Raw genomic sequence first — 142036 nt, 5'->3', positions numbered from 1 at the left:
GACTTGAGAAACTGAGTTACAGCTCAAGGTTGAATAGGTTAGGACTTTATTCCCTGGAATGTAGAAGAATTAAGGGAGACTTGATAAAGGTATATAAAATTATGATGGGTATAGATAGAGTGAATGCAAGCAGGCTTTTTCCACTGAGGCTAGGGGAGAAAAAACCTAAGGCTGAAGGGGGAAAAGTTTAAAGGGAACATTATGGGGGGGCTTCTTCACAAAGAGAGTGGTGCTCATGTGGAATGAGCTGCCAGATGAAGTGGTAAATGCCGGCTCACTTTTAACATTTAAGAAAAACTTGGACAGGTACATGGATGAGAGGTGTATGGAGGGATACGGTCCAGGTGCAGGTCAGTGGGACTAGGCAGAAAAATGGTTCAGCACAGCCAAGAAGGGCCAAAAGGCCTGTTTCTGTGCTGTAATGTTCTATGGTTCTGTGGAGTCACCATGGATGTTGCTTCCTAGGTGACTACATGATACGCAGTCAAGGGCAGTACGATACAGAGAGGAAGCTGCTGCTCATACCGCAGGCTCCCTCTCTCCACACAGCTGATGAATCTAAAGGAATGGTAGAGACCGCAGTTTGGCACCAGCGGCATCGCAGGAGTTGCCAGTCAGTGTTGAATTCAACGTAGGACTGCCTTAGGGGCTCCTGCTCCATATTTTTCCTTGGGGTTTACTCCCAAAAACTTTGCCATGAGTGGGTCTATCCATGAGGCAGGGAGGGGGGTGGTTTGAGATCAAAGTTTACTTTCTCAAAAATGAGCAGCCAATTATGGCTGACGAGTCCTATCCGCCTGAAGCGACTTGTGTTAAGGTGCCAGTAACCCACCTTTATCCCTTCTCCTGTCAGTAGAAATTCCTTTGCTGGGTTTAGTAGCTAAGCCACACATGAAGGCCAGGAACTGAAGTGTTGTCAGAGGCTATTTGAGGTGCATGCTATTGGGAGTATTTAATAGCTAGTGGGAGCTTATTCCCACTACCTCTCCCAGCTATAACAACCTTAAGGAACACTTTCTGACTAACATTGTTAAATCACTAGCTCTTTCCTCCTGGTCTCTTTACAATACCATATCAACATTTTTGTAGCAAAGAAACAGAACTGTTGTCAGATAAATAAGTTTTACTTTCTAGTGGTTTTCTGTTGTTAGTTTTCATGCATTTGATGTCACATGAACTTAATATCAAACTTGAAGATTTGTGGTGTCAGTGGCAACACACTAATGCTGAATCAGAAAATTTTGAGTTCAAGCACCATTCCATTAACATGTGCATTTAATCTAGACCATCCGTTTGTGGGTGATCTCTCATCTTTACATGGTTTGTCTCTGACGCATCCCATCTCTATCTCTGTTTTGGTGTGTAGACTAGTGACTATAATCCATGATTAACTCCAACCCCCACAGCTACCTGTACTTACAACACATCTGTTCTATCAATGACACTTGTCATACCTGCTTCCAAAATATCTCCCCCTTTTCCTCAGCTGAGAATTTATCTTCACTGTTGTTCAGACTTGGGGGTTTGCAAACTTCCAGACTCAACATGGAGTTCAATAATTTCAGATCATTACCACTTCCAGCTTTCCAACAATAATACTTGATTTTTTCTTTAGTTGGTCACCTACCTCCTGAAATTTCATTCGATCTTAAAAGCTGTATATCTCATAGGGTCATAGTGTCTTGGAGATATTTAGAAGTAACAGGCTCTTCGGCAAATCACATTCATGTGCTGGTCTTTATGTAACCTACACAATTTCTTCTTTAATTTTAATCTTTTTTTTCTTTACCAATCAAAAATCTTTGACCTATGTTTCACTCTCTGGTGGTTCTGTTTGACTTGCTGATTAGCTGCAGCATTTTCTGATTTAATTCTTGCTCAGATTGCTTTCTGGGGTGGCATGGTGGCATAGTTGTCAGCACAACACTTTATGGTACAGGTGACCCAAGTTCACTCACCGACGTTGCCTAAAAGAAGTTTGTACGTTCTCCCCATGACCGCATGGGTTTCCTTTGGCTACTCCAGTCTCCTCCCACCTCCCTAAAACCTACTGGTTGGTAGGTTAATTGGTTATTGTAAATTGTCCCATGATTAGGCTAAGATTCAATCAGGGGATTATTGGTCAGCGTGGCTTGAGGGCCGGAAGGGCCTATTCTGCACTGTATTTTAATAAATACATAAATAAATCTTGACCTCAAATAGAATCTTGCAAAAAAAATAGTTTCTTTCAGGATAAAGTTGCTCTTAACTACCAGGAATCAAATTTCAAGAAAAGATTGTATACAACAGCTGAAAATATTTTTTTAAATTTTCTGTTCTGATATATATTTAAGTTCAATTTAACTTATGTTGCTGGTAAGTATATTGCAATATTTGTTGGCAAGAACTGCTTTTTGATGCATATAGGCTGTTGGCTTTAATGTGTTACGGCAATAGTTTTAACTGTGTGTTCTAACATCAGCAAACATCATCTTGCAACAACATGTGAGGAAGATCAAGGTTACTGTGCTAAGCTCTGTTTACATTGTGTCTTGATGCCTTAATTTAGACTCATTGCATCACACAGATCTGAAAGGTTCAGTGTGCAGCTGACCTCTTTCAACTGCTGCCTCTTCACAGTGTAAACTTTCTTTACAAGCATGTTTCACGTTCAGTAGTGCAGACATTGGACATTGCCTGATCACATCAAATGATGCAGAAGTTCAGATGTGTTTCTGCCTCACTTTATTTGGCCTGGTAGTCAGAATGGATCGGACATTGTAATTATATCCCAGAGAACCTGGATGCAAACTCAGATTCTATTATCTCAATTACCGACCAGGCTTAAAAGGCCATACTTCAGAGCTGGGTAACAGCATTGTTGGGTTTAATTCAGAGTGCACTATTCACTGAGGTTACACCCAGGTTACTGGAAGCAGGCAGATGTTCAGTCTTTGTCAAAATCTGATTCCCTTTGTAAATGGAACATGAAATTACATTAATATATCATACAGTAGCTCATCTTTCTTTTATTGAAGCTCATTATGGGTCTACTTTAATTAATGGTATTAGCGAAAGAGTTATAGCTTATGTGCTCTGGCACAACCTGGTTCAAACATTGTATTTTAGCACAGTGGTGTGATGCATGCAGATCTGAAAAGTTAGCTTCTTGTGTCTTACCAATGAAACAAGAAAATAACCGTGGAGGCAAGTTAAGAAACCTTTTTTTTATTCTCACTAGACTGGATAATTAGGAGAGCAATAAATAAAAATAATATCTTCTAGATGACCAATTTTGCAAAATAGGTTATTCCTTTGGACATCCTACTGGTATTTTGACCGGAGTTTGATGAACCCACACCCTCACTATGTACAATCTTCATGGTTTTACCAGAGCCACTGTAACCAAGCAGCTCATTTCAGATCCCACTAACTGTGGCCAAGAATAACAGACAAGGGTTTTTCCATTACTCTTTTTACACATAGCTCTTTGATTTTAGCCAAAAGTAAACTAAATTCTTCTTGAAAAGGGAGGGGTGTAAGGTAAAGAAAATACTGTTGTGAAAATTCATGGGTTTGCCTTATATACAATGCTAGTCAACAATAATCATGGAATTTAACACATCATAAAATCAGGCATTCTTTGTCTTCCGTCCTGCAATAGGAAAAGTGTACAACTAAGACTTATGGAATGGTGATGGTTAATTTGAATTGGTATGTAAGTATTATCCATGCCCTTTCACCTCATTTATCTATTACCTCGATATAAGGGGCGATTGATAAGTTCATGGTCCGAGGTAGAAGGAGTCAATTTTAGAAAACCTAGCACATTTATTTTTCCTACATTTACACACTTAGTCCAGCGGTCATGGAGCATACGGATCCCTTCTTTGTAGAAGTCGGCATCTTGGACATCCAGAAGTGGTCCACAGCAGGGGTGATTGATATGTTTGTGGCCTAAGGTAGAAGGAAATGAGTTATTGACTTCAAACTTTCTGCATTTTCACTCAAAGAGTTGAACTGCATGTGCATGTAATCACTGAGTACTACTTCTACAAAGAAGGGATCCGTATGCTCCATGACCGCTGGACTAAGTGTGTACGTGTAGGAAGGGACTATGTTGAAAATTAAATGTGCTAGGTTTTTAAAAATTGACTGACTCCTTCGACCATAGGCCATGAACTTATCAATCACCCCTCATATATAGAATCATAAACTAAACCGGAAGGACTAATTGTTATTAATAAACAAGAGAAAGTCACTCACTTAACCTCTCTCTATCTCTCTGCAGGCTCTTCATATCCTCTGCACAGTTTGCTTTTCCACTCAATTTAGTATCATCAGCAAACTTAGATACACTGCTCTCAATCCCCTCTTCCAGATCGTTAATGTATTTCAGGAACAGTTGCGGGCCCAGCACTGGCCCCTGCGGCACGTTGCTTACCACTGATTGCCAACTAGAGAAACACCCATGTATCCTAACTCTCCGTTTTCTATTATTGGACCAGCTCTCTATCCATGCTAATACATTACCCCCAACTCTATGCTTCATTATCTATGGATAAGTCTTTTTATGTGGCATTTTATCAAACACCTCTGGAAATCCAGGTAAATAATGTACATCTGTTCCTCTCTGTGCACTGCACTTGTTATATCCTTATAGAACTCCAATAAGTTTGTCAAACAGGACCTGCCTATGCTGAATCCATGCTGTACCTGCCTGATGAATGCATTTCTTTTCAGATGCCTTGCTATTTCTTCTTTAATGATAGCTTCAAGCATTTTCCCAGCTACAGATGTTAAACTAACTGGCCTATAGTTATCTGCCTTTTGACTACATCCTTTTCTGAACAGTGGTGTGACATTCACCTTCTTCCAATCCACCAGGACCTGCCCAAAGTCCAGAGAATTTTGGTAAAGTATCGCCAAAGCCTCAACCATAACCTCTACCATTTCTTTCAGTACCCTGGGATGCATTCCATCAGGACCAGGGACTTGTCTCTCTTTAGGCCCAAAAGTTTGCTCAGCACTACTTCTTTACTGATAGCTATTGTATTGAGGTATTCACCTCCCACTGCATCCATATCATCTGATTGCTGAACACTTTAGGTTTCATAAGCAGTATCAAAAGGAAGGGGTCCATTTCAATGTAAGAGGCTGAATTGAAAATGTTGTCTGAGCCTTGTCAGTTTGGTGATGATCCACTGAGAAACCATTTAATTTGTGGAATCTTACAAGAAAGCATTCACAAACGGCACCTAACTGAATTACAACTCATTTTCAAGAGAGCTGTTGAAATCATTGTATCAATGGAAATAGCAGTCAGAGACACAATTGAGTTGCAGTCAGGAACAAAAGTGAGTGTAAACAAAATTGCAGCATCTTTGAGACAGAGGCCTGCCTAGCCAAACAAATTGTATTACTGTTGTGGCAGGGATTCACATACACCAGACCAATGCAGGTTTAAAGGCAAAGCTGCAAAAACTACAACAAAGTAGGATACATTAAAAGAGCATGTCAGGCAGACAAAAATAAATAGACTGCACAGGGCAGAGAAAAAGATTAAAAGTCACATTACAGAATCATTAACAGCACTAATCTGCAGGCTGTTTATGAAAACCCTGCTGATAATGATAGTGAAACAGGACTGGGCAGATTTGAGATTTGCAATCTGAAAACTAACAAGAGGTAAGCAAAAACACACACAAAATGCTGGTGGAACTCAGCAGGCCAGGCAGCATCTATAGGGAGAAGTGCTGTCAATGTTTCGGGCCGATACCCTTCGTCAGGACTAACCAAAAGGAAAGATAATAAGAGATTTGAAAGTAGTGGGGAGAGGGGGAAATGCGAAATGATAGGAGAAGATCGGAGGGGGTGGAATGAAGCTAAGAGCTGGAAAGGTGATTGGCGAAAGTGATACAGAGCTGGAGAAGGGAAAGGATCATGGGATGGGAGGCCTCAGGAGAAAGAAAGGGGGGGGGGGGGAAGCACCAGAGGGAGATGGAGGTAAGCAATATTGCTTACACCAGAAGTGCATGGCAAAATAATTAAAATGCAATTGGACCCTGGCTCAGCTGTTTCAGTCTTTCCCCAAAATTAATTTGAATGGCATTTAAAAGATACTGCAGATATCCAACTGGGAGCTTATACAGGAGAAAAGATTAACATCTGTGGGAATGTCATTCGGAACAGTGAAATACAACAATCGAAAAGCCATGTAGGACTTGTATGTGGTAAAAACTAGAGGGCCAGCTTTGTGGAATCATGATTGGTGGAGACAATGACAACTTGATTGGAGATCCATCCACCATTCTTAAGTCACATCCCCTGCAATAGGGCCAACTGTAAGTGAATTAAGAAAGTTGCTGGATGATGCCATAGCAGTCTTTAGGGATAGCATATAAAAACTCAAACATATCAAAGGTAAATCAGTATTAAATGAAAATGCCACACCCAAGTTTTACAAAGCCTATCTGATTTCTTACACTATCCGTAATAAAATAGTCATTGAGCTCGATCATTTGGAAGCTGAATGAATTATTTCCAAAGTTTAATGGAGCCCACGGACAATGCCAATGGTCCCAGTAACTAAGAAGAACAGATCTGTCAGGGTCTGTGGTGATTCTAAGATCACCACCAAACCAGGACTGGAAGTGGAACAGCACCCTCCATCCAGGATAAACAATATCTTTGCAAACCTTCCTGGAGGGAAGCACTTCATCAAAGTGGACTTAGCTGAGGCCTACTTGCATATGGACATGGAAGACGAGTCCAAAGCGATTCTCACCATAAACATTCAAAAAGGGCTTTATTGCAATAATACGCTTATTTCTGGATTACCATCTACACATGCAGACCAGCAGAGAACTATGAGCCATGTGCTGCAATGTTGCTCAAGCACTCAGTGTTACCAGGATTAACATTATTGTTAATGTTAACATCATTGTTAACATTAAGGATGAAAAGGAACATCTCCAAAATCTCAATACAATGTTAAAAAGATTTGATTAAGGGTTTAGAGCACAATGCAACATGCCTGAATTATTTAAACCAATTATCACTTAATGTCGGCACACCATTGATGCATTAGGATTACACAAGTGTGCTGAGAAAACTCAAGGTGTGGTAGATGCCCCAAGGCCAAAGAATGTGGCACAATTGTGGTTCTTTTTAGGAATTGTCTATTACTATAACAGTCTGCTGTCAAACCTAGCTACTGTGCTTCATGTACACATCAGGAAGGAAAGGCAGGGAGCGAGGCAAAATAGGTAGGACATGGTCAGAGATAGTGACACAGCTGCAGAAAAGGAGGAAATCATAGAGCGATTGTCTACTGAGTCTCTGTGAGTGTAAGTTAGAAACAGGAAGGGGTCAGTTACTCTACTGGGTATTTTTTTAATAGACCACCCAATAACTGGAGCATCGAGGAGCAGATAGGGAGACAGATGCAGGAACGGTGCAATAATAACAAGGTTGTAATGATGGGAGATTTCCCCAATATTGATTGGCGTCTCCCGAGAGCAAGGGGTTTAGATGGGGTGGTGTTTGTTACGTGTGTTCAAGAAGGTTTCCTGACACAATATATAGGTAAGCCTACAAGAGGAGAGGCTGTACTTGATCTGGTATTGGGAAATGAACCTGGTCAAGAGTCAGGTCTTTCAGTGGGTGAGCATTTTTGGAGACAGTGATCACAATTCTATCTCCTTTACCATAGCGTTGGAGAGGGATAGGAACAGACAAGTTAGGAAAGCTTTTAATTGGAGTAAAGGGAAATATGAAGCTATCAGGCAGGAACTTGGAAGTATGGATTGGGAACAGATGTTCTCAGGGAAATGTATGGCAGAAATGTGCCAAATATTCTGGAGATATTTGCGTGGTGTTCTGCATAGTTATGTTCCAATGAGTGGGAAAGGATGGTAGAGTACAGGAACCATGGTGTACAAAGGCTATTGAAAATCTAGTCAAGAAGAAAAGAAAAGCTTATGAAAGGTTCAATAAACCAGGTATGGAAAATTATAGATCTAGAAAATTATAAGGCTAGCAGGAAGGAGATTATGAATGAAATTATGAGAGGCAGAATGGGCCATGAGAAAGCCTTGGTGAGCAGGATTAAGGAAAACCACAAGACATTCTACAAGTATGTGAAGAGCAAGATGACAAGGCATGACAGAATAGGACCAATCAAGTGTAACAGTGGAAAAGTGTTTATGGAACTGGAGGAGGTAGCTGAGGTACTTAATGAATACTTTCTTCAGTATTCACGATGGAAAAGGACCTTGGCGATTATAGGGATGACTTACAGTGGGCTGAAAAGCTTGAGTATATAGACATTAAGAAAGAGCATGTGCTGGAGCTTTTGAAAAGCAGCAAGTCGGATAAGTCACCAGGACCAGATGAGATATACCCCAGAGTAATGTGGAAGGTGAGGGATGAGACGTTGAACCTCGAGCAATGATCTTTGCATCATCAATGGGGACACAAGAGGTTCCGGAGGATTGAAAAGTTGCAGGTGTTCCCTTATTCAAGAAAGGGAGTAGTGATAGCCTAGGAAATTATAGACCAGTGAGTCTTACTTCAGTGGTTGGTAAGTTGATGGAGAAGATCCTGAGAGGCAGGATTTATGAACATTTGGAAAGGCAGAATATGATTGGGAATAGTCAGCATGGCTTTGTCAAAGGCAGGTCATGTCTTTCAAGCCTGATTGAATTTTTTGAGGATATGATTAAACGCATTGATGAAGCTAGAACAGAAGATGTAGTGAATATGGATTTCAGCAAGACATTTGATAAGGTACCCCATGACAGGCTTATTCAGAAAGTAAGGAGGCATGGGATCTAAGGGGACCTTGCTTTGTGGATCCAGAATTGACTTGACCACAGAAGGCAAAGAATGGTTGTAGATGAGTCATATTCTGTATGGAGGTTGGTGACCAGTGGTATTCCTTAGGGATCTGTTCTAGGACCCCTTCTCTTTGTGATTTTTATAAATGACCTGGATGAGGAAATAGGGGGATGGGTTAGTAAGTTTGCTGATGACACAAAGGTTGGGGGTGTTGTGGATAGTGTGAAGGGCTGTCAGGATAGGATGCAAAACTGGGCTGAGAAATGGCAGATGGAGTTCAACCCAAATAAGTATGAGGTGGTTTATTTTGGTAGGTCAAATATAATGGCAGAATATGGTATTAATGGTAGGACTCTTGGCAGTGTGGAGGATCAGAGGGATCTTGGCGTCCGAGTCCATAGGACATGTCATGCTGCTGTGCAGGGTTGACTCTGTGGTTAAGAAGGCGTACGGTGCATCGGCTTTCATCAATCGTGGGGTTCAGTTTAAGAGCCGAGTGGTAACATTGCAGCTATATAGGACCCTGGTCAGACCCCAATTGGATATTATGCTCAGTTCTGGTCACCTCACTACAGGAAGGGTGGGAGGCAACAGAAAGGAAACTATGGACTTGTTAGCCTGACACCAGTGGTTGGGCAGTTTTAGAATTGATTGTTAGGGATGAGACTACAGTGTACCCGGGGGCACATGACAAGATAGGCCAAAGCCAGCATGGTTTTCTGAAATAAAGTCCTGCCTGAATAACATACTGCTGTTTTTTGAGGAAATTATAAGCTGGATAGACAATGAAGATGCAGGAGTTGTGGTGTACTTGGATTTTCAGAAGGCCTTTGACAAGGTGCCACACATGAGGCTGCTTAGCAAGATAAGAGCCCATGGAATTACAGGGGAGTTACTAGCATGGTGGAGCATCGGCTGATCCGCTGAAAACAGAGTGGGAATAAAGGGATCCTATTCTGGCTAGCTGCCGGTTACCAGTGGAGTTCCACAGGAGTCGCTGTTGGGATAGCTGCTTTTTAAGATGTTTGTCAGTGATTTGGACTATCAGATTAATGGATTTGTCAATAATACAAACATAGGTGGAGGAGCAGGTAGTGTTGAGGAAATAGACAGGCTGCAAAGAGACTTAGATAGTTTAGGGGAATGAGCAAAGAAGGGCAAAAGTAATACAATGTTAAAGAGTGTATGGTCATGCACTTTGGTGGGAGAAATAAACGTGTAAACTATTATCTAGATGGGGAGAGAATTCAAAATGCAGTGATGCCAAGGGACCTAGGAGTCCTTGTGCAGGTACCCTAAAGGTTAACCTCCAGGTTGAGTCAGTGGTGAAGAAGGCGAATGCAATGTTGCCATTCATTTCTAGAGGTATAGAATATAAGAGCAGTGATGTGATGTTGTGGTTCTATAAGGCACTCATGAGACCATACTTGGAGAATTGTGTGCAGTTTTGGGCTCCTTATTGTAGAAGGGATATACTAACATTGGAGAGGGCTCAGAGAAGATTCACAAGAATGATTCCAGGAATGAAAGGGTTACTATGTGAGGGAAGTCTGTCAGCTCTTGGGCTGTATTGCCTGGAGTTCAGGAGAATGAGGAGGATCTCATAGAAACATTCCAAATGTTAAAAGGTCTGAACAGATTAGATATGACAAAGTTATTTCCCATGGTAGAGGAGTCTAGGACAAGAGAGCACAACTTCAGGATTGAAGGGTGACCGTTTAGAACAGAGATGCGGAGAAATTACTTTAGTCAGAGGGTGGTAAATCTATGGAATTTGTTGCCAAGAGTGGCTGTGGAGGCCAAGTCATTGGGTGCACTTAGGGCAGAGATAGACAGGTTCTTGATTAGCCAGGGCTGAAGGGCATGGGGAGAAGTCAGGGAAGTGGGAATGACTGGAAGAATTGGATCAGCCCATGATTGAATGGCAGAGCAGACTCAATAGGCCAAATGGCCTACTTGTGCTCATATATCTTATGGTCTTATGTTGTGAAATTTGTTTCAGCAGTACAATGAAAAACATAATAAATATAGAGGAAAAAAACTGAGTTACATTTACTATATATATATGTCTATTAAATATTTAAGTTAAAATTGAGTTAGAATTGAAAGCTAAACAGGAAGGAACGCTGTGTATTTAATATTTCAGTTATATTTGAGTAATATTGTATATATATTGTTTGATTAAGCATTCTTTTTGTTTACATAATTCATTACAGGTTATATGGAAAAGAACGGTATATGCCACACGTCATGTGCGCGCCTCACTCAAAGTAAAAACAAAGCATAAACATTTATTCCCTGCTCTGTGTTTTTTCTTTGATTAGTTTGATGTTTTGGAGTTACAAACTATTACAATAATCTATAGGGAAGGATCTCTAATCAAAAGTAATAGTAATGCCTAGATCAAATAAGCAATAACAAGGTGTGTGGAAATTTTAATAGAAGGCAAACAGGCCAAATGCCCAGTTCTTGCCCATTGCATAAAATGCCAGCTTCTCCATTGGTAGAAGAACCATGCAAGAATCTCATTAAGACCCCAAATTGAATGCAAATTTATGTAAATGTATGTCAGTCATGATTTCCTGTGCTATTCACTGCAAATGTGCTGACACATTTTCAAGTCTGTACAAGACTTAAAAGATAGACATGTTTCGGCCTTTAGGGACTGAACATTTGAAGCGTGGATTGAGAATGGACTTGGATTTAAGTTGCTTATGGTAAAAAGGAAACAAAATGAAGAGGGAAGAGTGATCTGCTGTGAAAGAGCGTATGTGGCATGTAGGGTTCTGCTGCACAAAGGTGAGATGTCTGTGGAGGAATGCTCTGATCCAAGTTCCACATGGTGGAACAGGATGAGACATGCTTATGTTTTATTTTCCCCAGAAGATTCCCAGGGGGAGCTCTGTGATCCACAGCCTTAAGGAAGAGTACTGTGACATTTTCACAGACAAACATATTGAACATCTGCAGGTCCTTCTATGCCAGTCTGTATGGCAGAAGGCTACCGACATCACAGACTCCCAGAAATTTTTGTCATCTACCATGGAAGTGTTAGATGACAGCAAGCCGGACAGTCTGGACCAGCCACTGACCCAGGAGGAGCTGACTGGCTCCACCCGTTCCTTTGGCTCAGATAAAACACCTGGAAGAGATGACTTACTGGCTGAGTCGTACTCTGCTCTGTGGAACTGGATTGTTCCAGACCTGCTGGAAATGTATAATGCTATGCTTCTAGCTAACAGCCGCTGGACTCCATGAGGAAGGGCATCATCACCCTCATCTACGAGCAGGTGGGGAAAGGGGTGGCTTCAGGAATTGGAGACCCATTTCGCTGTTGAATGGAGACTATAATATCTTGTCCAAGTCCATTGCTAACAGGGTGAAGTCTGTTCTGAAGCAGGTTTGGAGAAGTTGAGAAGTTTTGGATCCATCCAGACCAAGCTGTACCTGACAGAAAGATCTTCGACAGCCTGACACTGCTGAAGGACACAAATGCCTACTTGCAGGACAGGGGGTGGATGCCTGCCTGGTCAGCTTGGACCAGGAGAAAACTTCGACAGGATATCAAATACTACATGGTGGACATGCTCTCCAAATTGGGCTTTGAGGAGGAAACCAGGAATTGGATCCAACTGCCCTACATGGACATCTGTCATGCAGTCCAACCAATAGTTGTGAAACAGATAGTTTTCCAATAAAATCTGGAGTCCGGCACTGTTGCCCACTCTTCCCTGTCTTTTTTGTGTGCTGTACAAGACCCTTTGCCAAAGCCATCAGGAAGGACGGGAGCTTAGGAGGGGTGATGCTGCTGGGCAGCGAGGACCAAGTGAAAACTACTCTGAACATGGATGACATCACCATCTTCTGTTTGGATCCAAGGTCAGTTTGCAGGCTGAATCATCTTCAACCATTTGGAGCTGGCACCAGAGGCCAGAGTTATCCACATGATGAGTGCGGCCATGCTCTTCAGCAGCTGGCCTGACTGATCTAGTGTCCACTTCGCCACCAGGTCTGATTACTTAAAGACACTGGGGATCTGGTTCGGAGAGGCCGAGGAGTGCAAAAAGAATTGTCTGGAGTGCAGCGCGAAGGTAAAACAGAAAATGGGGAGGGTGCTTCCTATCGATAACTGGGAAGAACCTGGTCAACAGGTGTGAGACCTTCTCAGGGCTGCTGTACTTGGCAGAGGTGTAGTCCGTCCCCCTTTTCTCCAGCTTGCAAATCACCCGAACTGTCTTCAGCTTCATCTGGGGATCCAAAATGGAGCAGGCTAGATTGGTCACAATTCATAAGTTCAGAGACAATTGGGGCAAAGACGTACTCAATGTTACCCTCACCCTCCTGACTACCTTCTTGTGTGGCTGCATCTAGCTGTGTGTGGAACCTAAATACATGGGCATCATGTACCACAACATGCCAAGGTTCTATCGTCCCTGGTGTTGAGAAAGATGGATCTGGCCTCAATGCCATTCAACATTCCAGTCAGCTGGACATTGCCATGCTACTTGGCCTTCATCAAAAAGTTCTTCCAGACCAGCAACTTTGACCACAAGTCCATCAGACATTGGTCAACACAGATAGTGCAGGAGAAGGACTCGATGGACACACTGGGGCAGTTTCCTGAGCACACCATCTAGCAGAATGCCTCATTAACAGGCCTCACCGACGGGCACTAGATCTTGCCTGACCAGCCATGAGAGGGGCCCTCCTGGTCAGATCCTTCAGATCCTTCCTGCTCATCCAGAGCATCAGTCAAAGATGTTGCCAGCCGGATGACTGGAGTGGTGGAGTGGGGAAGGGACAGTAGCTCACCACTTAATGGACTGTGGGTTTGCGAAGAGGATGTGGAGAAAGATGAAAGGGCCTGTGTCACCATTCATCTCCCAAGCAGCTTCCTGACAGAGGACTCTCTGGTCTACAGGCTGTTCTAAGGGACACAGACAGAAACCAACATCGAGGGCTACTGGCGGGTCATCAGCCCAGTGAAAGATGCTGTTTGGTCTCCCTGAACTGTTGGCCTACCAGCTCGACAAGATGCTCGTAGAGGAATACTGCTGTCTGGCACATTTCAGACTGCCGGAGTACATACTGAAAGATGTGCTGCAGCTCGGAATTGTCATTGCAAGGGCTTGGTGGGGAATTACCACAGAGTAGGTATCTTCTCCTACTGAAGAGGAAGGGGTCGGGTTGGGGGGCAGGAAGTATTTTTGTGGCAGTGTTCCACCCCAGGGTGCCACATGAGTGGCAGCAGTGTTATTGACGTGTGTGAATGTCATAGAACAGCATGGAAAGCATTGGCCAGCAATATAAAGAATAAAAAAGACATTGAATGGTTTCATTCCTGTAATTCATTTTTATTATTAGGAATAAAGTTTATTTTGTTTAAAAAAAGATAAGGGAAGGATCACTGAACCGGGTTCTTCTGATACAGGAGAAACGAGGGGCTGGGTTGAGGGTGGAAGCCAACCGTTAATTGTAATAGTATACAATCATGGAGGGCCACTGGAGTGGTAGCAAAGCTATCGACTGATGTGTAGCAATGTAATAGAACGGTACTGAAAGCATTGGCTTTGAATTGAAAATGAAAAGGCATTGCACAGCTTATTCTTATAAATATTATTTTATTATGAAAAATATTTATTTTGATTTTGAAAAAGTGATATATGTTGTGTATTAAATATTTAAGTAATTTTTGTGTAATGTTGTAAATATATTGTTTGATTAGGCATTCTTTGCTGTTCATATAATTAATTACAGGTTATATGTTAAAGTACATGAAAAACATCTATCATTACACCTGCATATCATATATGTGAGCCTCGCTAAAGTAAAAATGGAACTAGACTTCCTGCTCTCCCGTGTTTTTCTTTCAATTAGTTTCTGTAGTTGCAAAATATAACAGTGGTGTTAAGGATGTTTTAAGCAAACCTGAGATGACTATCTACCTGAAATGCAGCGAGATATTCGAGTTAAAGAAAAAAGTGCAGCAAAATGTTTGTGTTTAAGAAAAAGGCAGAAAATGGACAAAATTCACATGTTCATAAACAAAGAGTACCTGGTGATACTAAGATAAATCCTGTGTAAGTTACATTCATAAGTGAAATGTAGCAACCAACGAGGCACATTGCCCTATATATGTATATTGGCCCTATATAAAGGGCCAGCTTTGTGGAGTTGTGATCGGTTGAAACAATGATAACGTGATCAGAGATCAATCCACCATTTTCATGCCACATTCCCTGCAACAGAGTCAAATGAAAGCAAATTCAGCACACTCGATGATGCCACTGCAGAGTTCAGCAAAAGCACTGGAAAACTCAAACATATGAAAGGTTAAAATATTGGTAAACAGAAATGCCAATTTTTACAAAGCCCGTCCAGTTTCTTATACTATCCATGATAAAGAATCAGTGATCTAGATCGCATAGAGGCTGAAGAAATTTCTTCCAGGATTGAGCGGAGGCCTTGAGCAATGCCAGTGGTCCCAGTAGCCAACAAGAATGGGTCTGTCAGGATCTGTGGTGGCTTTAAACTACTACTGAAAGTAGGTCAATACCCTCTGCCCGGGATAGAGGATACCTTTATAGTGTAGTGGTCAGCACAACGCTTTATAGTACCAGTGACCAGGGTTCTTTTCCCACTGCTGGCTGTAAGTAGTTTCCTCCTACTAGTTGTAGATGTACTAGTTGATAGGTTAATTGGTCCTTGTAAATTGTCCTGTGATTAGGCTAGGATTAAATCGGGAGATTGCTGAGGGGCATGGCTGAAGGGTCAGAAGGGCCTATTCTTTGTCGTATCTTAATAAATAAATAAATATGTCATAAACAAATAAGCCTTTCAGGAAGAGAACTTCAGCAAAATGGACTTAGATGAGGCCTGCCTAAAGATGAAGCTGGAAGAAGAGCCTAGTTGCTGTAAGACCCCCAGGCGCTCAATGTTACCTGGATAACGTCTGTGTTACTAGTAAGGATGATGAGGAACATCTATAAAATCTAAAGGCAGTATTAAAAATTTTTGAAGATTATGGTTTCAGAGCACAATGCAGCAAGCAAGAATCCTTTAAACCAAGCATCACTTACTGTGGTCACACCACTGAAGCACTGGGATTACACAGGCATGCTGAAGAAATTCAAGGTGTGTTAGATGCCCCAAGACCAAAGGACATGTCACCATTGTGGTCCTTGCTAGGATTTGTCTAAAAAAAAGAACCTGAAAAATTTACAAAAGACGACACTCTTCCTGACATGTTCTCCTTAATGCAAATCAATATTCTTCCTGTTACAGCAGAGATGATCCAAAGGGAAACAGGGAAAGAAACCACACTATCTCAGGTCTAAACCGCCATCCAAAATAGCTGGAATGTGCTGCAGAAATCACAGCTCCCCCATTTTTACCAGTACCAAGGTAAATTTGTTCTTGACAGGGATTGTCTTACAGAGAGTTGTTGTACCATCTAAACTGAGAACTAAAGTGTTGGAGGAGTTGCATTGCATGCCAGTTATCTAGGCACAGTACAAATGAAAGTGCTGGATCAAGGCTTTCTCTGGTGGCCTGGGATAGATTAGCAGTTTAAGCACTTGCCATGCACTGTTAGGAATGCCAACCAATAAGATGCCAAGAGCAGTGCCACTTCATCCCTGCATTCCCCTGGCAGAAGATTCATGTGGATTTTGCCGGACCATTCATGGGCACAAATTTCTTGGTTATCGTGGATGCAGCTATAAAATGGCGAGAATTGTTCCCAGTGGTCTCCGCAGCAGTCTCGCACACTGCTGATGTGTTGAGAAGCCTCTTCTCAAGGACTGGTGATCCAGAACACTTAATCAATGTCAATGGACCATAGTTTGTTGTGGAACAGGTTCAGTCATCCCTGAAAATAAGACATATTACATCAGCAACATACCACCCAGCTACAAATGGCTTGGTGCCAAGGTTTGTCCAGAGTGTAAGGAACACACTGTGAGCCATGTCAGCAGAAATAACTACACCCACACTGAATGAGAAGCTTGCAGATTTCCTCCTTTCCTATAGCAATGCTGCATACTCCAAAACAAACAACTCGCCAGCTATGTTGTTTCTGGGACGATCCTTGCGCTCACAATTGTATCTCTTCAAAGCAAATCTCAGAAGGAGTTGTGCAGGACAAACAAATGAGACAAATTGAGGGCCCTTCAAATGGTGTTTCATTCCTGGACAGGCAATCCTGGTGAGGGACTACAGAGGTGATCAAAAACGGGTATGTAGAACTAGACCACTCTTCTACACAATGGAGATTGCATTTTATGTCACCTGGAGACAAGACGTTGATCAGCTGAGGAGAGTAGAACCGATTGTTAGAGTAGAATGGTGGCCAGAGCTGTCAGACCCACTTCCTGCAGATCCAGTGTCAACTCCTACAATCACCACAGAGGAGGCTCTAAAACAAGAGATTGCTTCACGGCCAAAACTTCCACCTGCTATGCAAAGTGACTGCACCCCCTCTACTATATAAGTTGATATTGATTTGGAGTTTATAGGTAAGCAGGGGGGAGTGTTATGTATTTAATATTTCAGTAATATTTGAGAAATATTGTAAGTATATTGTTTGATTCATTGTTTAAATAATTCTTTATGGATTATATGTGAAAGTACATGAATGGGCATACGTTATTATGCCACCATGTCACACGTATGTGCCTCGCTAAAATAAAAATGAAACTAGACGTGAGTTATCCCATGGTTTATCTTGATTACTTTCTGGAGTTATGAAGCATAACAATATAGCAACCTAGTTTTTAAGTATCAGATGATACTCAAAGTCATTTAATTTGGTTTTTACTGTGATTTTTCTTGTAGGTTTGGTTCTCAGGATTGTCATAGTTGTGTCGTGGGTGGGTGGTGGATAAGTGGTGGATAAGCTCCCACTATCTATTAACTTTCCTAATGGCATATATCTCAAAAAGGCAGTGGCAACCAAGTCCAGCTCCTGACCTTTACAAGTGGCTTAGCTATCAAACCTGGCAGAATCATTTCCACTGACAGGAGGATGAGCAAAGATGGGTTGTTGGCATCATAAAGCCAGTCGATTCCGGTAGATAGGGCTCATAAGCCATGATTGGCAGCTCATCTAGAAGAAGGAAAACTCTGTTCTCAAACCTCCGCTGTCCTACACGTACACTCACTCATGGGGGAAGCTTCAGAAGTAAGTCCCAAAGAGAAACCTGGAGCTGGAGTCACTATGACAGTCCGACGTTGAGTTCAACACTGACTGGCAACTCTTGCGACACCTCTGTTGCCTAACTGTATCCATCTCTGCCATTCCTTTGAATTCATCAGCTGCATGGAGAGGGTAAGCCTGCTGCATAGGCAACAACTTGCTCTCCATGTGAACAGCTAGTTCACAACATCTAAGGTCAACCTCGGACAGCAGAGGCCTCACTTGTCGACTTTTGATGAATTCATCTTGCAAGCATCATAAGAAATTTGCCATAATATTCTTCACAGCTGCAATTTTATCTGCCACAGATAAACCTCCGAGAAAGAGAACTCAGAAAAATTTGGAGTCATAATTGGAGTATTGTAGTCAGTTTTTGTTACCTCATTATAGAAAGGATTTAGAGAAGGTGCAGAGGAGATTTACCAAGATGCTGCCTGGAGAACATGTCCTATGAGAAAAGATTCTATGAGCTAGGGTTTTTTTTAGAACGAAGGAGGATGCGGGGCAAATTGATAGAGATGTACAAGATTATAAAAAGCATAAATACAGTGGAAATCCAGTGCCATTATCTCAGGCCGACAATAGCTAATGCCAGGTTCATCCTTTTAGGGTGATTGGCGGGAAGTATAGGAGAAATGTCAGGGTATTTTTTCACAGAGAGTGGTAAGTAGTTGGAATGCACTGCCAGGGTAGAGGCTGATACACTAGGGGCTTTTAAAAGATGCTTAGCTAGGTGCATGGATGAAAGAAAAATGGAGGGTTATAGTCTCTGTAGAATGGAATGGTTAAATCAATAATTGGGAGATTAAAAGGTCAGCACAACTTTGAGGGCCAAAGGACACATACTGTTCTATGTTCAAATTTGGATTACTGGTGGAATAGGAGCTGGAAGGGATTACAGCATGTGACCCATCCTCTGTTACAGAAGAGTTTCTTTCTGTAAATTAGAGCATACCTACATTCAGGATTTATTAATTGAGATGAAGACAGTGACTGAGCTTTACTGTGCCTTGGAACCTTGAACCTTACATACTATACATTGCACACATTCCTCTTTTGGTAGCTCTGAAGGTGAAAGCATCATTTCATTTTCACTACACCAGACATTCGTGCCAATCCCCTGTGAGATCTGCCAAATAGATTAGTCTTTTTAATGGCACACATCCACCATAGTTTGAAGGGCAATCTCCAAAAATCAACTCAAGCTCATAGTTAACATTCCAGGACTCATTCACACTATCTGCCTTAAGCTGTCTTTTCAAAGATATAATGGTTTCATTCTGAAGGATAGACAATTTGGGATGGATAATTATCTCAAAGTATGGTGTATAATGGTCTGTATTGCATTAACTGTAACACCCAAATCTGATTATCATCTGGCTATTTGATACTCTCATCATTTTCAGAGATTTTGCCAGAAATCTGTCCCTCTATTGCTATGTATAGCATACATACAACAATGGGCCAAATATCAGCAGTTCATGCAAAATGGTGTAGCTACAATATTTCTGATACACACAGCGTATTTCATTAACGTCAGATATCTTGATGTTTTATCATAATGGGTCTCGCTATCTAAAGCTGAAGATTTGCCTTGGTGATTTCTACATTGCTTCAGTAAGGTAAAATTATTACAGTGCATGCACTATGATCATATTCTTTGAGCAAATGCAGTCCTGGTAACGTGTGTTCATGACACTCCACCGGAGTAATGTGAACATTTTCCTTAATTCTTTCCATAATTATTGATGAGAGGCCCTGTGTGAACTGACACAACCAAATACATCCAGATGTCACGGGTCTGTATTTGCTGCCAGTGGCAAATTACCTTTGCTCTCCAGTGTCCTACATAATAAGTATAAACTTAACTTTACCAGACTTGACTATCCACACCAAACTGTAAGTCTTCACTGCAGCATAATATTTCGCATTCCACCATGAAAATGCTTCAAAAAATTACTCAGCAGCTGGTTACCTTAGGCAGATTTTCCGGCACCATTTCTAGTGAGCTGGAGAATTTTATATTCCACAACCAGATTTTCAAGCAGGGTCCAACTTTGGAGCCTTGCCAGATAAAATTAGGAAGTGAGTCTGAGATTTCACAACTGCAAGAAAATGTCAAATTTGATGGAATTTATACTGAGAAATGCCAACAGTTTGGTGCATGTTTGTAGCATTTTGTAACTCATACAGATCCACTGATTTTTGTGTCTAATAGAATACACAGACTTCAGGAACCTCCTGCATCTCTGGATAAAATTAATGTACTGCCATTCATTAGAGTTTCCAAATAATTGCTAGGTATGCAATACTCTCAAATCACCAACATCTTGGAAATACAGAGAATTTGAAATTCTGCAAAGCCATCACCTTGCAAAATTCTAAAAAAATCAACTTTTTATATGAAATAAATTATGTCGCCCCCAGTCAGGTGGCAGCACTGTGTGAGGTCCGGAACAGAATGCATCGTCATGATCTGCAAAGAATTTGACACTGATGTGTATTTGCACCACCCCCCCATTTGAAATGAGATAAGTTGCTCCATCAGATGAAATTATTTTGCAGTCAGACAATGATTTATTCCCTAGGTCAATGGATTTAGTTATCTTAGTACAGGAATTCACTGGCATGCTTCTGGTCTTTCAATTTTGAATTTGCACGAAAATATCCACAGTAAGTAACGTTGGATCATAGTTTGGCCACATGGACCGATGCTCTTTTACAATATTGGTCTCCTAGTCCATTCAACATATTCATATGTTCATTCTGAAAGGTCATTGACATGAAGCATTAAATCTGTTTGTCTCTGCTGAGATATTGCATCACCAGTTGAACATATCTTGCATTATTCACTTTTAATCCCTATACTCAAAACAATGAAAATCAAAGAACAACAGATAAGGGGAACTTACAAATATAAACAGAAATTATTCACTGAAAGGTCAGGCAGCATCTCCAAAAGGAGAAGCTTAGTTAATGTTTCAGATCATCGACAGCACTTTCGTTTTTTTTTAAAAAAATGTCTTTCTTAAATGAAATTCAGCAATGCAAACTGTGCAGTGATAACATGCGTATTGATTATCTTCAATAGAAATGTAACACTCTTATTTGATGTTTAGTAATCCATGTTGTTTACAGCAATGTCATCATCCAATTATGTCATCATACATTTTTCACAAACAACAATGATGCTTACAAAAATGCAGGATGCCGGTGTGGTGAGTTTTTCTGGTTCGAACGTTGTTCCGTTTACAAGGCAGGACCAACAGACCCTGAATGTCTGTGAGCTTTTCCCAATGTCCCCCCATAGTCTAGATGGAAAATTAGTGGGATTTTCGGAAAGGTGACAAATATTTTTGACATTCTGCCAAGATATGTATTAAATGTCCTGGTGGTGAGCACCAAACTTAACCTATCTTCATTGAGTACAAGAAATTCCAGATGAGTGTTTAATGTTAAAGATACACTATAAAAAAAAAGTTTATAAACATTGTTTCGAGGTTTCCTAAATATTGCAATTTAAATATAAATCACATTGAAGGGCATCATGATGTCAACTAAATGCCAAAGATGACACGTGATATTACTGAAGCAAAACAATGTACAACTGTTCTACTGTTCTATTCTTCTCACTCTTCAGTGACCAGGGCAATGCCCTGGAGAACCATAGTTCAATGAACAAAATTTGAAGCAATGCACAATAAGCTTTCTGTGTAGAGTGAAGGGGAAGGCACAATCATTTTCTGTGTTCACAGAAGGTGGCAGAGGATTTACGTCATGACTAGGCTTACACCATCGCTTGCCCAGCAACCACATTGAGTTCAGCTGACATTGTAAAGGATGACAGAATCCTCTGCCAGTGGATTGGGCATTCCATTGTATCCTCAATAAGAGAAAACTTCTCCCCTTCAGAATCAGGTGCTCAGTGATTCTAACTCCTATCTTTGTCCTTGTCTTATTCTTCTGAAATAAAGAGAGCAATCTTGTTCCCTTAAGAACCACTGCCTGTAGTGTAATGGAGAGGAGTCTAATCACCCCTCTTTCAAAGCTTTTTCTTGAGGTTTTGGAGCCTTGACAGGTCGCACAAATATCTAGGAACTTAAGGCAATAAGTCAGATGAACTGTCCCAGCATGCATCTGTCTTGGTGCAAAACTGTAGCAGCAGATCCATTCCACCTCAGCTTCTAATTCCCCTGTTGCCCACACAAATGGTGCCTGTCAAACCTTCTCCTGATGATATTCTGAGCTCTACTCTACAACAAGGATCATCAGCTCAGGCACTCTCTGCTCCTCTGCTGTCCTGCTGCCTCCCAGTGATATTCTGTCACGGCCTGTCTGTCTGCCAGCAGAAACTCCACCACAAGAGAATTTCTCCTCGGGCAGGCAGGCTGACAGCAGAGACTGGTGGATGTCCTTGCCAGAAGAAGTGGAGCTGAATCAGTTCTACCCCATGCCCCACCCCCACCCAAATCTCCCAAAACATCAAAAAAGTGGCAAAGAAACTTAAGGCAGGCCCACAAATATTTCAAGCATGTGTTTTATTATTGTAATTGCAGATTATTACAATTGCAAAATATAGAAAGAAATATTGGAGGAATTCTAATGGATTATATTTGCATGCAATTAGACTGAGGAAATTAAAGATTAACTTGCTTTCTAAAAAAAATGCCGGAAATAATATTTGCTAATAAACACCACACCTCGCTAACATCAAAACTGGTCTAAACAGGTGCACCCAACATTAGCATTTATGACTTTGGTTTAATTAAATGAAGGTACTATTGATTTCCAACCCTAAAATAATAGGTTTCACATAAGACGATTAATATTATTCACACCCACATGTCTGCTCAATGATCTTGATCCTTATAACCTTGGCCTTTTCAAAGGCTTACATTGTGCCTGTCTGCAGTCTGTCCCTGGCATGTTATTGACATAAACAGAATTTAATCTGTCTCTAGCAAGCTTGAGCCAAGCACCACACCGGGTGATGACTCTGTGCATCACATAACAAGCCACAAAACAATGCCAAGAGTTGGTGGCACTATTTCAATAGTCAGAATTAAAACAATATAATACCCACATGTATCCCACTGAATCGTTACTCATAACTGAATTAGATTTAAATTAAACTTGGTCTCACTCACTGCGAGGCAAAAAATGAAGTAATGCAGAAGACAAGAGTTAAGAATGAATTAAGCAAAACTTGTACAAGCGATGTTCAAAAATGTAAAACAGGAGCTCGACTTGGATTCAAATGTTTTATTAAGAGATGCAGGCCCTTCTGACAAGCCCATGCCACCCAATTAAGCCCAAATGGCAAATTAACCTACTAACCAGTATGCCTTCAGAAAGCAGAGCCCCCAGAGGAAACCCAAGTAGCCACAGGCGGAACATACAAACTCCTCACAGAGACAGTGATGGGAATTGAACCTGAATTGCTGGTGCTTCAATAGCATTATGGCACCCGCTATACTACACAGCCCCGATTGGCTTTAATGTCCAGTGGAATTCCACTGGGAAAACAGCATTTGCAAGTTTATTTCTCACTCTCAGGTGGCAAAATGAGACCAAACTAGGAGTTGTTGAAATCCTGTCCACAGTGGAAAAAGCATTGAGAAATTTGTGACCTGGAGATAAGCATCCAATAGTAGATACAAGCCAAAACAAATGCTGCACCATCCCACAGACAAGAATAAATGGGAATGGTGGAGAAAAGGTTGAGTTTTATCAGGGGGTGGGAATTCAAGAGACAGCGGTTACTACTAACTGCAGCAACAAACATTCTGCTGGAGAAATCAGTGCGTTGAAAAGCATCTATGGGAGGAAAGGTCCTTATGCAGGATTTCAACCACAAACATAAACAGATCCTTTTCTCCCTCAGATGTTGCTCAACCCTTTGAGTTCCTCTAGCAGAATGGGGCCCGAACTTGCAGCAAAATAAACAAAAAAATCCAACTTTTCGCCTTTTGGACCTCTTCAGATCCTACAACATTCCTTTGTTGGTTGATCCAGCAAGAAACCCAATGTCAATTCCTTCTCAAGCTGCATTGCAACATTGTGCTTGACATTCCAATAATTTCCAAAGAGAACTACCATACAGATGGGAAGAAGGCCTTGCCCGGTGTGTGAAGAATGTCTTCGTCTCCTGCCAGTTTGGAAAACAAAATGAGAAATTTCAGGCAACTACAATAGAAAAACAACTTCATGATTTTAATTGCCAACCCACCCTGTTTTAACAAGGTGTGAAGTATTAAAGTCAACCTATATGTAATTAATGATAGAAATGTTCATATTGTCATCATTTTCAATGTGACAATCATGATTCTGTTTCTGTCATTCAAGAAATGTGACATCAACAATGAGGTTGTTGATAATCTTCAGTAAAGCAACAACAACATTACCTAGCAGTTTGACTCTGAAAAAACAGTAAGATGTCTTAAGGTGCTTCAGAGGAGTGTCATCAGAACATGATTGTTCAAGGTCAACCTTCAGATACATTATTGTCCAGGTGCAGAGTTAAGGATGTTGTAACCTTCAGTTCAAATTTAAAGTCAAATGTGAATAAACCATAAAAGTTACATGATCTCTGACTCAGCAGTTGACATTTCTTGCTGTAAACAGTCTCCACATTGAGAAACAGAACTGAGTCTTTTCTGAAGGCATTAATTCTGTTGGACTTTGAGTACGAATACCTCTTGCAACTGATGAGTAAGAACCCATTCAGAATTGCAAACACAGAGCCCTTTGTTTGAAAGCAAAGAGTGAATGCATGACAGGGTCAATAAATCAGAATGTCACTGGGTGATTTGAACTCATCTTCTTCAGACTAAGTGGAAGTAAGGAAGATCTATCAGAGAGGTCCTATTACTGAGGCAAACCCCCCCCCCCCCCAGAAATAATCCACTAACTGATGACAATCCTTTCATTAAGCCAGCAAAAGGAAAAAATTCTCACAATGTGGCACTCTGCTGAGTTACACCCTCTTATCACTACTTGGGATCCACTCATCAAAGCACTGAGCAGAAAGATGCCACAACTAAATATATGATGGATTCACACCAGACCATTGTGCAAAGCTTTCACTCACTGATCCACTGCAGAATTATCTATTTTCATTCCACCACCAATTGGGTAAATGCAGCAGGATTCATCCTCTGAACATGAAATTAAAGCACCGACATCTCAAATCACTGAAGAATCTATCCTCTCATCCACTGTGGAATAATCCAGTCGATAAGGTAAATAGTAAGCTGGCTTGTTACTGTCACAAGTACTGAACCAGTAGTGAAAAATTTCATATGCTTTCATACTTGTGACAGTAATATACCAGTTCACCAATTTACCTCACTGACTTGAAGTAATAAAACAGATCCATTCAATAGTCTTGCAACAGCAGATAGAAGCTAGTCTTGAGCCTGATGGTACATATTTCAAGGTTTTGGATCTTCTGCTCAATGAGAAGGGGTGTAAAGGAGGTGGGAGTGGTACTAATTTATGCTGACTGCTTTACTGAGGCTCCATGCTTAGAAAGATCCACCTATTAGGTCACTGTAGAGGGATTCACCCTCTGAAAGTAAATTGAAAGGATCCACATCTCAGACTGTTCAGGAATCCATTCTCTAATCCACTGAGAATGACCCAGTGAGCGAAAAACTAACTGAGAAGTGTCTACAAACCAAAGGTCTAACCAGGAGAGACCCAATCAAAGTTACCGGCAGACAGTGACTCACCAACCCAGATTGGTCAGTCTCTAAGATACTGACTGACAAGCTTCTACTCATTGATCCAATTACCTAACAGGATTTGATGTTACCTGTTTACAAATTCACAAGAGGTCACTTTGAAGTCAGGATCACAAAAAGGTGTGGCCAATGCCATGTTGCTAGTTAGCTCAGTGCCTACAACTGCATCCTCCAAAGGTCATTTCAGCCATTGTCTGTGTGGTCCCTGATTGGCTGCTGTCCTGCTGTAATATATACTAATTTGCAAGACAAGAAGTTAAAAATAGGTTATCTGCACTGAGGCTATCCAGCAACAAACACTAAGGCATCTCTCAGCACCTTGACATGACATAAGCTATTGCTCAGACACAAAATGAAATCTATAATCTCGTAGGAATTTATGATACTAAAGGAAACCATTCAATCCATTGTTTTATCGGATCCTGTAAAATGACTATTTAGGTAGCTTTCTGGTACCTGGTCCATAGAGATACATATTTAGATACAAGGTGAAAAAGATGAATTTATCTTTAGGAGACACAGGCTCCAAGTGAATGCACACGGCAAACTTGATACCTATTTTTAAATCAATTAAAAGACTATGAACAGTGGTTTAGACTTGGGGTGTGGGATTAAGGGAGTTGGAGAGCGATCACATTGACGGGAAGTGATACAACACAATTACCCACATGAGGGCAAATTGATTGTGACAGAGATAATTTCTTTCCTGACCTGCTCTCCATTTAAAAATAGAGGTTCCTTCAAACATTTTCACCTGAAAGTGCAACCACTTGGTAATGATGAGGTCCCTGGAATATCATACCCAGAATCTTTATGTCTATTAAAATGCAGAGCTTACTGGGTGTGCTGGAGTTGAAACTCTCCTTTTTCCTCTCTCTGTCTTTTTCTCCAATTCCCTCTCTCAATATGCAATATATAGTTCCCTGTTCCTTCTAGATCAGATTCTCATTGCTTGTAAAATGTGCAGAGCATTGTCACCGAGATTCTTATTTATGAAAGTTAAATCAAGAAAGGTTGTCATCAATCTGGTAACAAGGAATCAAAAACTAATGGAGGCATGATTTACACATGTATTTACCCAACTATTAATACTACAGATAAACTAGTTCAAAAGTAGCTAATTAGGAAGAAATACCTGTTTGGAAATAGCTTAAAATATAACCTCTTCTTTCCTAAGTGATGAGAGAGAGAGAGAGAGAGGGGGGGCAGCAATATTAATATGGTTGCCTATTTGGTTCACTTTGCCGCATTACTACATTACTCATTAATTCTGGTGTGAATGTGAATGCCATTATACACCCAAAACTCATTTTACTCCAGCTCTGAGCAACTACACTGCTGGCACATTCCAAAGCATGAGCATTAGAGCTTTGACAGTACCTAACCTGACCTCGTGATGTTCAGCAGCACCATCAAATGCCTACCACTGAGCTGAAGTGTTGTGGGAGTATTGCAGCACTAATGAGTCACACCTCCAGCTGACAAAATGTGGCAGTACAACATCTGAATTGCTGAAACAAATCAAAATATAAAAGAAATGATTCAGCTGAAGATGATCGTTTGATCATTCCTTACAACATTTTTTTAAATATGTAAAACATACTCAAGAACAATTTGGCAAGTGTTCATGCAGGAAATGAAAGCTAGGTTCCCTCTGAGGAAATTTAATTTTGGATTTATTTAATTTTTCCCGCATGTGAACATAACAGTTGTTTCTATGGGCAGTATTAATAGTAAATATTCATGTTTAAACAAGACTGTGTTAGCAAATCAAACTGACCATGTATTGACTCAGCCAGCTGAGAGAATGGGAATGTTTGTCAGGCATTTAGTTAGACACCTGTGATATTTAAAAAAAAGGCAAGGGGCCTTGTCTGAAGCTGGTATATATTTGAGAGGCACTTAAATAACCGATTAAGACGCGTGACAATGTTTCAATGTCAGAACAAAACACTTTTCCTCTTTTTGTAAATCTACTGTATATATCGCTGCAAAGTATTGTAGCTTGATCACTTTTCAGCTCCATGGTGCCTTTTTATAATATGACTTTGTTCTCCTGATCACAGCAAGAATGATATTAGTTGAACTATTATGAAGGAGAGCATGAGCTAAATAAATTGAGATTATAATAGTTAACACTCACCGCTATTATTTGCATCAGAAAATAACAGTGGCAAAATAAAATTATGATGCCAATGTTTATGAAGAGCACAGATTTACTTTACAATCTTGTATTTGTTGGTTTATCTGACTTGATATTTATTTTGAATATACATTTAGTGATCAGATTTAAATGCCAGAATAATCGTATGCTTCCAAAATTGTTTTGGATGATCTTCTCCAACATTTTCTGTTATGCACAATCATCAATATGGTTGTCATGTTTTAGGATTCTTTAACAATGTCTATATGTCTATTTGGATAACAAAATCATACTTAAGGGAGTATTTTATAATATCTATTTTCTGGACATGTTGAAGAAAAGCACTAAGAAAACATGTTAAACTGCCAATTGAGCAGAAACATGAACTAGAAGCAAAGTATTAACTTGCCTCCATTTTCAATAAAAAGCTCATTTGGAAGTTGGTATTCATGCAAGTCAGTGTGGTTTGACTGACTGAGGTCTTACCAATAGTTTTTTTTTTAAGTACAGCCAGATAAACATATAGTCTGTCAGTTTCCAAAACAGAATCTGGGAAAACACAGATTGCCAGAGTCAGAACGTTAAAATGCAGGATAACAATGAGGAAAGCATGGTGGGCCACTAATATTAGAGAACGTATATGTTTATCATTTTACATTATGATGGAAAAGCAAGTTATAATGACCAAATCATAAATACATGAATAAGCTAGGACAACACATGTAAAGTGCTGGAGAAACTCAGCAGATCAGACAGCATTTGGGGAGAGGAATAAACAGTTGATGTTTCGAACTGACACCCTTCAACAGGACTGGAAGGGTAGGAAAGGGGGAAAAGCACTCTATTTCCCCTGATACATAAATAACATGAGTAACCTATTTCTCTATATGATCATTTGCCATCAGTAAACTTTACAAAATGCATTTGACCACATCAATATTGTCTTTAGACCACTTTCAAAATGATTCAAGAAACAAAAGATGATATCTGTTTCATACATTCAGAAGAGCACCTTCTTATATCCTTTGGGTGATAATATTGTGTACATAGATATCAGATTGTATGAATCAACTCTACTTGTGAGAAATGTGTGATCAACTTATCACAGCGACTGACACCACTGACCCACAAAGGTTTCAACGCCAGTCATGAATTTGTGCTAATACCGAAAGGTTACTTTCCCTATATGTCGGACATTACTTTCCTTTACTGAAGACATCAGTCAGCTTTTCTACCACCAAGTTCTGAAGTTTGCAGAGGAGAAATGTGTTTCCTTTCTTGGATGTTGTTGAAAGATGCTTGCTTCATGCACATGTCACCAATTCACTCCATGTTTATTCCCCAAGACGTAAATTATATAATGTAGACAGGGTATAATTTTGAATTGAGAAACATTTCAACCAATTATTACGTACTGCTGAATACAATAGTATTTCCACGTGGCATGTTAGATTAAATTATATCAATTTACCACCTTAATGACCACTAATGAGCCATTTGCCCTTTGTTAATGAAGTGGCTTAAAGCACTCAGGCATTGATATGGAGAAAATAGTGTCTAAACTGACTGGAATCCAACATTTTAGAGCAAAAGAACTGAACATAAAAACCCAAAAACTTAATAAAAAGAAATGAGAGTTTGGATTCATGTGGGAAAATGTCAGTAACATCCAGGCATTGGAATAGTTATATTAAGACTGTTCAGAAGATGAGCAGATGTTTTAACGTAACCAGTGATACTGGAAAAAGCATAAAAAGTATTATCTAACAAAATATCAAAGAAGAGGACGTTGAAGTGCATAAAAGAAAAGGTAACTAAGTCTATCATTCAATGGTAGGAATAAGATAATGAAGACAGAATGGAACGTGAAGACTACCTTCATTTCCCTCGTTTATGTTTCTGGTTTCCCATACTTGATTTCTCAAAGTCCCTTATCAGTAAAGGTCTATTTTTTTATATACTATTTGTAGGTTGCACCTGTCCATTCTGCTAGATGTTATTGATGCTTCATCGATGTAAACTCTGAGCCAAAAATAGTTGTTTAATCCCTGGCTAAGTAAATGTTTTCATATGAGTGATCATTTTAAATTCTTAGTATTAACAAAAAAAGGCAGCTGCCATAATCAGTTATAAAAAAAATTCACAAAATGAATTCTGGCAGAGTTTTGACAAACCTTGAGTACAGTAACCTAATATATTCTCAGCAAGATTAGGTCCAAAATGTTGTAATGATCAAGCCTTACCTTGAGATTTATTAAGGAGACTGTAAAGAAAGACCCAGCTACTTTGATAAATATAAATTGTATTAGCATATAAACACTCAGCTCTATATTGTTTTCCTTGACAGAAACTTGCTCATAAGACCTACAAAAGTAAGTGGCCCAAATTGATCACTAATTCAATGTGGGGTCTACAAAACCCAATTTGGGGATTGCAACAAATATTACATCAGCCAGACTGGGAGAAAACTATCCACAAGGATCCATAAACATCAAATGACTGTGAAGCTGCATGATCAACTCTTCCTAATCTCTACCCACAAAGATCGAGAGGGCCCAAATTTGACAGGACATCAGTCAAAGCCATGGCACAAGCAAACACGTGACTTGGGAGAGAATTCCTAGAAGCATAGTTTTCACAAACAATTCTGTAAACAGACATGTAGACCTCGATCCTATTTATAAGCCAATACAGGCAAAATCCCAGACCATAATGCCCAGAGTTCGCCGTGCAGCCAATCAGCGATGTGACGCCATCCCTATGTCACAAATGAGTTTCTGTGGTGACGATAGATCACCTGATTGATAAGTATATAAAACATTTAGAGGACACACTGCAAATGAACAACACACTGATTTTCTCATATAGTGACGAAACGTTTATAAATGAGTTGCTAAGATCAGAGAACAATTTAATCCAACCATGATCTCTAAACATTATTTTAGCAGAAAGTCCTCACAATGGTCTCCACCTTTGGATGTTCAATGAATTTCTATCATCTTCCCAAAGTGTTTGAAAAGCCAAAGACATGGCATATTCTGTGAGGATTGTTTAGAAACAAAAAAAAGTAATTCTTGGGCATTTCAGATACGTTGCATTGCATTGTAAGGGATAGGGTGCAGAGGCATGGATTTGGAAACAACAAGCGCTAGCAGTCTCTAGTAGTAATTACTTGACCCTCAAGCCTACACTAGAACCAGAATGAAAAGGCAAAGAGCTTACACTGAATGACAGATGAATCTTACACGGCTCCATTGCATAAACAATCAAGAGTGCCTGCAGCATTTTGTGTTAATTTAGATATAATTTATGCATCAAATGTGTTGGCTTTGAGTTGTGAATGGACAGTCAGTACACTTCATATGGTCGCTTGGAAAGGTGTCAAAAGAGGGGAATTCTGAAGTTGTTAGTGAGTGAGTAATCGTCTGGAAAACAATAAAGAGAATATTATCCTTCAGATTCCTATTTCATTGTTCATTTGTATGAACTCCTGAGAGGAAGTGGGGGGGCGGTGTGGAGAGAAAATCTGAAGATTTGAGAAGTAGCAGTTTGCAATCTGCTCCAGACCAGTATTTCTCAGCTATTGATTGAAGATGTATGATACATTTTAAGTAGATGAGAGTCTTGAATACAGGCAAGGTTCATAATTCTCTTGTGAATTTTCAAATGCCTTATGACTATATTAGATTACAAATCTTATTTCCAATACTAAATTCCTCAGCTTATTAAGTATCCAACAAGATAGCCAAAAGCATGTTCAGAAAATTCTTGAGCAATTTAGCTGAATTCACTTTTTATTATTGATGCCTTTGCGGGCCAGTAATTTCCAATTACATGGTCCCACATAGCCTTGGTATTATTGACATTTTATGGTTCTTCTTTGCCATTTTGTTTAGCTATTTTTGAACTATTTAGATGTGAGTTGTTCCTGAGTCATGTGGATGAAATCTGAGTCTCAGCTGAATGTGACATACAGTATATGCTACGTGTAATACTTCATCATGAACTTTGACCTACATACTTTGATGTTTTGAATATACTACCTTTCCCTTGTAAGTCAGAATTACTCATGCGCCTTTTATGTCTTAAATTTAATTAATAAGAACACACACAGAAAGAAAGAAGCAGGAGTAGGCCACCTTAGACCAGTCCTGCCATTCAATATGATCATGGCTAATCTGCTCCAAACCTCAGCTCCATTGTAATAGATCCCTATACCTCAACCCATGTCCATTTAAAATACTTTTACTAGTCTAGCCTCCACACCTCTCCAGAGCAGAGAATTCCAGAGATTCACTTTCCTATAGGAGAAGAAATTTCTAACTACCTCATCTTTAAATAACTGGCCCCTTCATTTAAGACTCTCCCACCAGTGAAATATTCTTGACACCTACTCTATCTTAATCACTATAGCATCTTGTATATTTAGCAAAATACCACCCCTCATTTATGTAAACTCCAAACAATACAAACCTATTTAACCACCCTTAATATGGTAATTGTTTAATCCTTGGAATTGGCCTGATAAATCTTCGTAGGACTGCCTCTAATGCTACTATATATTTGTTTAACTAACAAGACTAAAACTTTGGACAGTAGTCCAGATGCTCATTAACATCACGTACAATTGTCACAAAGCTTCTCTATTCCTAAACTCCATCCCATTTACAATAAAGACCAATATGCCTTCTTAAATATTTGCTGCAGCTGCTTATTAATTTTGGTGATCCATGCCCTGGAACAACAGAACCCTCTGTACTTAATTTAGTTACAGTTATTTTTCTAGTAAGATAATAATCTACCTTTTGATTCTTTACAACAGTGCACAACCTCACACTTTCCCATGTTAAACACTATTTGCTACATTTTTGCCTATTCACTCCCTATCACAATATCCTTGGCATAACCTACCCTTCCACTTCTCACTTCAAAGGCAAATGTTTTATTTCCTTACCTGACTTTATCTTCTGCACAATATATGGATTATTCCACCATTTTTTTCTTTTATTTCTCTTTTTTATACTTATTCATCTTTAACTTTCCAGTGTTAATTTTTTTTCTTTCCATAGAACATTACAGCACAGAAACAGGCCTTTTGGCCCCTCTTGGCTGTGCCAAACCATTTTTCTGCCTAATCCCACTGACCTGCACTTGGCCCATATCCCTTCAAACCCCTCTCATCCATGTACCTGTCCAAGTTTTTCTTAAATGTTAAAAGTGAGCCCACATTTACCACTTCATCTGTCAGCTCATTCCACACTCCCACCACTCTCTGTGTGAAGAAGCCCTCCTTCAATTTTTCCCCCTTCACTCTTAACCCATGTCCTCTGTTCCATTGAACAATTTCTATTAACATATTGGAAAGTAGAGGAGGTGCAATTCTCTGATTTAATAGTATTTCTACAATGGATCCTACAACGAATGTTTTGACTTTAAGTTTTTATCTTAATATCTCATATTCTCTTTATTTATTGCTATTTATTTACATATGCATTTGCACAGTTTGTTGTTTTCTGCACTCTGGTTGATCTTTCATTGACCATGTTTGTACTATAGATTTGCTGACTATGCCCACACGAAGATACATCTCAGAGTTGTATATGGTGACATATGAGTACTTTGATAATAAAATTTACTTTGAACTTTGAAATTTGAAGCATTTAGTTTGGAGTTGAGATAATACCACAATACTCAGAAGGAAACACTGACAGACTGAAGGATGTTTCTTAAACATGAAGTAGTTTTCTAAGATTTTCATATCATAATTTTTCCATTAACTCTAGCTGGCCAAAGGGGATAAGGAAATGTATCCAATAGCCATAACCAGATTCTGTAGACAATGAAAAGAAGATGGTATTTGGTGACAACTATCCTAAACAGAAATAGACACATACTATTAATAATGATAGCAAAAGAAAATTAAATTGCCATGCCAATTGGTGATTCTGACCATGGCAAAAATCAGATTGATTGTTATATGCACATTGTACATTATAGTCCTCTAACATTTAACCTTTATTATTGTCACAAATACATATTTGTATTCCTGGTTACTATAAAATTGATTTTGAACTTTCCTTTCTGTTTGACAAACTGAAGGTTTATATAGGTTGTCACTTGGGTACAACTAGAATTTAATCTGGAATAAGTCACTCCACTCACCACCTAAGTTCCCATTCGTCAGCAGGATGATGGAGTTGAGAATCATTTTTTTTGTAAATCTATTATTTTTATTGACTACCTTGAAGAAAAACATGGTATAGCAATATTAATGATATGAATTAATAGCTATTAAGCCATTGTGCACAAATATTGGAAAATATTTTTTCAGCTTCAAAGTTCTGCAACAATCAATGATGAAGTAAATAATATGACAGTGATGCGTTAAACATATTAATGTATAAAGGAGGCATGAAAATAGTTATCTCAAAACAATTGTTAACCAATACAATACCTGAGTTAATCACTAATCACTTTTTTGATTGTCTCTAATTCTGCTAATCACTGCTTCATTTTCATCATAAGAATGGAATCAACCTTCAACTAAAAGTTTAGAATTTATTCCAGTCTGGGCAGAATTGATTGCACTGTTGGAAAAGGAATTAAATTAAATTTTGGCTTCAATAACTTATTATGACAATTATATATCCAAAGCAATAACTTTGCATGAATGTACAGATTCATATATGTGCAGCGCACACATTAGTATGCACATTGGCATGTTTTAATTTTGCTGTTGAGATTAATAATCCCCATTGTCATTCAAAAAAAACACCCAGTCATCTTTTTCTACTCAACCTTGAACTTGGCAAATGTCGTTCTTCACTATGCTGTGTTGCTTCAGGATCTTCAATTGCTTTTATATCTGTAATTCATTCAATCACGGAGGATCAGCAGAAATCCAGAAATGCTGTAATGTTTTATTATTTTCAGGATTAGTAGAAAAGTATGTTTTCACAGTAAACCTGTGCAAGTTTATTTAAAGGATTTGAGCTACAGACATTTTAAATTTCAACCCTTAAAGCACTTGCGCCAGTAGTCTTTCTGTTTGTTACAGACCAAGTAAACAATATGAGGTCTTAGCCCTTTGCTAAATCACATACTATGAGCATTTAGCTCACTAGTCATTTTATTCAACAGCTGTTGATGTGATTGAGAAGTGAAGATTAAATCTTGTATTCATTGTTTATAAGATTATCTTTGCAGCCTGTGGCCCAATGATTTTAATAGTCGTACTGTCCATTCTATCTTAGTTTAGAACACTCAGTACCTGACAATGCCCTATAATTGTAGCTGTAAGTGGTTATATATCAACATAAACAATACCAGCTCAAACAATTAATATTTTTTTCGCTCCTAGTAAGTCTGCAGCTTTTTGTTCTGCAGTCTCTTCTGCTCTGGCAAACAATAGTGCTTGCATTGTGAACAATGCCATGTTCCCTTCAGTGTATAGGACCATTATTCTGACACGATCAGAAGTATAGACATCACTTGATTAAACCACAAACTAAATGATCGTGTGTGTGTGTTTGTGAGTGTTTTTGCTGTCTTAACAGAACTATCTGACTGAAGATGTGTTCACATAAGCCCAAGACTTCTGATTCACATCCTATTGGAATGTGGTGCCTTGTGGGAATTAATTACCAGAAAAGGAGGAACTTGTGGGAAATGTAGTTTGTTAACATTTCCTGCTAAATGAATCAATGAAGCAATGTTGCTTCTTGTGATTTCCCCTGTAGCAGAGAAACTATATATCTTCATTGTCAAATAATAGTAAAGGGCAACAAACAATTGGCCCAAAACTGCCAAATCCAGATCCCATTTTAGAGTAATTTTGAATCAATTAGCTTTGAAGCAGAGCAATAATGTGAATTGCATCAAAGTTTTTGTGCCTAATATAACTTGCAGCTCAAGTTCTAACTGCCGGTTTGCAGGTCATGTTGAAATCAGAAGGGCTGGTTCTTTTCTCCTAAGCATGCTTCTTCACTCTTACCACATTCTGCCTCAGGTCATTGAATAAGCAGAACTTGATGCTTGTCCTTCACACAACCTGTCTTAATTAAAATATCCTCAGCTTTCCATGCAATATGTATAAATCCAGTTTTATTTTACTGAAGAGGCCAATATTTAAAACATTTTCAAACAGCAGTACTTCAATTTTTGTAGCCTTCATTTACTGAATAGAAAGTGAAAATTAATCTTATTCAATATACTGCACATAAGTTCATTTCTTTCAAGCACTTTTATATATCATAAACTTTGGTATTAACTGAAATACTTGGAAAGGCTAACATTTTACCATAAATATATATTTCCTGTCACTGATGGAAGCTACAGTATTTTAGTTAAATCTAAAGAGGCACATGGATGCTAATGAGCATTCTTGACCATTTTAAAATGCAGTTGGTGTAGGTTCGAAAATATAACACTGCAGCCTTAACCCTTCAACCTACCGAGTCCTGCTTTGCAACAAAATGACCTTGCAGTCCGTGGAGACTTTTACGTACCATGCTGTCACAGTCGCTACCAATCTGCTGTCACTATTGATGCAGCTTTCATGTATATAAAAAATAACAATCAATTAGTGTTACTTTTTCCTATTTGTCAGGGGTAAAATTTTACAGATACTTTTGCCATTAGCATCTCAGCATTCACACCAATTATGCAGGCTGCAATTTTCATGCTGGTCAGTACCCATAAGCATAAAAAAAGTACCTGCTAAAGATAGTTTAGACATCAATGGAGATACGTGCAATATGTCTGAAGACACTCTTAGGAAAACACTGACAGTGTGTCAGTAGGTGCTCCTGGGAGTTCAGGAATGGAAGCAGGGTATTCTCTGGTGTATTTATCAGCTCTTGTTTATAGTTTTTGCCTTTATTAATTATACTGTAAAGAGAACCATAAATTTCTAATTATCAAATGAGACATCTATCGTCATGCTGAGTGATGCATTGTAAACATTAGATCAGCATACAATCTGACTCAGAGGCAATCATATAGACTATGTAAGTGTCAGAGCACCAAATAGCTCCTTCTCAAGTGTGAAAGATTTGGAATTATAGCAAGGGCAGCCTTTGGCTTATTGACAGGAGGAAGATAAAGCTACTGTAATGCTAGGCCTTTAAAAGTATTTGTTTGCAAAATATATTCAAAATTCCTGGTCAGATCTGTTTATCATTTTGTACGATATGTCTGGTGTAAAAAGGATTGCTAATTTCCTTTGTTTTTATTATATATCATTGCACATGTCCAATTGAACATTAACTTAAGCAATGTTAAAGTCCTTATTGCTGAGTGTATTCAGTTGGAAGGCATGCTGGTTAACCCTTTACTCAACTAATATGAATTATTTTTGAGGTATGTAACTATCTTCTAAACAAAAATGCTATTAACATATTTGGTGACCTTATGACTTATTTTCCTTGCACATTTTAGGGACCTGGAAAAATCTACCACATATCAAATAATAAATTTACTATCAGAAACATAAGATACTTTAAATCAGGGTTCCCAAACTTTTTTAATGCTATGAACCAATACCATGAGGCAAGGGGCCCACGGACCCACTCGGGAACTCCTGCTTTAGATGCATTTAGCAGAGTTTAAAATGAAGATCTATGAAATATATAGTGGAGCTCCTGTAAATTTGTTTGAAAATGTGCCATTTTATATTTAATAAAATGAAGAATGAAACCTTTAAAGGGTGCAGTATATGATATTCATTGCTACATCACCAGTTACTAAAATATCGATGCAAAAATCATCTTATTAGTTGAACAATTAAGAATTAGTGTTTGTAAAAATAAAAATAGAGAATGGAATGACTAAAATAAAAAAAACATTATTGTTGTCATAATCCAATTCATGTATTTGACAGATGTTAGTAGTAAATTAAAACCTTCTTGTAAAAAGACTTGTGTTTCAAGTGAACAGGTTAGTTGATAATCTCATGGTGTTTTTATCAATGTAGTTACTTTTAATAGCAGAGGTAAAGTTGTAGCTGGGTAAATAGAAAAAAGATATAAAAGAGATAAAAAAGAGATTATGCAACAAATACTTTGATGTATTGTGTTAGGTCAAAGATTGTATCATATTCCAATGGGATGTGATGTATGTATGTATTAGCTGATAATGTTCCAAAGGGAGAGAAAAACACAACCTCATTCAGTGCTGTCATAAATTTGATGTATTCAGGTTCATTGTCATAGCAATAATGTGACTATTGAACTATTGTATAACAGTGAAATGACATGAAACAAAAGCTGATTGCATTTACTTTTTATAGAGTTATACACTCTTAACACCCCTTCCAGGATAGAGAAAAAAAAACAAATGAACTGAAGAAGATATTCATTATTTAACAGTATTTTTAGAGAGATAAAAAATAGTGGGGTTATGTTGGAAGCAAAATAGTACAATAATCCTTCTGTTTCATTTACATAGACAATGATTGTGTTTGTATGTATAGCCCTGACTATTATTCTGCTTGACTGTTTTCAAAATAAGTCATAAATAAACACATAAACAGTTGGTGGAATCTAATGGAAGGAGTTGTTCTGTAATTGGTGCACTGGCTAATGTCACCATATTTTAAGCAATAAATGCATAACTCTATCATACAGTCATCAGTGTTCCAAAAGGTCATTGTTCATTCACTGTAGCACAAAATTAGTTCATGTCTGATTTGTGCTTGAGGCCTAGCATGATAACAATCAGCAGATGATTGGACACACACATTCTTAACATGGATGACCCATGACATCAAGGATGCAGAGGAGTCCGTCATTAGGTGTACAATGCTCTTCTGTCTCCCCTTATCTTGCCAGATGACTTTGAGATTTTTATTCTCGCTCACAATTAGGGTCACAAACCAGCATCATAACAACAGTATTGCTGCAGGTTCAGAAATGCTAACACTCGCATTTTTATTCCAGTTTTATCTTGGAAAATAAAATCCCATTACTAAAACATTGTGAAGCCTAAGTAAATAACTAATAATCTTTATGATCACAAATTCCTGTGGCATTGTATTGATTGTTTGCCATTAAGCAATGAGGGACTTTAACATATTTAATTTTGATTCTCTTGGTCAACATAGGTAGTTCTTAAACTGTTTGTCTCAGGCTCATTTGTTTGTTGAACAGACATCTAGGTGCACACTTGGTATATTTTTGTGAGTCTCTCCTGAGGTCAATATTAACTTCTGAAATTAGCATTGATTTTTCTATTGTTAATTCAATCACATCCAATTAAGACCAATGCTCACAACAAAAGTCTGTCAATTAAACGGTTACTTTGGTGTCACAGTCAATATTCATTAGAACGTGTCAGATGAAAAAATACAGTTAACAAATATCAGAAAATACAGCACTTGCATTTGAACAATGTCTTTCACAACCTCATAATATTGCTTAGTGAACTGTGACCAAGTTGGTAGTACAACAATTTACAATGATGTCTAATTTTATTTTGAATCTTGGGAAATAAGAAATCAATTTGGATGTAGATAAGACATATAGGAATTCCAATAAGGCACTGTAGTGTCAATCACACTACACCACAATTTTCTTCGAAAGTGTTGCTTCCTTGGAACTTTTTTTTATGACAGAACACTTGAAGCTGAATGTGAATATAATTTCAGAATACTTGTATCACATAGGAATTTGGAGGAACAAGAAATTAACTTTTGTTAAATATAGTATGTTTTATTGCATTGCAATACTTCAACTGAATTTAAAATGTTTTTATCAAAGAACTTCATTTGTACTCAGGGTGTGAGGTTTCTCACTTAAGTATCCAACAATAATCATCCAGCTTTGATGGATTCCAGTTGCCTTGATACGATTTCTCCATTTCTGCAATGTCCTGGTGAAACCTTTCACTATGCTTGTCACTGACAGCGCCAAGATTTGTAGGGAAGATGTCTAAATGGGAATGCAGAAAATGAATCTTTAGTCACATGGTTTTGTGTACTTGAAGCATGTTGTCAACCAGCTGCATGAAGTTTGGTGCTATGTAGTTGCCAAGAAAATTTTCAATAACATGCTTGATTTTCTCCATGTGATTTTCTCCATGTGATTTTCTCCATGTGATTTTCTCCAGTCCCACTAGACGTTCTTCAAATTGTCTGTTAACGATGACTTGCTTGATTTGTGGACCAACAAAAATGCTTTCTTTCATCTTGGTATCAGTTATTCTGACTTGAATTATGAATTGAAATAACAAATGTAAGCAATTTCAAAAAGACTGTGTGTGATAGGGAAATTTCATGATCAGCAGCCCAAAATCCATAAGGTACCCTCAAAGATATTCAGAAAGCAAAATATTTGTTGTCCAGTGTCATCAGTCCTACCACCACCAGACAGGCTTGCCACCAAACATACAGAGGTATTCCTTTAAAGCTTGCATTATAAGGAAAAAATGCCCTTTAATGCTGTAAGACATCCCAAATCATAAAAGCAGTTAGGGAAAACATAATAACAACAGGTAGCAAAAGCTTAAGTTTGTATTTCAGGAGCATGTTTAAATAAGAAGAAGGAAGAGTATGGAAAGGGATTTTAAGAGATTTTGGATACATGACTGAAATGATGGTGGCCAAGGGTGGGAGGAACAGAAGTGAAGATGCTTGGGGAGGGGATAAAACAAGTAATGATTTCTGATGAAGCATAGAATCCAGGGGCAAGTTACTGAAGCAGGACACATAAACAGGTGAATGTATAGTCCATTATTGGACAGATGGATTGTCCTCTTTTCAGAAATCTATTTTCTACTTTTAGGACTATGCAACAGGCCTTAATAGTGTGGCTTATGGAGTAGTGAATTGTGGCCCAAGACAACTGTCTAATACATGAGAAAATCCGCTGATGCTGGGAATCCAAAGCAACTCACACACAATGCTGGAGGAACTCAGCAGGTCCGGCAGCATCTATAGAAAAGAGTAAACAGTTGATGTTTCAGGCTGAGACCTTTCTTCAGGACCCTTCATCTTTCTGTTCCTGAAGAAGGGCTTCAGCCCGAAATATCGACTGTTTACTCTTTTCCATAGATGCTGCTCGACCTGTTGAATTCCTGCAAGACAATATTCTGTAATTTTATCAGTCCCATTTCACAGCTTTTATTGTTTCTATTGTTTCTCACTTAAATTTTCTAGTGTTCTCTTTTGGAGGACTGATTCATTCTGTTTTCACAATACCCACATGCAGTATCTGAAAAAGAAGGTTTACTACACAATTCTTAGTGTCTTCTACTGAAGTAATCAAATGTTTGTCCCCTGGTCTTTACATTACCTGCTAATAATGCTATCCTTCATCTATCCAATATTAACCATAAGACCATAAGACTTCAGAGAAGAATTAGGCCATTCAGCCCAACGAATGGTTCCACCAGCAGCCCAGTTCCACCATTTGATCATGGGTGATTTATTATTCCTCTCAAACCCATTCTCCTGTACTCTCCCATAACCTTATTAATCAAAAACCTATCAACCTCTGCTTAAAGGAAGGTTACAAAGAAAGCAATGCCAGCTTACAGGCATTAGGTATCCCAGTCAGAGAGGACTGCAAACTGGGCGCAGTAACACTCAAACTGCCCTCCTACTCTCTCATTCCCATCAAGATTTTGCGCACCTTCATTAAATCCCCTCTTCAACCTCTTTGTTACACAAACAATAACTTCAGTTCATCTGGCCTAAACTTACAGCTGAAATTTCTCATCTTTGGAGCTGTTCCATTAACCTTTTTCAGTGTCCTCTCCAGGAACATGACATACTTCCAACAGTGTAGTGACCAGTATTGGATCAATATTCTTGTTAAGATCACAGTGTTCGGTGCAGGCTCTGTAATTCTTAACTGTTTTTATTCTCAGTGCCTCTATTTTTGGATCGCCGAATCCTGGCTGGTTATATTTTTGGCCTGAATCAGAAATTTGTACCCCAGTTCAGAATTTTTTCAAGGCAGACACTTTAATATAGCTCTTGTGAGGTCTGTATTTTCAACATTGACATCTTTTGGTTGAAAAGTTGGAACAAAAACCTATATGAATTACGATTTTATGTCTTAAATTGAAAATATGTTTCTGACCGCTCATGCCACAAGTAAGGAAATTAATCAACAGAAGATTTATCTTTCATTTGCAACTTGTGCTTGTAAGATCATAAATGTTGTTTTGTGAAGAGTCCTGGAAGAATATGATATAGTGATAAAAACACTGTCTAAAGGCATGCATTTATCTATCAGAGAACAATGATCAGCCTTCATGGTACTTACTGTATACCTGACTTTGATGAAGTGCCCATGCTTGACCTTTGCATTATTCTGAATATTCGTAAGTTATGTTGTATCATATCGTTGTTTCTTTGACTTTTAAGTTAATTCCAAACTGCCGATTACAGAACTATATTTAAACCATAAACATTCTAGATTAAGGAATGAGTTCAGATTTCTTCTTAGGTGTAGATTATGGCCATTTTACTCAAAATGTTAACCAATTTGCATTCGAGTTAAAATGTTGTTTGCACACTATTACTCATTATCTATTCTGGATGAATCATCCAACTAAAAATGTTATGGGACGCCAATTCATACCCATGAATCCCAATCTTTCCCATTTCTTAAGGGACTGGAATCTTCCCAATGCAGTGGAAGGAAGTCACTAGAGGCGACTCAAAAGGTCACTCTTCTACTATTCTAAAAACAGTGATAGGTGGTAGTGCTAAAGTGAAAGGTGTTTTCACAAAACACAAGGGTAAGTGGAAGTAGAGCGAAGTGTTTACAAAATGGTAGAGGACGATTTACAAGTTGTACCAGAAATTTTATTTATGTGCATCCTGTAGTATTAATGCTTCATGTATTTGGTTATCACATAAAAATGATAGACCTGCACTCCCCACACTGAAAGAGATGTATTGTATTTCATTTATCAAGTGCAGCTTCCTCAAATACAAGCCTCCCTCTGTTTTCACCTTCCATCAATTTAATACTTTGAAACTTAAAAATATTGCTCACATTTTTTTTGTGTGGCCTTTCCTTTTATGCGTACAGAATGACCATATTGCCAATTCACATGTTGTTCCAACCATGCTCCTCTACCTTCTGTCAAGCAGGTGGCCCAAAGCGCCACTGACCTTACATTGCAGAATTGCAACTTCTGTTACTTTTCCCAGGCTTTCTTGTCTTCCTGCTTGGTTCAGAAATCTTTGAGACTGAACAGCCCTCCTCACGGAGCTGATTGTTGAAAGATTGGCACAATCCTTGAATGTCCAAGGCCATGAAGTTAGCAGGCTGTATACTGGACCTCTGCAGATGACTGTGGGTGTCCTTATGTTAAGTTCAATCATCAGTTTTATTCACTGTGAATAAAAAAACGAGTTACACCCGCGAAACTGATTGTACAGCTTCAGGAAAGCAGATATGTAACAGGAAATCAGAATGTATGTTATATGGAACAAAGAAAAGGGAAACAAAGATCAAAACATCTAAACAACACACACACAAAATGCTGGTGGATCGCAGCAGCTACATCACTACATCGACGACTGCAATGGCGCTGCCTCCTGGACGCATGCTGAGCTCGTTGACTTCGTTAACTTTGCCTCCAACTTTCACCCTGCCCTCAAATTTACCTGGTCCATTTCCGACACCTCCCTCCCCTTTCTTGATCTTTCTGTCTCCATCTCTGGAGACGGCTTATCTACTGATATCTACTATAAGCCTACAGACTCTCACAACTACCTGGACTATTCCTCTTCCCACCCTGTCTCTTGCAAAAATGCTGTCCCCTTCTCACAATCTCTCCATCTCTGCCGCATCTGCTCTCAGGATGAGGTTTTTCATTCCAGGACGAAGGAGATGTCTTCCTTTTTTAAACAAAGGGACTTCCCTTCTTCCACCATCAACTCTGCTCTCAAACGCATCTCTCCCATTTCCCGCACATCTGCCCTCACCCCATCTGCCCATCACCTCACTCGGGATAGGGTTCCCCTTGTCCTCACCTACCACCCCACCAGCCTCCGGATCCAACATATAATTATCCGTAACTTCCGCCACCTCCAATGGGATCCCACTACTAAGCACATCTTTCCCTCCCCCCCTTTCCGCTTTCCGCAGGGATTGCTCCCTAAGTGACTCCCTTGTCCATTCATCCCCCCCATCCCTTCCCACCAATCTCCCTCCTGGCACTTATCCTTCTAAGCGGAACAAGTGCTACACCTGCCCTTACACTTCCTCCCTCACCACCATTCAGGGCCACAGACAGTCCTTCCAGGTGAGGTGACATTTCACCTGTGAGTCGGCTGGTGTGGTATACTGCGTCCGGTGCTCCCGGTGTGGCCTTTTATATATTGGTGAGACCTGACGCAGACTGGGAGACCGTTTCGCTGAACACCTACGCTCAGTCCGCCAGAGAAAGCAGGATCGCCCAGTGGCCACACATTTTAATTCCACGTCACATTCCCATTCTGATATGTTTATCTATGGCCTCCTCTACTTTCAAGATGAAGCCACACTCAGGTTGGAGGAACAACACCTTATATACCAGCTGGGTAGTCTCCAACCTGGTGGCATGAACATTGACTTCTCTAACTTCCGTTAATGCCCCTCCTCCCCTTCTTACCTCATCCCTGATATATTTAGCTTTCCCCCCCTCCTTTTTTTTCTCTCTGTCTTTCTGCCCATCACTCTGACTGTTCTCCATCTCCCGCTGGTGCTCCCCTCCCCCCTCCTTTCTCCCTAGGCCTCCTGTCCAATGATCCTTTCCCTTCTCCAGCTCTGTATCCCTTTTGCCAATCACCTTTCCGGCTCTCAGCTTCGCCCCACTCCCTCCGATCTTCTCCTATTATTTCACATTTTCCCCTCCCCCTCCTACTTTCAAATCTCTTACTATCTTTCCTTTCAGTCAGTCCTGACGAAGGGTCTCGGCCCGAAACGTCGACAGTGCTTCTCCCTATAGATGCTGCCTGACCTGCTGCATTCCACCAGCATTTTGTGTGTGTTGCTTGAATTTCCAGCCTCTGCAGATTTCCTCGTGTTTGCTGGCAAAACATCTAAAGATATTCTTAGACCAATGGATGAGCAGCCAGATTATAAATCCATTAAAGCAAATTAATGATGATTTTGAGAAGACTGAAAAAAATCACAAAGATAAAGAAAGTATTGCTAAATTGATAAAATGAATAGTTTAAAACTTGGTAAATATTTTCTGAATTTTTGGGCCAGATCTTTGAATTTTATTGTGTGAGCTTATATTTGCCACAGTTTTCTCCTTTTCTATTCAATTATATTGAATTATTCACATTTTATAAAACAGTTTTTGATCTTCATTCACATATGAAATCATATTTCCCAGTGATTTTGCTTCTTTTAAATCATTTTTCTTTGTCCATCCCACTCACTGCCAAAAAGGTTGGTCTTTGTAATTTAATTACTCCAATGTGACAATATAATTTTTTTCTAAGTCTTCTGTGGAACAACTAGGGTGCTGTACTATTTAGAACATGCAAACTAATAACAAACTGTTGTTATTGCAACAGTCGATGATAGTAGTGGAAGCCCATAATCTCAGGTGAGTCAATTGGGGTAGAGGCAGGCTGACCAAAGCTCTCTTCAAGAAACTATGATGGACCTTCACTCATCTCATAATTATCATCTCTAAGGTCAGATCATGCTACTTTTGTTCTGCCCAGGTGTGGAAGCACAGAGGTCTGGTCACACAGATGACTGAAAACCGTACTGTTGGTAAACTTTACATACACAGTCGGACCTCTGTTGAATATATCTGCTTTCAGAAAGAACACACTAAGGAATTCTTCAAATTATTTGCACTTAAATTACATTTCATGGATCTGACAGCCATTTCAGAAGAAATGTACTGTACAGGTGTCTTATATGGGCATATGAGTAAATTGTCCTTAGAAAAATTGTATACACTTTAGTTAAATGTACTTCCTAATATGCGCTTCAAATGCTTTTAAGACCAATAATTCAAGAATATTTTAGAATTAACCTAGTGCTTTACTGATGTGATGGGAGTAGTTTAATGTATTGGTTTTTTTGGGAGAAAAAGTGCATTAAAATCACATTTCTCTCTCCATTTCCATTAGGAGAATATGAAAAAGCCTTAAACGAAACACACATAACCCGTCTCTAATGCAGCTTAAAGTAGATATTTAAGAGCTCTCACTCAGAAGGCAATTGTAACATTTGAAAAGCTACTCCAGTTTTTGGCAGCTGTCTTTTGTGGGAGTCTATGGAAGTCATTGTGAAGCAATAAAATTGATCTTTGGAGCCACAGCTACACAGAGCACATTTAATTGTCTCCTGGTCTGTTAACAAGGGGTCTTCTGGAAGTTTTTAATTTCCAAATGCAGTCTTGAGGAGGTCACTAATGTGATCCACAATATCTACTGGAGAGATAACATCATAAATCAAAGCAGTCTATATCTGACTAAATGTGCTAGACACTGATTTTTAAAAAGAAACTGATTTTGAGAAGTGTCTGCATTGAATTAATTTATATAATAGATGTGTCTATATTTTAGTGCAAACAAAAGTTGCTTTTTCAATAAATCCAATACTATATAGAAGAGAAAAGCAGCTGGAATAAATTCTCAAAAGCTGAGGTAAAGAGGGATTATGAGGTATTGATAAAGCCAAGGTGGGAGAGGTGAGAAGGAAGAAAGTAAAGAACATGTTGACGTGCAGTGAAATATGACTCATTATCAAATTCACGTTTAGATCACATTGGTCCAGGGACACCATCCGTCACAACATCACTCTGCTCCTAATGAGCCCTCATTGAATATTCATACAATTGGAGCATGGCTACTCACACCCTAGGCTAATTCCTGGTAAATATCTCCACCTCAATCCCCGATTCTGCCCGAGTGACTTTTCGTTATGTCACAGCAATTACAGTGCAAAAGTGCTGCGAAAGATTGATTACTTTGGTCTGTGGTTCAATTGTAAATTAGAATATGCTGCCCCTGGGGAAACAGAGGCCTATTTGTGATTAAGAAAAGCTCCATAATAGACTAATAGATAAAGTTCTTTCTCTACTTTCAGGCAATTAGCTTGATGAAATAGCCTTTTTGTGCTTCCTGGATATGTAAACTGATACTGTAATGAAGTGCAAGATGTTTATTCCCCCTTTTCACCTTACAATACAAGAAAACGCTTCATTAATGTTCACTTGATTTTAAAATTAGATAAGGATAGACACAGTTTTACAACCCACATTAGTTCTTTAAAGAGAATGGTATCTTTGTGGAATCTCAAAGATCTGACACTAAATGGTAGTGGGTTCCTCGCAAGTTGAAATTTTATTGAAACTGATTTTAGAGAAGGGAGATAATATATCACTGTAATATTCCGCTCCACCTCACTGTGTTATAGTTGTCTGAGATGAAAAATAATAGAAACTTGTCCTCAGTTGTATATAATAAACATATGGCATTTTCCTGTATGCACATTCTTATATTGAAAATCGGACTGACTGAAATGTTGAGACTAAATGTAGAAACTGAATACAATGTGCATAAAATATGGATTTAATGCTTGCAACCACAGAAAATGAAGAACAATATCCCATTTAATTGGAACTGAAGATGCGGAATTTTAGCGGTAACTTTGTTATCTAACCATATGTGTTGTAGTCAATTTGATTTCTGGATGAAGGATTAAAGACTTGCTTTTAAGTTACATTGTTCACAATGCATTCCTTTATACTGTTCTTTAAATTGATAATTTTCAATGTTTTATTTGTAGTGCAATAATTAATGTACAAGATGCAACTGCATTTATCCAGCTCCTCTGAGAAGTTGAACACTCAACCTCGAAAAAATGAGGGAATTTTGGGCTTTCCTGGGGCTTGCACCACACTACGAGGGGAGTTTGTGAAAGATCCAACCCTGAATCACTTACAGATATCTGCTGCTTAACTCAGATTGGTTTGAGCTGTTGCATTTTGGGAAGACAAATCAGAATAGAAATTTCACAATGAATGGCATGTACATAGCCAGTGTTATAGAATAGAAAAGCCTAGGAGTACAGGTATATTGTTCCCTGACAGCAGCATCATAAGTATCATAGATACAGTGATTAAGAAGGCTTTTGATATGCTGACCTTCATCAATTAGGGCATTCAGTTAGGTTGTTATATTGCAGGTAAAGATGTTGGTGAGGCCATATTTGGAGTATTATGTTCAGTTTTCTTCACCCTGTCATATGAAAGATACCGTTAAGCTGGAAAGAATGCAGAAAAGATTAATAAAGATGTTCAGGCCACAAGGGATTGAATTAGAGAGCGAGATTGAGCAGGTTAAAACTTCATTCATTGGAGCACTGGAGAATGAAGGGTGATCTTATTGATGTGTATAAAATCATGAGGGGATAGATAGGGTGAATGCAGACAGTCTTTTTTTGGAGGGAATCAAGAACTAGATGGCATAGGCTTAAGGTGAGAAAGATAATGATTAAATGGAAAAATAAGGGGTAGCTTTTTCACCTAGAAAGCAGCCTATATATGAAGTGAGCTGCCAGAGGAAGTACTTGAGGCTGGCACAACAACAACATTTGAATGGCAGTGAAGCAGGTACACGGCTGGGAAAGGTTTAGGGGATATAGGCCAAATGCAGGGAAATGGACTAGCTTAGATCTTCATCAGCATGGATGAGTCGGGACAAAGAGCCAGTTTCTATATTGCGTAACTCTATATCTGTGTCTTGTTAATCTTCTCCCAAAAATTGATGGAAGGGACAGATAATGATTGAATCAATTGGAGGAAAATTATAGGACTTGGTGCCTTTCCTATTTCTGGATATATTACTGTAAGTGAGCAGGCCAAAATCTACAAACCAATGTAACAAACTAATGAGGTAGGGAAATTCTAGCCAATTTCTAGAGTAGGTTACATGGTCAGCAAAAGATTGTGGGCCATAGGGCCTATAATGTGCCATAGATTTCCATGTTCTATGTTCTATAACATGGTACTGGCATGTATCATATAACACATGATAGATTGTTCTCACTGTTTTTGTACATTACCAAAAATGATATCATCTCACTCAGAAGTCAGCAGTAGAGAGTGTGTTTTCTCAAGAGTAGTTTATATTGTTATTCTATGAGTTATAGTCACTCATGCAGAGACAGGGATTAAGGTGGGCATAACAAGGATCAAATGAATCAAATGCATCCATAGAACCATAGAACATTACAGCACAGAAACAGGCCTTTTGGCCCTTCTTGGCTGTGCCAAACCATTTTTCTGCCTAGTCCCACTGACCTGCATCTGGCCCATATCCCTCCAAACCCCTCTCATCCATATACCTGCCCAAGTTTAAATGTTAAATGTGAGCTCGCATTTACCACTTCATCTGGCTGCTCATTCCACACTCCCACCACTCTCTTTGTGAAGAAGCCCCCCCCCCCATGTTCCCTTTAAACTTTTCCCCCTTCGCCCTTAACCCATGTCCTCTGTTTTTTTTTCTCCCCTAGCCTCAGTGGAAAAAGCCTGCTTGCATTCACTCTATCTATACCCATCATAATTTTATATACCTCAATCAAATCTCCCCTCATTCTTCAACGCGCCAGGGAATAAAGTCCTAACCTATTCAACCTTTCTCTGTAACTCAGTTTCTCAAGTCCCAGCAACATCCTTCTAAACCTTCTCTGCACTCTTTCAACCTTATTAATATCCTTCAGTATACCTCATATCCATTTGATTTTAACATCAAACCAGGCTAAACCAGATTTTGCAAGAAGTTTCAATGTATTAGACCTAGGCCTTTTATGTATTGACTGAAGTGGACTTGTCTTTCCTCTTGCTTTTTCATAACATAAATAGCAAACAACAGAAAGAAATCTATTTTCTGTCACAACCTGGTCAACTGGACAATGGTCAATACTTAAGGCCCAGGAAATCAACAGCAATATTTTGTAATCATGTATCAGAAATAATGTTAGTGACATGTGTCATGATAATGTAACATGAGGAGTTGTTCCAAGTACATTATTTGGCATACATCATATGAACAGTTCCCCAAAAAACATCAAATTTTGGGAATATTCATTGTCATTTCTTGTTAGCTTTTTACAGATGCCTACATGCAGCCCATCCACCAAATCCCATTTCAAAAAACATAAACCAATTTCCCAGTGGTTAGCTTCTGAAAATGGTCACAAAATTTGGATTTACTGAGATGTACTCATTTAAATAATTGTAATATCCTTCAAGTACTTCCTAATGGCCGAGACCAAAACGACAACAGAAGTCTTTGAAACTTGAAGAGGTGACCTTTTGATAGCTGCTGTTCTAAAAAGGCAATGGTTCTTTAATCCATTCTTATGTGAGTAATGATATCTTTAGGAAACACAGAAATCTGCGGTTTACTGCACCTACCTTTTCCATAAAATGGGAAGAGAATCTTCATCTTTTGCTGGAAGAAGTGTTACAGAAAGTTATTTCAGTTTTAGGATTGAGTGGAGCACATTGGACACTGCACAGTATACCTCATATTGTGCCTGTGCGGTCTACAGTCCAATGATATCAACAGTGAATACTCCAAATTCAGGTTCCCCACCCACTCGCTCTCTGTCTCTTGCTTTCTAATCAAACCCAGGTTCTCCCATTGGCCCTTCCAGCCCTATCACTCATTTTGTCCTATCCCCCGAATGATTTAATCCAACTACTAGCCGCTCAGATCATCCAGCAGATTCCCACTTATCTCCCTCTCGCCTCTATCTGTCAACTTCATCCCACACCCTCCCTAAAGACCATGGTCCTTAAAAGTTGGTTGCCCGTCCATTGAAGTGCTGCCTATACTTAGCACCAGAAAGAATGAAAAAGACTGTATTTGATGGAAAGGAAGTGGGATTAATCAGGATATGCCACTGATGAGCCAGAGTGATCAGAAGACTGCATATCGGGCCAGTGGAGCAACTCTTAAAGGACATGCCCTCCAATGAATAACTAAGACATCAGTCCTGTTTGCTTAACCATCCTCTTTTTCTTTACCATTTGCAAATAGTTCTTCAATGCACTGAGGATAAAAAAGACACATAATCAATACACTTTCCCCTTTCTTTTCAATTCTGCCTTCTAAATGTGAATTATATGCTCTGCCAGAATACATTCTTCAATAAACAGTGAGGTACAGCAGGTTATCCTGCGGCTGCACACTCATGTCTGTGTGGATTATTCCATGCTCTTCTTGTGATTGCATAGGTTTCTCCCACTGCATTTTTCCTTCCCCACCCTAAAGATATGATATAAGGTTAACTGGCAAGTATAAATTGGCCCTACTGTACATTGGGGCAGAAGAAATGGGGATAGTCCATGGGTCCGTGAAGAAGATTGATTATAGGGGAAATAAACAAGAGAGTGTGACTGATGGGAACATTTTGAGACCTAGTATAGACACAATGAGCTGAGTGACTTTCCTTCTACGTCATATGAAAATATGACACTATAACCTTTCCCAAATGCAGCAGACACATAGGAGCAGAATAATCTCTAACGAGGCCATTTGGCACAATGCAGCCATCTCAGAAAATTCATGTATTAGAATGCTAGCACTTTACTTGTCTTCCTGCAGTGCACTTTAACTATTGCACTACATGCTGCATTCTGCTTTTGTTTTCCTTTTGGATTACCTCAATGTCCTTCGGTATGGCATGATCTGTATGATCATGATCTGATATTGAGTATCATATCATATCATGACCTGCATTGAGTCAAAAGTTTTTCACTGTATATTGATACTCCTGACAATAATAAAACAATAGCAATTATTCAGTCAGCATTAAGTGCATGGTTCATTTGTTTAAATTCTCAGACAACGTAACAACTTTGGGAGTGGCCAAACTGCTTTGTTTAAAATGTCCGCTTTCATGCTAATAACTATGACCGCAGCAGATGTCAAAATCATTGAGATGATTGAGACTTGCCTATAGGCTTGTAGTACAAGACAGACGTGATAGGATTTCCTTCACAGCAAGAGATGTCCTCAGTGAAGGGAATGAGAGATGCCCTTTATTCACCATCAACCAATAAACTTCCTACAAATACATTTAGAAGGAAAGGGTGGAGACAACTGTGAAGATCAATGTCAGGATCTGAGAACCTGAAGGTTAATGATCTCACTTCCATGGTCAAGTCCAGAAATAGCTACACCCCACTCCCGAATGCACCACTAGTCTCATACTAATAATTCACCATATCACCATTACTTGGTTGGTACAAGAGCGTCGTATGTAAGTTACTAAATTAATGGCTAATTCATCAGCTGGTGATCCAGAGATAAGTTAAATTCTTGCTACAGTAACAATGGCACAAACATCACACACAAAATGCTGGAGGAACTCATCACTTTAACTTAAGCAGATGCTGAAAATAAGCCTAGAATTAAAATTGGTATCAATAATGAAATTACTGAGTTGTTGTAATCAGCTGTACTGTTTACTCATGCCCTTTAGGGAATTAATCTACTGGTCTAGATGTGACTTCTACCAAAATAATTGATCGCTAATAGACCTTGGAAATAGTTCAGCAAGCCACAGAGTTCTGGGGGTAATCAGATCTGTTGCAGGAACCAAGTGCTCATTAATTTCAATGGAGATTATAGGGTAAATATTTAAAGACAAAGCTTACTAAGTTCTTAAAAATACTGCTTTAGTTTACTGGGTTTAAATATTTATAAGTATTTTAGTTATTTCAGTTCACCTTAAAAAAATTAACAGCTTTAATTTTCAGAAATATTATCTGCTTCAATTATAAGTTATGTTTTGGAACTCCAGAAATTGAAAGAAAAACACGGGGGATAACGCATGTATGTTTAGCTTTTGCTTTAGTGAGGTATGCAATTATGACATAGTGGCGTAATGATGAATGCCATTCATGTACTTATTATATATAACTGTAATGAATTATGTAAACAAAGAATGCTGAAACATGACTGAATTACTAATTTTTACTGTAATATTAAATACTGCTCCCTGCTTAGCTATAAACTCCAAATCAGTATGGAATGCACTTATACTGTATATATACTTATATATAGACATACATATTTACAGTACACTATATAATGCAACCACTTTCTAGACAGCCTAGAAAATTTTAAATTGTCTGATTCAGGCCGAAAGACTTAATCATTGTTGAGGATTTCTTACTCTTGTGGGATAACGTCTTTCCTGATGGGAGTGGGGGGAGGGGGTCACTCTGCTTGACAGGTGAGGCTTGTGGCTATGAAACAATCTCAGAATCTGGGGTCTCTTCTGTGAAGGTTATAGGAGTTGACTCAGGGACTGCAGCCCTGGACACTTTTATCCTCTAACAATTGACTGCTCTCCTCAGCTGGTTGATGTGTCATCTCCAGATGAGATCAGATGCAATCACCATTGTGTCGGAGAGTGGTCCAGCTCCATCCTTAACCTTTCCAAGTGCCCACTTTTGATCACCTCTGTAGTCCCTTGCCAGGGGCTACTTGTCCCAGAGGGAAACATCAAATGTCCTTGTTTGAGGAGCCCTCCATTTGTCTCAGCAGCCTGTCCTGCATACTCCTTCTGAGATTGTGATTGAGGGGATCCAAACGTGAACTCAAGGGATGGCCCAGGAGCAGCATAGCTGTTAAGCTATTGGTTGTGGCGTATATTGCATTACAATATATAAGGAAGAAATCGGTAAGCTGCAGATTCAGTGTTTGTATAGTGTGCTCTGCCACTACAGGCAGAATTTTGATTTGCATTAGGGAGAATACATCATGAGGAGTGTAATCTTTTGTAAAATTTTTAATAATTTCCTTTTTGAAGGGTAAATGGGACAATCCATCAGCATTTCCATAATTAGTTGTCCTCTTAAATTCAATCTTGTAATTGTGTCGTCCAAGAAACTGTGCCCATCTCTTCATTCATGTTGCTACTGTCAGTGGAATATCCTTCTCTGGGTTGAAAATGGACACCAGTGGCCGATGATCAGCAATAAGCATAAACTCTCTCCCTTGCAGGTATTGGCTGAAGCATTTTCACCACCCAAACCAGATTCAAGGCCTCTCTGTCAATCTCTGCATAATTTTTCTCTGCAGCGGTAAGGGAACATGATGCAAAGGCCATCGGCATTCACTTCCATCCCTCATAACATGTGACATGACCGCACCTATAACATCACAGCAAGTTCCATTGGACAATGTAGATCATAATGTATGAGTACAGCACCTGATCTCAACATTTCCTTTACCTTTCAGAAAGCCACCTCCTACTGTTTTGTCCATTGCCATTTCTTCTCCGTCAATAGTGATAAATTCTAGGGGTAGATCACAGTAGCCAGGTATGGCAGGAATCTCTTACAGTAATTGACAAATCCTGAAATAAAATGCTGTGATATGTCCTCTGGCCTTGGGGCACCCACCACAGCTGGAATTTTCTCACACACTTGTGTAAATCTTTTGCGTCAATAGTATGGCCACAGTAAATGATGTTTGGCTTAAAGAATTTACATGCATTGCCCTGTGCTCTGATCCCATAATCTTCTAATATTTTAACACTACCATGAGATTTTGGAGATATTCCTTGTCATTCTAACTGGTAACAATGATGTTATCCAGATAACACTGAATGCCTGGGCAGCCTTGCAGCATATGTTTCATAGCTGTCTGCCAGTGTGCAGGGGCAGATGCTACTCCAAAAATAAGCCTATTATAGCAATAAGGCCCTTGATGAGTGTTTATGGTGAGAATCACTTTGGACTCATCGTCCATCTCCATCTGTAAGGAAGCCTCAGATCTTTGACTTTGCTGAAGTGTTTTTCTCCAGAAAGGTTTGCAAAGGTATCTTCTCTTCTGGGCAGAGTGTATTTATCCAGCTTCATGACTGGGTTTATGGTGACCGGTGACAGATCCATTCATTTTCACTCCTAGGACCACTGGCATTACCCATGGGCTCCACTTAAACTTGGAAAAAATTCCTTCAGCCGCAATGTGATCTAATTCACTGGCTAATTTATCAAGGATAGTATAAGAAACTGGATGTGCTTTGTAAAATTTGGGTGTGGCATTTTCATTTAACATTATTTCAGCATTGATTTGTTTGAGTTTTCCAATGCCATCTTTGAAGACTGCTGTGGCATCATCCAGTACCACATAGCCATCAATCCCGTTATCCAGATCATGTGCATATTACGTGAAAAGAAGCAGTCCCAACGCCAACATCAACAGTACTCCACTGGTCACCAGCAGCTGATCAGAAAAGGCCTAGCTGCAAGAAAATGTTTGTGAACCTTTAAAGTTACCTGCTTTTCTCAATTGCTCATGAAATGTGGTCTGATCTTCGTCTAAATCACAATAATATACAAACACAATCTGCCTAAACTAATAACACACAAACAATTGTACATTTCATGTCTTTATTGAACATATTGCTTCATCATTCACACTCCAGGCTGGAAAAGTATGTAAACCCATGTATTTAATAACTGGTAGAAACTCCTTTAGCAGCAATAACCTCCACCAACTGTTTCCTGTACTGCTGAGCAGATTTGCACAATAGCGAAGAAGAATTTTAGGCCATTTCTCCATACAAAACTGTTTCAGTTCATCAATATTTATGGGAAGCCTTGTATGAACAGCCCTCTTCAGGTCATGCCACAGCATCTCAATTGGGTTAAGGACTGGATGTTGACTTGGCCATTCCAAAACACAAATTTTCTTCTTTTTAAACCATTCTATTATTGATTTTCACTTATGTTTTGGATCATTGGCTTGTTGCATCTTCCAGCTTCTATTAAATTTCAGGTGATAGACTGCTACTCTGACTTTGTCCTGTAAAATGTCTTGATACGATTTTGAATTCATTGCTCTGTCAATGAATGCAAGCTGTCCAGGCCCTGGGGCAGCAAAGCAAACCCAAACCGTAATGCTCTTTCAACAATGTTTCACAAGTGGGATGAGGTTTTAGTGTTGATGTGCAGCACCATTTTTTCCTCCAAGCATACTGATGTGCATTTCTGCCACAAATTTCAACTTTTGTCTCATCTGCTTACTTTTTTCCCACCTTTATTCCCACTTTTTGCCTCCTGCCAGTTAGCCAAACTTCTGGTTTCTAATTGCATATGAACATTACAAACAAACATTAGAGATGGGAATAGAGTTTGGCCATTTGGCTCTGTTAGTCACTCCACCATTGGCTTATCTCCTTCTGCAATGCCATTTTCCATCATTATTTCCATTTTCCTTGACTCCGTTAATGACCAGGAATCTATCCATCCGTGATTTCAATTAACACATAAATTAAATCTCCTCAGAACTCCAGGGCAGAGAGTTCCAAAGATTTACTTCCCTCTGAGTGAAGATATTTCTTGATCTGCACTCCCAGGTCCTGGACTCCTCAGTCAAGGAAACATCTTTCCTGCATCTAGCCTGTCAAACCCTTCAAAATATTTGTATGTGTTGTTGAGATCTCTTTTTACATTTTTTTAAATCTCTCCTGAATACTATATCACTCAGTCTTTCCTCATATGGCAAGCATACCACCGTTGAAATCATACTAATGAATCTTTGCTTCATTCCCTCATTAGGAAGTAACTACTTCCTTCACTAGAATACCAATATTGTATTCAATACATCAGTGTGTTTCCCCAAGACAACTGCAAGAAGATATCTTTACTCCTGCATTCAAATCCTCTCCCTATCAAGACAAGCATCAGCTCTGACCAGACATTTTCCCTTTGTTAAAACAAATCATGTTCAAAATACAAAGTTCAAGCTAAATTTATTATCAAAGTACATATACAACCCTGAGATTCATTTCTTTGGCAACAAAGTTCAAAGTTCAAATTAAATTTTATTATTAAAGTATATATATATGCCACCACGTACAAGCCTGAGATTCATTTTCTTGCTGGCATATTCAGCAAATCTATAGAATAGTAACTATAACAGAATCAAAGAAAGATTGCCCAACTAAGGTGTTCAACCAGAGTAGAAACTGCTTTCACGATAGAACAAAGATATACAATAGAAAAGCAACACAATAGTCAATCAATCAATAAATAAATAGAACTGAGAACATGAGTCCTTGAAAGTGAGTGCAGAGGTTGTGCAATCAGTTCAGTGTTGAGATGAGTGAAGTTATCCACTCTGGTTCAGGTGCCTATTGGTTGAACCCAAGGCTGCTGGTATGGGACCTAAGGCTCCTGTACCTCCTTCCTGATGGTAGCAGTGAGAAAAGAACATGGCCCATTAAATAGATTTGTTTGATGATGTAACAAGAGGGTCCGTGGAGAAAAAAGGGGTTGACGTATATCTATGGACACCCAGTACTGAAGGCTGAGTTCCAAATCAGATTTGTTTATTGTCATATATACCAGGGTGCAGTGAAATTCCTCACTGATATGAAGTTTAAAGAGTAAACAGTATACATGGTGAGTAATAAATGCTACAATAATCCAGCAACAAATGCAAAACATAGAATGGTGTAAAGGAAAATAGGGCTGCATATAGAACAAGTTCAAGTTCAAGTTTAATTGTCATTCAATCATAAATGGATACCCATGAACACAGCCAAGTGAAATCGTGTTCCTTTAGGGCCAAGTTGCAAAACGCAGTATCATCTGTCATCCACAGCATAAGGCACATATGAGACAGTGATCGGCAAGAGCAAGCCCACAGCGGTATGCAGACGAATGCAATCCAGCTTGTCTTCCAGTGCACAAACACTGGAGGGCAGCACCAATGGGAGAGACCAGCCCTCAAACAGCATGGTCTCCAACAAACCCGCTGTGCCCCTGCTCTCTCCCACACCACCTCCAGCATCTCTCCCTCGGGCATGAGCAACAGGAAACCATGCAGCCTGAGGCCTTAGTCCACACCACAACTAGTGACAGCTCCCCCACCATCGGTGTCACCAATTGGTCTCAATAATGGGACTTGCAGCGTTCTATATTACCAATATCCAACAGGGTCCTGCAATCGCGAGAAAAATGTCCAAGATAATCACTCACTCTTCTAGCCTGCTGCGCACCAACTCCAAGGCCTTCCTCAGAGATGGCAATACAGTCTGCACCAAGTCCAGCTCCATCAATATTGAGCAACTCGCTGTTGGGGTTGATCTGCAGTACTTGATGTTCTTGATAAGCAGCAGTGTCTTGCAATTGTTATAAAGACATAGAGGATGAAAAAGTTTTTATACCTTTTGGTTGGACCTGCAGTGGCCACTGCAACCATGCATGCTGCTATTTTACCACAATAGTGTTGTAATTAGCACAACGCTTTACTGTACTAGTGATCTGGGTTCAATTCCCGCCACTGTCTGTAGGAATTTTGTGTGCTCTCCCCAAAACTGTGTAGGTTTTCTCAGGATGCTCTCGTTGCCTCCCACTGTCCAAAAACATACTGGCTGTTCAGTTAATTGGTCGTTGTAAATTGTCCAGTGCTTAGGCTAGGGTAAAATTGGTAGGGGAAGAGTGTTGCTAGATGGCATGGCTTGAAGGTTAGATGGGCCTATTCTGTGTCTCAGTTGAAATAAATAAACAAACAAATAAACAACATTAGTTGACAGAAAACAAATGTAGGGAAAGATTATCTTTGATACAAAAATGAAGTACACTGTTAAATTCCCTCGAAGTCAGTCAGATGACAGCTTTCTGTAAAGCACAATGAAAATTTGGGTTTGAGTGGTGAGGGCACAGTTTCCAAATTTGTGCTGACTCAACTTAGAGGCATATTAGCTAAAAAGAGGACAGTAATAGGTTTCAGGGAGATTGGTAGGCAGGGTAGATAAGTGACAATGACATTTTAATCCAAGAATGACACATTGGTTGAAGAATCATAAACTAGAAGGCACAATTCTCTAAGAGATCCAAGACCAGAGAAATCTGGTGTCATAAGTGCACAGGTCCCTGAACGTATCAGGACAGGTTATAATTTATTAAAATAAAACATTCTGGATCTTCAACTTCATAAAACTGTCAAATGGATTTTGAGAAGTAATATTCTGTTTCTCCTTCTAAAGATGCTGCCTGACCTTCTGACTGTGTCCACCATTATTTGCCATTACTTTATAAATGAAGATACCAATTACAAGAACAGGGAAATCTATAAAACATTAGTCTGGACGGAACTGCACACTATACATTAGGAAAAATGAGAAGGCTTTGGAGAAGGTGCAGAAGAGACTTGACAAAATGACTCCAGGTTGAGGAGCTTTGCTCATGTGGGTACAACAATAAGCTGAGTTTATTCTCCTTGAAAAAGAGGAAACTGTGAGGAGATCTGATAGAAGTGTGAAAAATCATGAAATACAGAGAGAACAAAACAGAAACTGTTTGCTTTGTGGAAGGAATCAAGACAAAGGAGACAGTGAATGAAAGTGATTGGAAAAAGAATCATAAGTGACATGAGGAAACATCTGGAATGCACTGGTGGTGCAGGAAGCAGATTCAATTGCATATTATTCCTTTAGAGATGCTTTGGTCCATGGTGAATCTACGCCCTCTCACAAAATGCTTTCATTCTCTCACTAATTTTCCTTTTAACCCGTTCTCCCCCTTCCCATCCATTCTACCACCCATCTATACTAGGAGTAACTTGTGGAGTCTCATTAACTGAACATTTCTAAAGTCCAAAGGGAGCTGAATAGGTATCCAAAAGAAAAGAGTTTACAGGACTATGGGGAAAGAACATCAGTGCGGGATGAGTTAGATTGCAGTTAGATAGAGGAGCACTCAGTGGACTAAACAATCTCCTACTGTCCTGCAATCACTCAATTACTTTGTGAACTGTATCACTTTATAGTTTGGTTGTAGTCAGAGAACTGCTGGCACTTCTTGACAGGTCAGTGTACTTATAACATCATAGAGCCACTTTTGTGCCGTGCTGTCCAACATCTGTGAATGCTCTTTACTGTTGTTAGAGTGCCTCAAAGAAAGCATTTCACCATTCCATTCTGCCCAAACAGAAAAGTCATATGAGAGCCACTCATAAATCCAAAAAGGAATTTAGAAGAAACCTCCTTAATCAAAGTGACTGGAATGTGGAATTTGCGCAGGAAGCAATTAAGGTAAGGAAAGAATAGACTAGCACATGAAAGAGAAAGGGATAGTTGAAGAGGGGGGTAAGAGGAGCTGTACCAAATGGCTGTTTTCTGTGTTGTGCATTTTGTTTAGTGCTTTAAAGAAAACCTGCAGGCCTCTTCAGCAAATCTTCATCTGCTCCTTTGCGCACTGCTATGCACTTCACAGATGGATTTGCAAACCATAAGTGTTTAATGCTGATTAAGTGGCTTGTTTGATGCCTAAAGTGGGTTCAGCAGCATTATTCCAGGTGCTGTCTAATTGCTTATCAGTTGCAAGTGCATTCATATGACATCAATCTGGCAAAAATATCACTTTTCAAAGTCATGCAGTTCTCTGGGCTTGCAGGAAAATAGAAGCTCTGTTTTATCATATTTTCTGTATTTGTTGAAGGTTTTTTTACACTGTTAGCTGTGGCTCAGTTGGTAGCACACTTGCCTCTGAGCCATGGGTTTGTGGGTTGAAATGTTGATCCACAGACCGCTGACTCTCAGATGAAATATTGAGGAAGTGCTGCACTCTCCACAGTGCATCTTTCAAATGAGTAAAGTTAAGGCCTGGACTGTTCATTAAAGAGACAATAAAAGATTCCTTGCCACAATTACAAAGAGTGGACATGCAATCTCTTATGTGATGAGCAGTTTTTATCACATAATCAGCATTTAACTATCCCATTATTGTTTTTTGGAGTTGATGTGCTTCTTATAATTTATTAGCAATTATACTTCAACAGTACTTCATTAAAACATTGTGGAAAATTCAAAAGGGCTTTGAAATGAGCAATAAACAGATGGATCTCTTTTTTCACCCAGTGCCTCCTTGTTTAGTAAATGAAGTCTTCTGTATTTTTTCATTGACGAACTGTTGCAGAAGTCCAGCTAGTGATCTCACAGAGAAAGAACAAAATTCAACCAAGTAGGTCAAAGTGTTGTTACCAAATTCTTATCTGAATAGCTGTGTTAGTATTCTTCAGAAATGATACACATCAACAGAAACAAATTCAGAATCAGGTTCATTATCACCGACATTTCTTGTTTTGTGACAGCAGGTCATTGCAATACTTAAAATAAACTATAAATTATAATGATATATATATAGTGCAAAGAGATTAAAAATAGTGAGATACTGTAGTGTTTATGCACTCATCCTACATTCTGAAATCTTTTGGTGCAGTTATTTAAGTTATCCTAAAATATTGAGTATGGGCTCCTGTGCTTCCTCTCTAATGGTAGCAATGAGAAGAGGGCATGTCCTGGGTGGTTAAACTCATAAAGTGTATTTGTAAACTTCATTTTGGCTCTTCTGTTCAAGAAGGTGATTTTTTTTTATATAGCTTGTACCAGTTTTATTCAAGGTGCTCTCTCTCCTGCAGAGTCAGTAATTGTGGGTGAAATATATAACTCTCAAAGCCATGATTCAAGCCCCACCACACAGAGGCAGTTGGGTTGATCTGAGGTGTATCTGTATTTTCTCTCTGCTTGAGCAACACAACTGCAGTCTACCAGAAGTGTTCAATTACTGTTGCCTAGTAACACACTTCAACCCCAAAGGTTACTCTGAATGTCACTATCAAAACACTCACTTTAACATTTTTAAGTCCTAATTATACCACATTTTGACATTAGTGATACTACACTAGCACCAAATATTTAATATTATATTGGCAACTTGACCTCGGAAAAGAGCCTGCTACAAACAGTAGTTGTGCACCCCAGACTGCTGAAGTTAAATAACCTAAACTTAAATAAATATAAATCTGCCAGGCAATTGTATCATATTTAAATTTCAAGTACTGAACAATCAGATCGCCTCTGTTGAAAACTGAGCTGGCAGATGGAGCCACACTCTATTAATTAATCATTCACAGAAAAATCTCTGATTCCTCCATTATTGACAGGTGAGTGGTATCATTGCAACTTCTAACAGAGTCTAATCCCAGGAATCTCCTCAGTCTGACATTGGCAGCACCAGCACAACTAAAGGTTTTTCCATGCTCTACTACTCTGTAAACTGGTGAGGGATTGTTTATTTGTAAGGTGGCAATAAAAATTTGTTTTTACTTTGCTAGAATATGATTGTAATTATATTGTTGTTATGGAAAGTTTGTGGCTGTCAGAGTTTATTTGAGCAAAATAATATGGAAAGCAGTGTCTGAATAAAAGATATGAAATTTAAATCAAAGATTTTCAGGATATATTTATCATACAATATATTTTATGATTATGCGATAGCACTAGATTTCTTTTTACATATGGCCCAAATGGTGCACTTAGTCACATGTTCCTATCATGTGTTGTATATACTTCTGTGAAATAATAATTGGTAATTTCTTTTTATTGTTGTTATCAAAGCGTTGAGGAAATACGTATATGTTACAAATGTTAATAGCTCGAGAACAAATGGCAGGAAAACTTGCATAATTGTACTCTGTACCATTAAGACAGATGTTTGCATATCCAGGATCCACCCAAACTTTTATTAGATAATTAAGACTAACTCTGTGCTGTAGAACTGAGTGGGTGCTGCACCATTAGAATGGCAATCATCTGTTAGAAAACCCAGGAATGGACAGCCTACTCAAACATTAAAGATACAACAGTATTTAGAAAATAAAGGATCTTGACTCTTTGTACATAATTTCATTTATTATTATTATTTGAATTTGAACAGTTCATCTTCTTTTGTGCGTTGGCTATTTGTTCATCTTTATTTGTGTGTAGTCTTTCATTGATTCTATTCTGTACCTTTGTATCTATTGTGAATGCCTGCAAGAAAATGAGTCTCAGGGTAGTATAATGTGCCATATACATACTTTGATAGTAACTTTACTTTCAACTTTGAGAATAACTTGGAAGTCTGTGAATTATTTGAAACAATGTTTCATTGATAATTTTTTAAAAAGCCAATTTATTACTAAAATTATTGATAATCAGCCTCTGAAGTGTGCAATAGCAGAATTATATACATTTGTTGGCTTTAGATAAGGCTACATGGAAGCACTTTTTTCTTAGAAAGTTTGGTTGTAGTCTTAAGCTGGGGCTTCAAAGTTAAAAGCAAAATTTATTATCAGAGTACATATGTGCCAACACATACAGCCCCGAGATTCTATTTCTGTGGGCATACTGAGTAAATCTATAGAACAGGAACTGTGAACTGTAAACAAGCTGTGATAATGCAGATAATAAATAAATAGCAATAAATAACAAGCATGAAATAACAAGATAAAAGAATCCTTAAATGGCTGTAGTTCTCCCCTTTTGTTCAAGAGTTTGGTCATTGAGAGCTAGCAACTCTTGCTGAACCTGGTGCTGCAAGTTCTGAGGCTCTTGTACCTTCTACCTGTTGGTAGCGGTGAGAAAAGAGCGTTGCCTGGGTGGTGAGTATCTTTGATGATGGATGCTGCTTTCCTACAACAGTGTTTCATGTAGACATGCTCAATGGTTGAGAGGGTTTTACCTGTGAATTACTGGGTCAAATCCTCTACTTTTTGTAGGATTTTCCACTCAAAAGCATTGGTGTTCCCATACCAGGCTGTAAGCGCATTTTACACCACACCTCTATAGAAGTTTGCCAAGGTTTTTGATGACATGTTGAATCTCTACTGGCTCCTGCAGAATTAGAGGTACTGTTGTGCTTTCATCACAATTATATTAATATGACAGGCCCTCTGAGATAGTAATACCCAGGAATTTAAAATTACTGACCCTCTCCAATTCTGATCCGCTGATGATTACTGACTCATAGACCTCTGTTTTCCCTCTTATGAAGTCTATTATCAGTTCCATAGTCTTATTGACATTGAGTGAGAGGTTATTGTTGTTACACCACTCAGCCAAATTTTCAATCTCACTCCTGTATGCTGATTCAACACCACCTTTGATAGAGCCCACAGTTCTTCAGGTAGAGGACATCAATCCTATGCTGGTGATGTGATCACTAAATTTCTGGACTACTGATCCAGAAGCCTGGACTATCAATCCAGAGGCCTGCAAGCAAATTGTACCATGCAGCTGTGAATATAAGTCCAGTTAATAATTTACTGTTCAAAGTAAATCTATTATCAGATTACATATATACAACCCTGAGATTCATTTTCTTGCAAGAGACACAAAGGAAGCAATGGAAGACCACACCCAAAACGACAAACAACAATGTGCAAAGGGCAACAAACTGTCCATGTATGAAAGAGAAATAATAATAAATAAGTCAGCAATAAATATTGACAACATGAGATGAAGATTCTTTAAAAAAGAGCCCATCTGTGGGAACTGTTCAGTGATGGGGTGAGAGAAGTTGAGTGGAGTTATCCCCTCTGTTTCAAAAGTTTGATGGTTGAGGGATTAAAACCCGTGAGAAGTACTGATGACAGCATTAAAACTAAACACATCTTGTTCACCGGAGTTCCTCAGCAAGAAACTTATTGCCTTTTCCTGGTCTGGTCTATGTCTGTTTGGCTGAGCCCTGTGAAATGAACCAGGAGGCTGTTTTAAGGATAACTTAAGATGGGCCTTGCCAGATCAAGGAAAAGTACCAACAAACAAAAGTAAGGCAACTTCTTTTACATACTGGCAATTATTTATTCATTGAGACAACAAAGAAAAAGAAATTCTGGCACTGCTAGTTAAAATGATCAAGCTAGCTCCCAGGTTACTTACTTACATAGCAACAATACTTCATGGGCTATAAAGCATTTCATGACATCATGATTATGAAATTTTCTCCAGAAGTACTGAACTTTCTATTGCTCCGAATAGTTTCAAAAGCATTTCACTAACCTGGACTGAGCAAGGTATCAGGATGCTGTCTAATCTGAACCTGAACCACTTTAATTTGGGTTGTCTTCCACTTAAATGTTATTGTTTGGCTTCTGTAGTTCAGTGTCATAATTTATCAGTGCTTTATTCGAAGTATCTAGTGTTTGAGCAATTTTCCCTTTTGCTGGTATTTCCCTCTGCGGAGCCACTCATGCTTCATTTAACATATTGCCAATACTTACAACATGAGCTAAACCTGTAGACCCCTGTGGACTGGAGAGGCCTGTAGTTGGTGATCAGGTACCGAAGCATTACCTCTTGAAGCACCTCCACACAGCACATGCAGCTAAATGTCAATTTCATTGTTTTTAAGTGAAAATCGACTACAAATAGATGAACTTGCTTCATCATCATCATTATGTGCTGTGACGTATAACACGGGTAATCATGATCCTCCATTACTATGATTGTTCTTGGAAGATTTTCTACAGAAGTGGTTTGCCATTGCCTTCTTCTGGGCCGTGTTTTTACAAGATGGGTGACCTTAGCCATTCTTCAGAGACTGTCCGCCTGGCATCAGTGGTAGCACAACCAGGACTTGTGGTATGGATTAGTACCAATTTGTTTAAATGAATTAAATGTGAAATGTTAATTTTCAAAAAAGATAAACACATTTATTTGAAGTACTTTATATATAAGCACTTAAAACTTCTGTCAGTTAATTAACTAAAATTGTATAATTACGGTGAAATAAACAAAAAAAACACTGAACATATTTTTAATGAATATTTGGAGCCACTTTCAAATTAATGGGACCAAACATTAAATTAAATTGTATCTGGTCCTTCAACTGAGTAAGACACAAAATACTGCTGGCTCATCAGAATTTTCCTCACATTCACATGGAAATCTGAAGTGTCTTGATGTGTACATGGAAGATAGATATTCTCTCTGAAAGCAATGGATCGTCATCAGCATGATCTGGCTTATAATTTTTTGACAAATACATAACTAAGATTTAAATTAGTAGTTTCGTAGGTCAATGAGAAATAAATCAGTATAAATAACCTAAGTAACACAATGTGTTTTCTCATCCTTCAGTCAGCATTTTCAATGTCCAAAGTAAATCTATTATCAAACTACATATTTCTTGTAAGCATGAAATTCATGATATTTATGGGCATTCAAGCAGTGTGCAAAAGACAACAAACTTTGCAAATACAAAAAGAAAGAAATAATAATAAGAAATAAATATTGAGAACATGAGGTGAAGTATCCTTGCAAGTGAGTCTGTAGGTTGTGGGAACATTTCAGTGGTGGGGCAAGTGAAGTTGAGTGAAGTTATCCCCTTTAGTTCAAGAGCCTGACGGTAGGAGGGAAATAACTGCTCCAGAACTTGGTAGTGTGAGTTCTAAGGCTCCTGTAACTTCTTCCTTATGACAGCAGCATGCTGCTCTCCAATAACCTTCTCTCTATATTTAGTGCATTCACTGTGCTCTGAAGAGCGCTTGCTCCAGATTCTCTTGATATCGAAATGCATCATGCCTACCTTCAACAAAATCTGAATAGTGTTTGGATTTGACTAGCAGCTGAATTTACAATTAAGTCACATGACCTCCAACAACAGCAATCTCCAAGGTAAGGACCTCTTATTATTTGTAATTGGATTTTTTATGTTTGAATCACCCATAATCAACGTCCCAGGAATTACCATTGACCAGAAACTTGAGAGGCTCATCTTCCGATATGCTGGATTTCTAAACAGTATGTAAAATGCTGAGTATTCATGAGCAATGATTCAACTCTTTCACTCTTCAAACCCTTTTTATATCCTCTAAGCATAATTTATCTGTATGAAGGCTACGTTTATATTTCCTTGATAAATCCAGATGCATCAATAACAAGAAGCATCCCTTCCAACCCTGATCATATTCACGCCATCTCCCATCAAGGCTGCAGATCTTATTACTTACAAAGTCCACAGTAGCAACTTTCATGACTTCCCCTACAGTACACCACAATCATATAATCTAGAAGGACAAGGATAGCAGTCTGCGAACAGCAACACCTACATGTTTCCATCAAACCAGAGACCATCCTAACAAGGAAGTATTTTATTGTAACCATCATAGAAAGTAATTTTAAATCCTGGAAGTGGATGACTTCACGATAAATACCATAGCTGTTTAACAATGAAATCTTCGACACAAGGAAGTCGGAAATGGACAATGAATGCATACTTACCAGTAATACTCACATCTTTTGAATCAAAATATATGTCAGAAAAACTGACAGTGAATTATCATGAAGCAACCATAGTTACATTCTCATGGTTATTAGATATCTCTCTGCACTTTTGTTCAGCCCCATTCAGTTCATTCAATTCTGTAAGTTTGCTTTGCTCTCCTGTGTCATTCAAGTCTGATCACAGTTTAAGACATTGGCAGCACAAGTTTTAATTGCTCAAACAGGCAGGTGCATAAATTTACTTGCAAGCCTTGTGGAGAACATTAGCCAAATATTATCTTTCCAAATAGAAGCAATGTGAAAACAACCACAGTTAATGCAGATGTATTGATCACAAAGAGAGACTAACTTGTATGTGACAGCACAAATAAAAAAGCATCACACTCACACTGATCTGTAAGAACAATTCTGGGCAGCTTGGGCAGATTCTGCATCTTGGATGATATTTAACTTGGCTGAAGGTTAGGAAACAAAAAAAAATTTAAAAGTCCACATGTAAAATCAATTTGAAAGCTTGTCTGCAATGTGATACATTTCATGGAAAATTACTATCACCCAGCTTTTTTAAAAGTGCATATTTAATGGGTATATAAATTGTGGTTGACTGAATAAATAGCTTGCACATTGTTTTGGATTTGTTAAGTACAGTGATTTCAAGAAAGCTCTCTTCCCACTAAGCACTACACAAGTTTGTTTAAAAGTGCACAATTTATAACTTTGATGTACTACAGCAATGATGTGCCTTTACATGGCTCTTTCATAAAATACTTAATAATTTCACTTTATCTGAATATCTGCACCAGATCATTCATCTTTTATTCCTTTGAGAATACCATAGGCAATGTGTGTTCATTATATGAGTCCATCTCACACATGGATTGAAGAAACACATTGTAATTGCTGTGAATGAATAAGGACTCCTGCATAACACAGCTACTTTTGATGTCCTAAGCTGATATGTTTAACCAAAGAAACAGATATTTCATAGTATTTGTGGAATATGTTTATATTCCTGACATTGAATTTTCTCTCTGACAATAGATGCTGTGTTGCAATAATTAGAGATTTCCTTGTTGAAAGCTTCCTTTGTGGGAGCTTGCATGAAAATCCCACATATAATTTTATCCCCTTTCCTAATACCATGATTTTCTAATCATTACCTAACAAAGCCAGAACAGCACATAACAAAACATATTATTTTCCTCCTTACTTTAAAAGAGAAGTAAAACCAGACGAGATTAGCGTGCACTTTAATAGGAGTCTTTAAAATTAAGAGGGAGTTTGATAGAGTAGGCACAAGAAAATGATTCCAGTTGTGGGGAACACTAAAAGAAAGGGGGTGGGTGGTTGAATGTAACTTGTAATGAGAAGTTGGAAAAACCCTCTACTTAGAGAGTAATGAAATTGTGGAATTCAAGTAAACCATCCCAAGGAGAGGTTAAGGCAAGTACCATCAAGTGAAAGCAAAATAATTACTAAGGGAGAAGGAAGTAGATCATTGTAATTAAATTAGATAAAGGCAAATCTGAGAATATTCACTTTGAAAATAAACAATGGCTTGGGACAAATCATGAAAATGAATGTAAGAAAATGGAGTAAGAGTAGGTTGGTTCTGGCCTTCAAGCCAATAAGATCATGACTGGTCCAGTCTTAGCCTCAGCACCGCTTTCCTGCTCTTTCATATACACTTTGTCTATCAGTGACTACCTTGAATATATTTTCAAAAATTCCACTTCACACTTCTCTAGGTTGGGAAATTCCACAGAGATTTACAATCCTCTAGGCTGGGGTTCCCGATCTTTTTTTATGCCATGGAACCCAATCATTAGTTGTGGGGTCAGTGGACCCTAGGTTGGGAACCCCTGCACTGAAAGAAGGAGCTCCTTCTCATCATGGTTTTAAATGGCTTATCAGCATTCTGAAAAACACACCTAAAGTACTGAGGAACTCAGCAGGTCAGCTACATCTATGGAAAGAAATAAAGGGTCCACATTTCAGACAGAAAACCTTCATTTTGACTCTTCACCCCTTTCCACAGATGCTGCCTGACCTGCTGAGTTCCTCCGGCATTTTGTCTGTGATGCTCTGGACTTCCAGTATCTTCAGAATCTCTTTTGATTACCCTTATTCTGAACATGCCCCCCACCCCTTTTTCTAGATATCCAGCCTCCAAGCATCTTCTCAATATACAACATGTTGATCTATCTCTGATTCTTGCATGTTTCAATAAGATCACCTATCATCCCAGTAAAAAGTCTAATGTATCTTATCTGCACTGTTTCTAATGCAAGTAGTTGCATACATAAAGATGGAGAATAAGACCACGTAGAATACTCCAGATGCAATCCAAGTAGAGTACTGTAAAATTCCATCAGATCTCACTACTTTTATTGTCCATACTCCTTGAAGTAAAGGCCAGCCCTCTATGAGTCTTCCTAATAACATGTTGTGACTGCATTCTGTCTTAACTTTAGATTCTATTGTGCAGCAGTATTTTGTGGTCTTAATTGATTAAAATCATAATCTGCTTTTTCATTCTTCCTTTAAAGATGCATAATCTCACATTTTCTAATAGTATACTCCATTTCCAGCACCTTGATCTCCTATGGAACCTACACACATCACTTTAACCAAAGTACATGGGTAAGTTCCATATCCGGGCAAGGCTCCAACCCACTTGCCTCTCAATTTACTTTGGCATCATCCACCAATGTGGCTACACTATACTTCAGAATCAGAATCAGATTTATTGTCACTGACTTAAGTTGTGAACTTTTTTTCATGACAGCAGTGGTCATAGAGCAGTCCTCACAGAAACGTTAGCCCGCGCTGAAATAACGTTCTGCCTAGCCCCATTGCCCTACACCTGAACAACAGTAAAGTGCAGACATAACAAGTTACAATAAAAATAACGAAATAAATTCCTTAATTGTGACCACTAAGATTGCAAAGAGCTGAGGCCCCTACATTGTTCCCTGAACAAACAATTATCCATTTGTCCTGACTCCCTATTTCTTTTTGAATTACTCAGTACTCTATCTATGACAAGATATTATCCTTCACACCATGTACTTTGTGCAGTAATTTGTATATTTTATCACAAACAAGAGAAAATCAACAGGTGCTAGATATCTTTTCCATAGAAGTGTTTGCCCGAAATGTTGACTATACTCTTTTCCATAGATCCTGCCTGGCCTGCTGAGCTCCTCCAGCATTTTGTCTGTGTTGTATATATTATCAATTCACTTCTGGAAATCCAGGTACACTACATCTATTGATTCCTCTTTCTTCACCTTGTTTGTTACATTGTCCAAAGAAAATGTGTCAAACATGACTTCCCGTTCATCAAACCACATTGACATTGCTTGATCAACTCATAATTTTCTAAAAATCCTGTTATTACATCAATTGTAAAGGATTCCTGCATTTTCCCAATGACAGCTGCTGATCTAATTGGCCCACTCTTGCGCTGAACATTCAATCTAATACTATATAAAACCCAGATGAATGGCACAAGCAAATAAATTGCTCATTTAACGCTCTATGAATGCTTTTCACCCATTGCATCTATAATCCTTCAGTAAGAATAACATTCCAACAGTGTATCCGGGATCTAGAAGCCGTTGGTTTTAACAAGGACCAAGAGCTATTAAAGTGCTTAAAACTAAGAGCTGGGGCAATAAAATCCTTCATCCTTTCCACATATTGGCAGTTTTTGGTTTCCTGTGCTTTAGACTTGTATTATTTGTTTTTTTATAAAACTGAGATTATATTTTGTATTGACAATCATGGAATTGCTTGTTGGCTTTTTGTTGAGAATTATTAAATAGTTTCAATGAGTAGGTACGAGAAACAGACTTATGTGATTTTTAGATGGCACCAGTGGCCTTATAGAATGAAATAATATGAAACATTGCATACTGTTGTAATCCATATTGAGCAATATCACCAGATCTCATTAGATGGTTCAACATCCCTTCTGAAAGACATCAACTCAGATACTTCAGCAGCCCTGCAGGTCTTTGCTGGATTCTCAGTCTAGAATTCATGTTGAAGTCTCTGAAGTTAAACTTGAACAATGCAAAGTCTAAAAAGCTCCCTCTGGACTCGACCTGAAAATCTTCACTGAAGTGACTTGTTCTTGCCTTACACATCAAAAAATGACAAAATAAATATGTATTAAAATAATTGGGAAGCAACTCCACAGATATCCAGTTCCTATATATTTTCAACCAATCTAAAATTTAAGAGTGTTATACATGTGTTTGAGCTCAAAGTTCTTCAAAGTTTGGAGTGCTGTAGGAGTCCACCAATGAAAAATAGTATTGTACCTGAAACTCAGGTGCTGAAGAGGAATTGCACTTTTGATGCAGCGCATCATCTATCCTCTGTTTATTCTACCACTGCTGAGTGGTAATAGTAAACTAGGCTGGTTTAGTTCATAAGTTGCTGGCTGAGAAATGAGAGTGATGTCCAGCTGGAATTCAAGGGTTACAGCCTTGATCAGTAGACGTTGAATCAGCGGCCATTGAATCCCAATGGCTAGGTATCGACTGCTGGGAATGTACGGGCAATCTCTGAATGGTGGGTGGGGCTGGGGGTGATTCATGGTCACAGTTAGGTGTGGAGAATAACCACAAGAAGTAACATTAGTACTTAATTGCACCTACCTGAAACTGATTTCCAGAGCTGGACTGCTAGGACTGCTTTTGAGTTCATTTTGTTTAGGACTTCCCATGAGAGGTGTCAGTTATGTGCTCTCCAAATTAACCAAGCTCACAGTGAAGCTTATAGAATTAACATCCAGATTCCACACCACTGAATGCTACGTCCTCAATGCAATAGCGTTTCAAATACACAGCACCCCAGAAGAAAAATGTGATCTGTATTCTGAAGAAATTCTATAGGAGAGTGCATGTGAGCTTTACGTTGTGCAATAGACTTTCTGGCCCAATATTTGTACATGCATATTCACACTGAACATTCATCCTGAAATAACTAATGAGGTTTGTTGTGCTTCTAACTGAAAAAGCACCACCAGATAAAATTATTGTGCTGATAGTATATGAATGGGTGATAATGGTTCCCTTGCATGCAGACTGAACTATTACTTGTATCTAATTCAATTTTTAATATGGCTAGCAGTGATAAAGGTGAGTAAAAGCACCACTTAGCACCACATTGCATGGATCTCTCCACTTGAGCACTGTATGATCTGTTATCAGCAACACCTTTTAATGATTGTCACTGTGAAATATCACTGGAAACCAAGCAGAAAATTTAAATACACTCTTTCTTCTGATTGAGAAATCAATGCAGATTTGGAAGTGCTTGAAATCTTTGAACAAAAAAAATACACATATTATAACTTACGTTGGTTTGAAACTGTCATTTCCTTTTGCTCATTTTGTTCAGTTTTTCTTACAGCCTAATGCATTCAAACCATTACATTTTGTCAAGTGATATCGAACAGCATAATATCAGGATCAGGGGTCAAGGTTATCACCACAAACTAACTAAGAAACCTGTGCAGTTAATTTTTCCATATTTATATTTCAAACTGGAGTTAGGTAACTGTATATTATAGAGAAGTACATTGTAGCATTCTTGAAATAAATCAAATATTGCAAATTTGAGATTACAGTGATGTTGCATTTGTCAAAGCTTTAAACTGCCTTCAATCAGAGGAAAATTTAAGATCTTACTGATATCCATAATGCGCACCTGTAATTTAAAACAGACTTTTAAATGTTTCCCCTTGTGTCACTGGTTTACAATTAATAAAGGAAGTTATATTCTGGTAGTTCACCGTAAAATTAATTATACTACCCACCGCTGCCTGTAAGGAGTTGGTATGTTCTCCCCGTCAATGCATGGGTTTCCTTCAGCTGATCCAGTTTCTTCCCACTGTCCAAATTCATACCGGTTGGTAGGTTAATTGGGCATTGTAATGGGCTCATGATTAGGTTAGGATTAAATTGGGGAATTGCTGGGCAGTGCAGCTTCGAAGGACCAGAAGGGCCTATTCCATGCACTATTTCAATAAATAAATACTTAAAAGGTTACATTATCAGGATTTGAATGTAATTACGAAAGAAGTGTCATTTATGTGTATCATGCAATACAATGTAAAATCCATTAAACTCACATCTTTTATGTCTCAAAAAACATCATCATATAACTCATTTACACATTTTACAAAAACTCAGAAAATTCCAGTATTTAGTAACAAGTGCATTTATGAACTAGCCTTTTAAGTGATTTTTAGATCGCTATATTAAATGCTTATATATTTCTTTCCTGCAGCTCTTTGGGTCAATGTCTCTCTTTCATGCATTAGTTATTATCTTGTTACACAAATATCTATTCAGTAAAAGAAGCACAGGATGGAATAAATAATATTTATATCTTCAGTACCTAAAGCTGAGGTAGAAAAAACATGAAGTGTATTCTTATGATTAGTCTATATGACAGAGTGTTGTCAGATTTAACAATTCTAAAAATACTAATAACAAAAATAACAACACATCAGCAAATCTTACAGAAATTAATCTGGCATCAGTTCTCAAGCATTGTACTTAAAGAATACAAAGCCACTTTTATTGTTGTCATAGCAGCACACAGCAGAGCAACACACCCTGTGGACCACAATGTTAATCTTCTAGGCCTTGAACTGTATCCTTCTATAAAGGCCGAGCTGTTGGAATTTTTCTTATTTTAAGTTTCTCCATTCCTTTGCCCTTAAACTTTGATGACTCTTCTATCTCTACATGCCCTTTTAGAAAACTTCTAATTCTGCCATTTGCATGCTTTCCTCAAACCATTGGTTGTTGTGTTTTCAAGTATTCAGAGTCTAAAGCCTAGAATTTTCCATCTCAGACATCTGTATCTCCACAGTTAATGGTGATATCTTGAAGAGCATCCACATTGCAGAAGAGAATGTTGTGGAGGTCTTCAAATGCATAAAGCAATATAAAGAGCCAGGATCTGCTTGGATATTGTAGGAAGCTAAGAAGGAAATTGTGGGGTCCCTAGCAGAGATATTTGTATCATCGATAACCACAGAAAGATAGCCAAAAGAATGCAGAGTGGCCTAAGTTGTGTCTTTATTGAAGAAACACTTCATGGAAAAGCCTTGAAACTATAGACTAGTGGGCCTAACTTCACTGGTGGGCAAACTATTGGAAAAGTTTCTGAGAGAAAGGAGTTACATGCATCTACAGAGGCAAGGGATAATTAGAGATCATCAGCATGACTCTGGGCACAGGAAATCATGTTTCACAAATTTGATTGAGATTTTTGAAATGGCAACCAAGAAGATGTAAAAAGACAGAATAGTAGATGCTGTCCACATGAATGACAGCAAGGCCGTTATCAAATACCACATGGTAGGCTGGTCAGGAAGGCTTGATTATATGAGATCCAAAGGCAAACTAGCCAATTGGATATAAAATTGGGTGTTAGGAGACAGAGGGTGATGGTAAAGCACTGATTTTCAGATTGGAGAACTGTGACCAGTGTGTTGCTCAGCCTGAGACCTCTCTTGCCCTGAAAAATAAACTGCTCATTTCCCTCCAGAGCTGCCGCCTGGCCTGCTGAGTTCCTCCTGGATTTTATTTGTGTTACTCCGGAGTTCCAGCATCTGCAGTTTCTCTTGTGTCACCATTGCTGTCTGTAATTTATATTAAAGATTTGGATAAGGATGCAGATGGCGTTGCTAGTTAGTTTCTGGATAACACTAACATTGGTGTATAGTGGACAGGGAATAAGGACATCTAGATTTTCAATGGGATTTTGATCAGGTGGACCAGTAGGCCAAAAGTAGCAAATGGAGTTTAATTCAGATAAATATGAGGTGTTGTACTTTGGTATGACAAACTAGAACAGGACTATGACAGTAAATGGTATTGCCCTGGAGAATGTCGCAGAACAGACATACATAGGGCTACAAGTACACATTTCTTTGAAAATGGTGTTACCACTGGCCGTGGTGGTAACAAGGCCATTTAACATTCAAACAATCTGCTGGAGGAGCTCAGCAGGTTGATCAAATGCTGCTCGACCCATTGAGTCCTCCAGCCAATTGTTTCTAACTCCAGATTCCAGCACATGCAATCTCTTGTGCCTCCAAGGCATTTGGCATGTTTTTTTCCTTCATTGATCAGGATACTGAGTACAGGCGTTGGAGCATCATGTCACAGTTACCAACAGCATTCTTCCAATTGCCCACTAATTAAATCGATACTAAAATGTGAGACAAAGCTCCAAGGGCACGATAGTGTGATTGCAACTGACAGGGCATCTCAGTGATTTTGTCTCCATAAGCATTACAAAGAGAGTAACAAAGAGTTAGATAGATAATAAGTATGATTAATCAGCAAGTCTCCAGGTGCTCTAGGATGAAGTTGCAGAAAAGCAAACAAGTTGGGATAAATTCTTCAGGCTGCCAATGGGAAAGGGTCTCAACATTTATTTCTGATTGGTCATGAATAGATTTCCTCTTCAGTACAAAAATAGATTTTTTTTTGCTTTGGTTTTGATATTCTACATCGGCATGCACGTACAGAGCTGACCACTTCATGGCGGTAGCTCATAACATGGTTACAGTCCCAGTCAGATTGAATTGACAGTGCTAATTTGAAGAGGTAAAATTGGTAGCATACAGCAATGTTCTGAATGGGACATACACAGTAGAAATATGCTACAGAATAATTAGGTGGAACCTGGGACCATTAACCAGAAAAAAAGGTGAACATAAGCTGATCTGGCCAGTACAGTATAACTAATCTCAAAAGCCCTTTCCAATTTCAAATTATCCTCTTAGGATTATACTAAGATTCCTATATTTGATATTTATATAATATTTCCTTTTTAGCACACAGTAGTGGTGTTGTAGTTGAGTAACAAAACTACCAGTTCAAAGACCTGTGTCCAAATTGCATTATGGTCACTGTGAGATTTAAATTCAGTTAATAATCAGGAATTTGCTGCAGCAATAACTGGTATTAATAATGATGGCCACAAAACACTACTGGATTGTCATAGGTTAATGAAGATGAGGAAGAAAACTGCTATCCCTACCAAGACAGGCTTATGTGTAATTTCAGATATCTCCCGTGTGATTGAGACTTAAATGGCCCATGGCCCAACAAGCAATCAGCTTCTAATTGAAAAGAGAAATAATGAAACTGGATGGGTATGACAAAGTCACTTCAAGCCCAGCTGGTCTTGCAAAGCCCTGAGGTCTAAATTGTGAGAGGTGTCCCACAGCCCATTAAGGAACAGGCTGAATCTTACCTGACGCACAATATGTCAGTCTCCACCATCCAATTCCCTGGGTACATTCTTTCCTATCACTACAACAGCACCGTGGACCATCAGTAGCAGCAGAAATATACACCATCGCAATTTGACATCTCCTGGTCCAGCACATCATTGTGACCTTTCTTGCATCATAAGATGAAAAGTGGGATGTTTTGCTGATATAGCATAAATGCAATAATGGTCAATTGTACTGACTACTATTCAGCAGATATTTATACCTGCTTGTACTTAGAACTAGAAAATAGTCACGCATCAGTTCTCCAACATTGTCCAGTTATATTCATGGCACAAGAGAGTCAGATATTGACCATGTCTTTCAAAAGAAGTCTAACACGTTAAACATTGACCTTTAATGACTTTACTTTTATAGAGTCTTCCATTCCTTTTGGGTCATAATTGACAAGAAATGTAACTGGACTGAGTCACTTAAATGTAAAAAGTGCAAGAGTAGATCAGAAACAGGGTACTCTGTGACACGTGACTCACCTCTTGATACCCCCAAATCGTTCCACCATCTACAAAATAAAAGGGAGGAGTGAGCACAAATATTCAACAATTGTGTGGGGATGTGTAGGTCTACTTCCTTGCAGAAATTTGCTGCCACCCAAGACAGAGCAGCAAGTTTGACAGGTTCCGCATTCACCATCCTAAATATTCACTCCTTCCATCATTCACAGCATATGCTATCTTCAAAGTGTACTGCAGTTGGGCACCATGGTAGTACAGCAACTAGCACGACACTAATACAAGTTAACATGAGGCAGTTGGGAGTTCAATCTTGGAGTCCTCTGTAAGAGATCTCGGTACATCCTCCCCTTAACATGTAATGTATTTTCTATATCCTCCCCATGGGATGCATTGGCTTCTCCAAAGACATACTGGGTAGGTTACTTGGCCATTGTAATTGCCCCGCAGTTAGGTTGGGGTTAAATCGGGGTTGTCAGGGTTTGAGCGAAGTGGCTGGAAGGCCCAAGAGCCTATTCCGCGCAGTATCTCTAAATGAATAAAATGATTTGCCTAGGCCACACCAAATCCATAACCAATAACCAAACCAGCAAATACAACTAGGGCAGCAGGTTCGAATGTACACCACCTCTCGCATGTTCCACTCCAATTCGCACACAATTTTGACATAGAAATATATTATTGTTCTTTATCATCAGTGGGTCTAAATCCTGAGCTCCCAATTCAACAGCACTCTTCAGCAGAAGGACTGTAACCATTCAAGAAGGTGGCTGACCACCATTTTCTCAAGAAATGGTAATAACTGCTAGTCCTGTCAGTAATATGTAGATACTAAAACTGAAGATATATGCAGAAAATAATTCACACAACCTGTTGAGTGCAATTGGACCCCAGAAGCAGGTTTATCTAAGCAACGTAAAGTTAAACAATACAAAGTAACCAAGAAAAATATATAAATACCAACAATATTAATGTCATTCATTAATTTCAGGAATCATGTTTTGTCACAAGCATTATGGGATCTTATGATGCAATTTTGGAAACGATTTAATGGAATTTTCTTTTAAATAAGTGAGAGGTTGCTATGTCTGACAACTGACATTGGTCCTTGCATTTCAGGTACTTGAGAATATTTCTACATGCTGGAAAGCAAATGTCAAATGATTATCATTGTGAATGCAAATTATTCAAGTAGCCTTTTATTGTTTGCTGACCATGTATTATTTATATACAAATATGTTATTCTGTCATAAAAATGTTATTTCTTTGCTTCTATTTGATCCCAGTCGATGGAAAGTATTCTAAATTATAGCTCATTCTTTCCTCCCAATTAGCCAATGTCAGCATACAAAAATATTTATATTAGGAATTTTATGCTTTGTCATCAAAAAATTACAAGAAAATACTATCAGTTGCCCCGTTCTTAGGTACATCTGCAAACCTGCTCAAATTGCAAATACCTTAAAGCCAATCATGTAGCAGCAACTCAATGGATAAAAGTATTCAGACATGGTCAAGAAGTTCAATTGTTGTTCAGACCAAACATCAGAGTGGGAAATAAATGGGACCTAAGTGACCTTGACTGTGGAATGATTGTTGGTGCTAGAGGGCTGGTTGGAGTAGATCAGAAATTGCTAATCCCCTGGAATTTTCACACACAACGGTCTCTAGAGTTTACAGAGAATGCTGCGAGAAAAAAAATCCAGTGAGTGGCAGTTCTGTGGATAAAAAAACCCTTTTTAATGAGAGAGGTCAGAAGAGAATGGCCAGACTAGTTTAAGCTGCCAGGAAGATGACGGTAAGTCAAATAAACACACATTATAATAGTGGTAAGCAGAAGAGCATCTCTGAATGTACAACACATTGAACCTTGAAGAGGAAGTGCTACAGCAGCAGAAGACCATGAACATAAGGTAGCTAATAAAATGATCACTGAGTATAGATACCCCATTAACATCTATAATCTTAACTCTTTGGATTCCAGGGAAAAGTATAACAGTGTGTATTGATATTGTAATGGAATATAACTACTGAATATTTAGTCTGACTATGATTCAGATTGAATTGATCTCGATTCAGTAATATAGGGCAATACCTTTCACACAGCCTATTCTAATGACATGTTTCTCAAATTCCTTCCCATTTCTCCCAGTTCTTCCTGTATTTCTCTGCTGCCTCGAAAGCTTTGTAAAGACACAGGTGTGATTGTGTGCTGAAACTCAAGACTGAACTCAAGTCATCCCGTTTTGTTATTTAATATGTTGGCAGATTGGCCCACTGTACACTAACAGATGCAACAGGGATTATTAAAGAAATCCAAGTTTTGTTGCAGGCAGCACAGTAAGTGCCCATTATCCATCATTCCCTCCGTCCCTTGTCACTCATTAAGCTAGCACCAAAATTCAACTAGATTTTAGTACATAAATTATTGGCTGTTCCAATTACCAAGAATTTCAGGAATTTTTTAAATGATGATATTTCTGATTTCTAAGTAGTTTCAGTTTGTCATGTTTCTTCAGTTTTTCATATTGTCACAATCATGTCAATAAATTGAACATGTTTATTAGGCCATATACTGTATTTCAAGAAGATTGGTACATTGCTTGTGAAAGTTAGCTCCTTACAAGATTAAAAAATATTTACGGAATACCATTTGATTTATTTTAATCAATCTGTCCACAATGGTGTGGTTCCCTATTATTGCCTTCAACTGTTTGTTGAGTAACTCCAGTGCACTTTGATTCAAAGTACTTTTGGTGTGATGAAGAACATTATGCTTTTATCTCTATTTCAGCTTAATTTAATGCTTGTATTAATGTATCTTTTTGTTAGTTTGCCAGTGTTCAATTTCAAGCGCATTCAAAATACACATTTTTTAAGACTGACCAATCAGATGCTTATTTCACCATGCAGGTGCATCTTCTGCAAGTCAGAAACCCCTTTGTTCTTCAGTTCTTTCTAATAATGTTGGATCATGTGTGCCTGAGTTGATATCCACTGCCATTGATCTGCAACAGTTTTGAACACTGAGAACTGACTCTGTCGGCTCTAACATTTCCTTCATCCTATGTTATTTTAATGCAAATCACAAAAAACCAATGCCTTTAATTCACAGTTGCCCACAGTAATTTTCATCCACAACAGGTTCAAGTCCACTGTCCCTCCTAAATTTGATATTATTTGTAAATTTTATTTATTTACAATGAATTTCAGAGTCCCTGATGTCAATGTACATTAAAAATGACAGAGACCACAGCGTTGATTTAATTTAATTTAAAGATACAGTACAGACTAGGCCCTTCCAGTCATCCCAGCTATGCTGCTCCAGCAATGCCCAACAACCCTGATTTAAACCTAACCTAATATAAAATGACCAATTCATCTACCTGATATGTCTTTGGACCTTGGGAGAGTACCGGAGCACCTAGGGAAAACTCACGCATTCCACAAAGAGGATTACAGAAGATGCCAGAATTGAACTCCAAACTCCGATGCCCTGAGCTGTACGAGCATCACTCCAATGTTGCCATGGAGACCTGGAGGTTATAAACAGTACTCCTTCCAGACTTAGACATCGTCAACTGTTACTTCCAGTTACTTCCTACAACTTAAAGCTTGAATTCCAATGATTTTGGTTTAATTAGTAATCCTCAGTGTGAACCTTTATCACATGCCTTTTATAATCCAAATAATGTTTTATAATGTTTTCCAACAAATGGAGCAGCTGCATTTTCTCGGCAATTTATGGAAGAGACGTTGCCACAAAAGTCTAACATTGTCAATGTCATTCCTGTAAATGCTAATTATTTGTAGCTAAATGTTGTCTCCATGCTAGCAATGTTACCAAGAAGTGCCTTCTTCACTATAGTCTATTTCCAGAGATGCAGACGGTGAGGAATGCTGTTAGAGGCTACAAGAGGTTATAGATCAGTTGGCAATTTGGAGTAATTCTGAGAAGTTGCAGATGGAATTTAATTCAGAACTTTTGGGAAGTCAAATACAGAGGAAAATATACAATATCAGCACCCTAGGAAGCATTGAAGTGCAGAGGGATCTTGGGGTGCAAGTTAGGGCCAATGGATCTTGGGATGACAGTGGCTATGTATGTTGATAGGGTACAGTTGAAGGCATACAGCATGCGCATGCCTTGATCAGACAAGTTGGCAAGTCATGTTACAGCTGTATAAAGCTTTGATTAGGCCACAATGGAAATATCAGGTATAGTTCAGCTCACCATGCTATTGGAGGACAGTGGCAGCTTTGGAGAGGGTGCAGAAGTTTTCCAGCAGGACGCTACCTGAACTGGATTGTATTGACTATAAAGAGAAGTTGCCAAACTTGAATTGTTTTCTCTGGAGCATTGGCAGCTGAGAGGTGACCCAAAAGAAGTATATAAAATTATGATGAGCAGAGGTAAGTTTGATAGTCAGAGTGGAAAAGTCGAATACTAGAGGGCATGGATTTGAAGTGAGAGGGGAAAAGTTTAAAGAGACGTACAGGACAACTGTCTTACACAGAGGGTGGTAGGTCTCTAAGTACTCTGCCAAGCGAGGTGGTAGGAGCAGATGTGATAGCAATGATTAAGAGCCGTTAAGACAGACACAAGAAGGGAACAGAGAGATGTGCAGGCAAACAGCATTAGTTAGATAATGGTCATGGTCAGCCCAGACATAAAGGGCCAAAGAGCCTGTTCTATGTTCCAACTGAATTTACTTACTGCGAGACTCCTCCAGTCACTTGCAAGAAAATCTTTACTGTCTTGGAGTTATATGTCAAACCTCAAACTGGAAAGAATATGAAAAAAAGATCTTGAACTGTGCTAAGTCCTGGAAAATAGAAAAAAATGATAGATGAACATTTGAAATTAATTTATTTTCTGGGATAAAATAGAATAGATAACTTTGCGATAGAAAAGAAATTAAGAAACATCCAACATTAAGGGCAATCACAGAAAATTAAGATACATATTCAGCATTCTGTAAACAGTTGAATTGTCGGATAATTTCATGTAAAACTGTCCTGGTCAGACTGGACCAGGTATTATTCACAAAATCATCAAAGGAAAACTTCACTGTCCTAGAGAGGTAAATACAACTACAAACCCCTTTAATAATGTTAATATATTGAAAGATTGAATATTTGCTCAAGTTTTATTTTCTGAACCATTCTTCATAGCTTGCACAATCTGATGATTGGAAAATACTCTGATGCTCTCATCAGAGTATTTTGAAACATTCTTTCATGCTGGTAAACATAACAGAGAACTATGATTGTTCTGCAGATAATATTCACATATTCTGAAGTTTTGCATGAGATCTTATTACAGATGTTATTCTACTTTAGTGAATCTCTGCTATCTGTGCTGAGAGGATTTGTAATGCTGTAAAAATGAAAGTGAAGAAAATGTTTTCACTTTACAATTGATAACTAACACAATCAAAGAAGGTATCAAATTAACTATATCCAATATGCACCATTTCTTATAAACTTACAAGACACTTTGGTCTTGTACCTGCTTCCATACACAAGGGCACAGATTCAGCTCTGGCATTTAATTTCCATCTCTCACAATATATTCCCTTATAATTACCAAATTAAACAATACATGTCAGATTATGCCAGCAAATCATAAACACAAGGAAGTCTGGAGATGCTGGAAATCCAAAGCAACACACACAAAATGCTGGAGGAACTCAGCAGGTCAGGCAGAATCTATGGAAGTAAATAAACAGTCAACATTTTGGACTGAGACCCTTCTGCCAGTGTCGACTGATACTGACCAAAGTAAATTTACTTAAACCTCCAAGAGAGAAAGATATTTATTCCTCTTTACTAGGATCAATCTGAGATTAAAGGGAATGGTTGAGTACACAATTACCCTTAGGTTATAGTAAAAAAATATATATACTTTAACTGGAACTCCTGTAATTGCACAGATTTTCAAAATAGTACTCTTACTTTGCAGGAATTGTTCAAGGTTAACCTAAAATACCATTACAAGAAAATATCCAGTGCTTTGATTCATTTTTGAAGGGATTATTTATTGAATTCTGATTTTGCTGGACTGTGTCCTTTGCTGGACTGGTCTGTTTCTTGACTCTAACCACAGATCAAGGGAAAGAATGTATAAACAAGGAACTTCAACATTCCATTCACTTAATTGATCCCAAATGCTACTTGACATTGATTATTGGCACATCCAATCTTTCGCCCATTTATTTGTTTACAGTGCCTCATCAACTTTTAAACAATACCTAAAGAAATATTAAATTGCTTCATTTTGCCCAGAAATTCATTCAAAAATCTCACCAACATATGAAACAGCTAACTTTTTGTTACTCTTCTTATCGTTGGATTAACATTTTCCCCTCAGACTAGAAGCACATTTTAAGAACTGACACAATGATGTGCTGTATGGAAGACTATTTTCTCTGGTTGGCCAGACTCCTGGAGATTTGGTCACGTGACATTCCGCGACAACTCATTCCACACTTTTAAGGAGGTAATTTTTGATACTCTCGCTGATACGTTTTTAGTTAATAAACAAAAGTGAGCTCAACTTATTTTCTGAGGCAGTCATGAAAATGTTTGTTTTCTTAACTCCCAGAGAATATACTGCACTGCGGTAGGATAAAATATTACATCAATCTAAGAACTTATTCTTCAGAGTATAAAAGAGAAAAAAATAAACATTTTGAAAACTCCATGTAGTAATAATCTAAAGCAAAATATGCCAATTGACCCATGATGCTATTTTGCAATTTGAGGTGAGAACAAGTACAATTTTTTACATCAGTTCAGTATAATCAGATTCATATTTTTCTTGAAATATTGATTTTATCTTTTACACTTTATCAATGACTGTGATGTCTGAATTTTCAGAAACTTGACTAATAGAATAAAAAGGGATGAATTTGTAGCTGGTGCCCCCAGGTAACCATTATTCTGAATCACCATATCCCTAATTATGTTTTGGTTTAGTTTTTCTCTGATCTTGGCAATTTACTTGCAAATGTTTCGTCACCATGCAAGGAGACATCATCAGTGTGCTGTTGCAGTGTTGACCCTAATTATAATGAAACTTCTTCAAATCATATCTGTCAATAAGCTGAAGTAATCATTCATTGTCTTAAAACTTCAGGATTTTTCCATTATTTCTTTATAACTTTCATTGTGTTTTGGTGTTCTGTTATGAACATGAGCTAAAGTTAAATATTACATTGAAAGGCGAATACTTTTAGGCATCATTAACAGAGAAGAAAGCAATTTGCACCAGATAAGCAACTTGTTTACTGTAAGCAAAGATTAATGCTTAATTTGAACCAAATATAACATTTATAAGTCAGTAGCACCTTGACCCATTATACTGTGATATGTCAGTATGTAAAATCATTGCTACATCTGATGACAGATTCTGCAGGAAAAATATACTGCCCCTAACAGCATAAACAAAATATACAAATTGAAATATTCCGTACAATCAATTGTTACTTGAATGAAAAAAATATTAATGGAAGCATGCTTATCTACCTTCACTATAAACAAATTATAATTTCTGTAAAGATGCAAAGTAATTTAACTAGTGTATTAATTTATAGTATTGGCTGGGAGATTAGAAAAATAATTCCTTAAGATTCCAAGTCTCCATAGGTGTGAGATGGAACAAGATATTATACTTACTATTCATTTTTCCTAAGATGGTGCTGATATTTGCCCAGTTTTAACTTCACCTGTGGCCCTAAGTCCTTCAGTTTTCAGTATCCTGTTAAAAAGTAAAGATGAGACTGTTTTGAAGATGCAAGCTATTAGAAACCTGTTACCATCTCATGAACTCTTTGTTAGCCAAATATTTTGATATACATATATACATCCAACATAACTTGAAAGTTCTAAGCAACAAAGAAATCTAATGTTCATAATGTGGAAGAACTGCAGGAGGTTTAAATAAGCCAGCATCTAATACCCTTAAACAATCAAATTATTTTGTTTGTGTTAGAACTCAAATTGTCTGGAACATTTGCCAAACAAACCCTTCAGACGCAATAGATTAGCACATTGTTTTTTCTCTCTCTCTGAAAAATCTCAGTCATGTAGACAATTGCATATGAAAATTTAATTGCTTAAAGGCATGATGGTTAACTGTTGTTTATTCTCTATTTTTGATGTTTGAAGTTGCAGCAGTAATCTGACAACACAGAAATGAAATAATGTAAATAATGCCTTGTGTTTTCTTTTCTCTGGCAGTTTTCTCTTGACTATTTTCAATTTGGTAAACTCGAGTTTGGCATTTAATGATAACTTCCTCTCATGAGTATATAACTATATTGCAAGGATAAGAGATTATCAATTGATAATCTGGCATTGTAATTTCTTGCTTCATATGTGGATAAATAAATTATACATATTTTCATCATTTTAAAATGTATGTTTGTATCCATGTGTTTCTCTTACACGGCAGATCTCTCAAAACTATTTTGAAGCCACATTGAACTTTTTCTTGTGATCATTTGCGTTCCTTGATCTGCAGAATTAGCATTTTCTAACAGTTTCAAAGTTTCAAATTAAGAGAATGCAGGATTTCTTTTTGTCAATCGTAATTTACATCAAAAACTAGTAAAAGTGGAATTTTTGTTATCCTGTTGCAAGCCACCATATTATTCTGTCTAATATATCTAGAATTAATCACATGTTTGCCAAGGCTGAGGTGCTGAAATGCAGCTGCTAATATCTTTTGATATTATATCATGGCCTTTAATTATTATAACTTATTATTTCTATTGCAAGATTTGTTTAAAACAAGTGCAGAACCCCTCAAAGTACTATGTTTTATCAATAACTTGCAATTTGATCAATAATTAATAACTAATTTGGTTAAAGGACTAAACTTACAAAGATAACCTTGTCTTTCTTTTCATATTCAATACATTCTGCCTGATAAAACTTTTGTTTATCATGCCCCATCTTCTTTCTCCCTAATCTCTGCATTCCTTCAAACTCTTTCACTTCACCCTTGACAGACCAGACTTTAGATGTCTATGCTCAAGGTTCTGGTACTCCCTCTGTAGTCTTTTTTGCCTCTCTAGCTCTCTCTCCTCCACATACTATGTGTTGTTGAATAAGACTCTGGCTACATATTACCTCTTCTTTTAGCAGGATTTCTAATGGTATCTGATAAATTCCCTCAAATTTCTTGCAATTTTCTATAGCTATACAGGTGCTACTCGTCAGTATGAGTTTGTACTGACATCATTGTAAAATTAACAGGCCAGGTGTTGCTGGCTATGACCTATAATGCTCAACGTTTGTTCAAAGTAAATTAATTTTTTGAAGTACCTACATGTAATTATACACTATTCTGAGATTCAGTATCTCGCAGGCATTCACAGTAAAATAAAGAAATGCAGTAGAATCAATAAAAAAAAATTTGGCACAAATGGAGAGTGACAAACAACCAATGTGTGTACGGAAAGAAGCATCTGCCGCTCAACTGTTCAAGCAAGTGCAGCTGATACATTCTATCAGGTCAAACCTCCGCTGCCTGCACCTCTATCCACCCCAGATTTTTGAGCTTATCGTGCCACTTTAGCCAGGCAGGGTCTTTCTGAGACTTTCACTTGGCATGTGATTTTCAGATCCTGCACTGGTCATCTAACTTGCAAGGTGTGATAGATACCCCATTGATTTCCGTAGGAATTCCAGGTTTATTGTTAAGGAGGCAGAGGAAGATATACTTTATATAAAATTGTTTTGATTTCATTCGATATTGCCAATTAATTCTAAATAGTCTTATGTGTTCCGAATGTTCTTGCAAAATATTTGATTATTATCAGTACTTCTAGTTATTTACTTCAATTACAGTAAAAATTAAATACCTCCGGACGTCAAAGACAAACTTGTTAACATTCTTGACAGGTGGCAGATCCTCAACAACCCATCACACTGCCTCCCCACCAAAACACTCCAACATTGCTCCTGGCAAACCTTATCATGAACATTCCTGGACTACCTTTCACAAGACTTTGTTGCCATCCAGGTTTCATGACCCAAATAGAGGGCAGTAGTTTTGCTCCAGTGCATTGGGCTAGGGTACTCATGAAGGCATAGAAGGGCTTCAAGTAGCCTTTCCAAGAAGTTGGGCTGAGTTGACCATGATTTCTAGGACAATAAATCCCCAATATACAGTAGTATCAAAAATTGGTCTTATTAGTTTCTTGTTTTCTGTAGAATCTGGTAAGTAATTATTCTGATTAATCTGAGAAATAAAAAAAAGTGGAACTGCTCTGCTAAATTCAAGCCAGTACACATGATCAGAAGGCTCTAGAAAAAAAATATCTTCTCCATTTCAACGTATTGTTGTGGATGTGTTTGCTGGTGACATTGGGCCTAATGTTGGAAAAAAGTATTCCAAGAGCTAATTTTTTGTGACCCATATACTCAAAAATTACTGAGCAATGTTTCGGAGTATGTATTATTTTTTTCTAAATTCTTGCCCATGTTGAATGCGGGCAAAGTTACAGTAAGCTGATGGACACTAAAAATGTCTAAGAATCTGAAACAGGAAACGAAACTGGGACTGAGGTCAAAGTATATGCAAAACCAATATGTCTGGAACATGTCATTTGATGATTCCAAGATGTATGAAGAGTACAAAAAAAGATGAATAGCACAAAAAGTCCATATGTTAAACAAACTGGAGGATAAGGAGAAGCCCCAGAAACATATACTGGAGCATCTGGTAAAATGGAGAAACCGATCCAGCTGGATTGAAGTCAATGTTGAACACTTAAAATGTGGTTCGTGTTTAAAACGCCAAACATTTTCTTTGATATTTACTGCTTCTTTTCCCAATAGTGATAGCATTTATTTACATTCTAATATATGCCAAGAGGATGCATTGAGTTTCTTATTGTGTTTTCGCTAAGGATTTAAACAGATTTTCATTGATCTAAAGAAAGAGATAGAAAGTGACTGAAACTGTTTTATAATAAAGCTACTACTACATTTTACATAATTATACAAGACAAATAATTTTGTTAGTTTATATTGAGGAGCCAAATCAGATAGGTTTCTAAGTAGCTTTTGAAATGTTGAATGTTATTCATATTATGTAAGAAATCTCCATAGAAGCAAATTGTGCTTAAACTATCATTTTAGTTACAAATTATAGCATGAGCAAGGATGTTCTCTCAGTGAATTATCAACTGATATCTTTTTACTTAGCTTTGTTCCTAATGGGATTCCAGTAAGGCTACTCATGGTAAGTTGTCAAGTTGCATCTTCATGCGTGCTTAGAGCTGCAAACCATAGGAAATGCAACCTAAATCAAAGAGTACAAAATATGATTCGTGCTAATATAGAATTATCATTGTTATCTGCACATGCCCCTAGCCCCAGTTTCGACTGTACTCCAATGTTGTAATTATGCAAAGGTGCACTTTGATCTTAAAAAATATTTAAATATAGTTTCAACTGATTTCAATGGGATATGTAACCATAGCTATTAATTCAAATTTTTGCTTATGTTCTCAAATCATAAATACATATGAAGCATTGCTTACTGCAGCAAATAGCAACTATTTTTAAAACTTTTACATCCTTTACCATTGCAAGTTAAACACAAAGATGCATTTTACATGTAATATAATTATTTCAGAAGTTATGAAGTAATTGAATGTTTGACTATAAATTAAATACTTGCCTCTTTGTTGCACAGCAACTGTGAACTAACCTGCTATATCACCTACTAATGCACCTGGGAAATTTACTAGATACTTAATGCTCATAGATTTTGCAGATGCATGCACTTAAATATGGTCAAGAAGGCGTTTTGTCTGTGGTTTGATCTCTGATTATAGGCATATCAAAACACCTCAAATTTGGCATCTCTATAACAGTTATTTCTAATACAGAAAAGGGGCCAGAATGATAATCAGACTATCCCATGAGTGAAAGTTCCAAACTGAAATTCATCAACTTTAAGAGGAGTGTATATTAAATCAGATGGCTCTAACAATGGGACAGATTGACGTAACCCCCATCTTGTCTAGATAAGCCTGGAATGTGAATTTCATAGGTACAACATCCTCTAATGTTCTGCCTAAGTGTACAGTATTATATAGAAACTGACTCAGATTGATGAGAAAACCTGATGTTGGGCAGAAAGTTGGCAGTTACCATAGGCAAAACACATGGGATTGTCATTATTACTAACAGACAAATATTTGATGAAATTAGTTAAAATCTATGAAGATTTCAGGAAAATAAAGTTAATATTTTAATCAAGCATCACACAAACTAGAAAGGCCAAGATTTTCCCCCTCAACATTGGACAGAAAATGCTAAAAAAAAATTATAATGGATAAGTTTGAAAGCTATGTGTTTATTTTCTAGATTCTATTGTTTCAAAGAGTTACAGCTCATTTCCAGATAGCTGAGACAATAAATTCAAGATAGAAATCTTTGTTTTAGGGAATCAGTAGATACTGGACAGAGCTGGAAAGTACCGATGAATTAAAAGATCAGTCATGGCCTTATTGAATATTGACGTAATTAAGAAGGGCCGAATGGCTCTCTATTCCCTCAAGTTGTTATGCTTCTCCCTATTCTTCGTAAAAAAAAACAGATTTGCGAATTTGAGAATTTACAGACAGCAAAAGAAATACGTGCTTGAAGTTTAAATGAACATGGTCAAAATGATTTTGACATACACATTGTTCATTTCGCAATGAAGTCTCAGATTCCTTGATAATGAATAAAAGTACTGTTAATTTACCTTCTCCGTTACATAATTGTGTGCCAGTTTTACAGCCACAGATATTGCATTTATTCATGGCATTCTGTTAAGAAATAAAGCTCCACGTTCCATGATATATCACATTTTCTTTTGCAATTGATATTCCAATCATGAGATGTTTTCTTCTGTACAATCGAAATGTGGGTATGCACGATGCGCACAGAAATAGTTTGAGGTAAAATTGTGTGGTAAATGCAACTGTTGTTTAACAGCCTGCTTTCCACCAACCCGCGTCTATACATGTTAACACAAAAGTTCTGGAGTTTCATTCAAAACTGAAGAGCTGAAACAAAACGACCTTAATGTTGAAAACAGCAGTTTGGCCCAAGACACACACACACACACACACACACACACACACACACACACACACACACACACACACACACACTGTCAATGAATCAAAACTGTTTGCAAAATTCATAACGCAGCTACATTAAAAGAACTTTTATATTTCCGGCAGGTCACGTATTCATCAAGCGACTGAAGCCTGGAGCGTCCCCTTCTCAAACGCCCCAACCCGATCGCGCTTAAATATCAGATGGCAATCACTAAACAATTCTAATTACTTTAAAATATCAAAATGCACGAAGTGCAGGAAATATGATCTGGACCTGAGCTGGAAATTCTGAGGCAGATACCTGGGTGAATGGTTAAAGGAGCTGAGAGGAAGGTGACAGCTACTTCAGTGAAGCATCGATTATTTCAATGTATATGCAAAGTTGTTCTTCTGCTATACACTTTACCGCCGGCTTTTATTGTGGTCCCTAAACTCTTGGCATGAAGGATATGTTATACCTTCTCCTTACAGCTATTTCCATCACTGAAGAAGGAGGTAGTTAAACAGTACACGCATTTCTGTCAGCTGCTATTGATCATAAATCAAAGATCTGAATAATGTTCTCTTGGAATTAAAGGGTAAGCATAATATTTCAAATAAAGCAATGCAAGACGGGAGTTGGGGGGGGGGGGGTAGGAGCTGTTTATCCATTAGACATAAATGCAAAGTTTGCCCGAAATAAAAGCCGAATAGAACCACATTGAAATATAAATGCTTTAATTGTCTTACGAAGCCGATTCATGCACAACATAATTTCAGATTTTGGAGAGAGAGGAAAAAAATACTAATTAAATCCAGTATCTGAGGACTGGAGATGTTTGATAACTAAAATCTTCATCAGCAATTTATCTTCCTGGAGCATAAATTTACTGCAAAGCTGTGCTTTCATAGCTCTGACGAGTCCTATTAATCTTCTTCACCAAGTTTTCGATAGGAGTCTACAGCTATTTGTGCCATGTGATCCACTAACATCTGAATTGTCACTAGAAGGGCAGAAGGGAGATTCCACGCTAGCCTGCTTTTCGCGTAGAGTTCGAAGAATAGCTGAGATACACTCGGATACCAAACCTATTCAGTTCGAATTGATCAGTGTTTTCCTACCTCGCTCTCAATATTTTACTTAATATAAATTGCAGTCGTATGGGATCAATCTCTTAAGATTAGGAACTCACTGTCCATATCACTGTAGAAAAATGAAAATCCTAAAGTTATCACTCGATGTCATGAAACCGACGATCATCCACTATACATTTGAAAACAAATATAATAAATTCTCATTAATTGTAATAATTATGGAGCTGCAAGATCTCGGCGAGCAATTGCATTCAGTGGGATCAAGTTATCATTGAAGTATAAAGAAGGCTGAGGTGGGGTGGGAAGGGTTGCAGTTGGGGCTTGCTTGCATCCGGACGCGAGAGATTACAGAAAACCCAGGCCATTATCTTGTAAAGAGCAAAACTGAATCTTTCTTCAGGGAGAGAGAGAAACAGAAATCTGCATTTACCAGAATATTGTTCCGATTGCTCATAATGTGTAGTAAGATATGTTCAGAATCCTTTCCGTGAGGGAATTTGAAATACATTTTGAATATAGTAATTGAATGCAAATTTTAAAAAAGCATTTTAGACTTAGTGTTCGGAAAATGAAAGATACAGAAACTGTATTACGCCGAATTATGTAGAAAACAGCACAGACATAATGAATTTGATCGTTAAGTTGTAACCGGATAGCGAGCAGTCATTTTATGGAGATAGAGAATCACAGAGTAACCCTATTGCAATGTCACGGCACAGCAGAGTCAAACTTATCTCCCACTATTATCACCCTTACAAACTACATCCACTTTGGTTGTAAAGAGAAGAGGGAAGGGGAAAGGAAGAGATAGAAAAATGCTGGCGTTCTGCCTAAAGAGAAATCATTGAAACAAATTAATCCTTCGCCGGTTAAATTGACATGGCAATCCATCATCACAGAGCCAGCCTCTGAAAGCAATCTACTGGCTGCGTGTTCTCAGATTGGCCCTGGGGGCACAGAGACAGATAGAGAAGGTGAGGGGTGGGGGAGGGAGTGTAACCTGCACCTTTAAATGAACAACAAAGTGTTTATGGAAGGAATGTTAAAACACACGCATACACAAGAAACGTAAAAGTTAAAGCATCCAAGTCGGTGATTAATGGAAGTTAAAACGAGTAGTGATTTGACTGTTCAGCAAGAAATTCAAAGCAGACAGCAGGTGAAAACTGGCACTGCCTTCTCTCTACACCTTAAATAAACAATATGGTTCTTTGGTTAAAAATACGACACTGTCCAGATCCAGATTAGTAAAATAAAAACAAAAATAAAACAGACTTTAAAATACAGCACAATATAAGAATGGCGAAATCGTGTCTTAAGATCACAATGAAACACCTAGCTATCATTGACAGGAAACGAGATGCAGAAAAGAACAGAAAGTCTCAATGATTAACTAATAACTGGATGGGATAATCACTGCCATCGGCAGAACGGCAGCTTCGTGCAGAATGGGGAGCTGGGGTAAAAGGGAGAGTTAATTTCTATTTCACCAATGTCTGAACTCTCAGTTAAAACAATCTTGCATTTTGGAAAAGTTGCGTAAGGAGTCGCTGAAAGCAAGAGATAGAGAAGTTGTGTGGTACAAGGCTATCCGGGGGATTCACGTTAAAAACCCTTACCAATATATTAAGAGAAAACACTACAAAAACCTGGCGTTTCCCCAATAATTAAAGTGGACAGTGACAAATTGGTTTACATCGGTAACACAAATCGTGTCTGCACTAGTTTAGAAGCAACTAAGAAAAAAAAGGTTTTACAGGAGTTTTTTTAAGTTTATTATATTGATTCTCGCAATGCCTGGTACCATTGTCAAGACATGTGCAGCATGCATATGCATTCACTGGACAAATAAACTTCTTAATAAATCCTATTTTCTCCTTTTTTCCCCATGCTTATTTTTAAGTCCTCAGAATATCCATCACTTTGCTGAGCAAACTTTCACTTTCTTCCGCCGCAAATCATCTTCCTGACAATCCCCGTTGACAGCTCTTGTTTACTGTTTGTTTCTTTTGTCTCTGTGTATCGATCAGATTTCCTTGCTACCTTTCAGCATCATTTATGGTGTAACGTAATTGAGTTCAAAGTGCACCGCGAGTTTGTTCTGATGAATTTATGCATTCGGCATGGGCATGGATTAAGAAAATCACACGTTACCAATATTTTTTGCACTGGAGTGAAGGTTTTAAGAAAGCAGGTTCTTAATGGCACACAATAAAGACGGGAGAATGGATGGTGGACTACTTTTGAGAGGAGGGTTTCTTGTAAATTAATTTTTTACAAATATAATGCAGCTGAAACTAAGTAACTTTAACAACTTGGGATTTTCCAAGATCTCATGTACAATAAACTAATACCAAAATTTCATTACAAGATCAGCATTCAGTGTAAAACATATCAGTTAATCCCATATTTTCTGATATCTCCACAATGTGCCATACCTCAAAGAAGTTTATCACCAAAGACCAGCAATGATTCTCTACCTTGTATCCAGTTATACATCAATCAGATTCTAGTAATATTCTCGTTTACTCTAAATCTTTCCGCCCAGCTTTCAAACTCGATCAGATTTTTTTTTAGCATGTTCATTAGCCTAGTTAATCTTTGTTATCTTGGGCCTGTAAGGGTTAATCAGGGCAGCAGCGTGAGGCCCAGGGTCAGAGGTGCCCATCCTAGTCTCGGCGCGGGACTTTTGCTGGAAGGTGAGGGAAAACGCATATTCTCTCTCACACACAAACGCACACATCACCATCCCCTCCACCTGCAGCTTGCAGTTTATCTCCAGGGAGTGCAAAACAGGAGATGACACTCTGCAAATCGCTAATTAGACTTCCCAGATACCTCGGGATGCGATTTGCCTTTTCGCTTCTATGTAGCTATACAGCTAAATATAGATGGAATCTCAATTTATTTAAAATGTTAGCTAGCATTTATGTAGTTGGTGTGTGTGTGTGTGATTCTGTTTACATCAATGTTGTGACACTTAGTATTTATCCGGGGAATGCTTTGGAATGTACGGGCATGCTGTATTCATGTAGTGGTATGTACTGAGTACAGTATTATGTGTCCGTCCCTTTCGTTTTATAACAACACCTGAGACAAATGCAGTTGATGTCCAATTGCTTGAGCCTTCCGCAGATGTCTCAGCCCTCGCCACCTCTTAAATTCCCCATTCCATAATTCTGCAGTACTGCCTTATTGTTTCCCCTCGGTCTTGCACTTACCCCACCGTCCGAAATCGCTTTCTAATCAGTGTCTATTGATTTTCGCACCTCTTTTTATCCTGTTATCCCCACATCTGAGACATGCCTTTAAAACCTCTCTTTAGAAACAATGATTTACCCCTTTGCTCCGTTCTCACCAGCGAAAAACAATCGATATCCCGTGTTATTTGTGTGTGATCAGTAAATATTTAGTGTGGTGACATCTTCAGCTTCCCTCCAAATCGATACAAGACCCAATAGGCGGCGTGTTGCAATCTGTAGACAAGTACTGTCTGCTGTTCTCTATGGTGTACCTTTCAAGCCTTTTTCTTTCTTTCTGCTCCTCTGCTAAGATCAATTTCTTCTTGCCTCAACCTCTGAGTCACGCCAGTAACCCTTCAGTGCGACACGATATATAATAAGCTGGTTGTCTTGTTATCGTCAACTTTCCAGTCACAAAACTGGATGAATCGTATTACAGCTACACTGTACACTGCTGCTTATTAGCTTTATCCAGCGCCTATTGGTGCTGATCCGAATTTTATTGGCGCCATACACTCGAAGGACCGTATATCCACCAATAAATAAATAGTGTGGTATCTATTTCTAACAATATTATATTTTACTATAATTAATTGTTAAGCTTTTTTAGTATTGAAGATTGCAGAAACAACAAAGTTCGCACATTTGTCATTATCTTCATTGCTAAAGATGAACTTAGAAATTGAAGATGCATTTTTTTTATATCCTCTGCAGGGCTGTTAATAATTTTATTCATTGTCAAGCAGTCCGCGCGTTCTATCTTTGGCAATTAGGTCACAATATCATATTCTAACATGTTGCACATCCTTCACTAGACCTAACACTGTTAACTTTAAATAAAGTATGCACTCAATGTGATCAAAATAATTGTGACTTAAACAACCCTTTTTATAAAAAATATGAATAAGCCGAGCTTCTCGTTAAAAACAATAACGGTTAACGTACTAATCGACCTCATTTCAATCCAACCACAAGACTTTTAAGAAATTCGGAGCTACACATATATCTGACAGTTAGTCATACAGACGTTAAACACCTTGGGAAAAAAAGCGCTCACATATCAACAATTAAAGCTTAGTGTTACATATTAGCGAAAAGATTTATAGTCATGCATTTAAATAGTTCGCCTTCGTTTGACAATTTTACTTATAAATGTCTTCCTTTTGACATGAAGATTTCATATATATATAAAGACCTGTACTTTTAGTATATGTTATTGTTAGTATGTAGTGTCCAGTAGAAACGTCTGTGTTACTTAGGTTCTGATATCTATTGTGCCATTGGAAATGGCTGTATGGAAAAGTGGTGGAGCGGCTAATACTGGCAAGATTTGGAAGTGCACATGTACTTAATGATTTAATTGCAGCAGATTCCAACCACCCTAGAATCTGGAGGGTGAGCAGTATTTAGCTGCAATCAGGCCAGAAATGTTGCACAAGATTTTTCTCTTGAAAGAACGCCTATGTGTCCATTGAAGGGCGCTGATCCGAAAAGACAGAGGGGACAAATAAAAATCGATCTGAAGCGACCCTGGCCGTCCTTTTCACACGATTCACACACAATCCCCTCTCAACTCTGCCAAGACAAAGGCCTGGGGCTGGAGAGATTCTCCACCAGCTACAGATACCCTTTTGGAAAACGCGGAGATAGATTTACACTGGGCACAAACTCCATTCTACATCAGCAGATCATCTCAAACCTCAAAGAAATATTTGCTCTTCTTCAAAGCGTAGATAGGGGCGGGGTGAGGTGTTGTGCTTTTGGAGGATGGATCAGTTCTGTACCCTGAGTCTGAAACAATTTTAGAGATGAAATAGAAGACAAATAAATAAGTTGTCTGAACTCCAGTAACCGCAGAAATCAGCCATTCTTGGCAGTGGTTAGAAGAGGTGATGAGGGGCTGAGTAACTTAATAATTTAACTTAATTATTTATTCCCTTCTCTTCTGGCTGGACTAACATAGTCGCCGTGTACTTCTGGTTTGCAACTAATGCACGCATTCTGCACAGTTTTCTGTACTTTTGGCCTTCCATCACTACCAACTCCCCCACCCCTCCACTACCATCACCTCCGCCCTCACACCACCTCCCCCCTCCCTCCGAAAATCTATTTATTTGAAACTTTTATTAAAAGCGTAGAACTGACCGGAGCAAAGGGGCGAAATTGCGCAGGGCTGGGTATTACTCGCTCGGGGGTTTAAAAGGCGCGGATCGCATTCCACTGCACTTTCCGTCAGCTCGGCGATATCGATAGGCCCATAAAGTTAACCATAAGACTGGGCGAAAGTTAAATTGCAAATCGAAAGTACTTCCCTGGTTTCTGAATATTTATATCAGCCTCTCGCTCTCGCAAAAGACTATCTTTTATCAGTTTACACTATCGGTCGAGCAAACAGATGACGGTCGATGAAATGAATGATTCTCTTCAATAGGCAAATAGATCAGGTGAGGAGGAGACGAGCCCTCCTTCAGTTCACCTGCCAGAGAAAAAAAGAGATTCATCTCACTCAGTAGTTTCCAACTCGGTTCCGCCAAGATTCACAACTTCCTGTGTCCAGCGGAGACTCGAACCCATCACGATGCAAATAATTTCGGACACTGAACAAAGACAATTGCAAGCAATGATGTTTGGTATGTTTTTAATAAATATACGTATATATACTTTTGTTTACTTAATCGAGGGAAAATACGTTTTTCTTGATCAAAACATTATCGTTCTTAAACACCTGTATTAATTAATCTATATTATTTTGACACGAAGCAGGTTTTGAATTTCAACACATGCTCTACTTTGTAGCCTATTGAATATCTGTTAAAACAATTAAAGTTTAGCTTTAATTATTTTTAGATTTAATGGGGGAAATCATTAAATCAAGCTCGGGTTCTCGTTCTGATTATTTTGATAATCTGCTGCTCAGTTCTTACGTTCCGGTTAGTTATGTACGTGTTTCCAAATGTATTAGCGATCACCGGTCGGGAATTCAATCGAACCGTGAATGGGCTGCAGCATCGCAAGATAGTGTAATATTGGGCAATATGCGGCATAACCATAAAAAATAAACATATTCGCCAACCCCTAAACAAAGCCAAGGTACCTAGAACCTTTTTAAAGCGATTGCCGGTCGAAAGCGTAGAAATCCAAAGCGTCTGTCCCGTATCTGGCTGCCGTATCTTCACTGTTTCAATGAATTAGATATGTTTTTCATTCAATGCTAAATTGCTGTGAAATAGTGCTATGATTTACAACGCTAGATATCGCCGGCAAGCTCATTTAAATAAAAAAAACTTTTGTTTTTAAAATAAGAAAACAGCCAGAATCGCTGCAACTGAGCGAGTAAACGTTGCTACAATCAACAGATTTAATTTGAACTGTGTATAGAAATTGGTACTCACCACTTTTATCTAGATCCAGACACTCATCTGATGATTTTTGTGGGCAAAGTATGTATTTATTTATTTGAGGGATGAAGCGGGCGGCTTCGGTTTGGCTTTACTGCATTAGATGGACCGTTTTAGAGGGAGGGGGGTCTATTAGCAATCGGTTGTTTTGGAAAAAAGACCAATTCCAGGCACTTAAATCAACCCAAGCGTCCAAGCAGTTCTAGAAAAAACAAAGCGACGAAGATCACGCAGTCCCGCTCAGCAACGTCCGAATCAATTAGAGAAAAATCCTAAAGAATTAATCATATTAAAGGTACAGAAGTTTTTTTTCGGGGTATAAAGGACGCGTTGTGAGCGAGGAGGCGCCGTGATCCCTTTGAATGGCTTTTCTGCTCCGGAGTTCTACAGCGACACTCCATACGCTAGGTGGCAGCCAGATACTGTACAAGATTTTGACAAATTCTCCAGCATATGCTGCGATTTAGCACTGTAAATTTTTCAGAAGCCCGCTGCACTGACAGCTCCCGGCGGTTATCAAAGTGCCACAAGTCACCGTTTAGAAACTGCAATGACTTTGAGATCACCGGGACACAATGGGAACCACTTTCCCTATTCATTGTGTTGAAATGTAGTGAGAGAGAAAGAAACGGCGAATTCACAGGGAACTCAAATTCAATAGATCTAGCTGGTTATCAACTGGGAAGTAAGTGGCATCTAGTTCGTGTTATAAATAGGTTTCAATGGGCATGCCATAGTTGGCATAGAACACAATATTAATTTACCAATTCCTATACACCTCCATCCTTTGGAAACTATCTAAGCTCCGACTGATTAGTTTCTGATTGTCTCTCTGCTTGGTTCCGAAGCAACTCAAACTTACTTTTGGAATTATCACGAAGTTAATCTTACTATCTGTCATTAAAAAATTAAAACAGCGATTCAAATTTGCTCCAGCAAATACACGTTCCAAACTTTTGCCTGCAACTCTTAAAAAAGGCTTTTAGCAACACGCACCCTTGGCAAGATGTGTGTGATATTGACACGTTGTTTAATTACTAACAAAAGATACTCATTTCATATTTCTCAAAACTGCCCGTATATGGTATCTAGTCCGTCGAATGGCTGCTCAAATTAAATTAGGCTTTAGCCTAACTCATTTAAGCTGCTCAATTTAAATCTACGCGCATTTGTTTGTCTTTTTGTAACTTGCAACATCTATTGCCTTAGATACTATACTGGTGATGTTATCCCTTCTCTACTGAACAAAGTGAGGCAGTTCCTGTGAGATTGCATTGTGAAGTAGAGATTACAAGGAAAAAGAGTTTATTTACATCCAAGTAAACATATGTGTTACATATTTTAATCATTTCCTTTAATTATAAGGACACTGCTAAGAAACTATACCCACAAATTACGTACATTCGAATAGATTTCTGAATGAAGATCAGCAAGGCACAGAGGGAAAATATTGTCTTCTTCGAAGTAACGGTATTTAAGGACTTCAAAGTGACACCTGTTTAATACAATGTTCCATGTTTTGTGTAATATCATTCAACGGGTATGATTTTATATTTCATGTATTAACTGCGTAATAATACAATCATCATTAGAAGTGAGAATATCTAAATATTCCCGATTGCGCATACTATCAAATTTGAAAGCATTTATCAAATGTACAAGATGCATCTAAGATGTGCTTTAAAGCGCGTATGTATTAAATGATAGACTTTTTGTTAAAATACCGTGAAATGTGCAGTTGGAATTCAGCGCGAGCGGATTCTTAATAGCACGCAGCTTCAACAATAATGTATTTTTTTTCTTCATACACACTAATTCAATTGAAAGTACTTATTTAGCTTACTATAAGAATTTCGCAAAGTATTAATTGCTGCTACTAAATGTACAATAGGACCGACCTCTCCAAAAGCACTGATTCTACGTGTCCGTATATTTCTCACGACATTTGTCAATTCTGCCTTGTTGAAATGTCAGTTTTCTAGTTAATTTTAGTAGCACTGCCAACAGAATAACCCACCCAGCCCAGAGTGACCCTTAAATATAATGTGGTATAAATGGAGATGTCTCCCTTCCAAAGTAAATGCATGATGCATTAAAATCCATTATTATAAAGGGACAAGGGAGTAAGTCTTGTCGGAGGAACTACGCTCCAAAGAATCGTCCGTCCACCAAGGTCCGAGTATTTTGATGCATATCTGCATATCCTTATGAATATAGCAGGCTTCCTATAAGTTTCAATGTATCTAACTAGCCAGTTATACACATACTTCAAAGGCTTTTTTCACCTTTTAGTATTTCAAAGTAAACGCGTTTTTATCCGAATTAATAATGGTTCATCTGATGAATAAGACCCTCTCGAGTATTCATGGCTTTTCTACGGCTAGATACCTTGTGGAAAGCACAGAAACAATTATTCCCCATAAACTAGCCGTAGCTGATTTCTGACATTATTTTACTTTGTTGTATTTGGACGCTCTCATTAAAAATTCTCCATAATCCTCGCTAACATTATGATGTCCCAATTAACACAATAGCATCGCCGCTAATGTTGAGCCATTCTTCATCATCAACTTGTTTTAGATACAACTAACGCGTTTTTTAAAATTTCGTATTGATGAATCTTTGATTTTTCAGGAATATGCTTATCCCAGAAGCTATCAAAATTATATACACACATTAGATATATTGTAAACTCTGGTGTAGTGATTTAATAATGTTGAATAAACTCTTCATATATCAAAATTCTCCTGCAAGACACGCTTGTATAAATAATTTTAATTGGGATTGCTCAGTGTTTGTTGTTGCGTGCGTTTACTGAGTATTTTCTTCCATATTATTTATTAGATTATTTCATATTATCTATATATATTAATTTTATCTATTTGTGGTTCATTTGTTGTAGTTGCATTTATAAAATCTACAGTTACCTATCGCTACCCATCCTTCAAGATTTTTTTAAATCAAAAAGTAAAGGTGGTGTGGGGGAGAAATAAAAAAAAACTTATTTTTCGAAGTAGACCTCTGCGCATGGATTTAATGTAAATTTGTTGCCGGCCAGGATGTGCTAGATAATAAGTAAGGTGCCTATCCAATGCGGTGCAGGGGGCGGGCCAGATGTCCCAGCCCCTCGAACCTAAAGCTCTGACCAGTCGCCTTTGATTGTCAGTCGCCAGCAGCCGCCGCTTGGCTCCGTCACTCGGCAGCGCCATATAAGGAAAGCATCTCCATAGAAACGTGTCAGTTTCAATAGTCGTGTCAAAGTTCACTATATACAGCCATCCGCGCAGATTTCCCCTTTCAGAAAAATTACTCCGCAAGCCCGCTCGTTCAAATCGGATTCACTTCCATCCCCCTTTTGCATATTTGATCAGTTTGATTCTCTCTCTCTTCCTTTTTTTTTGCCTCCTCTCGCATGAGAGAGGTTCTATAGCTCTCCCTTTTTCACGACGTCGACTCTTTTTTTGTAGTCTCTTTTGCTGGCGAGTTGTTGACTCTCATCGTTTGTATGTGCAGTTCCAGCACTACCAGTACGGCGGAGAATTTATGATCAGTTGATGGTCGGGCACTTCTACTCCGGATCGTGCATCTGCCTTCAGGAGTCGATCATTTTTTTTGTTTTCAATCTTTAACCTTTCGTCCCCCTTCTTCCTTTCTTGATGGGTTTCCTGAATGGCTGACTGCGTGTTGCCCTGGTCCTGGCCCCCCGACACTCGCCTCTTCTCTGCCGATCGGGTTTGAACTGCTGCACTCTCTTTCTCTCTCTCTCTCCCCCTCTCTCTCTCTCTCTCTCTCTCTCTCTCTCTCTCTCTCTCTCTCTCTCTCTCTCTCTCTCTCTCTCTCTCTCTCTCTCTCTCTCCCCTCTCTCTTCTCCCTCTCTCTCTCTCTCTCTCTCTCTCTCTCTCTCTCTCTCTCTCTCTCTCTCTTTCTCTCTTTCTTTCTTTCTCTCTCTCTGTATTTTTTGGTCGGCTAATCCACTCTCCTTCCTTCATTTTCCTGATTTGCCGATTCGAAAGACCTTTTTTTTCGCTGCCTGATAACACTCTGCCCGAGATATGGCAATGGTAGTTAGTACGTGGCGAGACCCGCAGGACGACGTGGCCGGAGCGCAGGGCACACAGCCACCCCCGCCTCAGCAAGGACCGCAACAGCCTTCTGGAGCACCCCTTACCCCGCAGACCCCGGGCCAGCCGGGAGCCCCGGGCACCCCGGCCCAGTCCAACCAACAGCAAGGCGAGAAGCAGCAGCAGCATATCGAGTGTGTGGTGTGCGGGGATAAATCGAGCGGCAAACACTACGGCCAGTTCACCTGCGAGGGTTGCAAGAGTTTCTTTAAAAGAAGTGTGCGCAGAAACTTGACGTACACATGTCGTGCCAACAGGAACTGCCCCATAGACCAACACCACCGCAATCAGTGTCAGTACTGTCGCCTGAAAAAATGCCTCAAAGTCGGCATGAGACGGGAAGGTATTGAGAATTCATTTATTTCAAATGTTTGATCCGATCTAACCACCAACCCCCACTTCCATCTAGCAAAAAATGCTACACAGCGCTTGGTTAATTCTATAAAGTTAAAATGGGCTATCATGCATGCATATTGCAACCATTTGCTATCGCCTGTCTTTACAGTTTATGGTTGAAAAAAAAGTCCTTTAAGTGTTCTTATAAATGTTTTTTTTTTGCTTTCACTTTGTATGTGTATGTGGTTGTGTGTGAAAGAGAAAGAGAGAGAGAGAACTGTGTGTGGGGGGGGGAGAGAGTGCTTGAAAATTGCAAGTTGTAGATTAACCATAGAAAGCGTGTTTTGATTGTAATCTAATTTGAAAAATGTGTTATGTTACACATGAAACTTCACATGAAAAGAGAGGAGGGTGCTAATAATGCTCTGTGCAAGTTAGAGCAGTTTGCAGAGTAAAGTCCAGATAGGAAAATAAATCAGTCATTGTAAAATATTTAATCAGTTTTTACACGCTTTGGGGAAATGACATAGCAAAATTGCATTACAGTGCTTGGCTTAACATATGCAGTTGTGGTTTACAATATGCAGCATTATACTGTAGCATGGGTGAGATTTATATAAAAATGATAGTGTCTGCGGCAGCTCATGCTATTTTTGTAAATAGCTAGGAGTATGTATTGTGTGCAAACTGTCTGAAAATGTGGTAAGATTCAGGTTTCAATATCTGTAGTCTGTTCTTTTCGCACTGCAGCAGTCCAAAGGGGAAGAATGCCACCTACACAACCGACTCCAGGCCAGTTCGCCTTGACAAACGGAGACCCACTCAACTGCCATTCCTATTTATCGGGATATATCTCCCTGTTACTGCGGGCCGAGCCCTACCCGACCTCCCGCTACGGCAGCCAGTGCATGCAACCGAACAATATCATGGGCATTGAAAACATTTGTGAACTGGCCGCTCGGCTGCTCTTCAGCGCCGTGGAATGGGCGAGGAATATCCCTTTCTTCCCGGATCTGCAGATCACAGACCAGGTAGCCCTGCTAAGGCTGACCTGGAGTGAGTTGTTTGTTCTGAACGCTGCCCAGTGCTCCATGCCTCTTCATGTGGCTCCTCTCTTGGCCGCCGCCGGGCTCCATGCGTCTCCTATGTCTGCAGACAGGGTCGTTGCGTTCATGGATCACATAAGGATCTTCCAGGAACAGGTCGAAAAACTCAAGGCTTTGCACGTCGATTCGGCAGAGTACAGCTGCTTAAAGGCCATTGTCCTCTTTACTTCAGGTAAGCAAATATTCACATCAAAATATGGCTGATCTGTAATCATGAACAGCCATGATATCAGATCAGAATGGAGATTCAGGAAAATGTTCAGCTCTACTTTCAGTGTACTTAGCGTACTGTCATGTACCCTCCATATAATGTATTGTAATATTAAAATAGCTGAAAAGTCTTAATGCTTTAGCAAAATACAAGTTTCTAATTATGATGAAAGCACTTATTCAGTTTTTAAACCATTTGTAGTGATTTATGTCATGGACAGTTGCTGCTTATTTTCCAACGTTTTGTAATGCGATATATATTTCACGATGTGTGAATATAGAACTGAAAGGAGAGTAAATTATAATTATTTTTCCATTTGTCATATTTTACAAAGTGAGTCAATTTCCTTCATGTAATGCTCAGAATTGCTGAATTTAAGTTATAGTAATAGCACAACCGTTCTTTAAGGGCTGGTATTAAGCTTTCAGCGATTGATATCAGGAAATTGAAAATTCCAGTTTATGTGGGAAAGCTGTTCACAAGCCCTTCCTTGTTGTGTCAGAGTGATCTGGGTATCTAGAGGACTCTCTGGACACCTTCCAGTGCTCCAGTCGTGACCCAAACTTCCTTTTTTTATATTATTACTTCACACATAAAATGATGCTTTTCCAAAATGTCTTTTTTTGTTAACCGAGCTAATCAAATTAAAGTGAGCATTTAGTTCGAGAAAAACAATATCCAGGCTACTGAGCTTAAGTGAGGGTGACGTTTTGTGTGTTTGCTTTAAGTTATCACATGCCAGTTTTTATGAAGTAGTATTTTTCTTAGTCTTTTTTTAATACTTGAATTACTAACCGACTTGGAAACACTTTTAAATGTTATGCGGTTTATTTTGTTTGTTCAGTCTACTTGATCCTACTCAACCAAGAACAATCGATGACATTACCATAGCAGTTAATTTATTACTATTTGTAAAATGTCAGGCCTTGTGTGCAGCGAAGCAAACTCACTGTTTTGTGAGCACTTTGGTGTTACATGCTGATAAAATAAAAACATATATATATATACACACATGTAAATATATACGCTGTTCGTCAGTGCAAGTTAAATCTGGTTTAAGTTTACAAACGCGAAAAAAAAGTATTCTGTAAATTGTGGTTGTGAATGGTTGCTGTATCTGTGCTTTGTGTTTTCTTTGATGCCTGTAATAATATGCGTCTGCTGGGCTTGGTTTGCAGCATTGCGAGATGCAATGGCTAGGTCAGGTCATAACCTATGCTTTCTAATTAAAGGTCCCATGCAAGTATGAGTGTAATATATTTAATCCTACATTTTTTTCTAATATATTTCTTTTTTTTCGCTCTTTCCTTTGTGCCCTCTTTCCTTAATGAAGATGCTTGCGGTTTGTCTGATGTGGCCCATATAGAAAGCTTACAGGAGAAATCGCAATGTGCTCTGGAGGAGTATGTGCGCAGCCAGTACCCGAACCAACCGACCCGTTTTGGGAAGCTTTTACTTCGTCTCCCTTCTCTTCGCACCGTCTCATCTTCTGTCATCGAGCAATTATTCTTCGTCCGTTTGGTAGGTAAAACCCCCATAGAAACCCTGATCCGTGATATGTTACTATCCGGGAGCAGCTTCAACTGGCCTTACATGTCGATTCAATAAATAGGAGGGGAAAAGGCAAGTGACATTATTTTGCAAATTCCTTCTGTAAGGAAGGAATTAAAAGGCTGTTACAAGTTTACCTATGTGACACAAAAAATTGAAGAGAGGGAAGAATAAAAAGGACTGTGGATTTCAATGACTGTACACGAACTTAAAAAACGCATTCAAAAACTCTCCTGTGTCGTTCAGAACAACTTGCTACTTATCATTTTGTAACAAAAGGAAATTAGTCTTTTATTTTGGTTTATTTTGTAAACTTTTGAGAAATATCGATATAAAGATAAGTGCATTTAAACAAGAATTTCAAAATTAGGAGGAAAGAAAAATAACATTTTCCAAATTATTATAAATTGTCCGGTGTCTATGTATCTATAGCTGTTTTGTATTTTTCCTGGTTTCAAACCAGTCTCCTCTGTGATTCTCTACTAATAATTTTGATATAACCATTGCTTCTTATCAGATACGGTGTATCACATAAATATGTTCTGCAAGAATTAAAACTGAATCCGCTAAAATGTTAGATGAAAGGGGTTTTTGACAGAAATGCAACTTAATGCTGGAAGCGCACTTATAGTGTTAACTCAAAAGACGTTTAATTTGGGGGAAATTGACTGCAGACCAATATTAAATGATACACACTTGTAATTTAAAAATCCATTGTTGAAAACTCGTTAATATTGACATGTGGGGGTTGGGGGCGGGAGTAGAATGTGGGTATATATCTGAAAGAAAAATATTTTATGTGTCCAAGACACAGTACAATTTTTTCATTAAATTTATGTGGCTCAATTTAGTTCCTATTGCAGTATAAAAACGTACGAGGCTCCAAAACACGCCCGTTTGTATATTTCCCACCCATTTGTCACAATTATAAATCCTTCGCCCTTTTAAAGGAAAAAAAATACCACAATTTCTTTTCTTGGATTCAGCATGGAACTCGATGTCGGCACTTACTATTTGACATGTGGTTAATTAAGTATCTGGAGTTTACAGTCGTGTATACAAGCTGAAGGGTTTTTTTTAAAGTGCAAAATTTCTGTACTGTAAAAGTTATGATTGGATTGTTTGGTCAGTCTTGTGTGTTATATTCAAGAAAAAATGAAAGTATTCGGAGATTATAATATTATTTGATATATGAAACTTCTCGCTGTTACAATTGTATGTTCACCCAAGGGAAAAAAAATCTCATTACAATGGTCAAACATTGCAGTTTACTGGAGTCATTACAATTCGTGCATTATTTGTCTTACTTACTCGATATACCTGTATAGTTTACTGCCACAGTCTGTAGTAGTGGACAAACCACATGCTTTTTCAATGAAAGGATATATCGTGAACTCATGCTGCTCCTTGCCTTTAAGTTTTAGCAATGACACCTTAAAGATACAGTCAAATGCCCCTATATGACAGCCGAACCCCGTCCTTTTAAAATTCAAAATGCCATGGGGATTTTGACCACCGACTCTTATTTAGTTCTAACTTAAGTGCCTGTGCAACCAATGTACATTAGACAGGTGTTAGGAAGCATGGATCATTATGTGTTTTAATGGTCAGGATTTTGTTTTGAAGCTTATTGTGTCTAAAGTTCACGCACAGAACACACTTAAACAAGCAATTGCTACTAGGAACAGTGTTGATTGTAAATAAAATATATTAAATGAGATTTATTCAAAAAAGTATGTCTGGAAAAATGTGGTTGCCAATTTTTGTTATTGGAAGATCTTCAAACGGAAGATGATGTGGCTGACGTTTGATGTGTAGCACTACAAGTGAGCCTGATTTTATGTATATAAATATAAATTCATTTGAATTTTTATATATGGGAATAGACTGTGAGAGCATGGCCACAGGTCGCTAACACATTTTACATTTGTTACATACATGTAAATGTTTGATTGTATAGAGGATATACATTTGGGCGAATGTTTGCCTTCAGTGCTCCCATATACCCGTGTTTAAAGGCAAAACACACACACACAAAAGCAAAAATAAAAAACAGAGCGAGCTGGTTTGGGTTGGCCAAGCCATTTGTTCCGAGCTTTTCTGGTAGTGCTGCTACCCACACTGCAGTGTGAAAACTTGCATTTTGTCCCTTTTTTAAAAAAAAATAAAAAAACTTTTTTTTTGTGTGTGGCTGTCCAGCCACATTCTACATCATGTTGTGGTTGCACAAAAACAAAAGAATCATTTTGTATAGTTGATGGAACAGTGATCTTTACCTGTTATAGAGACAGATCTGGACCAGAAATGATGTATGATTGTGATTATTAACACGTTTGCAGCTGACCCACGTTTTTTTTTACTTCAGGGTATTGCTACGCTGTTCTAACTTATAGATCGAGCCTTTTCAGATGTTTTTTATTGCAAGTAATATGTGTGTGGAGTTACTACGCCAGACTCCTGTTTGTGTTAGCTATTGTATACAGCGTTTTTGTTGTAAATTGTTCTTGGTATTAAATTATAATTTATGGCTTTGAATCAAAGTCTCTCCCTGTTTCATTCCCTATTTTCTTAACTTAAATATTGATAAATCGAAGCTTTCATCATAATAAACGATTCTGCATATAATCTGTACTAGGTACGAGCTTGTATTGCCGTACAGTAAAGTTCCACAATTGGAAATTGCTGGATCAGATGGTCTGCATTCAGTTTAGATTAGTTTAAAAATAATAACATTCCTCTCCGTCGCATCCCCTCCACACTAAAAAAGTTTCCCCTTTTCTCCTTGCGTTAGAACAATAACATTAACCCGGGGGTGAAACTGACAAAAGGGATTGAAATTGACGAGCTTGTCCTTTAACTGGCGAGATCTGAGGCCGTTGAAATATGGTGACGCTCCCCTGAAGTGTCCATTTTTTTCCTGCGGCCCTTTTTTTTATCTGATCTTACTTCGCATTTCTGTGCTAGGGGTTAAAAGAAACCAGCCAAACATGATCTGCAAGCTTGTACGGCTCCGGCGTGCCGCCCCTCCTCCCCCTCCCTCTCTCAGTCTCTCTCTCTCTCTCTCCCTCTCGCAGTCTCTCTCTCCCCCCCTCTCTCAGTCTCTCTCTCTCTCTCTCTCTCTCTCTCTCTCTCTCTCTCTCTCTCTCTCTCTCTCTCTCTCTCTCTCTCTCTCTCTCTCTCTCAAACACACATTACACACACTCACACATACACACTCACACACACACACACACACCCATGTTGCGAGTAAACGGAGGTGTGGGCAATGTGACTTCACTCGGCATGCTCAGTAACCCAAGTGATTTGCCTTTAACCGCTAATGACCAAACCTCGGTAATTCTGAGGGGTGGGGGCATATCAGATCATGTTTTACAATGCGGCCAGGCGATCTTTAAACATCAACAAAAAGCCCCATTAAGAGGATATAACTCAATATAACACCACCTGCACTGCATCAAATCCAGTGCGATTTCCAAAGGCTGCTTTAAAACCTAGGCGATGTTGTTACAACATGAAGTTTGGTGAATTCTTTCTTGTTTGTCTTTAATGTATTTTTGGGAGGTGGCGGGGGTGGTGGTGGTGGTGGTGGGGGGGGGGGGTCGGATTGTATTTGTAATCGGAGATCGAGCGTGTGAAAGTATGTGTTCAGCCGGCTGGGTTTAGTGTCCTGTTAGCAACCCAACATGGCGTCGTGTAATATGCTGCCGTCTCCAGGCGAGTAGTAATAGGAAGCACATTTCAGCCCCCCTTTTCTACTTACGTTCAGAGCCGCTCTAATAAAACTATTAGCAGCAGCATTAGTGCATCGTATTTATAAAATATGTATATATTTACAATGTATATATGTATATTTGCGATCGTAACTGAGAGCGATCCAAAGGAGAAACTGAGAAGATTCGGGTCTGTTGCTGGAAGTGCTGTTGTTTTTTTTTTGCAAAAGGCAGCCAGGTTTTACCCCTTGCAGTCCTCGAGGTAACAAGGCCCGACGTTTCACGCGATCCTTTTGTGGTTTGACATTTAAATATGCAAAAATCAGCAGCCTCAATTCAATCACAACTCACTTTAACTTTAGAGAGAGGAGTGCTGGCTACACACAACCACAAAAACTATGATCCATATTTGCTTAGATAGTTGTCTCCTTAATGCTCTATTTACATTACCGCGTCCCATATAACGTACTTCTCACTTCTTCATTTATTTTTTAATTGCAAAGACCAAAAGGGTTAAATTCAATCCTGTGCAGCTCAGCTTAATGGCGCAATGACAAAGCCAAAAAGAAAAGGCACAAGTGATTAAACAAAGTTTGGATTCCCCGTGCCACCGACTTAAGGGAAATGCATTTACAGCCTTCGAGACGCAGACACGATCTGAATTCTAAACCCCTGCGAGCATTTATTTATTTAAACTGGGTTGAAAGTTGCTTCAGATGATCTCCCCCCCCCCCTTTTTCTCGAATTTCAAAGCCTCCCTACTGCGCTGTTGCCTAATTAATGGTGAAACGCAACTCAATCTAATTACTCAGTAATTTTAAAGCAGTTAAAACTGGGCGTTGGTTGTAACAGGATTCGAGTTGATGAAAGAAAGTTTACTTGAAATGTGTGTCTGTGTGTAGGCTCAATCAATATAAATGTATTAATTAAAAAAGTGATCGCCAGAATATGCTTTAAAGATCAAGCCTTTAAAAACAGTGGCGTTTATAAAACACGAAGGGCAATATAGACAGGATACATGGCAAAAAATTCAGTTCCAAACATATAATCCAAAGCAAGATTTATTTTAATGTACCTTTAACGCAAAGATGATTGTCATTACACTCACAACCTCAAAGGGACTGAAATGCAATTTTGCAGCAATTTGTATCATGGTTCTAGGGGGCTGATTTTAGTTGACAACGCGTGTGCTGGGTTTGAACTCTATAATTTGCACTTATGTCCCCGTATTAGGATCGTACAGCGAACTAATGAGCTCTTGCTTAGCCGAATGTCACATTTATTTATTTTCTTCGGCGAGAAAGTTTCAGAAAGCGAAGAGCGTTTACACAGAAGTCCCACTTCTTCTTGATACAGAACCGAGTCCACGTATTTTTTATGAAGGTTTTTTTTCATAAAAATAGGAAATGTCAACAAGAATGGCGCTAGATTTTACCTCTTTTCTTACACTTAGATCATGGAAGCATAATCAATAAAGGCGTCCAGTAATTAGAAAACTGTGCGCGCACACACACACACACACACACACACACACACACACACACACACACACACACACACATACACACACACATCTTTGACTTCAGAGCAATTCGTGAAATGTTAAGGTGACAAAAGACAAAGCAATATGAACAATGAGAGAATTATGAATATGTGATGTTACAACAAGTGACAAACCTTACCACTGGCAACGGTTTAAAACATCTTGCACGAGTTTTATTTTTGTTTTCCATTTACTTATCTGCAGAAGGTTGTGTACTTTAAACAGTTTTACCTTTTTATTCAAAGAGAATAAATCTGACGACAAGAGAACTGTTATTAATTATACTGTTAATAAACAATCTATCCCTCTCTCTTCTCTCTGTCTCTCTCTCACACACACACACACACACACACACACACACACACACACACACACATACATACACACACACACACACACACACACACATACACACACGCGCGCGCGCGCGCACGCATGCACAATCACAGGTATTTTACTTTTTGAGAATTCACATTCAGGTTCCTTTAATATACATGGTGGAAAATGTAAAGTGGAACGCAAAATATCTATTGGAGGATCCAGCTCTGTGTTTTATCAAGGCACTTATAATTAGATAGCTAAGGTGTGCGATTGGAAAAAATAGGCTGCTCTGCAAAATTAAAAAAAAACTACCCATTCCCATTTCTTGAATGCACATTTATATGATATGATGAAGCACTTTTTAAAGAAAGGTAACTAGATTACTAACTCGCGCCTTTAATGCTCAATTTCTAAATTTATATAATCAGACGCCCCACGCTCTCTCTAAAAGCATTTAATAAATGTCTATTAAGCGCCACAAAAACGAGATAAATTTGCTGTAGCTGCCGCCTTACAGGAAATAAATGCTAATGATGGATTTACCATCAGGGAATCGCCTTCAGATCAACAGACTGTTCTATGCGGCCCAGTCCTCCAAAACTCAAAGCTTATGCACTATTTATTTTCAGTTCAAATTGACATTTCTTTGGAGGAAAATTAATTTATTGACAACCCTATGGAATAATGCTTCCCTTTTCTACAATCTTCACGTCTCCAATTTTTCTTCATAAACCCGCGATTCGCGAATTCCTTTGTGCAAACTTTTACAAGCTTCATTGAGATGTCTATGTTCTGCTTGTCTGTCAAGTTATCTCTGTGCACACAAAGAAAGTGCTTCTAAATGGACTTAGTGCTCAGCGTGTGTGCTCTCTAAATGTTAGAAAATTGTGCCATCTACCCGTTATTCACAGAATTGTCACTTAAGGACCTACTTCGGGTTCCAACCACAAATTATATACGACAAGAACACAAATCTTTCAAACTGGGGAAAGCCTCTATTATCTTCAAACCTGCACCCCGATAGAAGTTAACCGGTCAAACCTGTTTTCCCCTCATAATTGCTAATAGTCCGCTTTATTGAAACTCCTCCAATATTAACCACCTGTTATTATCGGTCCGAAAATCTCGCAGGTTCACTGCAATACACATTACTTCAACCTTCGCCATCCAGGACGGAACAGATGAAGTCCAAAATTTTTATAGTTGTGATCTGACCCATTCACGTCCGAATTATTAGAAGTTTGAGAAGCGTGTAATGTCCGCTTACATGTACATCTCCAGAGAATGAAATACACAGTTGCTTATCTTGCTCCAACTTCACGATAGGACGTTCTTGATTTGTCGCAAGGAAACCGGCTCCCACCCCATCTCAGAAATATAAAACTTTAGTTTCACAAGCATTGTAATGTATAAATATATATATGCACAAATTCTCGCGCATCAACAATCTCGAACATCAAAACTAAACGCGGATTATATCCTATATAGCCAACAAATAATCAATCACCAAAATATCACATATTATTAAAGCTGTTTTCTTTTCATGTATTGCTTTTTCTTCTGCTGACATTTGTATTTTTAGTCTTCTGCTGTGGAGGTACGCTGTAATATGGATTGATCGCTATTAAAGATCAGCAATGGTTATTTTAGGAATCTGTATTAACACAGATAGGGCATTATTGCGAGAATATTCTAATGGGCATTTGGTTTCTAACTATAGTCTTGAGTATAGTCTAAATCGACATTATGGGCGCAATGACCGTAAATCGCGTAGAAATACGCTGGACAACATGGACTGGGAGATATAAGAGTTGCTTCATATTTTAGATTATGAAAACCCCACGGCATTTAGAGACACTAACACAGAACATATTATTTAAAAAGGTGCTTGGATTTTGATGGGGATTTATAGGATTCTCGTGAATACTCTGGAAATCCAGAGTTGATTGTTAACAAAAGTTGTTGGTTTGTGAGTGGTTCAGCGCTAAAGATGAGGTTGATTATATCATTGCTATGCAGCATAAATAAGACGTCCTGGGAGCCCTGGGTCAACAATCGATCTCTTCCAATGTAACGAAAGGACGGGTTAATTTTGTCTCATTAGCATTCCCATCGCACGACCCTACAGATTGACAACTAACAGTGATGCATTTGCACTGAGCTTATTTTAAAAGCTTTACCCAATCACCGACCGCGAGACTTATTTCCATACTTGTAGTTATTTTATTATCACTCGCAAGAGAAGACAATTCAGAACTCCCAGTCATTCAATTTTTAAAGTTTATTTTCAGGGCATCCATTTCGCTTTCCTTTATTTCCTTTTAATTTGCCCTCTTCTCCTCCCCAATTATTTCCTTCCCAGTGACACCCCAACCTCGAATTATATTCCGTCCACTCATCACAGCCTCTTCCTTCCAAATTTCAGTGTCTTGATTTTTAAGCACTGAGCATTAGAGTCGACACGAAAGTGCCAAAGTTCAGATTTGAAGGAATGAGAGAGGGAGAGAGAGAGTGAGAGAGAGAGAGGGAGAGAGAGAGAGAGAGAGAGAGAGAGAGAGAGAGAGAGAGAGAGAGAGAGAGAGAGAGAAGAGAGAGAGAGAGAGAGAGAGAGAGGAGAGAGATAGAGAGAGAGATAGATAGATAGAGAGAGAGATAGATAGATAGAGAGAGAGAGAGGTGTATGGGGGAAGGCGATGCAGTTGGTAGTTTGGTAGTTTGGGTGGAGGTGGGGGCAACATTTAAGCGAAGAACAAAAGGATGCCTGGGTTTGAAAACTATGGGAGGAATATGAAAACCACAGTTTCGACTGGTGTGTGTATGCGTGTGTGTGTGTGTGTGTGTGTATATGTGTGTGCGCGCGCGTGTGTGTGTGTGTGTGTGTGTGTGTGTCGTGTGTGTGTGTGTGTGTGTGTGTGTGTGTGTGTGTGTGTGTGTGTGTATGTTGTGTGTTTTAAAGGTTCCTTTGAACTGCCTTTGTGCTGAGTCGGCGCTGCTTTTTGCCAATGCAAGTCACGGTCATACGAACTTTGTGTTAACCTCTTATGTCGAATGAATCTTTTCATTTGGAAACCCATAAATCTCATTCCGTAGCTCCTTTTGTGCGGCACGCTACGACTTAGTAAACAAGAGTGCGTCGAACAACAACTAAAAACAAAAACAGAAAAAAAGTTGTAACCGATAATAAGTACAACTTAAAAAATGAGATTCCTGTGTAAAGTGCGGAACTGGCTGTTCACAAGAGGAACGTGGAAGCGAACGGAATGGATACGAAGCTCAGCACTCACAACCACAGTAAGCAAGCTATTTTCTAAAAAGCTCCTTCAAGGTTTACACGGAGACGATGATTTATCGTTCTGAAACAGTCATTATTTTGGTGAATTTCAAGTAGTTAGGACCTGCTGTGATTTGAGCCAAGAGGGTGGAAATCGGACGAGGACTGGAAGTGAGAGAGAGAGAAGGATAGAGATAGAGAGATAGAGAGAGAGAGAGAGAGAGAGAGAGAGAGAGAGAGAGAGAGAGAGAGAGAGAGAGAGAGAGAGAGAGAGAGAGAGAGAGAGAGAGAGAGAGAGAGAGAGAGAGAGAGAGAGAGGATAGAGAGGGAAAGAAAGAAAGAAAGAAGAAGAAAGAAAGAAAGAAAGAAAGAAAAGAAAGAAAGAAAGAAAGAGAGAGAAGAGAGAAGGAGGCGGAAAATAAATAAATAAATGGTCATTTTGGAAAGATGCTTTTAAATGAGGAGAACAGCGACACACACACACGGAAAAGAATATTTTAACTGAAGTTTATGTTGAACTGTCAGCAGTTGGGATTGGGGGAAGGGGCCGTGAGCATTGTGCATGCGCGAAGGGAATGAGTGGAGAGAGAGAGGGAGAGAGAAATAGAGAGAGAGAGAGAGAGAGAGAGAGAGAGAGAGAGAGAGAGAGAGAGAGAGAGAGAGAGAGAGAGAGAGAGAGAGACGACACAGACGGGAGAGAGAAAGAAAGTTTAACATTAAATCAGCTGACCTGCAAAAGTCTCCAAATGGAACAAGATCCCATTATACAGTGACTGGTTACATTGGTCATCCCTAGATGTGATGCTTTTTTATGTGTTATGATTGTAAGTGAGTCTTTTTGTGTGGTGGGTTTTAGACTTATTTTAAATCATTTCATTAAGTTTATGGCAGTGACCGTCAGTTCGTTCAGTACGTTTGGAATCCGCCGCACTTTCAGCGGCAAGATGCTCTTTAGATTGTGTGTCGCCCATCCGTTGTGCCGTGCGGTTACTGCATATACCGGTTGTTTGTATTTTCTTTTGCTCTTCCTTTTCCGTCTCTTTCTATGTTCGTTCTGGTTCCTTTCGTCTCCTTCTATTCCAACCTGCGAGCGTTTCATTATTTAAGCTTTCTTTCTGTTGACTCTCCCACCCAACCCCCGCCCTTTGCGAATCTTTCTATCATTCGCCATCATTGCGGGACAGCCTGTGCTTATCACTACCGGTACAGAAGGATCCATTCGTCTTCGAGTGTTCCACTCAGAGTGTTATTAATTGCCACTACAATGCTGGTGATTTTTAACTAATAACAAAGTTGTAAATTAACGCGTTCCTTCAAATATTTCTAATTTGTCAGCACTGATTGATTTGATTTAATACTCCTCTTGTATAAATACGTTGCAACCGGTATCTCTACTGCGGGCCACTAACGCGGATTGGTAGCTTCAATCAAAAACTGAATGACACCGTTGTATTTTTTGTTAGTGCCATTGCCGGCACTATCGTTAAAATAACATTTGCATGACTAAATTTTCCATTATACCTTAATGTTGAACGCCAGTTTGTTCTACATGCCTGTATCTTACGGTAAGTGTACAGTATGGTGTCTACGAAGTGCAGTATGTAGTTGTTTACGTAGATCGTTTGCACAGCACGGGTCTTGACCACACCACGTTCCAATATGTTTATTCTTTAAATAAAACCTAGGTGCAGTATAGCAGTTCTGATGCTTGAATACTGCTTGTACATCACCTGGAAGTCAAAAGAATACTGTTAAACTTCGACCTCTGCTTCTGTGGATACCCCCCCCCCCCACCGCCACCAAGCCATCCCACTCCATCCTCACACCCGCCCCACATCCCCCCCCCCCACACCATCCCACCGCCACCACCCATTTTGGATCAAGCCGGAGAGAGCGAGAGAGATTTGAATCGTCTCAAAGGATGGTTAAAAAGCCTGAAAGAATAGCACGCTCTGATGATGAACTTACGGCCAGCGTTAAGCCTTTAAGCCCTTTGGCGCATTCTGACACTTCTCTATTGGAAAACACTAACTAAGATTTGCAAAGTTCCCTCGCTCTGCGAACATCTTTTGTTTCATTCCATTTTTATTGCATTCTCTAAATTCTAACAATCAAACTTTTTATATAACTCCCAAATGCATCGTATTTTTTCTTCCGCATTACTCGAACGCCATGTAAACTTTAAACTTGGGCAAATCTGGAGACTTATAAAGCAGAAAACAGCAAATGAACATTTTACATATTTCATCGGCGGTCATATTAGGAATATAAATACATGTGTGAGAGACAAACTTTTCACATAAATCGATGTAGAAATTGCATCTACTATGAGGCATAATAAATACATGGTACATATATGCAGGCTATTTATAATACAAATAATTGTGTGCATGTGTGTGTGCGCGCGCGAGCGCGTGTGTGTGTCTGCGTGTCTGTGCGTGTCTGTGTGTGTATGAGGTATTCAATCTGCCGAGTATTGTGACTTTGACTCGTCTTTAAATAGGTTGCATTTGTGTGCATGAAACCTTTGTCTGGGTTTGCGAGCAAAGATTTTTTCAAGCAGAACCCAGCGATAGTTCAGGGTCACTGGCAATTTACTGTCCTATTACTATAAAGCACAGTACCGCCAAGTATTCAAGAAATAGGAAAATTGGAATGCCTGCTAAATACTACCTTGACGTCTTTCTTCTCTTGTAACTGGAGTTCGGTTCATTTGAATGGGAATATTCAGTTACACGAATGGCATACAATACACGTTCACATTTTAAAGAAATATTTCACCACGTCATAAATACAACTTCTTCAGAGTATATTTCAACGTAATTAAACATGGGCATGCTTACAAAAACATGACAGAGAAATCATTTTAATAGCTTTCTGGTGCAATCTCTACACCATCTCTAAAGAACTGAATGCCATATTTCAGCAGTAAAGATCGAGACAAGTTTTCTTGCAAAAAAACATAGCTTTTAAAACGCAGCTGCTCCTAGCCGCACGTATTTTTGAATTACTTAGAAGAGTGCTGATTAGTTTGTGTCATGTGTGTGTGTGTGTCTCTGTGTGTGTGTGTGTGTGTGTGTGTGTGTGTGTGTGTGTGTGTGTGTGTGTGTGTGTGTGTGTGTATGTGTGTATGTGTGTATGTGTTAATATTTCTGTGAATTGTACCGAACTAATGTGAATAGAATCCCTTCATCAGATCCGGGAGAATATCTAAACTTCTAACATCATTAGACAGAAGACAGAATTAAGCGTCATATGGCGATATTGCATGCAGTTAATCCTTGTAGCATCCTTTCAAATTTGGTTATTACATCGGTGGCTAGCAATAATTCATTAACAGAGTGACTCACACATTTTCTATACTGATGACATATTCTTCAACCACATCTGTTTGCTGCCTTCAAATAATATGCGAAGTCTGTAAAACATTTAAAGCAGTCACGCCGAAGTCTTAGTGGATTTATGCTTTGTAGATTATACAGAAATCAATTCTTCAGGAAAGTTTTTGTAAAAAGATACCGAATATTTTTTTGAAAGTGTGACAAACCAGGGGAATGAAGAAGAATATTGTCATCACAGTAGACTCAAAATTAAACTAGTTTCATACTTGTACTGTCTAAGTGAACATGGCATGTTAAGTACCAACTAACAAATAATGCCACCTACTCGACCGAAATATAAGAATAAGAAACCGGCTTTAGATTCAATAAAATGTCGATAATTTGGTCGACTTACTACACCCATTACAAATATTTACAATCGTACTATATCTAATTAGATACCGGGTAATAAAAGGGGGAAAAAAATGAAACTCATAGCCACTACACCCATAGGTTGATTATTTCTAACTAGGATCAGATTTAAATGAAACACGATAGAGTAATATCTAAAATATTTAATCCCCAGTATTATTTATCATTGATTTAGTTTGACACGCTGACTGCAAGGCACCAACAGATTTCATTTTCGGTGATTATATGGATACATTTGTTTTAGCAAAAAAAATACCATGAAATTTTGAAGCAGATGATTTTATTGTATCAATACCCCGGCGTGACTTCCAAGAGATTAAAAAAAATAGCTGCTTTGTGGCAGACTATCAACAGCCGCCATTTCGTGAATGCGGATAAGTGGAACTGTTTATTGCAAGTATCAATAAATAATTTCTACTCGGCAATTTTAAGTATTATGGCTTGGCTTTTGTATAAAATTAAGGAAAATATTTTAATTAGATTCGATTTAAAGTTTTTAGAATGCACCTACCAAACATACAGAAACATCTTCATTTATTGAGGTATTAGATTATTAGGCATGTATGGAGAGATATGGCAGGTTATTTGCTTCGATAGTACTGACCAGCTACCCAAGTGAACCGGCCCATATGGTTGCAACGCAGTCAATGATTCTAGAGATATGTTTAATACCTCAACATTTATTGATCTCTGATGCTATAAGTATTATACTTTTCTTTTGCATTGATTTATTTATTTATGTGTTGATATACATATTGTATGCATATTAGGAATATTGGTCTTCTTTACTGCAGGACCTTTGGACTGATTCTACAAACACAATCCTTTTTTTTCCTGATGCTAACAGGCATATACACCTCTGTGCTTTGTCTCTCGCGTCTGTCTTTCTACCTGCTTTTAATAAGACTCGTGTTTCTTGTAATTTCTGTTTTTTTTTCTTTCTTTCCCCCCTCTCTCTCTCTCTCTCGCTTTCACCCCGAAGATCCGACGATTAAAGCATGCTCAGAGTGAACAGATTAAGTCAGATCTGAGGTTGGAATCCCGGCCTAGCACGTGACTCCGAACAATTGCATTTATTACAATATCAGGACAATCAAACGTAAACCAAGACTTATTAAAGCAGCGAACCTACTGCATTCGATTTGAACTAGAACGAATCAGCAAGATCGAGGAGCTAGTGTAATACACGATGAATATTTCACATTATTACAAGATATTGTTCAATATATTAATAAACTAAAATGCTTGTATATATATTTTAGAGCCCGATACGACGAGACCGTGCTTATTAATAATCCAGAACATATTAAGACTGGGAATAAGAAAGAAAATAGTAACAAATGTGTAATAGCAAGAAGAAATATTAATACAGAAGTTCTACTCCTTGAGCTTCTGGACCTGGAAGGCGAAAAACTGGGTAGTGTCAGGAATATCTTTTATTAACATGTTTTCCGAACTAATCGCAACGATTTGATGTTTATTGAGGTTGAGCCTGTATAAAGGCAGTGCCCCTCGATGAATTTGTGTGATCCAGTTAGTTCAAATTCATTGATTTATTTCATTAAATACTTTATAAATTAGGAAGATCTATCAGGGACATTTTTAGAAAATATTTGAAAGATAAACGCACCCGTTAACAAAAGCATAAAATGCAGAGCAAATCGTATTAATGCAGCAAGAACCATAACCGTTTAGATCAGTATTAAATAAAAGTAGCAGAACAGCAGTTACTTTTGTGATTAATAGTGCCTGAAAAGAGGTCCAGCAAGTAGTCCCGATTTCTTCATATTTACGAATGTTCCCACACTTTCTAACATTTAATATTGAATTCAAATATCTTCTCTGAATAAAATGGTAAGATAAGATTTACAAGTTTTTTTTTTCTCTAAAGCCCCATCATGTTAGATTTAATGACTCCTTAAACTTAATAATGATAATCTTTCATTAAAATTATCTCAAACTTTGAAAAAAATCTTTCGCGGTCAGAATTTAGTTTGATTCCACTATATTAAATATCATCCGAATTGTTAGGAAACTTGATGCACAAAAAGGCTTGTCTTATGTTCTGTATCTGGTACTTTAAAATGACAAATGTCTTGTCAAATGTAGAAAACCTATTCCATCTGGATCTCCGCAATTACTCATTCAGTGAAAAGCGGCTGGAAAGGTCTGACGGTGCGTCACATAAAATAAATTTGTAATGTAATAGCAAAAACGTAGGGATAATTTGCTGCTAATCGTCTTGTAGCATGGTGCCGGAGAGGAAATCAGCTGTATAAAGAGTGAAAGCGGTCTTGAAAAGAAGAGCGAAAAGTTTATAATTAGCATTGAGACATAAAGCATCATATTTTAAAAATCTTTATGTTGGAGTGCTATGTGTTTCTTGTTTTATAGTCCGGAGAGAGTTGGATAAGTGCCTGACCACTGAATTAATAATGGCCAGTTTCTAGGCTGCCTGTTCTTTTGGAGCCGGGTTTTATACTGTAATCATTAGCAGGCCCTCTGGCTACATGTTTTGCATCGGTGTAACACTATGACACAGTTGTAATACAAACTCTTCAGTCTTGCTTTGCATTTGTGGCAGGAAGTTTAACAGCACTAGAATTCAAAGGTACACCAGTAGTTTAAAAGTACCCTTAAAATGTGCAACGTAGCTCAGCAGTCATGTAGAGGAAATGCTGGTATATTTTTCAAATATTTAATCTTAAATTTTCACCGAATAATTGATCGAATACTTGCTTTAATAAGAGTTAGTTGTTAACATATTTATTTACGTTTCTAATACTGGCTTTTATATCATTTATGGCGCTTTATTAATAGAATTAATTGGTATTATATAACTTTACCGTTAACTGTCAAACTACAAACTCTGCTTTTAATATAATCGGCTCAGGATCAGCACGTCAAAAAGGAAGCTGCTGTTGGTGTCTAATAAGAGGTTCAATAATTTAATGAAAAGTTACAAAGGGTAACGATGTTTGTGTCATGTTTGAGAGCCTGTTTGATCTGCTCCCTGCTTTTGGAATGCACATCCCACGGATGACAGCGGGGTGGCGCTAATATCTGTGGTTTCTCTGCTGTACTTTCAAGATGGTGCAATGAAAGCACAAAAGGACCTTACATTACTGAATATGTTTACGATCCATAAAATGTGATCAAATCTCTTTTATATTCCTTGCATCTTCGTAAAATAAAATGGTACCGAATCTATATAATTGTATTTTGCAATCCGAGATCAGAGTAGTAAGGAGCGTTACAGATTAAAAGTTCCCTTTAAAGCAACAGAGCAAATATTTGCGAAGAAGGCGAGATTTTGCACAAAGGGGGTTCCTTAATTTGATCTTGGTTGCGAGTCGTGTTTTTGTTTGTTTGCCGAGTATCTGGCTAACACTGGACTCTGTAAACTTAGTTAGATTTTGATTTTAGCTTTGCTTTGTTTTAAATAAAAGTGAGAGGTTATAGAACGATGATCTATTTATTTATAACTGTACAGGCTATGAGTATAATACCCTGTTATGCATTGTTTCCATTTATAACATAACTACATTTTCTCAGCCAAATAAAAAAAGTATACCAGAAAGACTTGGATGTAACATTGTAATTATATACGAAATTTACATTAGTCAATTGCATTGCTAAATATTTTTCTAATAAAATTATAAAATAACAGCAAAATAAGTATATGAATTAATCCTACCCCTCCCAACTCCACACCGACCCCACCACAAAAGCCATCTTCTTCAATTAAGGGTTTAATCTCGCTGTTGGATCCCTTTGCCAAAGATGGAACGATTTTTATGCTATTGCTTTACATGCTTTATTTCTGAAAATAAACTCTTCCACGGAAAATATAAAGAAAGTTGTGCAAGTGAGTGCTATTAGACCCTATGGCAGCCAAATATAAATACAATTACACCGTTAAACGACCAACATTTACGAAATACGTTAAATATACAGTATTTAGATGAGCTGTAATAGGAAATTAAACCAGATAATAAGAAAAGCCTTTTAGTTTGTGCAGCGTGTATTTGTTCAATTTGATGTATTTTTTTTACTTGATCAATGAAATATTATTAATCATCGATAAATTTAAAACACTACAGCTATCAATATAATTTCTCATATTAAACAGTCGTCTGATTTCACTGTAAGATAGTATTTATTAACACACTAAATAACCTCTGCGAAATATTTTGTGGTGTGATTAAAAAGTTAGCATTTTACATTGCACTCTGATGCCGACAAATGCGAAGTGCTTCGCACCCAATCTCTTTTAAACCTCTGGGTTTTAATGATACCATTTGTTTTAATATTATATCGTATTGTGGTGAATCTTTCGGAGAATCTATTGGAGTTAATACCCAGTCAGGTACTAGGAGGCGCTGGTCCTTGAACAAGGTTATATTCTATAAAGCTCAATTCTTTGTCTGGTGTATGTGGAAGGTAATATCAAATTATAAAATCAAATTTTAGTAAAAGCCCAACCAATATAACTATAATTATAACAACCAGTCTACCCGCCTACCATTTTATTAAATCCTTTTGCTTAAAAATATCAGTGTGTTATTGACAAGAAAGGAACAAAACATTTGCTGAATCGAACGGTCGTTTTTTGAAAATAAAGGAAAGTTTTTTTTTGGTAAAATAAAGTGCAGATCTGGTGTCATTATTGAAGCGAGAGCTCAATATCACCACTTTAATTCTTTTAGTCTGCAGTACAATATAAACTGCAAGTCATTCATTTGTGCACCAGTTTCCTTTAATATAATATGTCGAGAACGCTGTTTGTTTTGTGAAATGTAAAGTGACATTTCGGCATTAAAATCTCTTAAATGTGATAAGTAAAGTAGTACCACGAATTCGTCCAAGGCCCTGATAAGTAAAAGAGGAACAGGCGAAAAGGCTAATCAATGAAACACTGTTTTCTCCACGACGTTAAGGGGAATGATAGATTCTAACTGAAAAGAGGTGATATAGCCGTGATTCAGAACTCAAGCACTATTCTAACTCTTTCAACCGAGTATCAAGCAGAAAACACCGGGTGTAGTTACAATTATATTATGGCATTTCTGATCATTGCTTACTGAAATCGTTTGAGGTAATCAGAAGGCTTTCTTTTTTTAAAACAGCCAAATTCCACGCGCATTAAAATATTTCAAAAACAATGTAACTTGGATCCATAAATGCTGAGTAATTATTTCTGATTAGTAAAATTACAATTTTGGTAAAATTCAATTAAATGCAATACGCTGTTATTTTAAAAGTACTAAATGCACAAATTAACGTGTGAGATTGATCCAAAACGTCTTAACGCACAAAACAACAATGCCTACAGAAATGCGACTTTATCAAATTAAACTTCTATGCGCTGTGTTGAAATAAACAAATTCATGGGACAAGAGCCATTGTCATAAATTAATAATCAATCCGCATGTGATCCTTTATGATCTGCCTTCTGAGCGTAAATTTCATTGAACCTCCGTGATTTTTCTAATTTCCTGTTTCCTTATAATCTTTACAATTGTCAGGTTGTCACTGTCGCTGCATCAATATAATAACGGCCAGAGCAAATCAATTTGTTCTTTACATTTGTTTCTTTTTCAATGCCAGATTCAGGTTATACAACACATTATTGTTTTTTCCAGAATTCAAGAAAATGAAGAAACATGAAGTTAGATTTTTTTTCTCATGTAATTGTGTTTCATTCTAGATAAATTTAGAATATTAGTATTAAAAAACGGTAAAGTGGCAAAATGACCAGAGGAAAGAAAAAATATCATTTAATCGCGGTATTTCATTTATGTATTATAACCCGTTGCTGGCGCTACATTTAAATGAATTATTACTATATCACAGAACAATATTCACGTATATGTATATAATATATAAATATGTATGCCCGTGTTTGCATGTTCAAATGAAGAATGAGTTCGACTAAACATTTTAAAACAATTTGACTTTCTAACACATTAATTGCACTTCTTGCTTATTTGGTATCTTGATAAAGATTCGTTTGCTACTTCAAATTGAATAAAGTCTTTTGAACACAAAATCACAGCTTCTGCTTATTCTTATTTCATTTGAAGTTAATGATGGTTATAAACAAATATTTCTTGAAGATATCTTATGTCATTGGTGCTATTGATACATATTTCAAAATAGCTTTGACGCTGAGGTCAATTGAATATCGACTCAGAAAATAATTTTGTGCATTAATAAGTAAAGCAAAATAAGTTATCGTAGAGATTATGAGATATTTCCCTTACTTTATGGTCAACTAAAGTTAGTTTCACATTAATATCTCTATCAATAATAGGATCATATTATTTAAGAAATGCAGGAAGTTAGCTGGTTATACCCTTGTATTAATATACCATACTATATGCTTATCCTCATCGTATTTGCATAGACAGTTTTCTCATTCATTGCGTTTTTTAAACAATTGTGTGGTAACATATCATTGCAATGTACACGTTAGAATTCCCCAAAATTAAGAGGTGAGTTTGTGGAATATTCAAGAAAACCCACAGAAGAATGTCATAAAAAGTTTCATTAGGGTTAGGGTCATTTTTTATTTGAGGTTTTTTTCTGTTCTAACTGCGAAATTGATATCAGCAAACACATAAGTGTCATTAATAGACATTATTTCTTATTACCAACGGGCAGCTGTAATATAATGGAAAAGCTTTACTTAAAAGAGACTTAAAACGTCTTAAAAGCGTGCAGCTTGAATACGTCAGAATTGTTCAATACATGATGAATTCCTGCAAGGAGCACCTGTTGAACGCCACTATAGACAAGTTCCCCATCTGATTGCCCAGCTACTCGAACTCCATGCGCGGTTTCCGTTCATATGTATGGAATATTTATTCCACTGAGCACGTGAAATCGAATGTAATTATTCTTCTTACTTACTTTCATAGATTACAAATACAAACGTATCCACTAATTGAATACACATTCTTTTAGAAATGACACTGCCTATTATTTTAAAAAGATTAATTTCAAAACAATAAGAAGTTACTTCTTACCAAAATATGAGCGATATCTTTTATACGGACGAATACATATGTACAGTAAACAGAACTAAATATTTAAACCACTTAAGAAAGTATGACGTCCACTAGATTTTATTTTTGTCAGGTTATTATTTTTTTTCCTTTCGAAAAGTCCAAATATATTTTTTGGCCCGTTTAAGTGTCAGTATTGTGCAATATCTGCCATGATGGACACTACAGACACTCTTGGTTTTAGATGAAGTTCGAACCTAATCAAAAATTCACATTGTTATCAGTTCAAAGATTTTTTTCAATGACCCTCCACAGATGGCAATGCCACAGGTGCTTGCGAGGAAAAGTTTCACTTGAAGCAGATATAATAAATCCCATGAAACCAAATTATATTGAAAGTTTGAGTGAATGAGGTATTCTGCCAGGATCTTCTCTAACACACATAGAAAGAAATGAAGCACCTTAATCTGAATTATTTATTCCAACTAGGTCGTGTTGGGAATAAATCGAAAAGTATATGTACAGTACATCTGTAACGAATTTATGGTGGACTCAATGCACTGTCCATTCAGTCTCCTTTCATCTCTTACTCCAACAGGCGTGCCCACAGAGAACTGCAGATACTTTTTTAAAAACTCAAAATCAGAATGACGTGAAGTTGAGATGAAAACAAAAGAGTATATAGAATAATTTTAAAGAAATGAAGCACAACCGTTCCAGCTGTACACGCGGATTTTTATCATACGTGACTGTACACATATCATGCAACATAAAACTGCTGTAATAATAATAACTTCAACGGATGGATAGCAGCCTGCTGTTCTGAATCCGATAAGCATTCTAGAAAATATAGTAAATGAACATCAATTAAGCGCAATTCTTCATCGCTATTTCTCCCATCCATTGTTTGGATAAAAAAGCAAGGAATTGCAAAAATCAAAATAATTGGATTACATCAAGAACTTTATAAAGATTGTTATGCTACTGTTAAAGAAACTAAGACCAATTCATATCAGGAATCAGTGCCCATTGATATATTGCGTTGTGCGTTTCATGGAATTTCCATTACATTTTAAAAACGGGTATTTGCAAGAAATATCCAATTTGACGCGATAACTGTCAAAAGTTTACATCAAAGACACAATATTATTCAGTTACCAGAGAAACTGTCTCCCCAGATAAGAATATCTTAATTACTGCAACACAAAGGTAACGATTGCCAAAAAAAAAATCAGTTTTGAAAAGGGAGCCTTTCGGTCTATTTCTTTGATGGATTTCTATATCGGATCACGATGAAGCTCTCAATCAGGGGACCCTGAAGTTCGTTGAACTCGGTAGCTATAAGTAAATAAGTTGTCAGATTGGAATAATCTCTCTTCTTTGGGTTCTGAGAAAATTTCGGCTTCGCATTCTTAGATTTATCTAAATCTACTTTCTCCCCGAGCCGATAGTGGCGTACTTCGCGTCTTGGACAATAATGTGGCAATTGTTAAAGTTTTGTGACCCATAAAATTTCGGGGTTAGTATTCTGGCTATGGCATGTAATTATGCAAAACACTTTCCATAAAGACTTGCCATTCGATCTAATGACATAGTCTACGGTCCAAACCTCTGTCTGTGTGTATATGTATTCGTTGGGGCGGTGGTGATGGCGAATGGAGATGGGGTGATGGTGTTGGGAGGGGGCGAGAGGTTGTTGGCTACAGGACGGTATGCGTCGGAGTTGAGGGGCAAGAATATTGCTACTTACACCAAAATAATATGCAACCAGAAGCCATCAATATTCCAAAGTTGTAAACTATTGCTATAATGCTAACACCTACATTACCTTTTTTTGAAAGAATATGTGTACCACAACAATCTATTTGAATATGTATCTATGAGCAAGTCTTATTTATTTTGTTTTAATGACAGTTGTTGATAGCCATAAGCGATCAGTGAGTTGCAGGAAACACCCTGACGGGAAATTGACAGGTGCATTATGGAAGGAACCTAACGGTTGGGATTAAATTAGTTGATAAAATAAGCAAAATTTGTAGAACCAATAATCAGAAAATCAAAGGAGGGTTCTGACATTCAACAGAATAAAATCTAAAAATCACTGATTGTTTAATAGAGCTGCATTTCTTTATCAAGGCAATTAATGAGTGCTAACATGTAATATAACCCGACAAGCTGACATGGCCGCAAACAGGGCTTACTCTAACCACCATATAGTCATTGTGTAAACAATAGCAGACAAATAGAACTAAAGGTTTGTGTCGCTACTTGGCTTTTTTTTCCCCGTTTCATCATCTCCACACTTCCTCTGAAGGAATTGTACCGTTTTATTTATCGCAATCTAAAACAATACGAATTACGCCTTTTGTCTGGACTTTTTTTTATTCAGATGCTACTATTGGAAAGGTCAGCAAGTGCCGACAACAGTGAAGGGAAGTTGTTCAAACTTTGAGCGAAGAATATGCATATAGGGGCAGGTGTAAGTGTGTAGGATAATTTGCAGTCATGTGTCTAAACATAGTGAGGCCACGAGAACTGTTTGAAGCTTTTTAACTTAGTACGTAGTGTTTCAAACTGTGGTCTCTCCTACAAACCAGTCTTCCCAGCAAGTGAATTAATCACTTCTTAGTTAACGAGGAAAGATTAACATGGAAACAAATGGATACGTCATTTGCAGATACTCCTGTTCATCTTCATTTCTGACGTCTCCACTAAATCCGTGTGTATTTTGTACAATGATTTTGGTCACACATCTTAGCAATGGAAGCGCACCCTGTGGATGGTTATTTTTTACGTAAATCTACAAGATACATTATAGGGAATGAAATACTGTCAGAAAAAGTGAATGTGAGAGAGAGAGAGAGAGAGGGGGGGAACAGAGAGAGAGAGAGGGGGGGAACAGAGAGAGAGAGAGGTACACAGAGAGAAGAGAGAGAGAGATGGGGAGAGAGAGTGCAAGAGGAACAGAGAGAGAGAGAGAGAGAGAGAGAGAGAGAGAGAGAGAGAGAGAGAGAGAGAGAGAGAGAGAGAGAGAGAGAGAGAGAGAGAGAGAGAGAGAGAGAGGCTGTCTGGGGGTCAGGCAGCCGGAGATTGCTTCTTGAGATCTTTCAAATTTCACACGTTTGAAGGCTTATAGGCTTACTGATTCGCATTTCAAAACAAGATCAGTGGATTCATAATCAGAAAATTGAGGTCTGTAACTGGACTGTATTTTGATGCAGAGAGATGTCTTGTAGGGTGAGTGAATTTGGAAAGCACTGTTCTGACACGTCTCTGATCGTTGGGATGACGGGTCTCTCTGAGAAAAGAGGATATTTCTGACTGTCTTGTTGCGTCTCTATCATCAAAGCACGAGTTAGCGGAAATTGGGAATAAAATTAAGAAGCTGGCCGAAATAAAAGGCACATCAAAGTTTCTTTTTAACCACGTGTTGCTCATAAGAATAGAATTTCTGTAACAGAACTATTTCTCCCGGTTTAAGCACTGAAGAAGGAAGGGAACAAATATTCTGGCAAGCACAACATGACATCTAGTACAGTTCCAAACAAGTCGAACACCAATGGCGATTAAAGAAATATGTTTTGTTTTCAGGTCGTATTCTGTTGAAATTCGATGACGTCATCTGAATGGCACTAATTAGAAATTTTGATATGATTGTAAAATATCCGAATAATTATCTTAGATATTAAAGGCATTGCAATAATATCAGAGCAAAGCGCATTAAATATCAACACAACTTGTATTACCTAAATGTCTGAACACTGTCCTGCCTAATTTTACATATAATCTGTAAAATATATAGACATAATGGTTTACATATTAGTTACCATCAATATATTTCCAATAAAAATGAAAATAAAATCGAAATTAATTAGATTCTTTACACGAATCAACATAAAACTATTGCATTAAATCACGCATTTTCTCTTTATTGTTCATCACAGGACCCATAAACGACCAAATAAAGGTATAACTTTAAAGAATAAATGACATTAGGGACATTAGTTATTTACCCAAACATCACGCTTGTGAAAGGATACCCAGAATATATTTTCTGCCATTGTAATGATTTCAAGATCAAAGTAATTTATTGATCATGTTTTCAAATACGAGGGAAGCGTTTAGTTGACGAATTAAACCAGTTTTGAGCTTATGGAAAGATGAAAATTGAGGTTTATTGTCTAGATCACAAACCAGGTATGTTGGGGGTAAGGTGTATACCAAAGTTTCTTTTTTTTGTGGTATTTTATTAGATATGTAGATTTGATAACAAGGTGAGGATTTTGCGTAAATTTCTTTTCGGCAGATTTATTAGCTGTATCGTTTACATTTTTTTGTAAATAAATAAACTTTAAACAGCTTGGCTAGACATGGAAACTTTGATGAAATAACTTAAAGAAATGTAAATGAAAATGGAAAGATTGGGCACAACGTGTTCTGTAAAAAAAAACCCGCAATAGAACCGTAAAGGTAAAATTGAAAGAGACAATTTAGGATCGATATAAGGGTAAGAAAACTGAACAAATGAAGACGGGATAGTGAAATTAGCGCGCGAAAGGAACGACATCTTAGAAATTATTGAAAACCGCGAACAGTCAAACAACAGAACGAAAAAGTGGAATACGATAAACAAGAATAGAAACTGTAGCGACAAAGAATATATCTAATAAGTAGGAATAAAAGGGAAGGAAACACTTGGCAAAGGAGAGAAAGTGCGAATCTGAGAAAAGTGAGATACAAGGAATAGAGATAAAGGACTGCTCTGATTGATGACCAGGTTTTGTAGCTGACATTACCATTAAATTATTGCCCAGTATCCTAGTTGTGTTGTCTGTGGCAAACCCCTACCACAAGCTGTTTTAATTTTTTTCTAATAGTCTCACGCCTGGCTGCCTTTAGCGGTTCGCTATTAATCAGCAAGAGGCTCACGCTCAGCAAGAAAAGCATTTCCATTGCACGTGTTTGACAGTGTAGGATAGCCTGCACTCAACCATTTATATAACAAAATATTTTTTTAATCATGTATGGCTGATATTCCAGCGAAACTTCTCTGACACAAACACAACTTTGGACTTCAGATAATAAACAGCACGATTATGGTAAAATATTCTGTCTGCCTCACATTTATGTAGAACCATAGCCAATCAAGTCAATGAATCTAAATGTGTATTTTTCAAATGCAAACCCCAGTGATAATAGTTCACTTGAACGCACCTTGAATAGAACCTGTATTAGGCCAGAAAACAGGAACATTATTCGAAAACTTTAGCCTTTTTAATTTTCTACTTAAATATCTGAAAGACTATAGCAATGTTCCCTTTAGCGTATGTGTGTTAGAGACGGGTCACACGATTCAATGGCGCACCTCTTACGGATGCTAAAGTTTATTGATTTAAATTGTATCCTAGTGGGATGGCATTTTCTGAAAAAAAAACAACCAGCTTTTATTTTGTTTGTACCTCCGTATGCGCATCAGATCAACACTGTTGAATTACTCGAAAATGGTCCAGCGGGAGCGAAATTCCCTTTCCAGGTGAATCAGATGGTAACTTTTTTTTCAGTGCTAATTGCATCCCTAAGTGCCCAGAATATGGACTCGGTCTTTTTCTTAAGTGACAACTCTTCTGGGAAGTTTCAACTCTCCGCATAATATGACAGAATAATGTCAGAATTGATCAACAACGTCACTTTTAGTGATTTTCTTCTCTGTATTCTTTGAAGTCAATTAGTGCCATGGGTGAATTAGATACGATTTCCCAAGGAAACAACGTATTAACTTAGGAAAAAAAAACTCTTCGTTAATGCGTTAAAGAATAAAAAAGAAATCCTAAGGACTGTGTTTAGCGATTATATTTCTTCCTATTTTCATGGTGGTTCTTTGATTCGTTTGTTCGTATGTTGCCCTTCCGAAACTTGCAATGCCACTTTCAGATACGTTAAACTCCAATACTGAACCCGTTAACTGTAAATTTTGCATCGATTGGAAAACGGAATATTCCGTTTGTTAGAAACGGAGAGCAATTTGTATTTGTTTATTAGGATTGACATTTGCACTTTTAAACGTTATCAGAACGTGCAACTGGAAAATCAGCAACCCCCCACCCCCCCACAAATCCAACCCGGGCCGTGGATCTGGTGCCGGATTCTTAGAATAGGTAGGAGATTGTTTTTCCCTTTCGACAGGCACATATATGATGGGCCAAATGGCCTTCTTTGTGTCACAACTGCTCTGCACTATGTCGAGAATATGCTTTTGCATTATTTGGTTTCGAAATTGCTGCCTCGGAAGACAGCTCGTGTTCATAATCTCCATCCTTAGGTCGTAATAAATTTCATTTACAGGTAAGCAACTCGTAAAAGACATCTTTTTTTCTTTGATGTTTGTCGGTCTTCTACTTATGTACAGATTTTCGTAAAATTCTCTTGTACTTCTTTCTTCGCTGTAAATGCCTGCAAGAAAATAAGCCTGAAGATAACATGTACGTAACTTGATAACAAATTTGCATTGCCCTTTGAAATCGGTGATGGTTTGTAAGTTCAAAGACACTGCAAAAATGATAATGAAAAAAATATATAAGAAAAATAAACTAAGTAAAATATAATGGGCACATTATTATTAATATGTGGTCAAGCACAGCCAGGAATAAGGGCATGAAAATACAAATTTATTTGCTATTAAATCAACAAAAGAAAGGTCAATACCTCACGGAAATATAAAGCGAGTTTGACAGAGCCCATCCATTCAAAGGTATAATATATGTCCTACCGTTCATTACAAATTTGGTGTATTTGACTGTTTTATACAATTATACTCAAACCAACCACATTAACATTAAACTTTCGCAGAGAATCGTTACATAAAACCAAGAGACATAACATTTATATACATCCACCGTGTCCTGAATAGGGAACTTATTTTTGCTTAGCTTTAAAATTAAACTTATTGTTTGCGGTTTTCCTGTAATTATGGACTTTGTTGGTCAGTTAACAGTCCCTAATTACCCATTCAGTGATAGGCTATGATCGCTTGCTTAATTTTGTTTAGAATTAGCATATTGTTAATGTCTTCTCCAGTGTTGGACATGGCGCACCCAAAGAGAACAGATAATAAAATCCATATAATATTCCACTAGCGTCGTCAGTTGCAGTTCCCGGCGTCCTATTAACGATTAGGATGGACTATAATAACCTCTCGGTTGATGTAACTGGTGGAGTTCCCCTTTTTCAACCCAGAAAATGAAGGGTCATTCTTGGATAAGGCATCAACTTGCCGCTCTCTTTGAGAATATTTGTTCCAAATAATTAACAATGACAAATTATAATATAAACTTACAATTTCGAATTAAGCATGAAAATGTTATTTATGTGACTTGAGGCTATATATGGTCAAGCAAGTTGCCATCTTACCAATGCCAGATGTATGAGTCTCAGCATGAACGTTTCACCTGTCAATAACTGTAACAGTTTCATTAACTAAATTATAGTGGGTTTATGAAATGTTATATATTTATAACTGAGTAAAATCACTTCAGTGCAAGGTCGTAGATAAAAGCACAAACAAACCAATGGTTTTAATGGTAACGCCAACGCATGCCAAAACCAAACATATGAATATTCACTAGTCCCTCAACTTTGATTGAAATGTCAGTGTAGTCAACTGACATCCAACTAAGGCTGGAGCCAGTTTGGGTATTGTTGAGAGTTTGTAAGGTTAAAGACAACGGCGGTCCAATTATAGTTCGCGATAGAATGCCAGCAATAGTCGATGCCATTCAAACACAAATTAAAGCTGTAGAATGACGGGCGTCTTTTCTCCGTATCAAATAACAAGATTTGCCTTGAAAGATATAGAAATGGAAGGATAAAAATTGAAGTGAGATTTCAAAAATGCACGGAAAGAATTATCGAGGGCTTATTTTATTAAAACAACATTTTACTGGAGAATAACCGCCTAAAATACCTATGCAAGCTGAGACATCCGCCCCCCCCACCCCCCCCCCATCCAGGAGGTATTCCGTTATTCTATACGAGATAACAATGTAGAATTGCTAGAGTTGGAAGTGACTAATCTGGTGTACTTGACGAAATTTCAAGATACTATTGACATTACGCACAGGTACGCACATGTAAGTACTCCGGCAGCTAAGAGAGAAATCGCATATGTACAAGTACCATGGTCTGGTTCTTACAATCTCCCTGTACCATCATTTTGATGCACAAGTAGCTTATGCGAACCGAATATCTACCACCTTAGGATAGATACATTTATTCGTGAAAAATACAACAAAGGGCAAATAAATTTCCGAGTCTGATTTGTGCTCCCAGCAATCCATGTGATAAGCAGGTGTAGCTGCCAAATTTGAGTCATACCTAGATCAAAGGACCAGGGATCCAAGCAATTGTATATAACCTTGCCTTTTAGGGAATACATAACTGAGGACAGACTTGTTTACTCATTTGCATTTAAAACTTTGAAAGCTGTGAAGTTTTCAGAAATCCAGGTGACTGACGGGAGAGCTTTCAAATGCAGGATATGTCTTGGTAGAGGAGATATTGCAATCCCTCTGTATACCGGCAGGTTGCTGGAGAGGTTCGCTCATCTTCTGACTCTATACCGTAAGAGCACTTACATTTCCATGGATAATTGTTGAACGGCGGCATCTCTAAGCACTTCACGCGATGAATTACTTCTGGAGTGTTGATATGTATGCAAGTGCTGACGCTTCAATTAACCAGAAAGATAGGCAGAGGGGTGCCTCTGGAATGATGTTGCACGTTCAAAGCAGATTGATATCAATGCTAATTATTATATAGGTTTACGTAAATACTGTAGCAACACTGCCCCTACTCTTCTCAGAATAGGGTCTTTGGAAGTCAATGCACAGTTGCTCTCTAGAATTTTTAATCTGCCGTTTATACCATTGTGAACAGCATTAAGACCCCCCACCAAGGACACCCTGCTCCTTCAATATTGCCTTAATTAATGTGGAAGAAATGTGAATAAATTTCTTTTCTGTATCAGCATTGTACCTCAATAGCCTTACTGAATTATCGGCCCTTCATAAATGGGACGGTGTATTTCAACGCAGGAAGACTACACCTGATGCAAGGTTCCAGTATTTCATCTGTCGCTTGCAAAACCGACCAACTAACCGAACATTTGCGTTATATCACGCGCTCAATAGCTTTTAGACGGTGATGCGGAAAGGGTCTACCCTAAGTTATTGAGGTGATGATTGTACTCTGCTTGATCTAGAGCAGGCACTTCTTATTCATTAACATTGAAATTACCACTGCTTCTTTCGAACGCTGTTAAACTTGACATATCTATTTGATATTTACCAAGTACTGTACAGAAATTTAAACTTGTAAGGCATTTATTGAATTGAAGGTATGACGCAGAGCTAATATCGTCTACGCAAACAATGCTGTTTTATTCCAATGACAGGAAGAAACAATAGACCCAGTTTCCATCAGAAAAAAAGGGCAACTTATACTTTTTTCCCCAGATTGTCGTTTTGCTGTCAACTCCAATAGAATGTTGGCTCATTTGTGAGGCTCTTTCTCTGAATCAGGGATCTCTTCCTTCTCCGGAATTTCAGCACGTACTTGGAGCTCGTGTTGCAATATATAATTGAGGGATGCAATTTTGATGGAAGAACAGTTTTCAAATTAGATCTAAACGGTCTGTCTATTCGGGTAGACGCAAAATATCCTACTTACTAAATGAAGAACGGTAACGACTATCCTCATGACCTCCCAACATTCTGCCCTCAACCAAAGCGAAATAAATGGCAATTTGTTTAATTTGCTGCACAAATTGGGTGGGCAGTTGTCTCTTTAACAACAATGATTACACTTGATCTATTAATAAATTGACCACGAAACACTTTGGAACATACCAAGAACAACAACACAAGTTAAGTACTTATTTTCATAGTTTTATTTGTATTAACATCTCATTGGTGTACATAGATTTAAACAAATGAATATATCCTTCTATCAATTTGCTCCACATTCAAAGCAACAACAGACATCTCCGTTAGCAAGTGCACATGCTATATGATGTTCAGCAGCAGAACTAAAGAATACCTTATATCTGCAATACATCGGACCAGAGTAACTTCAGCTTGAATCGGGACCTAAATGTACAGGTCTAGCACTTCTCATCAGAAATGGCCGGGATATTTTGCATTGCCTTGGAAGGGTTTAGATATTTATGTTTAACAGTATGTACTTGAAGCTCATGTTGCAATATATAATTGAGAGATGCAATTTAGATGGAAGAACAGTTTTCAAATTAGACCTGAACGGTCTGCCAGATGTGAAATATCCTATTTACTAAACGAAGAACACAGCGACTATCCTCATGACCACCCACACGAGGAATGGCCTCATGTGCACAACAATATGCCTTTGGTTTAGTCTCACACCTTGAAACTATTTATTAGTCACAAGTTATCCTCAATGAGCCCATATTAAATTACACATCAAAACTATAACATCCTGAAAATAGTGGGTAGGAAATTGTGAGCTCGTGCAACGTCTGTGCAGATTGAAATGATGTAAATTTTCACACAATTTAATCTTTACAGATCGGAAATGTTCAGTTCTCTCTCTCTCTCTCTCTCTCTCTCTCTCTCTCTCTCTCTCTCTCTCTCTCTCTCTCTCTCTCTCTCTCTCTCTCTCTCTTTCTCCTTTCCAAATGCTACCCGACCTTATGTGTATTCATCTTTTTTTTTTTCAGGTTTATAGTATCCCCATTACGTTTCCTCTGTACCTCTAGGCTGCGGATTTATGGGAAAGTTGTCTTCTGGTTCCTTTATCTGATTTTTGTTTTGGAAAGAGGTTTATTTATTTAATTTCTTCTTATTTTCACTTTTGTTTAAACCTAAAGGAACTGGAAGAAACGAAAAATCTGGGATGGAAATTTCTGCTTGCTAATCTTTAAAGCCAGATTTACGTATATTACAAAAAACAACAATACTGCACTTTATTGAAGTTCCGATGATATGACACTACTCATAATAAATAGTTTTATATATCTCTCTGATAAATACCTATCTATAGGTTATAGACTTGCTTTAATGTTAACTCGCATCCAAAGATACTTCGCATGGGGCTGTGTGTGCGCGCATTTGTATGATGTCGAGATTCTTGTCATCTCCATAAATTATTTATTCGCAAGAAACTCTGCAGATGCTGTGAATTCAGAGTATCACCAACGTTAGAAGAATTCATCAGATCTGACAGCATCTATGGAGAGGAATAAGCAGCCGACGTTTCGGGTCGAGACCCTTCATCAAGACTATCCCGATGAAGTGCCTCGGCTCAGAACATCGATTGCTTTTTTTTTCTCTCTCTAGATGCAACCTGATCTGCTGAGTTCCTCCAGGATTTTGTGTTTGGTACATTATTTATCGATGTCATTTCTATTAATTGTATATTAATTATGATGTTAGGTTGGAGAATTATTACACCCCGCAAAAGTAAAGGTCAACAGGTGTGTAAAGATCGATTCCCACACCACCTGCACCGATATTGCAAAACAGATCCCATTTCAGGAGAAGTGACAGACTGAATCAATCTCCTACTCAGCTACTGACCCTCTGCTCCGTAAAATTTCGAACCTAATCTCCAGGTTAAAAGCTTTGTTGCATCCAAAGAATAAGGGAGAAAATGTGGATTGTAAACATAAGAGATTCCGCAGACGCTGAAAATTCAGAGGAACTCAGCAGGTCAGGTAGCATTTATAGAGAGTAATAAAGACTCGACGATATGAGCCAATAGGGCAAATATTAAGAATATATTTAATGGGTACAAATTAGACAAACTTTAGGACGTATGCTACTAGCCGTCTTGAAGTCGCAACAGGTAGACCATGATACCATAAAAAAAACACGAATCTCGGATTTGGTATTTCTAGAAACAGTGGTCTACACCGCCGTGAAATGTGAAGCTATTTGTTTCGAAATCATGAAATCACGAATATTCGCAAGACACGATGTTCCTGGAAATCAGAAACTTGGGGGCGTTTACTTTCTAATTCGTTTTGTTTTTACACTGAATGTTTAATACCTCCTCCCAGTTTGTTGTTCTAGTGACGTCGGCAATAAAATGTCTATAAAATAGCTGAAAAAGGAACAAAAATTTGTAGAATTAATGTAAATAATTACAAAGGTCTGACCATGTAAAATTCAGCTAAACATGCGAACCTCAATGTTCCATAAAAATAATTATACTGTCATAGAAACAGAATTGTAAGATTCTGAAACTACAAGATTGGTTGTTCAGGATTGATTTTGAGACTTCAGCAATGTCCACAGACTCGAGCACATGAGTAAAATAGAAGTCAGGCATTTCATATTCCAGAGTTAGTGATTTATTGAATCACGATTACAATGACGTCACGATACAAAACAACTATTTCCCACCTGATGAAAACTTTAAAGACCTATTTAAAGTTTAAAGACCGATTTAAACTTTATTTTTCTTTTAATAATATATTTTGCACAGTATACTTTTACCCCTGACATTATCATACCCGCTGATTCAACCATTAATCCACCCATTAGAGTGCTGGCTAGGTGGTATGGTGGGAGAGCATACTTGACGCAGACAGACCAGAACTATGCGCTGTATTAGTTATTCTGATATTTGGTGGTACGAAGTATGCTGTAGCTGGTCAAAACGTTCCGAGGTAGAGGTGAGAGGAATTGCCCCGGGAGTCTGTACCTGATCTTTATGCAATTGCCTGCATATTTTACACCACAGGTGAGAGCTTAATCTGGTGCGATTGCCCCCGTGGCTGCGTACCATGTCACCACACATTTTTTTAAATGGTCTGCATTTAAATCGCAGCCGCTTGCACAAAGTAATGAGGAATGGACCCAAATCTCAACAAGAAGTCAGCAAGGAAGATATTTAGCCAGAAAGGAATTAATAAAATATATAAGAGATTTTCGTTCCATATCAATTAATACTTGCACTGCAGCTCACTTCAATATGCACTCCTCTAAACACAGTCCTGCAAAGTGGAGAAAATCATTTATAGGGTGAGCATAGCAGCACTGTAATGCCGAATAAATAAGCGAAGCTGGAAGATAATATATGCAAAACATGGCAGGAGGATGATTGACAGCTTAGGGGTAATCACCTCTCATTCAATTAAAATATGTACATTTTCACATGATTTGTTTTGCAGTAACTGTCCTTCGTACAAACTTGTCAGATTTTTTTTAAAGGGACAGTATTATGCAATATTTTATTGTTAAGCGGCGGTAGCCTATTCCTGAAGTACATTTAATCGAATAATTCTCCTCCAGTATATTTCCAAATTGACTAGTCTGAAAACAACAAAAAAGGCGATAAACGTTGACGTAAACGCTCCCATATAGAGAGAACTGTTTACGAATAGGTTGGAATACAATAAAAGTCTTGTACTTTTAAGAACATCATCCGTCAGCCTGAAAGTTTATATCTGAATGTCATTGAAACATTGATCATAGACGTTTATTCTTTCATTTGCCTCGTTAGATTTCGATGCTACTGAGAGAGAAGTTCACACCTTGAGTTACTACACCCTTACTTCGTTGGTTAAAGCAGCACTTCTGGAATAAAAGGAGAACTCTTCATCAATGATTGTCCTCGGATGTTCCTACACTTGTTCACAGCAAACGGGAGCAGAACTGACACCAAAAGCGAATTCTGTAAGTTAAGGAGACTGCCAAATCAGACCCCTTACATAAATAACTCTAGGCAATGACAAGGTACACTTCCCAGTTTTGATAAAGAAAGAGTCACCAACCAGCAATCAAACTGGGATAGTTCAAAGAAAATATGGAAGCAAACGAGTTGCAGCCAAATCCAGCCTTGAGGCTGTACTGTTTGCTATGATGCATAAGATTCCAGGAAAGAACATTGAAACTGGTCACTGTAAATGAAAGCACTGTATTTGACATCCATGTCCTTATAACCATTAAAATGTTGATATTTCATAAAAGGAAAAACAGTTTCCAGTTATACAGGTGCGGACATGTATTTCCCACATAGATGGGAAATCTGGAAACATGACTCTTCACTTTTGTCCATAAATAAAGTTCCCCACTCTCCACGTCACCAATAATGGCCTCATGCTCCTCGCGGTTTTTCTCTGGTTTATTTGCTCTCCTAAGGCTGGCAGTATCTTCAACAGTCACCGGGAACATGGAGACAGGCTAAGGCTGTGATCTGAGATCTCTGCCACGACAGAAACCCACAACAATATAAGTCTGTTGGGCATGCTGGCTGGGCTGTCAGTTTTAATTTGTGCATGACCTGTTGGCCGAAAAATGGGATAGAAGTGGCAGAAAGTGGGACTGAAAGCTAGTATTATTGCTTTGACAGCTTCACTCATCTAGAAGTAATGCAAAATGCAATTTATATTTATACTCCCTGACCTCCGCTCCAAAAAGAAAGTATCTAATGAAGGGCCACGGAGGCAGAGGGAGTGCAGACTTAAGTTCAGCTGGAATTTGTCTACATTGTTGTTCTTCAACTGTTTAATTACAGTCGAAATGTAATTCAAACACAGAAGAGAGCAATGGAGCCTGAAGTCTTGCCATTGTCTTTTGGAGGCTTCTGTAGGACAGGAAGGAATACCGAGTCCTAGGGATATTCTGCAGGAAGTCTGTTCAAAATCTTTATTAGATAACTGTACAAGCAACACTCCTGGTGTTTGTTTTTTACCCGGAGACCCAGCCACTGAACTGTGTTGACTTTTCACCGTGGTACCAATAGCCAAACGTTAGATATTCTGGACCAGCGCCAAGCAAAGGCTTGCGCTGACCCCAGAATACGAGCTATAAGCGTCTTTCAGATTTACACACACTGAGTATTGTCCACAGGGTATTGGATTGCTGCAGTCGCATACTTTTCTTTTATTCTTTCTTCCTTTTAATCCACAGACCCGTGGTTCGGCTGGCTTTATAATCCGGTGGCTAGTGTTGATGACATCACACGGTGCCCAGTGCCGGGAACATCCAGTTGCTTGCAACTGTCATTTAATGTTGCGAGCAAATGAAAAATGAATGTGAGACTCACTGGCTCCCAGAAGTGACCTTGGGTATTATTAGAATGACCTCCCATCGGCTTGACCAGAAGACCTTTGATATCTGCATGAAGAAAACATACGAGTGAGATGCTTCGTCTACCAAATGAAAGAACAATAATCATCGGGAATAGCACAAATCTCACGCTAAGCTATAAGCTTAGTGCTATCAACATTAAAATGTGATCAATGCACTCAATTTGCATCTCTTCCCGTTGCTTTGAGAATGTTGTTCTTTATTACGTCATGGGCTCGTTAGTTTCATTTAAAAAGCCATGTATATCTTATGTATCGTCTCTGTCAGTTGGAAGTGAATCCGATGGTCGATAGAGCTTAACTCCTGTCAAAGAGCATTCTATTACAGGTTATGACAGGCTAGAGAGAGACAGGAAGAACTCAAGGAAAACAACAAGCGGAATCCCCCGTTTAGTACTGTCCGTTTAGTAAGCAGTTCAAGCTTTACTGATGATCTAAAAATATAAGTAATCAGAATTCCTTGATGTAATCAGCTTTTCTCCACTCAATCACGCAGTGCATCCTATCCCTAAACAAATTCTAAACACTACCCTGCTTTAATCAGCTCACACACTCGAAGCACGCTCCATGACTAATACGATATCCTCAAAACAAATTAATGAGGACTGATTACGGGAAAGAAGGTTAGCTCCCGGCTCTGTTTTCACCCCCTGCATCGTTCATCTCTCTCCGTCAGTCTTTTCGTCCCTCTTCGTCACATTTCATCCTTTATCTTTCCCCCTCTTTTCCCGATTCCACCTCCCGTCTGCTGGTCTTCTTCAATTGATCCCCACCCCACTCTACACAGTTGTACCCTTCTCCTTCCCTCAGCCAGAATAACTGTGACCTAAACCCATTTAAAGGGGAATGTTACACCTTCGTCACTTTGCTTCTCTTTCAAATGAACGTTCACATCAACTAATAAAAATGAATTTGACGTGTTCCTGTATGTTGTCAACACAGAACTTCCGGTTACATAGTGTACCTGTCCGGTATATTTCCCATAAGCCAATTAGTGCCAGAAACATTCAGCGGATATTCAACTTTATCTACAATCTCTATCAACACTGTCTAGCGGAACAGTCCACGAGATAACGTTTTGATATAGCCTGGTATAATTTCAAAATCAGAACACCCTCCAGTAAAATCTAATTTAATTAAATCCTAAAACTAATCACATGAAAAGGGCGTTGTATACAAATATTTAATATACTGGACGAAAATGCAATACCTTATTCTTCCGTACTTGCAACCCCTCCCAACACTAAGTAAGCTGCCCATTTCATTTCCAAGCAATTGTGAAATTAATAGCAATATTGCCATGCGCATGTATGAACAGAGGAGTACATGAGATGAGCTAAGGTCTTTCCCTCAAACACTACCGTCAAAATGATAAAACGCGTTCATTCCAAACGGACTACTGATACAGCGAGGTTGGGAACTTGCTGCATGGTATGTTATTAGAACGGAGAGAAAGATATTTCAAAGGCTGTCGATATTCCCAATGACCTTTCCATGAAAAAATTGCTACCTAAATTAAAAAGAAAGTATTATTTTGCAGCACAACTTCCATTATTTAAGCTTCACGGAAAATGGCAAAACTAGCAGATCTTCATATTTCAGAAAAAAAAACCGTGTTTACGGCTGAAGGCCATTGTCATTGTAAAATGTATCACCTAATTTCTAAGGGCGATTAACGACTGAACCAAAGGAAGGAACGTAAATTGTTACAAAGTATTTACATTAATCGGAATTAAATGGATGCCACTTTTTTTTTAAATTGATATTATCAGTAAACGTTGTTACGTAGAGAATTTCTGAGGTTTGTCTGGAGGAAATATATGCTGCGAATTATATCAAAATATACACAATAGAAAGAATCACAGCAACAGCCCAATTTTTTAAAATGTCCTTTCAAAGATGATCCGATAAAATAAAACTTAATAGTTAACAGAATTTCGCATTAAAATAAGTAATGGCATATTTTCACTGGATATTTGGTCAGGTAACAGCGGCATTATACACCAATATGAAAGTATAGCCCCATTTCCCTCTCTGAATATTGCCTACGGAAAATAAAAAAAGAAAACATAGAGACAAATGGAAATTAAATGTGTCTGACTGTAAGGTGAACAACACACGATGGTTGGCTGAACACACTCTTGATTTTTTGCATTCTCATATATTAACTGGGAACCCTAAGTCTATTTCGTGCACGGAACAGAGCAAAAGTAATGGGGGTTTGCTCAGTCGGTATGAAAGTGATATATCCTTTGGGAAAGTGGGAGCTTGAATTGCTCATTTTCCATTGGACCTTGTGAGCTCTTTGGGCCAGAGGTAGAGCCGATAATGGGTGATCATGCTGAGCTCTTAAAATAGTTGCAATAATTAACAACTATAATAAA

At 38.2% G+C, this 142036-nt stretch overlaps 1 protein-coding gene and 3 long non-coding RNA genes across 21 annotated transcripts; 2 read left to right on the top strand and 2 right to left on the bottom strand.

The window, feature by feature from the left end:
* Positions 1-38003: 38003 nt before the first annotated feature.
* LOC132382474 (uncharacterized) lies at positions 38004-50873 on the bottom strand. 2 transcript variants are annotated; one of them, XR_009508343.1, is made up of 4 exons: positions 50297-50873; positions 48023-48116; positions 43029-43253; positions 38004-39831 (listed from the first exon to the last, which is right to left on the bottom strand). It is a non-coding gene; the product is annotated as an uncharacterized LOC132382474 (long non-coding RNA). The 2 variants fall into 2 exon arrangements; XR_009508342.1 differs by lacking the exon at positions 48023-48116.
* Positions 50874-62210: 11337 nt separating this feature from the next.
* Positions 62211-100347, bottom strand: LOC132382473 (uncharacterized). Of its 15 annotated transcripts, none has more exons than XR_009508331.1 (7): positions 97591-100347; positions 96344-96795; positions 87966-88066; positions 84430-84511; positions 81467-81575; positions 76771-76799; positions 62214-71105 (listed from the first exon to the last, which is right to left on the bottom strand). It is a non-coding gene; the product is annotated as an uncharacterized LOC132382473 (long non-coding RNA). The 15 variants fall into 15 exon arrangements; XR_009508334.1 differs by having other exon boundaries at positions 96705-96795; XR_009508330.1 differs by lacking the exon at positions 96344-96795 and having other exon boundaries at positions 62215-71105.
* Positions 96698-107125, top strand: LOC132382470 (COUP transcription factor 2). Of its 3 annotated transcripts, none has more exons than XM_059952699.1 (3): positions 96698-96828; positions 102804-103331; positions 104704-107125. In XM_059952699.1, the coding sequence occupies exons 1-3, from the start codon at positions 96777-96779 to the stop codon at positions 104976-104978; spliced, it is 855 nt and encodes a 284-aa protein (XP_059808682.1). In that variant the 5' UTR covers positions 96698-96776; the 3' UTR covers positions 104979-107125. The 3 variants fall into 3 exon arrangements, with proteins under 3 accessions (XP_059808682.1, XP_059808681.1, XP_059808680.1); XM_059952698.1 differs by lacking the exon at positions 96698-96828 and adding an exon at positions 101502-102060; XM_059952697.1 differs by lacking the exon at positions 96698-96828 and adding an exon at positions 101502-102060 and having other exon boundaries at positions 102783-103331.
* A 6293-nt stretch (positions 107126-113418) lies between these two features.
* LOC132382472 (uncharacterized) lies at positions 113419-141411 on the top strand. Its single transcript, XR_009508326.1, has 3 exons — positions 113419-113786; positions 138065-138237; positions 139474-141411. It is a non-coding gene; the product is annotated as an uncharacterized LOC132382472 (long non-coding RNA).
* Positions 141412-142036: the final 625 nt, after the last annotated feature.

This window comes from Hypanus sabinus, chromosome 28, assembly GCF_030144855.1.
Source record: "Hypanus sabinus isolate sHypSab1 chromosome 28, sHypSab1.hap1, whole genome shotgun sequence".
Lineage (NCBI taxonomy): Eukaryota > Metazoa > Chordata > Chondrichthyes > Myliobatiformes > Dasyatidae > Hypanus > Hypanus sabinus.
The sequence above is the reverse complement of the archived record's forward strand: the minus strand, read 5'-3'. Positions and strand labels throughout refer to the sequence as shown.

Coding starts and splice junctions, on each gene's coding strand:
- LOC132382470 (XM_059952697.1), top strand. CDS start 101,649: ATGGCAATGGTAGTTAGTACGTGGCGAGACCCGCAGGACGACGTGGCC. Junction 102,061..102,782: donor AGTCGGCATGAGACGGGAAG/GTATTGAGAATT, acceptor CAATATCTGTAG/TCTGTTCTTTTCGCACTGCA. Junction 103,332..104,703: donor CATTGTCCTCTTTACTTCAG/GTAAGCAAATAT, acceptor TCCTTAATGAAG/ATGCTTGCGGTTTGTCTGAT.